The 143477-nt window shown below is 47.5% G+C and overlaps 3 protein-coding genes and 3 pseudogenes across 4 annotated transcripts; all 6 read left to right on the top strand.

The window, feature by feature from the left end:
• The first annotated feature begins 23078 nt into the window (after nucleotides 1-23078).
• On the top strand, nucleotides 23079-26937 carry LOC141417391 (pyrethroid hydrolase Ces2e-like; annotated as a pseudogene).
• Nucleotides 26938-42452: 15515 nt separating this feature from the next.
• Nucleotides 42453-47171, top strand: LOC109680197 (pyrethroid hydrolase Ces2e-like). The gene is made up of 8 exons (XM_074056927.1): nucleotides 42453-42572; nucleotides 43221-43354; nucleotides 43436-43694; nucleotides 44087-44203; nucleotides 44460-44600; nucleotides 44710-44794; nucleotides 45651-45726; nucleotides 47048-47171. The coding sequence occupies exons 1-8, from the start codon at nucleotides 42453-42455 to the stop codon at nucleotides 47169-47171; spliced, it is 1056 nt and encodes a 351-aa protein (XP_073913028.1).
• A 14731-nt stretch (nucleotides 47172-61902) lies between these two features.
• LOC109680195 (pyrethroid hydrolase Ces2e-like) lies at nucleotides 61903-69664 on the top strand (annotated as a pseudogene).
• A 7056-nt stretch (nucleotides 69665-76720) lies between these two features.
• LOC141417388 (pyrethroid hydrolase Ces2e-like) lies at nucleotides 76721-85223 on the top strand. 2 transcript variants are annotated; one of them, XM_074055884.1, is made up of 12 exons: nucleotides 76721-77010; nucleotides 79174-79378; nucleotides 80299-80440; nucleotides 81090-81223; nucleotides 81305-81563; nucleotides 81957-82055; nucleotides 82330-82470; nucleotides 82581-82661; nucleotides 82988-83132; nucleotides 83548-83682; nucleotides 84184-84256; nucleotides 84671-85223. In XM_074055884.1, exons 1-12 carry the CDS (start codon nucleotides 76935-76937, stop codon nucleotides 84846-84848), a joined length of 1668 nt encoding a protein of 555 aa, XP_073911985.1. In that variant the 5' UTR covers nucleotides 76721-76934; the 3' UTR covers nucleotides 84849-85223. The 2 variants fall into 2 exon arrangements, with proteins under 2 accessions (XP_073911985.1, XP_073911984.1); XM_074055883.1 differs by lacking the exon at nucleotides 76721-77010 and having other exon boundaries at nucleotides 78906-79378.
• A 15066-nt stretch (nucleotides 85224-100289) lies between these two features.
• Nucleotides 100290-108481, top strand: LOC141417389 (pyrethroid hydrolase Ces2e-like). The gene is made up of 12 exons (XM_074055885.1): nucleotides 100290-100429; nucleotides 102577-102781; nucleotides 103707-103848; nucleotides 104498-104631; nucleotides 104713-104971; nucleotides 105363-105461; nucleotides 105736-105876; nucleotides 105988-106068; nucleotides 106397-106541; nucleotides 106955-107089; nucleotides 107607-107679; nucleotides 108093-108481. Exons 1-12 carry the CDS (start codon nucleotides 100354-100356, stop codon nucleotides 108268-108270), a joined length of 1668 nt encoding a protein of 555 aa, XP_073911986.1. The 5' UTR covers nucleotides 100290-100353; the 3' UTR covers nucleotides 108271-108481.
• A 17138-nt stretch (nucleotides 108482-125619) lies between these two features.
• LOC109680255 (pyrethroid hydrolase Ces2e-like) lies at nucleotides 125620-130532 on the top strand (annotated as a pseudogene).
• Nucleotides 130533-143477: the final 12945 nt, after the last annotated feature.

Genomic DNA, 143477 nt, shown 5'->3' with positions numbered 1-143477 from the left:
TTTTGGAGACTGAAAATTCCAGGGTGAGGGTTAACCAGATTTGGTGTGAAATAAGGGCTCTGTCTCTGGATAAATGATGGCACCTGTGTCCAAACATGTTGGAAAGTATAAATGATGATCCTCATGAGTTCATCACCTCCTAAGGAGGTGCATATCATCTGAATATCAGGCAAAGTCCTGAGGACTCTGAATATCATCACATCAGACATTAGGTTTCAACATATGAATGTGAAGCACACAGTCTGTCAGACAATAGTACCTAGAGCTCCCAATTACGAGCCCCAAGGAACCTTATTACTGAAATGTCCCTAACTATGGTCCTGTAGATTGAATGTCATTTACGTCGGCATTGAAACAACCCACTCATTCTTCTATTTCTTTCCTAAAGCTGTAACTGGCCACTGGTTTGCAAGGAGCAGGACTGGGCATGTCCCTTAACCCCTTGAACATTTGCAATCTCAGGGGTACCGTGAGAAGCAAGTGCATTTCTCAGTGGCCTGAAGTTTGCTCTTATTTTCTGTGGTCTGCACACAGTGTTAGGCCCACAAACATGTGATCACTGCACATCTCTGAATTTGTCTGTGGGAAGTGTCCTTGAGGATGGACTGGGGTAGGGGTCAGAAAGGCTAAACATGTCCAGCAGAAGTGATTTCTATAACCTGGTTCCTTGAGGTCTGTCCATCCCAGGAGGTGTTCTCATGCCTTTCAGAGCTCCCCTGCAACTTTTTGGCCCTCTGAGCATCCCCTAGTCTCTTTGGTTCTCCAGCTGATTAATTTTCATTCTTCAATTATTTTTGCCCTACACTGTTTTTGACCCCCTCCCATTATAAATATTGTCTTGCATTTTATGTTACATACAAAGATGCCAAATTGTACTCACACTGTTTATCTTTCCCAAAACCATTTCCTCTGTGTAATTGAGGCTGTGTCCCTCTTCCTATAGACCTTAGGATCTACCATGTCCTACCTCTAACCAACAAGTCTTCTGGGGCCAGATCACATCCCATTTCTTTCATCCACTGTATTGAAACCCAACTCAGGGCCTCAGGACTTGTTAGGGTGAAAGATGAAGATTCCCATGTTGCCTAGTGTACCAGGTAGGTAGCAGACAAGGATAACATGAAGACTGTGGTAAGGAGCTGGACAAAATCAAGAGAAGTGTGAGTGACAGGACTCCTGCACTGTGTCCTGAGACGTCACTGAGCTCCTGCTGCACACAAGGCCCTGTGTGGCTGCAGTATTCCCGCTGCACAGGATGCTTTCAAAGCATCATTAGACCTTTATTGAGGAAGAATTTGCATGTTATTAAATTCACTCGTATACTTGCATAGTTGGTAAATTTATGTAAATGTATGGGGCATGGAGTCACCCCCACATCCAGTATCAGGACACTTCTTGCACCCCAGTGCTCATCCTCACACCCCTGTACATTTACTATGGTCTTGGACCCTGCTTCCTAGCAAACACCCAATTGCTTTCTGTCAATTGCAGTTTGGAAACTATACACAGTTTGGAAAAGTTACAGACCTTTCTGTCACTTCGTATTAAAGGAACCATTTGTGCCTTGCTGTGTCACCATGCATAATGTGTTTGAGTTTCAAGGAACACTTCCTTCATTTTACTGGGGAGAACCATTCCATGTGTGCACACACCACGGGGATTGTTGTATCTGAGTAACTTTGCTTGGGGATGTTTTTTCATGAGTTCAATTTTTTAAGACAGACTATTTCTGTGTAGTGAAGACTGGCCAGAAAATCCCATCCTCCTGTGTGAGCTCCTGTGTTTTGAGATTTGAGGCAAATGCCACCATGCAGGGGTCTGGGTAATTTTTAATCAAGCTGTTATGTACATTTTCAGACATGACTTTCATGTTTTTGGTAAAGACCTGAGAATGGAATTGCTGAGTCATATAACAAATGCATATTTAACTTAAAGAAAATGCCAGGATGTCTTCTGAAATGACTCGGTCATTCTGCATCCACACCAGCCATGAATGACAGAACCTGTTGCTACCTATCTTCAACACCTGAATGTATTGTTCTCCAGTGTGGTTACAAGCCTGTCTCCTGAACCTTAGCCCAGGTCCATAGAGCCCTATCTCATCACAGCACTGCAACAGCAAGTTCTCTCTTAATTGCTGGATAAGTGACAGTGAACTTGTTCTCAGTAGGAGCTAGAAGCAGGGGAGACACAAGGTGGGTGTAGGGTTAGTAGGGGGATAGGTCCTTTTGTGTTTCCATTGAACAGCCATTCCCAGACAGTGAGGGGTCCATGCAGGGAGGGATCCATGCTGACCCTCAGAGCATGAATCAAAGAGTGGAGAGCATTTGAAGGGATAATGTATGACTCGTTGAGAGCAAGGAGCAATTTCAGGATGAAGGGGTAGTCACAGCTCCCTGCCTCTGCTCAACTGGTTGCATTTGCCATTTCAAAGTTTTCAAAGATTCATGCCATCGTCCATCCCTGGGATCCTGAGTGCTGTGCCTCATCAGGGAAGCCTTCCTGACATCTCATTACAGCCGACTGCTATCCCTTCTTGTCCTCCATGTCTTCATTGGTCCTGCAATGCAAGGAGAGTGAACTTATTGACTGCCAGTTTTAAACAGGGGTCCTAGCATTTTGGAAGTGCTGCAGAAGCCACTCAGCACCTTTAGAAGAGGCTATAGGGGCATGGGAAGAGGGGAGGCAGCCATGCCCACATGCTATCCACTTGTTCCTCTTGACTCTGTCTGCTCTATACCACTCTCCTGCAATATTGCCTTGACCAGCCCCAACCTGAGCACTGTCTCCTCCCTGCTGGGTACAAACTCCAGCCTTGTCTCAGCTGCCTGTCATTGAGGCCGGTACTGCCCTGCAGTGCTGACCTAGGCCTGAGAGAGGATCATCCCCTACACCGACACCCAGTGCAGCCGAGCACCGTGGCCTGTGGTCTCCTGCTCCTCCCTCTATGATGCCAGGGTGAGGATCCTGTGAGGGTGACAGGACCCAGGGTCAGATTTGTGCAGAACTGTGCACAAGCAAAAACAGAGTATGGAAGAAAGGTGCTTGGGAAAGAGAGGAGCTGATAGAGTTGGCAGCCCTCATTAGCGTTAGGCTGGTGGGAACCACTGTGGGATCTGCCCATCTCCTGACCCCATTCTTTGTCTGCCCAGTCCCCGCTTGGGCCTTCCTCCTTTGCCTGCTGTGACCAGGCTTTCTGAAGTCTCCAGGACTTTCCAGGAGGAAGTTCTGCCTACCATCACTAATTGGCTCCCATTTTATTATTATTTTTTTTATTACTTTTTATTATTCATATGTGCATACAATGCTTGGGCCAATTCTCCCTCATGCCCCCACCCCCTCCCTTACTACCTACACCACCACCTCCCTCTCCCCTCCACCCCTCAATACCCAGCACAAACTATTTTGCCCTTATCTCTAATTTTGTTGAAGAGTGAGTATAAGCAATAATAGGAAGGAACAAGGGTTTTTGGTAGTTGATATAAGGATAGCTATACAGGGAGTTGATGCACATTAATTTCCTGTGCAAGTGTGTTACTAAATTAATTCTTTTTGATCTAATCTTTTCTCTAGTTCGTGGTCCCCTTCTCCTATTGGCCTCAGTTGCTTTTAAGGTATCTGCTTTAGTTTCTCTGCATTGAGAGCAACAAATGCTAGCTAATTTTTGAGGTGTCTTACCTATCCTCATATCTCCCCTGTGTGCTTTCGCTTTTATCATGTGCTCAAAGTCCAATCCCATTGTTGTGTTTGCCCTTGATCTAACGTCCACATATGAGGGAGAACATATGATTTTTGGTCTCTTGGGCCAGGCTAACCTCACTCAGAATGATGTCCTCCAATTCCATCCATTTATCAGTGAATGATAACATTTCATTCTTCTTCATGGCTGCATAAAATTTCATTGTGTATAGATACCACAGTTTATTGATCCATTCGTCAGTGGTGGGGCATCTTGGCTGTTTCCATAATTTGGCTATTGTGAATAGTGCTGCAATAAACATGGGTGTGCAGGTGCCTCTGGAGTGCTGCAATTAACATGGGTGTGCAGGTGCCTCTCACAGTCTTTTTGGTATATCCCCAAGAGAGGTATTGCTGGATCAAATGGTAGATCAAAGTTTAGCTTTTTAAGTTTGGCTCCCATTTTAAATAGGGGTTTGCCTTGGGTTGGGGACAGAGCTCAAATGGTCGAACACCTGCTTAGCAAGTGTGAAGTGCTGAGTTCAAACCCCAGAACTATCACCACCAAAAAGAAAAAGAGAAAGGAGAGAGAGAGAGAGAGAGAGAGAGAGAGACCGAGAGACAGAGAGAGAGAGAGAGAGAGAGAGAACAACATATTTCTATCCCACTCACACCTGACTCTATGACAGATACCATCAGGGCACAGGTCTTACACACAGAGCCTAGGACATTGCCTAAGAATAAATGCATGTTCTTATCCTTGATTTCCACCTAAAGGATCACAGTTTCACCCCCTTTCTTGTACAATGCTTTTCTACTTCCTCACACTACTTCATGGTAGAATGGATTCATAAAAGATTTTGTTTTGCTTTGTTTAAATTTGTTATTGGTGGCTCTGGGGTTGGAACTCAGGATCTCACAGTTACAAGTCAGGTGCTCTTACCGCTTGAGCCACTCTGCCAGCACATCACACCAGGTGTCTGAGATGCCTCTCCTGTAGGTCTTGGCCAATCTGAAATACAATACAAACTCTCCCTTACAACTCAGAGTACAGGCACCTGTGACTCTCAGAAGAAAATGGAGAGAGAGATGATCCAGGGTGTCCTGCAGCGAAGGTCTGCACAGATGGTGAGACCGTCAGAGACAGCAACAATGGAAAGGACATGCCAGATATCCTGCCCATACAGGGACCCCCAGGAACAGAGGTTGAACTAAGCTTGGGTTACTGGGGGAGTTCCAGAGCTTGGCCTTTTCCCCTTTTCCTTGTCTCATCCCAGGCCCCATGTCTCCGCCCTGAGGCTGCTGCCAGGAACCCGCCTATGCTGACCCCTCCATGGGCTACATGCTGTCTCCTGAGTATGGTGACCTGCTGATGGAAGAATACATGGGGGACACTGAGGATCCCCAGACAAACTGAGCCCAGTTCTGAGTGATGATCAGGACAATATCATCATGACTCCTGCATAGCAAGCAGCACACTTTCCTATGAGTACATCTGTAACGAGGCACGCCTGCCCTGGGAGCTGCTCAGAGCAGTGCTGCCAGATGAGCTCTGTGCTGTCCAGACCAATACCTGCCTTTCTCAGGGCCTGAGTGCCAGGCACTTGACAGTAATCATGTCAATAAATCCTTATGACTAGTCCAAGGGACAGACAGCACCCATTTAACAAAAGAGGAAGCTGATTAATGGCAACTCAGTGTCTTATAAGACCAACCATGAGTAAGGGCAAGTTGGGTAATGGGAGGGCTTGGGCTGGGTGGTGTGGGTGGAAAATGGACCAGATTGGGATGGGAGGTCAAGCTACAGGTAGATGGTGAGGGTGGAAAGGGATAAGTAAGACAGATGGGTTGGCTAGGATCTTGACCTTGTCCTCCTCTGTCTACGGAGAAAGAGGCTCTGGTCTACTTATTTCATGATCTGATCTAGATCAGGGAATGAATTTGGGGCTCAGAGTGATCCCACATGCCAAACTGAGATGGCATGTCCACAAAAACTATAAAAGCGAGAACCTTCCCCACTGGCCAGTGCTTGACCAGGATGAGCAGTGCCTGCAGCTGATCATCCAGCTCCCATGCACCGGGGCCTGAAGGCCTCCAGGCAAGAGCTCTGGACCAAGATCTTGTCCTGTAGTATCCAGAAGGTCACGGGGGCTGAGAAGAATCTAGCAGAGCTGTAGCAGACTGTGTTGATGAGTGGGGGTGACTTGAGTGCAGGTAGGGTCAGCCTGTGGTACATAGAAGTCCAATAAGGCGCGGGTTTTGACACCTACTTTCACGTAGCCATTCATCCCCTCTCATCCATGCACTCAGCCAAACTCATAAAAATCCCTGTATGAAGTCCATTGCCAACCCTGCTCGGCTCTCTCTTGTGTGAACATTCAGTAAATTCCCCAAGGAAGCTGCTTGGGGACAAGGAGCTTTAAAGGGGACCAAGGAAACTATGAATCCTTGAGGGCAAGGAGGATTTTCAGGATGGAAGGTACAGGTTACAGCTCCCTGAGATCACTCAAGAGTCTACCCAAGGCCCTTGGAAAGTGAATCCCATTGTCCATCTGTAGGGTCCTGAGCCTGCTTCAAAGGGAAATGACCTTTATAGATAACGTTGTTTAGACACTCGGATAACACCATGTTTCTTTCTCTTCATATGTTGTGAGAAAAATGGAACCATTATAACAGCCATGGAGTCACTAATCCAGATAAAAGCTCATGGGGTACCCAAAAGTTACACGATTGATCTTGAGTTCCTCACTCATGGACCAGTACAGGGGAGACAGAGAGTTTCTTTTCATGTGGACAGGTGCACAGAGCCTGAGAGAATATGTTTAGGAGCAGCTCAAATGGGTTTTGGGTGGGACAGAGCCACTGATAGCTATCTTGATATCCCCAAGTGGTTGTGTGGATCCATGCAGGTACACTGGTTGCAAGCACGGGTTCCATACATGATGGTTCCATATTCGCAGCCACTGAGAATGCAGTGGTGATCACTATCCAGTGTGGCCTGGGTGTCCTGGGCTTCTTCAGGTGAGCATGGGACTGAACTGGACAATAGAACTGAGTAGGACTAGACAGTCCATTGACCCTGGTCTCACCACTTCTCAGATCTGGAGACCAGCATGTCACTGGCAACTAGGACTACCTTGAGTAAGTGGCCAATGTGTGCTGTTCAAGGAGAAACTTCACTGCTTCAGAGGCAACCCTAACTGCATTACCATTTTTGGCAAGTCTGAAGGTGGCAATAATGTGTTCTCACAAGTAGTGTCCCCCAGGTCCCAAGGAATCTTCCATGGTGCCATCATGGAAAGTGGGGTAGCTCTGCCACCAATCCTCATCTCTGACACCTTTGAGGTGGTCTACTCAGTCAGTGCCCTCATCAGCCCAACCCAGACACTCTGCCTCACCCTTACCCTCAGAGCCTCTGGCTCCATCGAGTTGCCTTGGAAAATATCTTCATCCTGGGAATTGCTAAATGTCTCAAGGGTCACCATATATACCCTTCTGCCTCACAAAGACTGAGTGTGTTCCATGGCCAAGAAAGCTGCCACCCTGGACAACCCATTATTGGCAGAACCTTGTAAAACTTGGAATGGTCCCTCCTACTGGAGTTTCTGAATGTCAGGGAAGTTGGAACAATATCACACCTGCAGCAACCCACACACTGTCCCATATGAGATGTGCTGACACATGCACTGAGTTAGGGCCTGGGAAAAGACTATTCTCTCTGAACGGATGAGGCAGACCCTGATTATTTTCTTTACAGATGGTGGCCAACCTTTCTGCCTGTCACCAGGTGGATTCAGAGGCCCTGGTGGACTGCCTGAGAGGCAAGATTTTGGCTATTAACAAGGTAAGGTTCAATGAAGTGGATGTGGAAGAAGAGGGATATAAATAGGGTATGGAGAACCCGTCCCTACAACTCTCAAGCAATTACTTCTTCTTCATGACTACGTGTCCTTGAAACATCAATGCAAAATGGGACCTAGAAACACTAAACCAGGTGTAGGATCTCTTAGGATGAGTGAGCATCCTGACAAGATTTGGACTGGGTGGATGTAACTCAAGGACATCAGAAAATATCCTGTGCCTGGCCTTGATCCCTGACCTTGAATGCCACCTGAGCCCTTCAAGACATACCTGAGTCTTCCTACTCAGGCACCCCCAGAGACACCCCTATTGGCCTGTGCTGATTTTCATCCTGTTACCAGCATCATTGATGTCCACAATGATGAGTATGGCTTTGTCATCCCCATGATAAGTCTCAGTCCCACCTTCTTGGAACCCTAGTGAGCTCAGGTAGTTAGTGGGAGGAGGGTCTAGTGGTATGCGACTTCATGACTTGAGATCCATGCCACCCCAAACTGAAACCTTCCTTCCATTATCCAGTTCATGGGGTAAAATCAAACCATATTGAAATGATCAGAGAAACATTACTGACTATTATACAGAATATGACAGCCACTTGGTGAGTGAGGATTCCAGGGTTGGTTTGCATTACACAGATATCCCATGATATCTTGCTCATGCAGTAAACACCAGGAATAAAGGGTGGGCTTGTGTTGGGGAAGAGGCTCTAATGCTGAGGGGACCTCCAAGCAAGTACGAGGCCCTGAGATCAAATCTCAGTACTACAAAAGAATGGGAGTAAGGGGTGGGGTACTTGTGTATTTGTGTTTAGGTCACCCCAGATCTTGTCCCTTACCCAGTGTACTTGATCCCATCCGAGGCCCCATCTCCACCCTGAGGCTACAGCTTCCATGTCCTGGAGTCTTCTTATTATGACTCCTCCTGATTCTCCTGGGCTAGGGATTGCCTGCTGGTTGTGGTGATTTCTTGATGGAAGAATACATGGGGGACACTGACGACCCCCAGACCCTGCAACCCACTTCCAAGAGATGATGGGGACTTCATGTTTGTGATGCCTGCACTCCAAGTAGCACACTTTCAGCATGAGTACATATGTGACTGAGGCCTGACTGCCATTGGGGAGCTCAGAGCTGTGGGTCCCAAATGAGCTCTGTGGTGTACTAGTCCCCATCCAGGTCTTTATCAGCTCTGAGTGGCACCCACTTGATGTTCCACATATCAGCATTCTCATGGCTAATGTAAGAGACAGATGTCACCCAAATTTACAGAAGACAAACTGAGTCAGTCCAGTCAGTAACTTTTCCAAGGCCACACAGCTTGGAAGCCCATGGACATGACTGAACCAAAGCTGCACCACCGGGCCTGTGCCAGCCTGGGCTCCCACCTCATCATCCAGATTTAGACAGACTTGGACCAAGCTCACACTTCAGTAATGGTGAGAAAGGACAGCTCCAGGTGACAGACACCATACCCTAACCTGTCCACTCCTCTAGGTTCCCGTTTCCCTGTCTCTTTCTATGAGTTCCAGCATCAGCCCAGTCTTTTCAAGGACATCAGGCCATCCCACATGAAGGCTGACCATGGTGATGAGGCTCCTTTTGTCTTCGGATACTTCTTGGACAGCAATAGTGAGTTTTCTTCATTTCCAGAAATTGGGATGGACCTGCTAAGGGGTGATTGTCCTTGCTGTCCACAAGTGGAAAATGAGGCTCAGTGAGAGATAGAATCACATGTGCACCATCTTATAGGTAAAGGAACCTCTAGGGTAGAATCCAAGCTCCCTCAATCTCTAGCCTGTGCTCCTTCCACTTTCTGCACCCACCATAGTGTCAGGTATAGGTGTAGAGGGGCAGTGGTTCAAAGGCATGATTGTTTCTAAATGACTTCCCAGGGTGAGAGGAAGGAAAGGGCAGCTGGGTAAGGAATGAGCTCAGGACAGATGCAGTTCAAGGTCAGGATGAATAAGGGAAGGTTGGGGAAGTGTGGAAGGGGAGGGAACGGCACCTGGCCTGGTGTACAGAGTGAGGTTATGGAGAGTGTTGAGAGTGGAGCCTGACTCATTGGCCTGATATGGTGTCCAGACCTTGACCTTGTCCTCCTCTCTTCAGCTGACTTCACTGAGTAGGAGGCGCTTCTAAGCAGCAGGGTGAAGAAGTGCTGGGCCACCTTTTCTCAGAATGGTTGAGAGTGTATAGGGAGGAGGATCAGAAGAATACAGTTTAGGCCTGAGTCCTGACGCTGTAGCAGGGAGGTAGGGATGGCATAGCAGAGAGATAAAACCTGAGAAATCTGAACATGAGGAAGGTCACATAGCACCAGGGAGGGGAAAGTCACATAGCACTATGGTAAAGTGGACAATAAAATTAAATATAACCATATATGGATTAGACCTTGCTTTTTACTTCTGAACATGCTATCAATGGTATATAAGGTGAAACTACTTTGTTCACAGGGCACAGCCTTTGGTTATGATTCTGCTGAGTCTGTGCTGGCACAATAAAATGTCGCTTCCTGCTAATTGCCTCAAGAGTCTCATATCTCAGCTAGCAAACTCTTGCAACATGAATACCCCCACACCCCCAAACTTCCCAGAATGGATCCCATCCAGCATTTCCCTTTTCTGGACAGGCCTCATTACCATGCATGGGTTCTTTATCATATGATTGTGTCCTCAAATCCCACTCAGAGGAGGACACCTTGGGAGTGCCAGTCATTTGTCCCTTGTCCAACTGACATGAGAGTTGGTGCACAATACTATAGCCCTATCACAGCCAACCTCAGAAAAGGAGGGAAAAATAGGCCAACTGGCCCTGCCCCATGAGGAGCAAACACTGATGGGAGGTTCTTACATTACTGTATCAGGGACGGATGTGGCCTTCACTCTCTACCCCTGGCCTGTTTGGTTCCTTGTCCTGACCACGAACTGGGGGTGATGCCTTGGCTTCGTACCAGAATGACCCCCCTCCCACCCTACGTGGATGTCGGATCCTCAGGAATGCCAGCAAGGAGGATCTGCCCCACTGGCCTGTGCTTGACCAAGAAAAGCAGTATTTGAAGCTGGACATCCAGCCTGCTGTGGCCCAGTCCGTGAAGGATGACAGGCTGCAGTTCTGAACCAAAACCCTGTCCTGGAAGATCAAGAGCTTACAGGGCCTAAAATGAATCACTCAGAGATGTAACAGACTGTATCCAGGAAGGGAATGGGCTTGAGTTTAGGTGACATCAGCCTGATGTGCCAACTTGCCCACACAGGAGCTGAGGTTGACTCCAACAGTCCGGTAGTCATACATCCCTGCTTTCAGCCTATACTTATAAATAACTTACTGCATGATGTTCATTGCCACGTTGGCCTGAGCCCTCTCTTGTTAGACATAATCAATAAATGGCCATATGAAAATGTGGATGGATGAGGCCCAATACATGGTCACACTATGCCACACAATACTGGCCCATGGCCCCTTCCTCTCAGGCTCACCTTGGTCCTCTTCCAGCCTTCTGTCCTGTTCCCTATCCTCCAAATCCTCCATTCCATTCAGATAAACAAGGTGCTTCAGGCAATGTTACCCACATCAGGGGGTCAAAAATCCCATGTGCACCACTAGAAAAGTCCCATATTCTCTCTCTTCTGAAATGGACCAATGAAACCCCAGGTACTAAAAGCCCTGGGGTCTTAGTGAGTGCAGGTGATAAACAGGATTATCATAAGTTGTAACCAGGAATTGTGGTGAGTGTCTGAGATCCAAATTACTGGAAAGATTGAGAAAGGAGGCTTGCAGAAGCCCAGGAGATCCAGTTATCCGGGAGAAGCATTGCCATAACCCTCCTCCTTTTAAAGAAAAAACACAAAGAAATCATAAGCTGGGTTCTTTAAAAGCAACACAAAAGTGTTCAGGTTTTGAGGTCAAGGTGCAAGTAGATTTGTTGTCAAATGAGGTCTTTGCCCCTGCATCAAAGATGGAAAGATGGTTCCTTGTGTCCTTACTTCGGGGGATGGACAAATGATGCCTCTCGTGATATTTCACCTTTAAAGAACCTCTCCTCTGAATTTCATCACATCTGGGATTAGATTTCAGCATTTGAATTTGGAGCACACAAGCTGTCAGACAACAGCACCTACAGTTCCCCAATATCAGCCCCCAGGCTCCTAACTACTGAAAATGTCTACATCTTTGGCCCTGTAGATTGATTACCATTTAGGTTGGCATTGAAAACAACCCACTCATTCATCTATTTCTTCACGAAAGCTGTAACTGGTCCCTGTTTTACAAGCAGCAGGATTGGGCATGTCCATTGACCCTTGAACCTCTGCCATCTCTGGTGGTACCTGAAGAGGCAGGTGCATTTCTTGGTGGCCAGAAGTTTGCTGTTATTCTAAGTGATTCTGCACACACTGTGAGGCCCACAGAAACAAGATCAGGGAACATGTATGAAGTTTGTGGGAAGTGTCCTTGAGTTTGGGTTGGGGGGTCAGAAGGACTAGACATTATAACAGAAGAGATTTCTACACCTGGTTCCCTGAGGCCTGTATATCCAGGGAGGAGTTCTCATGGGTTGCAGAGATCCCCTGGCAAGTTTCTGACCCACTGAGCATCTCCTGCTCTGCTTGGCCCACCATGTGGTTAATTTTCATTATGGCATTATTGTTTTCCCCACACTGTTTGACCACTCCAGTACATCTTCCCTTACAGTTTATGTCACTTACAAAGGTACCAAATTGTGCTCAATCTGTTTCTTTGCTCAATCAAATCACTTTGTATGGGTCGTTAAGAAGCATGCAATATCACCATGACCAAGTAGGCTTCACCACAACCAAGTAGGCTTCATCCCAGTGATGCAGGGGTGGTTCAACATACGAAAATCAATAAATGTAATAAACCACATTAACAGAAGCAAAGACAAAAACCACTTGATCATCTCAATAGATGCAGAAAAGGCTTTGATATGATCCAACACCATTTCATGATAAAAGCTCTAAGAAAACTAGGAATAGAGGGAAAGTTCCTCAACATTATAAAAGCTATATATGACAAACCTGCAGCCAGCATTATACTTAATGGAGAAAAACTGAAACCATTCCTTCTAAAATCAGGAACCAGACAAGGATGCCCACTATCTTCACTCCTATTCAACATAGTACTGGAATTACAAGCCGGAGCAATTAGGCAAGAAAAGGAATAAAAGGAATACAAATAGGTAAAGAAACTGTTAAAATATCCCCATTTGCAGATGACATGATCCTATACCTTAAGACCCAAAAAACTCTACTCAGAAGCTTCTAGACATCATCAATAGCTACAGCAAGGTAGCAGGATATAAAATCAACATAGAAAAATCATTAGCATTTCTATACACTAACAATGAGCAAACTGAAAAAGAATGTATGAAAACAATTCCATTTACAATTGCCTCAAAAAAAATCAAATACCTAGGTGTAAGCCTAACAAAAGATGTGAAAGACCTCTACAAGGAAAACTATACACTTCTGAAGAAAGAGATTGAGGAAGACTATAGAAAGTGGAGAGATCTCCCATGCTCATGGATTGGTAGAATCAACATAGTAAAAATGTCGATACTCCCAAAAGTAATCTACATGTTTAATGCAATTCCCATCAAAATTCCAACGACATTCATTAAAGAGATTGAAAAATCTACCATTAAATTAATATGGAAACACAAGAGGCCACGAATAGCCAAGGCAATACTCAGTCAAAAGAACAATGCAGGAGGTATCACAATACCTGACTTCAAACTATATTACAAAGCAATAACAATAAAAACAGCATGGTACTGGCACAAAAACAGACATGAAGACTAGTGGAACAGAATAGAGGACCCAATAAGAAACCACACAACTATAATCAACTTGTCTTTGACAAAGGAGCTAAAAATATACGATGGAGAAATAGCAGCCTCTTCAACAAAAACTACTAGGAAAACTGGTGAGCAGTCTGCAAAAAACTGAAACTAGATTCATGTATATCACCCTATATCAATATTAACTCATATGGATCAAGGATCTTAATATCAGACCACAAACTCTAAAGTTGATACCGAAAAGAGTAGGAACTACTCTGGAGTTAGTAGGTATAGGTAAGAACTTTCTCAACGAAACCCCAGTAGCACAGCAACTAAGAGATAGCATAGATAAATGGGACCTCAGAAAACTAAAAAGCTTCGTTCATCAAAAGAAATGGTCTCTAAACTGAATAGAACACCCACAGAGTGGGAGAAAATATTTGTCAACTAGACATTAGACAAAGGACTGATAACCAGAACATATAGGGAACTAAAAAACTAAATTCTCCCAAAACTAATGAACCAATAAAGAAATGGACAAGTGAACTAAACAAAACATTCTCAAAGGAAGAAATTCAAATGGCCAAAAAAACACATGAAAAAATGCTCACCATCTCTAGCAATAAAGGAAATGCAAATTAAAACCTCACTAAGATTCCACCTCACCCCTGTTAGAATAGCCATCATAAGCAACACCACCACCATTAGGTGTTGGCGAGGATGCGGGGAAATGTGGCAATGTAAACTAGTACAACCACTCCTGGAAAAATATTTGGAGGCTACTTAAAAAGCTAGACATTGATCTACCATTTGATCCAGCAATACCACTCTTGGGGATATACCAAAAAAACTGTGACACAGGTTACTCCAGAGGCACCTGCACACCCATGTTTATTGCAGCACTATTCACAATAGCCAAGTTATGGAAACAGCCAAGATGCCCCACCACCGACGAATGGATTAAGAAAATGTGGTATCTATACATAATGGAATTTTATACAGCCATGAAGAAGAACGAAATATTATCATTTGCTGGTAGATGGATGGAATTGGAGAACATCATTCTGAGTGAGGTTAGCCTGGCCCAAAAGACCAAAAATCATATGTTCTCCCTCATATGTGGACATTAGATCAAGGGCAAACACAACAATGGGATTGGACTTTGAGCACATGATAAAAGCGAGAGCACACAAGGGAGGGGTGAGGATAGGTAAGACACCTAAAAAATTAGCATTTGTTGCTCTTAACACTGAGAAACTACAGCAGATACCTTAAAAGCAACTGAGGCCAATAGGAAAAGGGGACCAGGAACTAGAGAAAAGGTGAGATCAAAAAGAATTAACCTAGAAGGTAACACACACTCACAGGAAATTCATGTGAGTCAACTCCCTGTATAGTTATCCTTATCTCAGTCAGCAAAAACCCTTGTTCATTCCTATTATGGCTTCTACTCTTTCTACAACAAAATTAGAAATAAGGGCAAAATAGTTTCTGCTGGGTATTGAGAGGGTGGGGGAGAGAGGGAGGGGGTGGAGTGGGTGGTAAGAGAGGGGTTGGGGACAGGGGGGAGAAATGACCCAAGCCTTGTATGCACATATGAATAATGAAACAATTTTTAAAAAGCTTCCTATAGACCTTAGGACTCCACCATGCTCTACCTCTGGCCAGCTCATCCTCTGAAGCTACCAGTCTACCCGGGTCAAAACCCCTTTTGTTCATTCAGTGTATTTAAACCCAACCTCAGGGCTTTAGGACTTTTGTGATGAATGATGAAGTTTCCCATGATGCCTTGTGCACCAGGTGGCAGACAAGGATAACATGAAGACCGGGGTGAGTTGGGAGAGGTAAGAGAACTGTGAGTGACAGGACTTGTGCACTCTGTCCTGAGAGATCACTGAGCTCCTGCTGCACAAAAGCCCCTGTGTGGTGTCAGTACTGCCCATGAACAGGATGGTTCCCCAAGGGGCTCCCAGACAACTTCTTGCAAATTTAGCAGTTATTTATAAGATTTTTATTAAGGAGTAATTTACATGTAATTACATTCATCCATTTACTGCAGAGTTTGGTACATTTATGTAAATGTATGAGACATGTAATCACCGCCCATGCAGTGTGAGAACACTTCTTTCACCTCAGTGCTCGTCCTCACACCCCTTTGCATGCATTGTCCGGGACCCTGCTTCCTAGCAAACACCTACCTGCTTTCTGTCAACTGTAGTTTGGAAACTGTACACAGTTTGGAAATGTTAAAGACCTTTCTGTCACTTCGTATGAAAGGAATCATTGGTGACTTTCTGTGCCACCAGGCATAACTTCTTTTAGGTTCAAGTAACACTTCCTTCCTTTTACTGAGGGGAGCCGTCCCATGTGTGCACACAATACATGGATTGATGTACATCTGAGTAACATCCATTTTTGGCTATTTTTTGTGGGTTCATTTTTTTAAAAAAGGTTCCTGCTATGTAGTGAAGATTGGCCTCAAAAATCCAATCCCCGTGTGTTAGCCTCCAGAGTGCTGGGATTACAGGCATAAACCACTGAGCACGAGTCTGGCTCTTTTTAATAAAGTTGTTATGCACATTTTCAGACATGACTTTCATTTGTTTTCCATAAAGACCTGAGAATGGAATTGCTGAATCATATGACACATATGCATTTTACTTAAAGAAAAGGCCACACTGGCTTCCAAAATGACTAGGTCATTTTGCATTCCACCAGCCATGAATGACGGTGCCAGTCTCCATGTTCCCAACACTTGAGTGTATTGTGCTTCAATCTCATTGTATTGAATGGTGTTAAGTTATGGTGTCTCTGTAGTAGATGTGTCCCTGACCCTTAATTAAATTTGATTAAATTTATTTATTTATTTATTTATTTATTTGGCAGTGGTTTTTGAACTTAGGGCCTCATGTTTGCTAGGGAGGCACTCTTACTGCTGTAGACACTCCACCTATTTTATTTTTTAATTAATTAATTTATTTACTCTTCTTGAGACAAGTGAACTAAAACTCAGTTTCCTTCTGCCTCAGCTTCCAATTTACTGCAATTATGCATGTATGTCACCATGCCTGAATCTCCTTGGACTTTTAGCTTCAGCTTCTTTCTTCTGTTCAATTTCTCACTGTCTCTATCTCAATTTGTCTCTCTCTGTCTCTTTCTATCAGTCTCTCTCGCTCTTACTGTCTGTCTCTCTCTCACTGGATCACTGTGAATTTTCACCACCTTCCCATGCACACAGAAATGTTGCTGAGACATCCTCATTGCACAGTTTTACTATGATCTTAGGCATCATGGATGCCAGGACCTCAGTAAGATGGTGCAAGAAAGGGTGGAGTACCTGGGGCAGTGGTAGACTGCAGCCCCAGAATTGGGAAGAAACCCTGAGTTGTCCAGAAAGATCCAGTTGGTGACCATATTGGGATGAACTGGGATGTCTCAGACCTAATGTCCAACTGTTAATTAGGTTAGCAGAATCAAGAACAGAGAAAATCTGCCCAGAAGGGTTCAGATTATAGCTGGGACCAACGTACTTCCAAAGGAAGCAAGGAATTGACAGCAGGCCTTGCTGATTAGGTAGAGGTCAAGGGAAGCCCTGATCATGCTGTGTCAGAGGAAATAATCTCTCCCAGAAAGGTGTCAAGAAGGAATTCTTTTGGTGGCAGTCTCTGTGTTCCCAGCACTTTGTATAGTGGAATGAAAGTGTGAAGGGCTGTTCTCAGGAGGCACTGAAGGCTATCTGGGATCAAATCCCATACAACTTCCTCTGGGAAGTAAGGTCAGGTGGGAGCTCCTGGTCCCTGCTCTTTTTGCTATATCCAGGCAGGATTCTAGGTGTTTTAGACACTCCTGTCTCCCCAGACTTAGCGCAGGTCCATACACTTCAGTCTCATCACAGCTCTGTGATCAGAAAGATCCTCTTAAATGTTGTCAAATGGGTAAAGGATGGTGAATTTGTTCTTGGTGGGAGCTAGCCTCTAGGGCAACCACAGGGTGGGATGTAGAGAGTAGTTGGATATTGACTTAAGAAGGGCTAGTCTCAGTGGGTGTCCATGGAACAACCCTTCCCAAATAGGGATGGGTCCATGCAGACCCAGAGACCATGACCATAAAGGTCCAAAGCCTTAAAGGGACTCTGGTAAAGCATAAGGCCTTGAGAGCATGGAGGAATTGCAGGATGAATGGGATAATCACAGCTCCCTGCCTCTGCTCAAGTGGTTGCTTTTGCCTTGTCAAAGTTCTCAAACATTCCCTGCTCTTTCCTTTCTGTCCTCAATGTCCTCATTGGGCCTGTGACCGCAATGACAGTGAACTTGGTACTGCAGGTTTCAGGCAGGGCTTCTTGGTATTTTGGAGGTGCTGCAGAATCACTTGGCACCTTTAAAGAGGCTAAAGGGGGCACGGGAGGAGGGTAGGAGGCTATGCCCCAAATGTAGACACTGCTTACTCCGTGCCACTCTCTTGTAGCCCTGCTTTGCCAGGATAAGCCAGAGCACCAACTCCTGGTGCTCTGTAAAAGCCCAGCCAGATATCAGTTGCCTGTCATTGAGTCTGGGTCTGCTCTGTAGAGCTGACATAGGCCTGAGAGAGGACCATGCCCCTCGACCAACACCCAGTGCAGCAGGGGACTGTGTCCAGTGGGGTCCAGCTCCTCCTGCTGGGCCTGGGTGAGGTTCATATGAAGGAGACGGAAACCGGGCTCAGATCTGCCTAAACTGTGCAGATGCCAAGTCGATGCCAGTTGTTCAATGTGCTCCTGACCATTTGTTCTTATGGGTCTTACAACTGATTTGATTGAATGGGTGTGTCACTGTAATAGTAATCTAGTGTTTGAGCATTGGCCTCCAACCCCCTTCCCCATAGTGCTCTCTCTCCCTCTCTCTCCCTCTCTGTTTCTTACTTTCTCTCCCTCTGAGCTTATATACTCTGAGACTTATTCACTGCATGTTTTTATCATGATCTTGGCCATGGTCAAGGTCAATGAGTTTGTTGAGCGGAAGTTGCAGAGCACGAGAGCACCCTGCCCATGAGATGGACTGCAGTCACAGAATTAGGAATGAGGGAGAAACCCTGTTGCTGTCCAGTTAACATGAAGGAGCTATAAGATGACCCAGTATGGGAGGAGTTGGCATCTTTCAGCCCCCACAGCCCAGCTGTAATTAGGTGAGGAATATTAAGGGCAGGGAGAGCTCTGCCCACACAGGGACTGCAATATTGGATGGGAGACCTTGAATGGACAGAAGGCCTTGATGAATGGGCAAGGTCAAGGAGAAGCAGTGATCCAGGCTCCTGGCCCCTCAGTCCCGGGGAAATGCGGTTGCTACCACCATGGCTCTGAGAAGGGACAAAAACTGTGCCGGGTGGGCTCTGAGTGCCTATGGGGGCAGGAATGCCGAGGTAGTTGTTTGTTTTCAGGGAGCAGGTAGTTGTTGGTTATAGGCTGTCTGAGATTGAGTTTAACGTTATTTGCTCTTGGAAGTCATGCTGGATGGATGACCACAGTGCCAGGATGCCTGTCCTACATCCACACAGCGCTCAGGATGCTCAGAATCTCCAGGTGAGGACCTGACACCTCTTACTCAAAAAAGCTCTACTTAGTTCCTAGTGCCAGGACCAACAGGCTCCATTTCATGATGTTACTGTGGATAAATTACTGTGCACTGGATTGGGTCAGGGGTGATGGACCTGCAGAAGTGCTACTGTCTCAAGTATATTACAATTGAAGGGCCAAGGCTGAGTGGGGAAGGGCCCTCAGATCATGGACTCTAAGAGATGAGGAGCTGTTGAAGGGGATGAGTAAACCATGCATGCTGATGGCCTGAAGGAGTTCTGCAGATGAACGACACAGTTACTTAGAAAAAGGACACAGGAAATGGCACTTCTCAGGCAGTTCCTTTGACCTCATCAAAGTTCAGAGCCATTGTCCATCTGTGGGGTCCTGAGCAAGAAACTCCTCAGAGATGCCCTCTTAGCTTCTCCAATTATAGCATTCTACACCCTCTTTCCACCCCCTATAGTCTAAACACTAGGAATCAGACTGCAGAGACAATGATCATGCAGTGACTAGCTCTGTGTAGGGGCTTCCTGGTATCTCTGAGGTCAGCAGAAGGCAGGTAGTAACTTTGGAGGAGCTGAAGGGGGCATGGGAAGAGGGGTGGCAGCCATACACTACCTGCTGGCCACTGGTTTCCTGTGATCACCGCCTGCTCAGTGCCACTATCATGCAGCACCCACCTGGCACTGTTCCTACCCCTTTCCTGTCCAAACTCCAGCCAGGATGAGGCCCTGATGCTCAGTTGTCTGTCAGTGAAACACTGCAGACACAGTCCAGAGAGTCAACCATGCAGCTGGAACAACTGCCTATGTGGCTGAGACCGTGGCCTGTGGGCATCTGCCTCTCCTCCTCCATGTCTAAGGTGACACTTCTGCAGGGGATGACAGGGACCAGGGTCAGATCTGCCACACTGTGCAGAGGCACAGCCTGAGATTGGGAGCAGAGGACTCTAGACGGAAGGGACTTGTCCCGTTGCTTCAATGGCAATTCACAATTTACAAATCATGGGAGTTGGATTTGAGGAAGAGGAAACAAATTTTATTATTTGTGGGACAAAGACGAGGATAGGGACAGTGGAGGCCTTAAACCTCTGTCATCCGACGTCCGAGAGAAAATGTCCACCTTTTCGAGGAGAGTTCAGGGGTTAAGCTTGAATGGGTGAATTCCTGCATGTCCATCTTAGTTACGGGTCTTGATTCTCCAGGTGTCGGTCACCACTTCTCTGAAGCTTTACCTTGGCTGGAAGATTTACTGCTCTGGTGGTCAGGAAGAGATAAAGGGTAGAAGACCCCCAGGATAATTGATGAACAAAGGACGTTAACCTTTGTTACCAGATTCTCCAGAAATTAGACAAAGAGGGGAAAAGAGTCAGTTTAATCAACAAGCAGAATATACTGGCCAGAAGACAAGCTAGCTATCCATAAGGTTTTTCTTTTTCTGGTCCCTATGATAAAAAATTCAGGTGTGGGAAGCTTGTGTCCATGTAACAGGTCTAAAAGCCCAGGGTGGTCCCTGAAGCTGAGAGGGTCAGGGCTGTATGAGGACACATCACTGAATAGGCAGGCCATTAAGGAGGGTTTTGAAGAGCCAGGAGGGCAGGTCAGAAACCTGGGGTGGGATTTAGAAACCTTTCCTCCTGCATTTGTAGTCAGAACACAATGATGATAATACTTTCATAGTGCCATTTGTCTCTGATTGTGACATCTCCTGGGCCAGAAAAGTCCTCTGCCACTCTCCAAACAGGCCCCAGGCAAGGTTACTGACTCTGAAGGGATTCACAAATCCCTGGTACCACATCTCAATGCTGAAAGGAGAGAGCACTTGGGTTCATTTCATACCATGAACCTGACCCAGTGCATAGTAATGGCTTGGCTTCCAGAGCAATGGGAATGTGCTCTTTGCGTGCCGTGTACTCTCCAGGATCTTATCAGAAGTTCATGCTCTCAGGGCTCGATGCCCAGAATGTATGTGCAACCCTTGACCCCTTCCCACCTAAGTCCTCTGGTGTGGGCCCCGATGAGATCTTTGCCATTTTCCCAATCTAATCTGCACTAAGAATTCCCCACCCATGGCCACCACTGCTGGACTCCTTATCTTACCCGCTCATGGTCACTTTGACTCCACTTTGAGATGGGATATGCAGCAGTGATCTGGAGCATCATGGTTCAAAACCAGCCCAAGGCAAATAGTTCATAAGACTCTATCTCAATAAAACTCAAAAGAAAACATCTGGTAGAGTGGCTCAAGTGATAGGGTGCCTGTTGTAAACTTGAGGCCCTGAGTTCAGACCATAATGGCACAAAAAATTACAAATGGCCTAGTATTTGCATGGAACCTGACCTTGTAGCTTTTGACAACCCTCTAGCTTACATATAGTGACTACTACAACGTGAATGCTATATACATATTGCAATACTATGTTGTTTAGGAAATAAGAACAAAAAGTCTGTGTGCGCTCAACACATGCACAGAGTTGTTTCTTTGTTTCTTTTAATATTTTCAATCTGCAAGATTGAATGAAGCCAGGGATATGAACTCACTGAGATGGAGGTGTAGTAACTGACACTTGTCTACACCACACTCCTGGCTTCTTCAGAAGAACAATCAAATTCCCTTGGACTTTAAACACATTGTGAATTTAATGGTGCTTAGAGTAGTCACAGAATTAAGCACCTCCTTTCCCCTTGCCCCGAAACACAACCCCTAACCTCTGTCTTGGACACCAACCTGCTGATCCTGTTAATGATATAAAATTTAGAACTTTTCATGAAAATAGAATTGCGTAACCAGTGGTGTGGGAGGAGCAGAGTGAAAAAGAAAAACCATGTGAAGCCAATGTTTGCAGACCAGTGTCTTCACAAGGCAAACCCGGAGTAGCAAGGAGGTGGCAACACTCAGCGTGCATGACATCTCACTGGGCAGGCCCAGCTCTCATGTGCTTCTCTCCACCCACAGGCCAGGACTCAACCAGCCCCATCAGGACCACTCACACAGGGCAGGTGCGGGGCAGCCTCGTCCACGTGAAGGGCACCGATGTGGGGGTCCACACCTTCTTGGGAATTCCCTTTGCCAAGCCACCTCTAGGACCTCTGAGGTTTGCGCCCCCCGAGCCTGCTGCACCTTGGAGTGGTGTGAGGGATGGGACCTCCCACCCAGCCATGTAAGCTCTCCCAGGTCCCAGGGAGCTTCAGGTCTTTGGATAGGTCCCTCTGAGCTCTGGGCCAGGCCTACTGGTTCTTCCATAGGAACCCACAGACATTTTCCCTCTGCATTGGGAGGATTCAACATGCATTTTTCCAATGAATGTGCTAAGATTCCGAGAGTGGTGCAACCCTGCCAGGCTCAAACTCAGGGCTTGATACCTGGACATGTTAGCTCCTTCTACTGTGGTAGGAATTGAGAGAAAATTGTGCCCTGGTCCATTTATTCCCGGTGTTCTCTGCCACCAGGGAAGGTGTCTATGGGAAAGGTCCAGGTTGGCTCCATGAAATGTGAGTGCTCCTGGCTCCAGCAGCAGATACTGCAGGTCCCTAGTAGGGCAACAGGGAGCCTCCTTGGGAAACCTATTCTCCACAGTGATTGTGCCAACGGACAGGGCCAGGTGCCATTGGCCAAAGATCACGTTTATGTGCTTCCAGCTGGAGACTCTATGGGAGGGTTGGTGTGCCCAGTTAGTCTGCGCTTGGCCTAAGGGATGTCCTACTTCCCTATGGGAAAGAGGTCCCCAATTATTCATGCACTACTTGTGAGTCTCTCACCGCCATGTCCACAAAGTCTTCGCACCCAGAAAGTGAAACCAACCATAGTATGGGAACAGAGTCCTGACAGCTCCAACAAGTCTGAGGTCAGAGGCCTTAGCCTTTTGAGGAACTGAGAGTTTTCCCTAAGAACTGGGCCCAGACAACCCATGCAGGTGCCCAAGTGCTCATCTTTGATATCACCCAAGTCCCCAGCCATTGATCATCTATTGTGCCAATGAAGTCAGGTGACCTTTTTCATTATTGTTAAGTGAGCCACTCAGAGAAATACCACTTCTCTTTTCTCTTCATATGTTTCTGGAATAATGGCACCATTATTCCAGTCTTGAAGGCATTAGTTCAGGATTGGGTTCAAGGGGTGGCACCAAAAAGTAATACTGAGTGATCTTGTGTCCCTAATGCATGGTTCAGGTCAGGGGGAATTGAGATAGTTCTTCCTATATGGGCAGGTGCACAGGCCGAAGTGAGTATAGGGAGAGCCCAGAGAGGGTATGGGCTGGGTCAGAACGTGTGATCTCTGTCTTGATTTCCTCAGGTGATGGTGTGGATCCATGGAGGTGCACTGGTTGCAGGCATGGCTTCCTCATATGATGCTTCCATACTGGCAGCCACTGAGAATGTGGTGGTGGTCGCTATCCAGTATCTCCTGGGTGTCCTGAGCTTCTTCAGGTGAGCCTAGGGGTGGACAGGAGAGTGGGAACAGGGTAGGCCCAGGACAGACCTGTGACCCTTACCGTTGCCACTTCTCAGCACTGGAGACCAGCACACATCTGGCAACCGGGGCTCCCTGGACCAGGTGGCCGCCCTTCATTGTGTCCAGAAGAATATCACCCATTTCGGGGGCAACTCTGCCCGAGTCACCATTATTGGCGAGTCTGCAGGTGGCACTAGCATGTCCTCACTTGTCATGTCCCCCATGTCCCAAACTCTTCCATGATGCCATCATGGAGAGTGGGGAGGCTCTGCTGCCAGACCTCATCTCCAGCTCTTTTGAAGTGGTCTACACAGTGAGTGACTTCAACTACCCCAGACTAAAGGTGCCTAATCCTCAGATTCTCTAGCTCCATGGAGGTCCTTTGGAAAATGTCTCTGTCCTATGAATTGGTGAAAGGCTCAAAGTTGAGAATGCACACCCCCTGCCTCATAGAGGCTAAGTGTGTTCTCTTGTCAGGAAAGTTGCCACCCTGGGACCCCTTTCATGAGCAGAAACTTGTAAGCAGTTAGGGTGTCCTATGCATCCCTGATCTCTAAACATCAGGGATGTGGAAACAATTTCACATGTGCAGCAAGCCATACACTATACCCTGGAGATATCTTGACACATGGAGCATGGTGGAGTCTGGGAAAACTTCCTCATGTGTGAAAGGATGAGTCAGCCTTTGCCCTGTTTCCTTACAGGTGGTTGCCAACCTGTCTGCCTGTGGCAGGTAAACTAAGAGGCCCTGGTGCACTGCCTGAGAGGCAAGAGTGAAGAGGAGATTCTGGCTATTAACAAGGTCAGGCTGATAGTGTGGGTATGGGGAAAGGGAGAATATATAGGGTTTGAGGAGTCAGTCCTTACTAGACTGAAATAATGACCTCTCCTTCATAACATTGTTCCCTTAAGCCATGAATGCCAAATGGAGACCAAGAGAGACTAAACTACGTATAAGATCTCTTTGGATGGGTGTGAGCATCCTGGGGTGAATTTAGAATGGGTAAAATTAACTCAATTGCTTGAGAAAATGTCATGTGCCTGACCTGGATCCCTGACCTTGAATGCCCCTTCAGCCTTTCAAGACCATGCCTGGATGGTAGATGGGGCCTTCCTACCCAGGCACCCCCAGGAGCTGTTGGTCTCTGCGGATTTTCAACCCCTCCCCAGCATCATAGGTGTCAACACTGATGAGTTTGGCTTCATCCTCCCCAATGTAAGTCTCAATTCCAACTCCTGGGACCCTAGGAATCTCATGCAGTGGGGAGGAGGCCTAGCAGTATGTGGCTTAATGGCATTACTTAAAGTCTCCTTCCACACCCAGTACCTGGGCTACTCTGAAACCATAAAAGAAATCAACAGAGGAACCTTGCCTGCTATTATGGAGAGCACGACAGCAAACATGGTGAGTGAGGATCCAGGGTTGGAAGCCATTGGAGAGATATCCCAAGATATCTTGCTGGTGCAGTAAACTCAAGGAATAAAGGGTGGGCTTGGACTAATGCTGGGGCTCAAGTGCCTAGACCCCATGACCAGCGAGCATTGGGCCTGAGGAACCCTAGTATTGCAAGAAAACTTGAAGGATGTGAGTGTTTCTGGTGGGGGTCACTCCACAGGTGGACCTTGCCCAGTATACTTGGTCCAGTCCCAGGCCCAATCTCCCCACCCTGAGGCACCTTACTCCATGTCCCGGATTATGTCTATGATGACTCTCCCTGATTCCCCTGTGCTAGGGGTTGCCTGCTGGTTGTGGTGGTCTCTTGATGGAAGAATACGTGGGGGACACTGAGGACCCACAGATCCTCCAAGCCCATTTCTATGAGATGATGGCAGACTTCACGTTTGTGATGCCTGCACTCCAAGTAGCACATTTTCAACGTGAGTACTTCTGTGACTGAGGCCTGACTGCCATTGGGGAACCCAGACCTGTGGTCCCAGGTGAGCTCTGTGGTGTCCTGGTCCCCATCCACGTCCTTATCAGCTCTGAGTGCTACGCATTTGATGTTTCACATATCAGCACATTGTCATGGCTAATGTGGGAGAGATGTCACCTCATTTTACAGAAGACATACTGAGTCAGTAACAGTCAGTGACTCTTCCAAGGCCACACAGCTTGGAAGCCCAAGGCCATGACTGAAGCAAGGCCTTCCCACTGGGCCTGATGCAGCCTGGAGCTCCCCTCCTCATCATCCAGATTCCAGACAGCTATGGTCCTAGCTCACACTTCAGTAATGGTGAGAAAGGACAGTTCAAGGTGACAGACCACTACACTCCAACCTGTCCACACATCTAGGTTCCCATGCCCCTGTCTACTTCTATGAGTTCCAGCATCAGCCCAGCATTTTCAAGGACATCAGGCCGCCCCACGTGAAGGCTGACCATGGCGATGAGGTTTCTTTTGTCTTCAGATACTTCTTGAACAGCAAGAGTGAGTTTTCTTCATTTCCATTAATTGGGATGGACCCTGCTTTGGACCAGATGGGTGATTGTCCTTGCTGTCCACAAATGGAAAACTGAGACTCAGAAAGTGACAGAATCACATGTGCACCAACTTGTAGCCCCAAATACCACTTGTTTACAATCCAAGCTCTCACAGACTCTAGCCTGCTCCTTCTAATATCTGCACCTCCCATAGTGTCACGTATGCATTTTTCGGGGGTGCTTCAACAGCATGATTGTTCCTAAAGGATATCCCAGAGTTAGAGTAAAGAAGGGGCTGCTAGGTCCGGAAAGATCTCAGGACAGATAAAGCTCAAGGTTGGAATGCATACGCGAAGGGCAAAGGAGGGGCTGGCCCTGAGTGTTAGCAGAGAGAACAAGACTTGGCCTGGGGTCCAGTGTCAGGATATGGAGGGAGTTGAGGGTGGAGACTGATTGGGTACCCTGATATGGTGGCCAAATCTTGACCTTGTCCTCCTCTATGCAGGTGACTTCACTGAGGAGGAGGAGCTGCTAAGCAGAAGGATGATGAAGTACTGGGCCAACTTTGCTCGGAATGGGTGAGAGCACCCCACCCACCCCAATCCCTGCATTGGGCTCATCCAGAGCTCCTCTCATCTGGGGTGGCCTCATTACCATGCACGCGTCCTTAATCATAGGATTGTTCTCTCCCCAACCTCTAGGAGGAGGTCACGATGTGAGTGCCAGTCATTTGGCCCTTGTCCAAGAGACATGAGAGTTGGTCCAGTGTACTATGTCATTATCAGAGCCTACGTCAGAGAAGAAGGGACAAATATGCCAATTGGCTGCGTCCCACATTTCCAAACACCGGGTCCTTACTTTCCTTTGTCTAGATAGGATGTGGCTTTCAGTCTCTACACACCCCTAGCCTGCTGGTTGCTTGGCCTGACCGAGATCTGGAGCTTAGTATCAGAATGTCCCCAACTAACCCTACTGGGATGTGTGTCCACAGGAACCCCAACAGTGGGGACCTGCCCCACTGGCCTAGGCTCCATCACGATGAGCAGTACTTGAAGCTGGACATCCAGCCTGCACTGGGCCAGGCCCTGAAGGCTGACAGGCTGCAGTTCTGGACCAAGACCCTGCCCCGGAAGATTGTGGAGCTTACAGGGCCTAAGAAGAATCATTAAGAGCTGTAGCACACTGTGTCCAGGGAGGGAGTGGGCTTGAGGTCAGATGGCATCAGCCTGAGGTGCCACACACCCAGGTAGGAGCTGAGGTTGACTCCCACTGTCCGGTAGTCATACATCCCTTCACTCAGCCTATACTTATAAATAACTCACTGCATAATGTTCCTTGACACGTCGCCCTGAGCCCTCTCTTCTTAGATGTACGCAATAAATGGCCATATGAAAATGTGGATGGATGAGGCCCAATGCATGATCGCACAATTCCACACAACACTGGCCCTTGACCCTTCCTCTCAGGCTCAACTTGTTCCTCTTCCAGCCTTCCCTCTCCCTATCCTCCCAATCCACAATTCCATTCAAATAAAGAAGCTGCTTTGAGCAATGTTATCCACATCAGGGGGTCAAAAATCTCATGTTCACCTCTAGAAAAGTCCCGTTTTCTCTCTCATCTGTAAGGGGCCAATAGAAACCCCTGTACTAAAAGCTCGGTGGTATTTTGAGTTCAGCTGGTACAACAGGATTATCATAAGAGGTACGCAGCACTGTGGGGAGGGTCTGTGATCCAAGCTACTGGGGAGACACACAAGAGGTTTGCAATCCCAGGAGTTCTAGGTATTCAGAGAAACATTGCAATAACCCCCTGTTTTCAAAAACAAACCCACAAAAAATCATATGCTGGTTATTTAAAAGCAAGAGCAGCTTGTTCACAGTTTTGGAGACTGAGAATTCCATGGTGAGGGTTAACCAGATTTGGTGTGAAATAAGGGCTCTGTCTCTGGATAAATGATGGCACCTGTGTCCAAACGTTTTGGAAAGTATAAATGATGATCCTCATGAGTTCATCACCTCCTAAAGAGGTGCATATCATCTGAATATCATGCAAAGTCCTGAGGACTCTGAATAACATCACATCAGACATTAGATTTCAATATATGAATGTGAAGCACACAGTATGTCAGACAACAGTACCTAGAGCTCCCAATTATGAGCTCCAAGGAACCTGACTACTGAAATGTCCCACTATGCTCCTGTAGATTCAATGTCATTTATGGTGGCATTGAAACAACCCATTCATTGTTCTATTTCTTTCCTAAAGCTGTGACTGGCCCCTAGTTTGCAAGGAGCAGGACTGGGCATATCCCTTAACCCCTTGAACATTTGCCATCTCAGGGGTACCGTGAAGAGGCAGGTGTGTTTCTCACTGGCCTGATGTTGCATTTTATGCTATATACAAAGATGCCAAATTGTACTAACACTGTTTCTTTGACCTCCCCAAAACCATTTCCTCTGTGTAATTGAGGCTGTGTCCCTCTTCCTATAGACCTTAGGATCTACCATGTCCTACCTCTAACCAACAAGTCTTCTGGGGCCAGATCACATCCCATTTCTTTCATCCACTGTATTGAAACCCAACTCAGGGCCTCAGGACTTGTTAGGGTGAAAGATGAAGATTCCCATGTTGCCTAGTGTACCAGGTAGGTAGCAGACAAGGATAACATGAAGACTGTAGTAAGAAGCTGGGCAAAATCAAGAGAAGTGTGAGTGACAGGACTCCTGCACTGTGTCCTGAGACATCACTGAGCTCCTGCTGCACACAAGGCCCTGTGTGGCTACAGGATTGCCGATGCACAGCATGCTTCCAGAGGGGGTCCCCAGGGAACTTCTCGCATTTCAGCAGTTATTTCATTAGACCTTTATCGAGGAAGAATTTACATGTAATTAAATTCACCCATATACCTGCATAGTTGGTAAATTTATGTAAATGTATGGGGCATGGAGTCACCCCCACATCCAGTATCAGGACACTTCTTGCACCCCAGTGCTCATCCTCACACCCCTGTACATTTACTATGTCCTGGACCCTGCTTCCTAGCAAACACCCAATTGCGTTCTGTCAATTGCAATTTTGAAACTATACACAGTTTGGAAACTATACGCAGTTTGGAAAAGTTACAGACCTTTCTGTCACTTTGTATTAAAGGAATCATTTGTACCTTGCTCTGTCACCATGCACAGTGTCTTTGAGTTTCAAGGAACACTTCCTTTCTTTTACTGAGGAGAACCATTCCATGTGTGCACACACCACAGGGATTGTTGTATCTGAGTAACTTCTGCCTGGGGATGGTTTTTCATGAGTTCAATTTTTTAAGACAGATTTTTTCTGTATAGTGAAGACTGGCCACAAAATCCCATCCTCCTGTGTGACCCTCCCATGTTCTGAGATTTGAGGCAAATGCCACCATGCACGGATCAGGGTAATTTTTAATCAAGCTCTTATGTACATTTTCAGACATGACTTTCATTCTTTCTGGTAAAGACCTGAGAAAGGAATTGCTGAGTCATATGACAAATGCATATTTAACTTAAAGAAAATGCCAGGATGTCTTCTGAAAGGACTAGGTCATTTTGCATCCACACCAGCCATGAATGGCAGAACCTGTTGCTACATGTCATCAACACTTGAATGTATTGTTCTTCAATCTGCTTACAAGCCTGTCTCCTCAACCTTAGCCCAGGTCCATAGAGCCCTATCTCATCACAGCACTGCAACAGCAAGTTCTCTCTTAATTGCTGGATAAGTGACAGTGAACTTGTTCTCAGTAGGAGCTAGAAGCAGGGGAGACACAAGGTGGGTGTAGGGTTAGTATGGGGATAGGTCCTTTTGTGTTTCCATTGAACAGCCATTCCCAGACAGTGAGGGGTCCATGCAGCAGGGATCCATGCAGACCCTCAGAGCATGAATCAAAGAGTGGAGAGCCTTTGAAGGGATAATGTATGACTCGTTGAGAGGAAGGAGCAATTTCAGGATGAAGGGGAGAGTCACGGCTCCCTGCCTCTGCTCAACTGGTTGCATTTGCCGTTTCAAAGTTTTCAAAGATTCATGCCATCATCCATCCCTGGAATCCTGAGTGCTGTGCCTCCTCAGGGAAGCCTTCCTGATGTCTCATTACAGCCGCCTGCTCTTTCCTTCTTGTCCTCTATGTTTTCTTTGGTCCTGCAATGCAAGGAGAGTGAACTTACTGACTGCCGGTTTGAAACAAGGGTCCTAGCATTTTGAAGGTGCTGCAGAAGCCACTCAGCACCTTTAAAAGAGGCTATAGGGGCATGGGAAGAGGGGAGGCATCCATGTCCACATGCTATCCACTTGCTCCTCTTGACCTCTGCCTGCTCTATACCACTCTCCTGCAATCCTGCCTTAAGAGGCTCCAAATTGAGCACTGCCTCCTCCCTGCTGGGTGCAAACTCCAGCCTTGTCTCAGCTGCCTGTCATTGAGGCTGGTCCTGCCCTGCAGTGCTGACCTAGGCCTGAGAGAGGATCATGCCCTACACCGACACCCAGTGCAGCCGAGCACCGTGGCCTGTGGTCTGCTGCTTCTCCTTCTATGGGGCCAGGGTGAGGCTCCTGTGAGGGTGACAGGAACCAGGGTCAGATTTGTGCAGAACTGTGCAGATGCAAAACAGAGTATGGAAGAAAGGTGCTTGGGAAAGAGAGGAGCTGATAGAGTTGGCAGCCCTCAAAAGCGTGAGGCCCGTGGGAACCACTGTGGGATCTGCCCATCTCCTGACCCCATTCTTTGTCTGCCCAGTCCCCGCTTGGGCCTTCCTCCTTTGCCTGTTGTGACCAGTCTTTCAAGTCTCCAGGACTTTCCCACAGGAAGTTCTGCCAACTATCACTAATTAGCTCCCATTTTAAATAGTGTTTTGCCTTGGGCTGGGGCTGGAGCTCAAATGGTCGAACACCTGCGTAGCAAGTGTGAAGTACTGAGTTCAAACCCCAGAACTACCACCACTTTAAAGAAAGCGAGCGAGAGAGAAAGGAACATATTTCTATCCCACTCACACCTGGCTCTATGACAGACACCATCAGGGCACAGGTCTTACACACAGAGCCTAGGACATTGGCTAAGAATACATGCATGTTCTTATCCTTAGTTTCCACCTAAAAGGTAACAGATTCACCCCCTTTCTGGTTCTAACCTTTTCCACTTCCTCACACTACTTCATGGTAGAATGGATTCATAAAAGGTGTTTTGCTTTCTTTAGTTTTGTTTTGGGTGGCTCTGGGGTTGGAACTCAGGATCTCACACTTACAAGTCAGGTGCTCTTACTGTTTGAGCCACTCTGCCAGCACATCACACCAGGTGTCTGAGATGCCTCTCCTGTAGTTCTTGGCCAATCTGAAATACAATACAAACTCTCCCTTACAACTCAGAGCACAGCCACTTGTGACTCTCACAAGAAAATGGGGAGATGGTACAGGGTGTCCTGAAGAGAAGGTCAGTACAGATAGTGAGACCTTCAGGGACAGCAACAATGGAAAGGACATGTCAGATATCCTGCCCACACAAGGACCACCAGGAACAGAGGTTGAACTAAGCTTGGGTACTGGGTGAGTTCCAGAGTTTCGCCCTTTCCCCTATTCTTCGTCTCATCCCAGGCCCCCATGTCCCTATCCTGAGGCTGCTGCCAGGAGCCCGCCTATCCTGACCCCTCCATGGGCTACATGCTGTCTCCTGAGTATGGTGACCTGCTGATGGAAGAGTACATGGGGGACACTGAGGACCCACAGACCAACCGAGCCCAGTTCTGAGAGATGATGCAGGACAACATTGTCATGACTCCTGCATAGCAAGCAGCACCCTTTCAGTATGAGTACATCTGTAACGAGGCACGCCTGCCCTGGGAGCTGCTCAGAGCAGTACTCCCAGATGAGCTCTGTGCTGTCCAGACCAATACCTGCCTTTCTCAGGGCCTGAGTGCTGGGCACTTGACAGTAATCATGTAGTAAATCCTTCATATTAAAGGAATCATTGGTGTTTTGAAATTCAAGGAACACTTCCTTACTTTTACTGAGGCAAGCACTTCCATGTGTTCACACAATACATTGATGTTCATCTGAGTAACATCCATTTTCAGCAGTTTTTTGTGGGTTCATTTTTTTTTTAAAGGCTCCTGCTATGTAGTGAAGTTGGCCTCAAAAATCCAATCCCCCTGTGTTAGCCTCCAGAGTGCTGGGATTACAGGCATAATCCACCGAGCACCAGACAGGGCTCTTTTTAATAAAGTTGTTATGCACATTTTCAGACATGACTTTCATTTGTTTTGGGTAAAGCCCTGAGAATGGAATTGCTGAGTCATATGACAAATATGCATGTTACTTAAAAAAAAATGCCACACTGTCTTCCAAAATGAGTAGGTCATTTTGCATTCCACCAGCCATGAATGATGGTGCCAGTGCTCCATGTTCCCAACACTTCACTGTATTGTGCTTGAATCTCATCGTATTGAATGTTGTTAAATTATGGTGTCTTTGTGGCACATGTATCCCTGACTCTTAATTTTATTAAATTAAATTAATTTATTTATTTATTTGACACTGGTGTTTGAACAAGGGCATCTTGTTTGCTAGGGACGCACTCTTACCACTGTAGACACTCCACCTATTTTATTTTTTAATTAATTAATTTATTTACTTTTCTTGAGACAAATGAACTGAAACTCAGGTTCCTTCTGCCTCAGCTTCCTAATTACTGCAGGTATGCATGTATGTCACCATGTCTGAATCTCCCTGGACTTTTAGATTCCACTTCTTCCTTCTGTTCAATTTCTCACTGTCTCTATCTCAATTTGTCTCTCTCTGTCTCTTTTTATCTCTCTCTCTCTCTAGCTCTCTCTCTGTCTGTCTCTCACTGGACCACTGTGAATTTTCATCACTTTCCCATGCATTCAGAAATGTTCCTGAGACATCCTCATTGCATACTTTTACTATAACCTTAGCCATCATGGATGCCAGGACCTCCTTAAGATGGTGCAAGAAGTGGTGGAGCACAGGGGGACTTCTCCCTGGCAGTGGTAGACAGCAGCCCCAGGATTCGGAAGAAGCCCAGTGTTGTCAAGAAGGATGTGCTCGTGATCCTGATGGGATGATTTGGGATGTCTCAGACCCCATGTCCAGCTGTTAATTAAGTCAGGAGAATTGGGGACAGAGAGAATCTGCACAGCAGGCATTCAGGTTATGATTTGGACCAGAGTGCTTCAAAAAGGAGCAATGAATTAACAGCAGGCCTTGCTGATTAGGTAGAGGTCAAAGGAAGCCCTTTTTGTGCTGTATCAGGGGAAGTAATCTCTTCCAGAAAGGTGTCAAGAAGGAATTCTTTTGATAGCAGTCTCTGTGTTCCCAGGACTATTGGGTAGTGGAATGAAAAAGCAAAGGGCTGTTCTCAGAAGGCACTAAAGGCTGTGTGAGTTCGAATCCCATACCACTTCCTCTGGGAAGTAAGGCTTGGTGGTAGCTCCTGGCCCCTGCTGTTTTTGCTGTGTCCAGGCAGGATTCTAGGTGTTTTAGACTCTCTTGTCTCCACTGCCTTAGCACAGGTCCATAGAACCCAGTCTCACCACAGCTGTGATCAGAAGGTAAGTGACTGTGAATTTGTTCTTGGTGGGAGCTAGCCTCTAGGGCTGTCACATGGTGGGGTGGGGAGAGTAGTTGGATCGGTCCTTAAGAAGTGCTGTCACAGTGTGTGTCCACGGAATACCGCTTCCAACTAGGGATGGGTCCGTGCAATCCAGAGATCATGACCCTAAAGATGGAGAGTTTTGAAGGGGTTCCGGTAAAGCACGCATCCTTGAGAGCAAAGAAGAATTGCAGGGTGAAGGGGACAGTCACAGCTCCCTGCCTCTGCTCAAGTGGTTGCTTTTGCCCTGTCAAAGGTCTTAAACATTCCCTGCTCTTTCCTTTCTGCCCTCAATGTCTTCATCAGACTGTGACTGCAATTACAGTGAACTTAGTACTGCAGGATTCAGGCAGGGCTTCCTGAGGTGCTGCAAAAGGCACTCAGCACCTTTAGAAGAGGAGAAGGGGGAACGGGAAGAGGGGAGGCAACCACGCCCTTAATGTAGCCCTGGCCCCCCTTGTAATCTGCTTAGTCATTGCCACTCTCTTGTAGCCCTCTTTGCCAGGCCAAGTCAGAGCCCCAAGTCCTGCTGCTGGGTACAAAGTCTAGCCAGATATCAGTTGCTGTCACCGAGTCTGGATCTGCTCTGCAGAACTGACCTAGGCCTGAGAGAGGACCATGCCCCTCAACCAACACCCAGTGCAGCAGGGGACTGTGTCCAGTGGGCTCCTGATCCTTCTGCTAGGACTGGGTGAGGCTCATATGGAGGAGATGGCAACCGGGGTCAGATCTGCATAAACTGTGCAGATGCCAAGTCGATGCCAGTTGTTTAATGTGCTCCTGACCATTTGTTCTTATGGGTCTTAAAACTGATTTGATCGAATGGGTGTGTCACTGTAATAGTAATCTAGACCTTGAGCTTCGGCCTCCAACCCCGTCCCCATAGTGCGCTCTCTCTCTCTCTCTCTGTCTTTCTTACTCTCTCTCCCTCTGAGCTTATATACATCTGAGACTTATTCACTGCATGATTCTATTATGATCTTGGCCATGGTCAAGGTCAATGAGTTGGTGGAGTGGAAGTGGCAGAGCACGAGAGCACCCTGCCCATGAGATGGACAGCAGTCACAGAACTAGGAATGAGGGAGAAACCTGTTGCTGTCCAGTTAACATGAAGGAGCTATGAGATGACCCAGTATGGGAGGAGTGGGCATCTTTCAGCCCCCACAGCCCAGCTGTAATTAGGTGAGGAATATTAAGGGCAGGGAGGATTTTATTATTGTGTGCTATGTCAGTAGCAGATCATATGTCAGAGAAGAAGGGACAAAATGTGCCAACCGGATGTGTCTCACGTCGTCCAAACACTGGGTCCTTACTTTCCTTTGTCTGGATAGGATGTGGCTTTCAGTCTCTACACACCCCTAGCCTGCTGGTTGCTTGGCCTGACCAAGATCTGGGGCTTGGTATCAGAATGTCCCCAACTAACCCTACTGGGATGTTGGGTCCACAGGAACCCCAACAGTGGGGACCTGCCCCACTCACCTAGGCTCCATCACAATGAGCAGTACTTGAAGCTGGACATCCAGCCTGCAGTGGGTCAGCCTGAAGGCCGACAGGCTGCAGTTCTGGACCAAGACCCTGCCCCAGAAGATCTTAGAGCTTACAGGGTCTAAGAGGAATCATTAGGAGCTGTAGCACACTGTGTCCAGGGAGGGAATGGGCTTGAGTTCAGATGGCATCAGCCTGAGGTGTCCACACACCCAGGTAGGAGCTGAGGTTGACTCCAACAGTCCTGTAGTCATACATCCCTGCATTCAGCCACCACTATGAAGAACTTACTGCATGATGCTCATCGCCACGTCATCACGAGTCCTCTCTTGTTACACACATTCAATAAATGCCCATGAAAATGCGGATGGATGAGGCCCAATGCATGATAACACTGTTCCACACTGGCCTAAGTCCGTCTTCTCCAGCTTACCTCTGTCCTTTTCCCACCTTCTCTCCCTCTTCCTATCCTCCAAATCCCCAATTCCATTTGAATGAAGGTGATGCTTTGGGTAATGCTACCTTCACCAGGTGGTCAAAAGTTCCATGTCCACCTCTACAAACATCGCATGTTCTCTCTCATGTGTAAGGCTCCAAGAGAAACCCCAGTTACTAAAAGCCTTGGGGTCTGTTGAGTTCAGCTGGTACAACAGGATTATCATAAGAAATACCCAGCACTGTGGGGAGGGTCTGTGATCCAAGCTACTGAGGAGACACACAGGAGGGTTGCAAGCCCAGGAGTTTGAGTTTTTCAGAGAAACATTACAATAACCCCCTGCTTTTCAAAAACAAACCCACAAAAAATCATAAGCTTGTAATTTAAAAGCAAGAGAAGCTTGTTCACAGTTTGAGACAATGAAAAGTCCAGGGTGAAGGTTAACCAGATTTGGTGTGAAATAAGGGCTCTGTCTCTGGATAAATAATGGCACCTGTGTCCAAACGTGTTGGAAAGTATAAATGATGCTCCTCATGAGTTCATCACCTCCTAAGGGGTGCATATCATCTGAATATCATGCAAAGTCCTGAGGACTCTGAATATCATCACATCAGACATTAGATTTCAACATATGAATGTGAAGCACACAGTCTGTCAGACAACAGTACCTAGAGCTCCCAATTATGAGCCCCAAGGAACCCGACTACTGAAAATGTCCCTAACTATGGTCCTGTAGATTGAATATCATTTAAGTTGGCATGAAAAAAACCCACTCATTCTTCTATTTCTTTCCTAAAGCTGTGACTGGCCCCTAGTTTGCAAGGAGCAGGACTGGGCATATCCCTTAACCCCCTGAAAATTTGCCGTCTTTAGGGTACTATGAAGAGGCAGGTGTGTTTCTCAGTGGCCTGAAGTTTGCTGTTATTCTCTGTGGTTCTGTACACAGTGTTAGGCCCACAAACACGTGATCACTGCACATCTCTGAATTTGTCTGTTGGAAGTGTCCTAGAGGGTGGACTGGGGTGGGGGTCAGAAAGGCTAAACATGTCCAGCAGGAGTGATTTCTATCACCTGGTTCCCCAGTACCATGAAAGAATGGGAGTAAAGGGTGGGGTATGTGTGTATTTGAGTTAAGGCCACCCCTAATCTTGTGCTTTACCCAGTATACTCGATCCCATCCTAGGCCCCATCTCTGCACCCTGAGGCTGCAGCTACCATGCCTGGATTCTGCCTATTATGACTCTCCCTGATTCCCCTGGGCTAGGGGTTGCCTTCTGAGTGTGGTGATCTTTTGTTGAAAGAATACATGGGGGACACTGAGGACCCTCAGACTATCTGAGACCAGTTCCATGAGATGATGGAGGACTTTGTATTTGTGATGCCTGTGCTCCAAGTAGCACATTTTCAGTGTGAGTACATCTGTGACTGAGGCCTGACTGCCATTGTGGAGCTCAGAGCTGTGGGACCCAGGTGAGCTCTGAGGTGTCCTGGTCCCAATCCATGTCTTTATCAGCTCTGAGTGCCAAGCACTCAATGGCCCACACATCAGTATATTCTCATGTCTAATGTGAGAGACAGATGTCACTGCATTTTAGGGAAGACAAACTGAGTCAGTAACAGTCAGTGACTTTTCCAAGGCCACACAGCTAGGATGCCCAAGGCAATAACTGAACCAAGGCCCTTCCCACTGGACCTGCTAAAGCCTGGGCTCCCACCTCATCATCCAGATTCCAGACAGCCATGGACCTAGCTAACACTTCAATAATAATAATGGTGAGGAAGGTCAGCTCCAAGTGACAGACACCACACTCCAACACCTCTAGGTTCCCATGCCCCTGTCTACTTCTAAGAGTTCCAGCATTGGTCCAGCCTTTTCAAGGACATCAGGCCGCCCCATGTGAAGGCTGACCATGGTGTTAGGTGTCTTTTGTCTTTGGATGCTTCTTGGACAGCAATAGTGAGTTTTCTTCATTTCCAGGAATTAGGATGGACCCTGCTTAGGTACCTGAAGTATGACTGTCCTCATTGTCCTGTGGAGGAAACCTGAGGTTCAAAAAGAGACAGATCAGGTGTGCACCATCTTACAGGTCAAAGGCAACACTGGGGTTAGAACCCAAGCTCCCTCAATTACTAGCCTGTGCTCCTTCCACTTTCTACACCCGCCATAGTGTCAGGTATAGGTAGTGTCAGGTATAGGTGTAGAGGGGGAGTGGTTTAAAGGCATGATTGTTCCTGAATGACTTCCCAGGGTGAGAGGAAGGAAGGGACAGCTGGGTAAGGAATGAGCTCAGGACAGATGCAGCTCAAGGTCAGGATGAATAAGGGAAGGTTGGGGAAGGGTGGTAGGGGCAGGAACGGGACATGGCCTGGTGCGCAGAGTCAGGTTATAGAGAGTGTTGAGAGTGGAGCATGACTGGGTGGCATGATTTGGTGACCGCACCTCTATGAAGCTGACTTCACTGAGGAGGAGGATCTGCTAAGCAGAAGGATGATGAAGTACTGGGTCAACTTTGCTTGGAAAGGGTGAGAGCACCCCAACACACCCCAGTTTCCCTGCATTGTGCTCATCCAGTGCTCCCCCTACCTGGGGTGGCCTCATTCCCATGCATGGGTTCTTATTCATATGATTGAACCCTCTCTAACCCACTCAGAGGAGGACACCTTGTGAGTGCCAGTCATTTGTCCCTTGTCCAAGTGACTTGAGAGTTGGTGCATAGTACTATGGCACTATCACAGCCTTCCTCAGAAAAGTTGGGGAAAAATAGGCCAACTGGCCCTGCCCCATGAGGAGCAAATGCTCATGGGAGGTTCTTCCATTACTACATCAGGATATGATGTAGCCTTCACTCTCTACCCCTGGCCTGCTTGGTTGCTTTACCAGACCAAGATCTAGGGGCTGATGACTTGGCTTGGTATCAGAATGAACCCCACCCACCCTACAGGGATGACAGATCCTCAGAATGCCAGCAGAGAGGATCTGCCTTACTGGCCTGTGCTTGACCAGGATAAGCAGTACTTGCAGCTGGACATCAGCCTGCTGTGGCCCAGGCCCTGAGGGCGACAAGCTGCACTTCTGGACCAAGACCCTGCCTCAGAAGATCACGGAACTTATAGGGCTAAAATGAGTCACTCAGAGCTGTAGAAGATGGTGTGCAGGAAGGGAGTGGGCTTGAGTTTAGATGGCATCAGCCTGAGGTTGACTACAACATTCCCATACTCACACAGCCATGCATTCAGCCTATACTTATAAATCACTTACTATGATGTTCATTGCCAAGTTGGCCTGAGCCCTCTTTTGTTAGACACATTCAATAAATGCCCATGTGAAAATGTGGATGGATGAGGCCCAGTGCATGGTCACACTCTTCCACCCAATGCTGACCCTGGCTCCTTCCTCTCAGGCTCACCTCTGTCCTCTTCCCACCTTCTCTCCCTCTCCCTATCTTCCAAATCCCCAATTCCATTCAAATAAAGAGGATGCTTTGGGTAATGTTACCTATAACAGGAGGTCAAAAATCCCATGTACACCTCTAGAAAAGTCCCATGTTCTCTTGATTCTGTAAGGGACCAATAGAAACCGCAGTTATGAAAAGCCGTGTGGTTTTAGTGAGTTCAGGTGCTATAACAGAATTATCATAAGCTGTAACCTGGAATTCTGGTGTGTGTCTGTGACCCAAGCTACTCAGGAAACTGAGAAAGGAAGGTTGCATGAGCCCAGGAGATTCAGTTTTCTGAGAGAAACAGTGCAATAACCCTCCTCCTTTTAAATAAAAACACACAATAAATTCATAAGCTGGGTTCTTTAAAAGCAATACAAAATTGTTCAGGTTTTGAAATCAAGGTGCAAGTAGATTTGTTGTCAGATGACGGCTTTCTCCCTACATCAAAGATGGAAGGATGGTTCCTGTGTCCTTACTTCAGTAGTGACAAGATGCTCTTGTGATATTTCACCTTGTAAGGACCTCTCCTCTCAATTTCATCACATCAGGGATTAGGTTTCAACATATGAATGTAGGTTTCCCCAATATCAACTCCCAGAACCTAACTACTGAAAATGTGTACACCTATGGCCCTGTAGATTGAATATCATTTAATTAAGCATTGGAAACAACCCACTCATTCACCTATTTCTTCACAAAAACTGTGACTGGTCCCTGGTTTTCAAGGTGCAACAGTGAACATGTCCATTGTTCCTACCCCTTCCCTGTCCAAACTCCAGTCAGGGTGAGGCTCTGATCATCAGTTGTCTGTCAGTGAAACACTGCAGACACAGTGCGGCGACTCAACCATGCGGCTGGAACAACTTCCTATGTGGCTGAGAACCGTGGCCTGTGGGATTCTGCTTCTCCTCCTCCAGGTCCAAGGTGAGACTCCTGCAGGGGATGACAGAGACCAGGGTCAGATCTGCCACACTGTGCAGAAGCACAGCCTGAGATTGGGAGCCGAGGGCTTCAAGACGGAAGGGACTGGTCCCATGGCTTCAATGGCAATTCACAATTTACAGATCATGGGGGCTGGGTTTGAGGAAAAGGAAACAAATTTTATTATTTGTGGGACAAAGACGAAGATATCGAGACTCAAGGTCTTAATCCTCTGTCGTCCAATTCTGAGAGAAAATGTGTACCTTTTCAAGGAGAGTTCAGGGGGTGAACTTGAATGGGTGACTTCCTGCGTGTCCACCTTGGTTACTGGCCTTGATTCTCCAGGTGTCTGTCACCACTTCTCTGAAGCTGTGCCTTGGCTGGAAGGTTTACTGCTTGGTGGTCAGGAAGAGATAAAGGGTAAAAGACCCCCGGATTAACTGAAGAGCAAAGGGAGTTAACCTATGTTACCAGATTCTCCAGCAATTAGACAAAGAGGGAAAGAGAGTCAGTTTAATCAACAAGCAGAGTATCCTGGCCAGAAGACAAGCTAGCTATCCAGAAAGGTTTTTCCTTTTCTGGTCCCGGTTAAAATTTCTGGTCCCGGTGATAAAAATTCAGGTGTGGGAACCTTGTGTCCACGTAACCTGTCTAAAAGCCCAGGGTGGTCCCTGAGCTGAGATTTTCAGGACTGGCTGAGGACACATCACTGAATAGGTAGGCAATTAAGGAGGGTTGTGAAGAGCCAGGAGGGCAGGTCAGAAACCTCGGGTGGGATTTAGAACCTTTTCCTTCTGCATTTGTGGTCAGCACACAATGGTGATAATTCTTTCATAGTGCTATTTGTCTCTGATTGTGACATCTCCTGGGCCAGAAAAATCCCCTGCCACTCTCCAAATGGGCCCCAGGCAAGGTTATGGGCCCTGTAGGGATTCACAAACCCCTGGTACCACATCTCAACGCTAAAAGGAGAGACCACTTGGGTTCATTTCATACTATGAACCTGATCTGGACAAAGTAATGACTTTGCTTCCAGAGCAATGGGAATGTGCTCTTTGCGTGCCAAGTACTACCCAGGATCTTATCAGAAGTTCATGCTCTCAGGGCTCGATGCCCAGAATGTATGTGCAACCCTTGATCTCACTCTCCCCTAAATCCCCTGGTGTGGGACCTGAAGATATCTTCCCCCATTTCCCCAATCTAATCTGCCCTAAGAATTCCCCACCCATGGCCACCACTGCTGGACTCCTTATCTTGCCTGCTCCTGGTCAGAATCTGGGAAGTCCCCAGGGCCCTCTAGGCAAGCCTTCACTGATGACTCCACTTTAAAATGGGATATGGAACAGAGAGCTAGAAGATCATGGTTCAAAACCAGCCCTAGGCAAATAGTTTATAAAACTCTATATGAATAAAACTCAAAAGGAAACATCTGGTAGAGTGGCTCAAGGGATAGAGTGCCTGCTTGTAAGCTTCATGCCCTGAATTCAGACCGTAATGGCACAAAAAATTACAAATGGCCTAGTATTTGCATGTAACCTGAGCTTGTAGCTTTTCAAAACCCTCCAGGTTGAATATAGTGACTACTTCAACATGAATGCTATATACATATTGTTACACTATGTTATTTAGGGAACATGAACAAAAAGTCTGTGTTTGTCAACACATACACAGAGTTCTTTGCTTGCTTGTTTTTCATGTTTTCCATCTGCAAGATTGAATGAATCCAGGGATATGAACTCACTGAGATGGAGGTACAGTAACTGGCACTTGTCTACACCACACTCCTGGCTTCTACAGAAGAACAATCAAATTCCCTTGGGCTGTAAACACATTGTGAATTTAATGCTATTTAGAACATTCACAAAATTAACTACCTCCATTCCCCAAGCCCCAAACACAACCCCTAACCTCAGCCCTAGACACCAATCTGCTGATCCTGCTAGTGATAGAAAATTTTGAATTTTTCACGAAAACAGAATTAAGTAGCCAGTGGTGTGCGAGGGTCAGAGTTAAAAGGAGAAAACATGTGAAGGCAATGTCTGCAGACCAGTGTCTTGACAAGGGCAGACCTGGGAGTAGCAAGGAGGTGGCAACACTCACAGCGTGCATGACATCTCATTGGGCAGGACCAACTCTCATGTGCTTCTCTCTACCCACAAGCAAGAACTCAGCCAGACCCATCATGAGCCCAGGAGATTCAGTTATCTGAGAGAAACAGTGCAATAACCCTCCTCCTTTTAAATAAAAACACACAATAAATTCATAAGCTGGGTTCTTTAAAAGCAATACAAAATTGTTCAGGTTTTGAAATCAAGGTGCAAGTAGATTTGCACCTTGTCATGTTAGTCTAGACATGGGATAAGGGATATCCTACTTCCCTATGGGAAAGAGATCCCCAATCATTCATGCACTACTTGTGAGAGGGGTGATGGGTCTTCATGTGGCTGCTCCCCTGTTCCAAGTGAAAGGAGTAAATTCAACATTTGTGGTCATGGATCTGTTAGAGACTGGTAGGAGTCATGATTTTCCATCCTCAGTAGATGTGAGATCCAAGGCTTTCGAAAACCTTGAGGCCTCCCTTTGTCTCCATGCATTATAGCTCCTCTAGAGCCTGTGGTTTGTACCTTGCTAGGTAGGGACTTCCTCACCTGTGTGTCAGAGAATAAAGAGAGTAGAGTCTAAGGGTAAAGGGAGCAAATCAAACACCTGGGTCTAAGATTGACCCCTGTACAGTACTTGGAAAAACTGATTGCCATTTTCACCAGGTGTCTGCAAACTTCTGATATAATGCATACAGACGCTCTGAAGCAGCTGAAGCAGATCGTGCCTCCTGTTTCCTTGTCTGAGGACTGCCTGTATCTCAGCATCTACTCACCTGCCTATGCCCATGAGGGCTCCAACCTACCTGTGAGTGATATGCCATGGTCACCTAGGGACAGAGGACATTTATTTACAGTGAGATGGAATGAGCCAAGATCACCTGGCTCCCAATGTAATGTGAACCTGAGAAGTCTCTCACTGCCATGTCCACAAAGTCTTCTCACCCAGAAAGGGAAACCAACCATAGTATGGGAACACAGAGGCCTGACAACTCCCAGAGGTCGGAGGCCAGAGGCCTTAGCCTTTTGATGAACTGAGGGCTCACTCTAAGAACGTGGGTCCAGAAGACCCATGCAGGTGCCCAAGTGCTCATCTTTGACATCACCCAAGTCCCCAGCCATTCATCATCTACTGTGCCAATGAGGTTAGGTGACCTTTCCATTAATGTTAAGTGAGCCACTCAGAGAAACACCCCTTTTCTTTTCTCTTCACATGTGTAGAGAATAATGGAACCATTTTGCAATCTTGGAGCCATTATTCCAGATTGGGTTCAAGAGATGGCCCCAAAATATTTACTGAGTGGCCTTGTGTCCCTAACGCATGGTCCAGGTCAAGGAGAACTGAGATAGTTCTTTCTACAGGGGCAGGTGCACAGGCCGAAGTGAGCAGTATAGGGAGAGGCCAGAGAGGGTATGGGCTGGGTCAGAACGTGTGATGTCTGTCTTATTTCCTCAGGTGATGGTGTGGATCCACGGAGGTGCACTGGTTGCAGGCATGGCTTCCTCATATGATGCTTCCATATTGGCAGCCACTGAGAATGTGGTGGTGGTCGCTATCCAGTACCGCCTGGGTTTCCTGGGCTTCTTTAGGTGAGAATAGAGCTGGACAGGAGAGTGGGAACAGGTAGGCCCAAGGACAGGACTGTGATCCTTGTTTCTGCCACTTTTCAGCACTGGAGACCAGCACGCATCTGGCAACTGGGGCTACCTAGACCAGGTGGCCGCCCTCCGTTGGGTCCAGAAGAATAAGCTCATTTTGGGGGCAACCCAGTGCAAGTCACCATTTTTGGTGAGTCTGCAGGGGGCACTAGTGTGTCCTCACATGTCGTGTCCCCCCATGTCCAAAGGACTCTTCCACAGTGCCATCATGCAGAGTGGGGTGGCTCTGCTGCCAGACCTCATCTCCAGCTCCTCTGAGGTGGTCTACACAGTGAGTGACCTCAACTACCCCAGCTAACAATTGCCTCCCCCTTCAGAGTCTCTGTCTCCATGGAGGTCCTTTGGAAAACGTTTCTGTTCTGTGAATTGATGAAAGGATCAAAGGTTGTAATGCACACCCCCTGCCTCATAGAGGCTCAGTGTGTTCTGTATCAGGAAAGTTGCCACCCTGGGACCCCTTTCATGAGCAGAAACTTGTAAACAGTTAGGGTGTCCTATGTAGCCCTGATCTCTAAACATCAGGGATGTGCAAACAATTTCACATGTGCAGCAAGCCATACACTGTACCCTGGAGATATCTTGACACATGGATCGTGGTGGAGTCTGGGAAAAACTTTCTCCTGTGTGAAAGGATGAGTCAGCCTTTGCCCTGTTTCCTTACAGGTGGTTGCCAACCTGTCTGCCTGTGGGCGGGTAAACTCAGAGGCCCTGGTACACTGCTTGAGAGGCAAGAGTGAAGAGGAGATTCTGGCTATTAACAAGGTCAGGCTGATAGTGTGGGTATGGGGAAAGGGACAATACATAGGGTTTGAGGAGTCAGTCCTTACTACACTGAAATAATGACCTCTCCTCCATGTCATGGTTCCCTTGAGCCATGAATGCCAAATGGAGACCCAGAGAGACTAAACTACGTATAAGATCTCTTTGGATGGGTGTGAGCATCCTGGGGTGACTTTAGAATGGGTAAAATTAAATCAAGGGCCTTAGAAAATGTCCTGTGCCTGACCTGGATCCCTGACCTTGAATGCCCCTTCAGCCTTGCACGACCATACCTGGAGTGGTAGATGGGGCCTTCCTACCCAGGCACCCCCAGGAGCTGTTGGTCTCTGCAGATTTTCAACCTGTCCCCAGCATCATAGGTGCCAACACTGATGAGTTTGGCTTCAACCTCCCCAATGTAAGTCTCACTTCCAACTCCTGGGACCCTAGGAATCTCATGTAGTGGGGAGGAGGCCCTAGCAGTATGTGGCTTAATGGCATTACTTAAAGTCTCTTTCCACACCCAGTACATGGGCTACTCTGAAACCATAAAAGAAATAAACAGAGGAACGAACCTTGCCTGCTATTATGGAGAGCACGACAGCAAACATGGTGAGTGAGGATCCAGGGTTGGATGCCATTGGAGAGATATCCCAAGATATCTTGCTGGTGCAGTAAACTCAAGGAATAAAGGGTGGGCTTGGACTAATGCTGGGGCTCAAGTGCTTAGACCCCATGACCAGCGAGCATGGGGCTTGAGGAACCCTAGTACCGCAAGAAAAGGTGTAATATGTGAGTGTTTGTGGTGGGGTCACTCCACAGCTTGACTGTTCCCAGTACACCTGGTCCAGTCCCAGGCCCCATCTCCCCACCCTGAGGCACCTTACTCCATGTCCTGGATTCTGCCTATGATGACTCTCCCTGATTCTCCTGGGCTAGGGCTTGCCTGCTGGTTGTGGTGGTCTCTTGATGGAAGAATACCATGCCAATTTCCATGAGATGATGGCAGACTTCATGTTTGTGATAACTGCGCTCCAAGTAGCACATTTGCAACGTGAGTACATCTGTGCCTGAGGCCTGACTGCCATTGGGGAACCCAGACCTGTGGTCCCAGGTGAGCTCTGTGGTGTCCTGGTCCCCATCCATGTCCTTATCAGCTCTGAGTGCCAAGCATTTGATGTTCCACATATCACACATTGTCATGGCTAATGTGAGAGAGATGTCACCTCATTTTACAGAAGACATACTGAGTCAGTAACAGTCAGTGACTCTTCCCAGGCCACACAGCTTGGAAGCCCAAGGCCATGACTGAAGCAAGGCCTTCCCACTGGGCCTGCTGCAGCCTGGAGCTCCCCTCCTCATCATCCAGATTCCAGACAGCTGTGGTCCTAGCTCACACTTCAGTAATGGTGAAGAAGGACAGTTCAAGGTGACAGACCACTACACTCCAACTTGTCCACACCTCTAGATTCCCATGCCCCTGTCAACTTCTTTGAATTCCAGCATCAGTCCAGCCTTTTCAAGGACATCAGTCCCCCCCCCACGTAAAGGCTGACCATGGCGATGAGATTTCTTTTGTCTTCGGATACTTCTTGAAGAGCAATAGTGAGTTTTCTTCATTTCCATTAATTGGGATGGACCCTGCTTTGGACCAGATGGGTTATTGTCCTTGTTGTCCACTAGTCGAAAATTGAGGCTTAGAAACAGACAGAATCGCATGAAAGGGTCCTCAGCAAGGTTAGCACTGTAGACCTTGGGAACAACAAGCCCCTGGCTCCACAGAGGACTTCTCTCTAACAGGAACATGTCTGTAAGCTTGTGCTTGTCTGTAACAAGTATCAGGCATCTTTGGCTTGTGCCCATGGCAAGCTACAGGACAGAGGTCCCCTTCTATATGTCATCTTGGGGAGACAGCATGATACCCAAGAATGAGGATGCACCTTTGTACCTGGAAAGGGGTTGGTAAATTGCCATGTCTGGTTCCTGTGGGAGACTCCCACTTTGGTCTCAGTCCCCCAGGTGGCATAAACTTGCTAATGCACAAGGATCTGATCAGGGAGGAGAACACTAGTCTCTCCAGAGTGTTTAGGTTTTTTTTACTTCTCAAATAGAAACAAGGCCTACCAATTTCTGCAGAGTGGGAAAGTGATACTGGGAGAAGGAAAGCACCATGGAGATGGGACATGGAGCAGATGACAAAACAGCAGGGAACTGTGGTCCTATTTGCACCCTGAGGCAGAGAGTATCCAGGCTGTGCGATGGGTATATAGTACCCAGGACTCTCCCAGTTTAAGGTACAAAAAGCCCAGTGTACCCATAGTCCACCTTCAGCAGTTACCAGGACTGACTATAGGTGACTTTCGATAGCTTCTTTCATTCCTAATCCCAACCCCAGGCAGGACTGCCGTTTCAAGATCTGGTAACAGATACATGGCTCTCTCCTTGCTCCTCTCCTTTCACTCCTTGCATGGAGGATCTTTCTTCTTGGCGTTTCTTGCGACCTCCAGTGTGACATCTGTGCAGGCTCTAAATGTTCATTCCAGTTCCTGAAGTCCTCTTAGTGTGCTGCATAACTGGCAGGGTTGATGGATGGATGCTTCCTATCTCAGCACATGGGACCCACTGCTGACAGCTGAGTGTCTCAAGGTCCCTCACTCAGCTCATACCATGGGTTGGGCCAAGCCAAGAGAATAGAGGTGGTGGTTTGAGGACAGTGTGACAGGCATGTAATATGTGAAGTCAGTGCTGGCAGCACTAGTTCTTTTGAAACGCTGAGGTGACAAAGCAAAGAGGCAGCAACATCCACAGTATGCCTGACTGCTGATTGGGCAGACCCAACTCTCATGCGCTTCTCTCCACCCACAGGCCAGGACTCAGCCATCCCATCAGGACCACTCACACAGGGCAGGTGCGGGGCAACCTCGTCCACTTGAAGGGCACCTTCCTGGGAATTCTCTTGGACAAGCCACCTAAGCCTCCTGAACCTTAGAGTGCTGTGAGGGATGGGACCTCACACAAAGCCATGTAAGCTCTCCCAGAACCCAGGGAACTTCACAGTGGGGAGTCAGGCCCTCTGAGCTCGGCCATGATTAGTATTCTTCCATTTGAACCTCACGGTTTTCCCTGTGTGTTGGGAGGATTCCATGTGCATTTTTCCACTGAAAATGCTAAGGTTCAGAGGGTGAAGCAACTTGGCCAGGCTCTAGCTCAGGGCTTCACACTTGGTTAGTGGTAGATCTGAATGCTGAGAGAGGAGCACAGACTCACTTGGGCCCTGATTCCAGTTATGACAAGTGTTCTCTGCCACCAGGGCAAGTGTCTCTGGAAGAGGTTAAGTTTGGTTCCATGAACTTATAAGGGCCTCAGACTTCAGCAGCAGATTCTGCACATCCCTCAGTAGGGCAGCAGTGGTGGTTTCTTAGGAATCCCACCCTTCACAATCACTGTGTGAACCCACAGGGACAGCTGCCATTGGGCAATAGCCAAGTTTAGGTGCCTAAACTGGAGACTCTATGAGACAGTGAGATTTCCTGAGAGTTGGACTTGGGGCAAGGGATACTCCTCTACCCTATGGGAAAGTAATCTCAAATCATTCATGCAGCACCTATGGGCTGTGTGAAGGGTTTTGGGGTGTCAACTTTCCTGTTCTGGGCTTGATAGGGACAGGCAGAAGTAATGGATTTCAATATATGTAGCCTAGGTATCCTGTAGACACTTCTAGGTGTCATGATATCCCAGCCTCAAAGGAAGTGAGATCCAAGGCTATCAACAACCTTCAGCTTTCCCTCATGTCTGGCTTCATTCTAACTCCCTAGAGTCTGTGGTATGTACCTAGGTGGGGAGGGACTTTAGAGAAAGATCCTCCTTGTCAGGGCATGAGGGGAACAGAATCTAAGTGTGGATGGAAGCAAATCTGGCATCAGGATCTTATTTTGACCACTGTACCATTCCTGGAATTACTGTCTGCCATTTTCACCAGGTGTTGCAAAAATCTGATATAATGAATACAGATGGTCTGAAGGAATATCATCTACCCTGTCTCCCTTCTCTATACCTGAGGACTGCTTGGATCTCAGCATCGACTCACCTGCCCATGCCCATGAGGAATCCAACCTACCTGTGGGTACCAGCTCATGGTGCCCTGGGGAGGGAGGACATTTCTTTTATGAAGATGAAAGGGCCAAGCTCCCCACTGTAGTGTCGAGTTTGATGAGAAGTCTCTCACTATCATGTCCAGACTGTCCTCTTCCCCAGAGAGGACAATGAACCCTGTTTTTTTGTTTGTTTGTTTGGTTGGGTTTTTTTTTTTTGTTTAATTTCCATTTTTTTATTTTCAGGGTCATATTTTTTTATTGTTTTATTATTCATATGTGTATACAAGGCTTGGGTCATTTCTCTCCCTGCCCCCACCCCCACCTGACCACCCACTCCACCCCCTCCCTCTCCCCCCAACCCCTAAATACCCAGCAGAAACTGTTTTGCCCTTATCTCTAATTTTGTTGAAGAGAGAGTATAAGCAATAATAAGAAGGAACAAGTGTTTTTGCTGGACAACCAACCCTGGTATGGGGACACACACTTTTGACAGCTGTAAGAGGTCTGAAGCTCTGGCTTTTTGACAACTCAGGACTCCCTCTAAAAGTTGGTCCCAGAAGACCCATGTAAGTGCCCAAGTACTGACCTCTGAGGTCACCCAAGTACGCAGTCATGGATTATCTATTGTGCCAATGAAGGGAAATGACCTTTTTCAATAAAGTTGGCTAGACTTGAATGCCACCTCAGCCCTTCAAGACCATACCTGGTATGGTAGACTGAGTCTCTACCCACGCATCCTCAGAGGCACCCCTGTTGCTCTCTGCTGATTTTCAACCTGTCCCCAGCATCATTGGTGTCCACAGTGATGAGTATGTCTTTGTCATCCCCATGGTAAGTCTAAGTCCAAACTTCTTGGGACCCTAGAGAACTCACGTAGTTAGTGGGAGCAGGGCCTAGTGGTATGTGACTTCATGACTTTAGATCCATGCCACCCCAAACTAAAACGTTCCTTGCACCATCCAGACCATGGGGTAAAATCAAACCATGCTGGAAATGAGCAGAACATTGCCAACTATTATACTGAATATGACAGCCACATGGTGAGTGAGAATCCAGGGTTGGTTTGCATTGCACAGATATCCCAAGATATCTTGCTCGTACAGTAAACTCCAGGAATAAATGGTGGGATGGGGTTGGGGAAGAGGCTCAAATGCTGAAGTGAGTGTCGTGCTAGTACAAGGCCCTGAGTTCAAACCCCAGTACCACAAAAAATTGGGAGTATGTGTGTATTTGTTTTTAGGTCACCCCAGATCTTGTCCCTTAGCGAGTATACTTGATCCCATCCTAGGCCCTATTTCTCCACCTGAAGGGTGCAGCATCCATGTCCTGGAGTCTGCCTATTATGACTCTCCCTGATTCCCCGGGCTAGGGGTTACCTGCTAATTGTGGTGATCTGTTGATGGAAGAATACATGGGGACACTGAGGACCCCCAGACCCTCCAAGTCCAGTTCCAAGAGGTGATGGGGGATTTCATGTTTGTGATGCCTGCACTCCAGTAGCACATTTTCAGTTTGAGTACATCTGTGACTGAGGCCTGACTGCCATTTGGGAGCTCAGAACTGTGGTCCCAGTTGAGCTCTGTGGTGTCCCAATCTCCATCCACATCTTTATCAGCTCTGAGTGCCACCCTCTTGATGGCCCACACATCAGGACATTCTAATGGCTACTGTGAGAGACATAGGTCACCTCCATTTTACAGAACAAGGTGAGTCAGTAACAGTCATTGACTTTTCCAAGGTCACACAGCTAGGAAGCCCAAGGCCATGACTGAAGCAAGGCCCTTCCCACTGGGCCTGCTCCAGCCTGGGCTCCCACCTCATCATCCAGACTCTAGACACCTGTGGACCTAGCTCACACTTCAGTAATGGTGATGAAGGACAGCTCCAAGTGATAGACACCACACCCCAACCTGTCCACACCTCTAGGTTCCCATGCCCCCATCTACTTCTATGAGTTCCAGCATTGGCCCAGACTTTTCAAGGATATCAGGCCACACCACATGAAGGCTGACCATGGCATGAGATTTCTTTTGTGTTTGGATACTTCTTGGACAGCGATAGTGAGTTTTCTTCATTTCCAGGAATTGGGGTGGACCCTGCTTAGGAACCTGAAGCAAGATTGTCCTCATTGTCCATAAGTGGAAAACTGAGGCTCAGAGGGTGACAGAATCGGATGTGCACCATCTTACAGCTCAAAGGCACCACTGGGGTGGAATCCAAGCTCCCTCAGACTCTAGCTTGTGTTCCTTCCACTGTTTGCACCCACCATAGTGTCAGGCATAGATTTAGAGGGAGGAGTGTTTCAAAGGCATGATTGTTCCTGAATGACTTCCCAGAGTGAGAGGAAGGAAGGTGCCACTGGGTCAGGAATGAGCTCAGAACAGATGCAACTAAAGGTCGGGATGAACAAGGGAAAGTTGGGGAAGGGTGTTAGGGGAGGGAAGGGGACTTGGCCTGGTGTCCAGAGTCAGGTTATAGAGAGCGTTGAGAGTGGAGCATGACTGGGTGGCCTGATATGGTGGCCAGATGTTGTCCTTGTCCTCCTGTATGCAGCTGACTTCACTGAGGAGGAGGAGCTGCTAAGCAGTAGGGTGATGAAGTACTGGGCCAACTTTGCTCGGAATGGGTGAGTGCACCGCACATACAGTCAACCTCCCAACATGGAGCCCATCCAGCACTTCCCTTTTCTGGGCTTGCCTCATTACCATGCATGGATTCTTAGTCATATGACAGTACCCTCCCCAACTCACTCGGAAGGGGACACCATGGGAGTGCCAGTCATTTGTCCCTTGTCCAGGGAGGGAGTGGGCTTGAGTTCGGATGGCATCAATCTGAGGTGCCAACATGCCCACAGAGGAGCTGAGGTTGACTCCAACAGTCCGGTAGTCATACATCCCTGCACTCAGCCTATACTTATAAATAACTCACTGCATGATGTTCATTGACACATCGCCCTGAGCCCTCTCTTGTTAGACGTACTCAATAAACGGCCATATGAAAATGTGGATGGATGAGGCCCAAAGCATGATCGCACTATTCCACACAACACTGGCCCTTGTTCTCTTCCTCTCAGGCTCACCTTGGTCCTCTTCCAGCCTTCCAAATCCCTATCCTCCCAATACCCAATTCCATTCAAATAAAGAAGATGCTTTGGGCAATGTTATCCACATCAGGGGGGCCAAAAATGTCATGTGCACCTCTAGAAAAGTCCCATGTTCTCTCTAATCTGTAAGGGGCCAATGAAACCCCAATTACTAAAAACTCTGGGGTCTTAGTGAGTTCAGGTGCTATAACAGGATTATCATAAATTGTAACCAGGAATTGTGATGTGGGTCTGAGATGCTAATTTTGGAAAGATTGAGAAAGGAGGGTTGCATAAGCCCAGGAGATCCAGTTATCCAGGAGAAACATTGCAATAACCCTCCTCCTTTAAATAAAAAAAACCACAAAAAATTCATAAGCTGGATTCTTTAAAAGCAATACAAAATTGTTCAGGTTTTGAGGTCAAGGTGCACGTAGATTTGTTGTCAGATGAGGGCTTTCTCCCTGCATCAAAGACGGAAGGACAGTTCCTTGTGTCCTTACTTCAGGGTGACACATGATGCTCTCGTGATATTTCACCTTTTAAGGATCTCTCCTCTGAATTTCATCACATCAGGGATTAGGTTTCAACATATGAATGTAGGGTTTCCCAATATCAACCCCCAGGATCCTAACTACTGAAAATGTCTACACCTATGGTCCTGTAGATTGAATACCATTTAGGTTGGCATTGAAAAAAACTCATCATTCATCTATTTGTTCACCAAAGCTGTGACTGGTCCCTGGTTTGCAAGGAGCAGGATTGGGCATGTCCATTGACCTTTGAACTTTTGTCATCTCAGGTGGTACCAGAAGAGGCAGGTTTGTCTCTTTGCTGTTATTCTAAGTGGTTCTGCACACACTGTGAGGCCCACAGAAACAAGATCAGAGAACATGTATGAAGTTTGTCTGTGGGAAGTGTCCTTGAGTTTGGGTTGTGGGTCAGAAGGACTAGACATTATAACAGAAGAGATTTCTATCACCTGGTTCCTTAAGGCCTGTCCATCCAGGGTGTTCTCATGTGTTGCAGAGATCCCTGGCATTTTTCTGACTCCCTGAGCATCAACTACTCTGCTTGGTCCACCCTGTGGTTAATTTTCATTATGTCATTATTGTTCTCCCTACACTGTTTTACCACTCCAGTATGTCTTCCCTTACAGTTTATGTCAGTTTACAAAGGTACCAAATTGTGCTCCATCTGTTTCTTTGCTCAACCAAATCATTTTGTATGGGTCTTTAGGAAGCTTCCTATACACCTTAGGACTCCACCATGCTCTACTTCTGGCCAGCTCATCCTCTGACGTCACCAGTCTTCCCAGGTCAAAACCCTTTTGTTCATTCACTGTATTTAAACCCAACCTCAGGGCCTCAGGACTTTTGCGATGAAAGATGAAGTTTTCCATGATGCCTTGTGCACCAGGTGGCAGACAAGGATAACATGAAGACTGGGCTGAGTTGGGAGAGGTAAGAGAACTTTGAGTGACAGGACTGGTGCACTGTGTCCTGAGAGATCACTGAGCTCCTGCTGCACACAAGCCCGTGTGTGCTGTCAGTATTGCCTGTGAATAGGATGCTTCCCCAAGGGTTTCCAGTAAACTTCTTCCAAATTTAGCAGTTATTTATAAGATTTTTATTAAGGAGTAATTTATATGTAATTAAATTCATCCATTTACTGCAAAGTTTGGTACATTTATGTAAACGTATGAGACATGTAATCACCGCAAACTCAGTATTAGAACAATTCTTTCAGCCCATAGCTTATCCTCACACCCCTTTATATTCATTGTCTTGGACCTAGCTTCCTCTCAAACACCCAGCTGATTTCTGTCAACTGTAGTTTGGAAACTATATACAGCTTGGAAATGTTAAAGACTTTTCTGTCACTTTGTATTAAAGGAATCATTGGTAACTTGCTGTGCCACCAGGTTAAATGTCTTGAGTTTCAAGGAACACTTCCTTCCTTTTACTGAGGAGAGCAATTCCATGTGTGCACACAATACATTGATGTACATCTGAGTAACATCCATTTTCAGCTGTTTTTTGTGGGTTCATTTTTTTTAAAAGGCTCCTGCTATGTAGTGAAGACTGGCCTCAAAAATCCAATCCCCCTGTGTTAGCCTCCAGAGTGCTAGGATTACAGGCATAATCCACCAAGCACCAGTCAGGGTTCTTTTTAATAAAGTTGTTATGCACATTTTCAGACATGACTTTCATTTGTTTTGGGTAAAGACCTGAGAATGGAATTGCTGAGTCATATGACAAATACGTATTTTACTTTAAAAAAATGCCTCACTGTCTTCCAAAATGAGTAGGTCATTTTGCATTCCACCAGCCATGAATGTCGGTGCCAGTGCTCCATGTTCCCAACACTTGACTGTATTGTGCTTCAATCTCATTGCATTGAGTGATGTTAGGTTATGGTGTCTTTGTGGCAGATGTGTCCCTGACTCTTAATTTTATTAAATTAAATTAATTAATTTATTTATTTGTCACTGGTGTTTGAACAAGGGCATCTTGTTTGCTAGGGACGCATTCTTACTACTGTAGCCACTCCACCTATTTTATTTTTTAATTAATTTATTTATTTACTTTTAATGAGACAAATTAGGAAGCTGCCTCAGCTTCCTAATTACTGCAGTTATGCATGATTGTCACCATGCCTGAATCTCCCTGACTTTTGGCTTCTGCTTCTTCCTTCTGTTCAATTTCTCACTGTCTCTATCTCAATTTGTCTCTCTCTGTCTCTTTCTATCTGTCTCTCTCCCTCTCTCTGTCTGTCTCTCTCTCACTGGACCACTGTGAATTTTCATCACTTTCCTATGCATACAGAAATGTTTCTGAGACATCCTCATTGCATACTTTAACTATGACCTTAGCCATCATGGATGCCAGGACCTCCTTAAGATGGTGCAAGAAGTGGTGGAGCACAAGGGGGACTTCTCCCTGGCAGTAGTAGACAGCACCACCAGGATTAGGAAGAAGCCCTGTATTGTCCAGAAGGATGTGCTCGTGATACTGATGGGATGATTTGGGATGTTTCAGACCCCATGTCCAGCTGTTAATTAGGTCAGGAGAATTGGGGACAGAGAGAATCTGCCCATCAGGCATTCAGGTTAAGATTTGGACCAGAGTGCCTCAAAAAGGAGCAATGAATTAACAGCAGGCCTTGCTGATTAGGTAGAGGTCAAGGGAAGCACTTTTTGTGCTGTGTCAGGGGAAATAATCTCTCCCAGAAAGGTGTCAAGAAGGAATTCTTGTGATAGCAGTCTGTATTCCCAAGACTATAGGGTAGTGGAATGAAAAAGCAAAGGGCTATTCTCAGAAGGCACTAAAGGCTGTCTGAGGTTGAATCTCATACCACTTCCTCTGGGAAGTAAGGCTTGGTGGTAGCTCCTAGCCCCTGCTGTTTTTGCTGTGTCCAGGCAGAATTCAAAGTGTTTTAGAAACTCTTGTCTCCCCAGCCTTAACACAGGTCCGTAGAACCCAGTCACATCACAGTTGTGATCAGAAGTTCCTCTTAGGATTCCAAGATGGCAGCTAGAGAGAGGAAGCAGAAAGCGAGCCTCCTATAGTGAAATCTTGGAGAGACACTGGAGACACACTTTGAAGGCATAATCACTGAGAAGAGGCATAACTTTGACCTCTCCACACCTCCAGCCGGCTCAGAGAATCTCCACTTCACATTAACAAAGAGAAACCAGAGGTCCCCTGAGCCGCCAGTCGCCTGCGCCCAGACGGCTTGGGAGGATGCGTACCAGGTGAGCTTCGTGGTATGCGGTACTCCCACAGACAAGCCTGGGCCAGAGCAGCATAGCCTCCTGGACAGACTGACCTCCAACCAGGGAAAAAAGAGAAACTGAGTAGTAAGCAATAAAAACAATAAAGACACATGGGAAAGAGGTTGGGTCTCACTGAGCGCTGAAGATTGGGGGAAGGGAATCCTTCCCAGGACTGTAAATAAACAAGCCAGGCGTGCTGGAGAGGATCTGGTGGGAGCGGGGGCATGCATCCAGCAACCAGGAGTGGGAAAACTTGTGAGAGTGGTGGAGGGAGGAAAATGCCACAGGAGAGGAGGGAAGACCCACTTCCCACGTGAACTGTAAACAAACTTGGTGGCTGGCAGGAGCAGCAGCACTGCCCAGTAATCAGGAGCAGGAAAGCTTGTGAAAGTGGCAGTGGGAGGAAAACTCCACAGGAGAGGGGGGAAGACCCACCACCCACATGAACTGTAAATACACACGCAGGCCAGAGAACGCGGGTGCAGTGTCACCTTTCCCAGTGCTTGGAAAGGGTAAAGCTTTTAGCAGAGGCTCACAGGAAAACTCTGAGTAAACAATGCCTGCAGGGCCAGGTGAGTGCTAAGTTCACCCCAGAGATCTGCATAAATAACGCCTCCAGCAACAGCAGGCTGACAGCAGCAGGCAGGCAAGCCACAGCTGCAGATACCATTCTCAGAACTATCTCCAGACTCTTTTTTTTCTTTTTCTCCCTACCTTTGATGAGAGAACAACCGAAGTACACCTGCATGCTGAAAACCTTACTGAAACTGTATTGCATTTGAACTTGGGACACTTGGTGGGGTTTGTGTGTGTGTGTGTGTGTGTGTGTGTGTGTGTGTGTGTGTAGATTTGTTCTACTTTATGCGTCCCCTTTGATGAGACCAGAACAGAACAACATCTGAGGCACCATCTCCAGGATTGGAGACTGAGATGGACACCCAAATTATTAAGACTGAAACTTCATTGCATTTAAATTGGGAGGTTTTTTTGGTTTTTTGGTGTTTTTTTTTTTAATTTTCTATTTTCCATTTTATTTTAATTCATTTATATATATAGATTTTTTTTATTAACTTATTTTTTATTTTTATTCTTTTATTTTTTTATTTTTGATTTTCAATTCTCTCTCTGTCTCGCTAATGTCTGTTCAGCTTACTGTCAATTAGTACACTAACGCTCCCTGCTTATACCTTTGAAACTTTCTTGTCTGAAATCATGTTCTGTTTTCTCCCTCTTGTCTGTGTATTTGTTTTCCCCTTTTCTTTAACTTCTTGCATTCCATCTCAGCTCACCCTTCCATTCTAAATATTACCATTGTTATTATTACAAGCTAGAAAATACTTAATTGCACACAGTACAGGGACACTAACAACACAAAAGACAATGATGGAAAGACAGAAAAAACAGGGAACCCAGTTTCTCCACAGCAAAAAATTAGTACAGGAACCAGAGGGGAATGAAGAAAACAGGTACTCAGATCCAGACTCCAACAAAATGAAGATAAACTATGCCAAAGGACCCAATGAAGCCCACAAGAATAATTTAAAAGAAGACATACTACAGGTACTCAATGAGAATTTTATAGAGATGATACTGGATAGGGTCAACCAAAATGTACAGGAGACACTCAGAAATTCCAAGACAACAAAAATAGAGAATTAGAAAAAAACAAAAGAAGAAACAAAGGAAACCATAGAAGCAAGCAGTGTATAAACAACAAAGCGAAAGACAGAACACGATGAATAAACAGATAAATGAACTCAGGACAAAAATAGACAACATTAAAGAGGAAAACAGCCAGGATGTGGAAAACCTCAGAAAAAGAACGAAACAAAGTGCAAAACAAAATGGAAGGCCAATCCAGCAGAATAGAACAAACAGAAGACAGAATCTCAGAACTTGAAGATGAAATGGTAATCAAAGGAAAAACCGAAGAACTATTAATGAAACAACTCAAGACCTGTGAAAAGAAAATGCAAGAACTCACGGACTCCATCAAAAGACCAAACTTGAGAATCATGGGTATCGAAGAAGGAGAAGAGGTGCACGCGAAGGGAATGTGTAACATATTTAACAAAATAATAACGGAAAATTTCCCAAATCTAGAGAAAGATATTCCCATACAGATGCAAGAGGCCTCCAGGACACCAAACAGACCAGATCAAAATAGAAATACCCCACGACATATCATCATTAAAACAACAAGTTCAGAAACTAGGGAAAGAATATTAAAGGGTGTAAGAGAAAAAAACAAGTAACATACAAAGGTAAACCCATCAAAAACACAGCAGACTTCTCAACAAAAACATTAAAAGCAAGAAGAGCATGGGGTAACATCTTCTGGGCACTGAATGAAAATAACTTCAATCCCAGGATACTCTACCAGCAAAACTATCATTCAAAAAAGATGGAGCAATAAAAATCTTCCATGTTAAGCAGAAACTAAAACAATATGCGTCCACAAAGCCACCACTACAAAAGATTCTGCAAGGGATTCTGCACACAGAAAGTGAAACCCAACTTAACCATGAAAAGACAGGCAGCACCAAACCACAGGAAAAGAAAAGGCAAGACAGTAGAGAGTAACCTCAACTTAGGTACACACAATCAAACCTTCAAATAACTACAACAACTAAATGACAGGAATCACCACATACCTATCAGTACTAACGCTTAATGTTAACAGACTTAATTCACCCATAAAAAGGCACGGCTTGATGAAATGGATTAAAAAGGAAGATCCAACAATTTGTTGCTTACAGGAGACCCATCTCACCGACAGAAATAAGCATAGGCTAAGGATGAAAGGCTGGAAGAAGATTTACCAAGCCAATGGCCCCTGAAAACAGGCAGGAGTAGCAATACTTATCTCTGACAAAGTAGACTTCAAACCTACATTGATCAAATGAGAGAAAGAAGGACATTCCATACTAATAAAAGGGCAAATAGACCAAAAGGAAATAATAATCATCCACCTGTATGCACCCAATGTCAACGCACCCAATTTCATCAAACATACCCTGAAAGACCTAAAAGCATCTATAAACACCAACACAGTGGTTGTGGGAGACATTAATACCCCATTATCATCAATAGATAGGTCAACCAAACAAAAACTCAATAAAGATATCCAAGATCTAAAATATGCAATAGATCAAATGGACCTAGTTGATGTCTACAGAACATTTCATCCAACTTCTACACAATATACATTTTTCTCAGAAGCCCATGAAACCTGCTTGAAAATAGATCATATCCTAGGGCACAAAGCAAGTCTCAGCAAATATAAGAAAATAGAAATGATACCATGCATACTATCTGATCACAATGCAGTAAAAGTAGAACTCAACAACAAAAGTAAAGACAAAAAATATGCAAACAGCTGGAAAATAAATAACTCATTACTTAATGAAGAATGGATCATCGATGAAATAAAAGAGGAAATTAAAAAGGATGCGGGGAAAAAGGAACCCTCTTACACTGTTGGTGGGAACGTAAACTACTACAACCACTCTGGAAAAAAATTTGGAGGCTACTTAAAAAACTTGACATTGATCTATAATTTGATCCAGCAATACCACTCTTGGGGATATACCCAAAAGACTGTGACACAGGTTACTCCAGAGGCACCTGCACACCCATGTTTATTGAGGCACTATTCACAATAGCCATGTTATGGAAACAGCCAAGATGTCCCACCACTGATGAATGGATTAAGAAAATGTGGTATCTATCCACAATGGAATTTTATGCAGCCATGAAGAAGAACGAAATGTTATCATTCACTGGTAAATGGATGGGATTGGAGGACATCATTCTGAGTGAGGTTAGCCTGGCCCAAAAGACCAAAACTCGTATGTTGTCCCTCATATGTGGACATTAGATCAAGGGCAAACACAACAATGGATTGGACTTTGAGCACATGATAAAAGCGAGAGCACGCAAGGGAGGGGTGAGGATAGGTAAGGCACCTAAAAAATTAGCTAGCATTTGTTGCCGTTAAAGCAGAGAAACTAAAGCAGATACCTTAAAAGCAACTGAGGCCAATAGGGAAAGGGGAACAGGTACTAGAGAAAAGGTTAGATCAAAAAGAATTAACCTAGAAGGTAACACACACGCACAGGAAATCAATGTGAGTCAATGTCCTGTATATCTATCCTTATCTCAACCAGTAAAAACCCTTGTTCCTTCCTATTATTGCTTATACTCTCTCTACGACAAAATTAGAAATAAGGGCAAAATAGTTTCTGCTGGGTATTGAGAGGGTGGGGGAGAGAGGGAGGGGGCGGCGTGGGTAGTAAGGGAGGGGGTGGGGGCAGGGGGGAGAAATGACCCAAGCCTTGTATGCACATTAGTAATAAAATAAAATTTAAAAAAGCTCCTCTTAAATGTCAAATAGGTAGGTGACTGAGTTTGTTCTTGGTGGGAGCTAGCCTCCAGGCCAGTCAAAGGGTGGGATGGGGGTAGTAGTTGGATAGGTCCTTAAGAAGTGCTAGTCACAGTGTGTGTCCACGGAATACCCCTTCCCAAATTGGGATGGGTCCATGCAGACCCAGAGATCATGACCCTAAAGATCGAGAGTTTTGAAGGTGTTCCGGTAAAGCACGAGTCCTTGAGAGCAAGGAGGAATTGCAGGGTGAAGGGGACAGTCACAGCTCCCTGCCTCTGCTCAAGTGGTTGCTTTTGCCCTGTCAAAGTTCTTAAACATTCCCTGCTCTTTCCTTCCTGCCCTCAATGTCTTCATCAGACTGTGACTGCAACGACAGTGAACTTGGTACTGCAGGATTCAGGCTGGGTTTCCTGAGGTGCTGCAAAATGCACTCAGCACCTTTAGAAGAGGAGAAGGGGGCACGGGAAGAGGGGAGGCAACCACACCCTAAAGGTTACCCTGGCCCCCCTTGTAATCTGCTTAGTCAGTGCCACTCTCTTGTAGCCCTGTTTCACCAGGCCAAGCCAGAGCCCCAACTCCTGCTGATCGGTACAAAGTCCAGACAGATCTCAGTTGCTATCACCGAGTCTGGGCCTGCTCTGCAGAACTGACCTAGGCCTGAGAGAGGACCACGCCCCTCAACCAACACCCAGTGCAACAGGGGACTGTGTCCAGTGGGCTCCTGATCCTTCTGCTGGGACTGAGTGAGGCTCAAATGGAGGAGATGGCAACCGGGGTCAGATCTGCATAAACTGTGCAGATGCCAAGTCGATGCCAGTTGTTCAATGTGCTCCTGACCATTTGCTCTTATGGGTCTTACAACTGATTTGATCGAATGGGTGTGTCACTGTACAGGAAATCTAAACTTTGAGCTTCCGCCTCCAACCTCCTTCCCCATAGTGCGCATTCTCTTGCTCTCTCTCTCTCTCTTTCTTACTCTCTCTCCCTCTGTGCTGATATACTTCTGAGACTTATTCACTGCATGAATTTATTATGATCTTGGCCATGGTAAAGGTCAATGAGTTGGTGGAGAGAAAGTGGCAGAGCACGAGAGCACCTGGCCCATGAGATGGACAGCAGTCACAGAACTAGGAATGAGGGAGAAACCCTGTTGCTGTCCAGTTAACATGAAGGAGCTATAAGATGACCTAGAACGGGAGGAGTGGGCATCATTCAGCCCCCACAGCCCAGCTGTAATTAGGTGAGGAATATTAAGGGCAGGGAGAGCTCTGCCCACACAGGGACTGCAATATTGGATGGGAGACCTTGAATGGACAGAAGGCCTTGATGAATGGGCAAGGTCAAGGAGAAGCAGTGATCCAGGCTCCTGGCCCCTCAGTCCCGGGGAAATGCGGTTGCTGCCACCATGGCTCTGAGAAGGGACAAAAACTGTGCCGGATGGGCTCTGAGTGCCTATGGGGGCAGGAACGCCGAGGTAGTTGTTGGTTTTCAGGGAGCAGGTAGTTGTTGGTTATTGGCTGTCTGAGATTGACTTTAACGATTTTTCTTCTTCGAAGTCCGGCTGGTTGGATGATCACAGTCCCAGGATGGCAGCCGTACATCCACACAGCCCTCAGCATGCTCAGAATCTCCAGGAGAGGCCCTGACACCCCTGGCTCATCAAAGCTCTACTTAGTTCCTAGTGTCAGAACCAACAGCTCCCATTTCATGATGTTCCTGTGGATAAGTAACTGTGCACTGGATTGGGTCAGGGGTGATGGGAACCTGCTGAAGTACCACAGTCTCAAGTATATTACAAAAGAAGGGCCAAGGCAGACTTGGGAAGGGCCTTCAGATTGTGGACTCTAAGAGATAAGGAACTGTTGAAGGGGATGAGTGCAATGCATGCTGATGGTCTGGAGGAGTTCTGCAGATGAAGGACACAATTACTTAGTTAAAAGGTACTTGCTCAAGCAGTTCCCTTCACCTCATCAAAGGTTGGAGCAATTGTCCACCTGTGGGATCCCGAGCAAACACCTCCTCAGAGATGCCCTCCTGGCTTCTCCAATTACAGCCTTTTGCTCCCTCTTTTCACTCCTTATAGTCTACTCACGAGGATTCAGACTGCAGAGACAATGATCATGCAGTGACTAGCTCTGTGTAGGGGCTTCCAGGTATCTCTGAGTTAAGCAGAAGGCACATTGAAACTTTGGAGGATCTAAAGGGGGCATGGGAAGAGGGGTGGCAGCCATACACTACTTGCTGGCCACTCGTTTCCTGGGACTGATGCCTGTTCACTTGCTACTATCATGCAGCACCCACCTGGCGCTATTCCTACCCCTTCCCTGTCCAAACTCCAGTCAGGATGAAACACTGCGGACACAGTGCGGCGAGTCAACCATGCAGCTAGAACAACTGCCTATGTGGCTGAAAACCGTGGCCTGTGGGCTTCTGCTTCTCCTCCTCCAGGTCCAAGCTGAGACTTCTGCAGGGGATGACAGGGACAAGGGTCAGATCTGCCAAACTGTGCAGCTCATGGGAGCTGGGTTTGAGGAAGAGTAAACAAATTTTATTATTTGTGGAACAAGCATGAGGAAAGGGAGAGTCAAGGCCTTAAACCTCTGTCATCCCACGTCTGAGAGAAAATGTCCACCTTTTCAAGGAGAGTTCAGGGGGTGACTTGAATGAGTGATTTCCTGTGTGTCCACCTAGGTTATTGGCCGTGATTCTCTAGGTGTCTGTCACCACTTCTCTAAAGCTTTACCTTGGCTGGAAGGTTTACTGCTCTGGTGGTCAGGAAGAAATAAAGGGTAGAAGACCCCCGGGGTAATTGAAGAACAGAGGGAGTTAACCTTTGTTACCAGATTCTCCAGCAATTAGATAAAGAGGGAAAGAGAGTCAGTTTAATCAATCAGCAGAGTATCCTGGCCAGAAGACAAGCTAGCTATCCAGAAAGGCTTTTCCTTTTCTGGTCCCAGTTACACCTGTGATAAAAATTCAGGTGTGGGAACTTTGTGTCCACCTAACATGTCCAAAAGCCTAGGGTGGTGCTTGAAGCTGAGAGGGTCAGGGCTGGCTGAAGACACATCACTGAATAGGCAGGTGATTGAGGTGGGTTGTGAAGAACTAGGAGGGCAGATCAGAAACCTGGGGTGCGATTTAGAACCTTTTCCTCCTGCATTTGTGGTCAGCACACGATGGTGATAATACATTCATAGTGCTATTTGTCTCTGATTGTGACAACTCCTGGGCCAGAAAAATCCCCTGCCACTCTCCAAATGGGCCCCAGGCAAGGTTACTGGCCCTGAAGGGATTCAGAAACCCCCGGTACCACATCTCAAAGCTGAAAGGAGAGACCACTTGGGTTCATTTCATACTATGAACCTGACCTGGACAAAGTAATGATTTTGCTTTCAGAGCAATGGGAATGTGCTCTTTGCGTGCCACGTACTCTCCAGGATCTTATCAGAAGTTCATGCTCTCAGGGCTCGATGCCCAGAATGTATGTGCAACCCTTGACCTCACTCTCCCCTAAATCCCCTGGTGTGGGACCTGAAGATATCTTCCCCCATTTCCCCAATCTAATCTGCCCTAAGAATTCCCCACCCATGGCCACCACTGATGGACTCCTTATCTTACCCATTCCTGGTCAGGATCTGGGAAGTCCCCAGGGCATTCTAGGCAAGACCTCACTGATGACTCCACTTTAAAATGGGATATGGAACAGAGAGCTGGAGGATCATGGTTCAAAACCAGCCCTAGGCACATAGTTCATAAGACTCTATCTCAGTAAAACTCAAAAGAAAACGTCTGGTAGAGTGGCTCAAGTGATAGAGTGCCTGCTTGCAAGCTTCATGCCCTGAGTTCAGACCGTAATGGCACAAAAAAGTACAAATGGCCTAGTATTTGCATGTAACCTGAGCTTGTAGCTTTTGAAAAGCCTCCAGGTTGCATATAGTGACTACTTCAACGTGAATGCTATATACATATTGTTACACTATGTTGTTTAGGGAACATGAACAAAAAGTCTGTGTGTGTCAACACATGCACAGAGTTCTTTGCTTGCTTGTTTTTAATATTTTCAATCTGCAAGATTGAATGAATCCAGGGATATGAACTCACTGAGATGGAGGTATAGTAACTGGCACTTGTCTACCACACTCCTGGCTTCTACAGAAGAACAATCAAATTCCCTTGGGCTGTGAACACATTGTGAATTTCATGCTGTTTAGAACATTCACAAAATTAACTACCTCCATTCCCCAAGCCCCAAACACAACCCCTAACCTCAGCCCTAGACACCAATCTGCTGCCCCTCTTAGTGATAGAAAATTTTGAACTTTTCATGAAAATAGAATTAAGTAGCGAGTGCTGTGGGAGGGTCAGAGTTAAAAGGGGAAACCATGTGAAGCCAATGTTTGCGGACCAGTGTCTTGACAAGGGCAGACCTGGGAGTAGCAAGGAGGTGGCAACACTCACAGCATGCATGACATCTCATTGGGCAGAACGAACTCTCACGTGCTTCTCTCCACTCACAGGCAAGAACTCAGTCGGACCCATCAGGACCACTCTCACAGGGCAGGTGCGGGGCAGTCCTCGTCCACGTGAAGGGCACCGATATGGGGTCCACACCTTCCTGGGAATTCCCTTTGCCGAGCCACCTGAAGGACCATTGTGGTTTGCGCCCCCTAAGACTGCTGCACCTTGGAGTGGTGTGAGGGATGGGACCTCCCACCCAGCCAGGTAAGCTCTCCCAGGGCCCAGGGAACTTCAGGCCTTTGGGTAGGGCCCCCTGAGCTGTGCCGGGCCTACAGGTTCTTCCATCAGAACTCACAGATGTTTTGCCTCTGCCTTGGGAGGATTCCACATGCATTTGTCCAGTGAATGGGCTAAGGTTGAGAGAGTGGAGCAACCCTGCCAGGCTCAAACTCAGGGCTTGGTACCTGGACATGTGAGCTCCGGGTGCTGTGGTAAGAGCAGAGACACACTTGGGTGTTCCCGGTGTTCTCTGCACCAGGGGAGGTGTCTATGGGTGATGTCCGGGTTGGCTCCATGATTTGTGAGAGCTCCTGGCTCCAGCAGCAGATACTGCAGGATCCTAAGCAGGGCAGCAGTGATGCTTCCTTGGAAATCCACTCTCCGCAGGAATTGTGCCAACCTGCAGAGCCAGGAGCCATTAGAAGAGGATCTCGTTTATTTGCTTCCAGCTGGAGACTCTGTGGGAGGGTTGATGTTCCTGTTAGTCTAGACTTGGGATATTATGCATGTCCTACTTCCCTATGGGAAAGAGGTCCCCAGTCATTCATGCAGTACTTGTGAGTGGTGTGATGGGTCTTCTTGAGGCTGCTCCCATGTTCCAAGTAAAAGGAATGAATGTGAACATTTGTGGTCAATGGATCTGGTAGAGACTGCTAGGAGTCATGATTTCCCATCCTCAGTAGATGTGAGATCCAAGGCCTTCAACAACCTTGAGGCCTCCCTTGAGTCTTGCTCCATTATTGTTCCTTGAGAGCCTGTGGTTTGTACCTTGCTGGGGACGGACTTCCTCACGTGTGCCTCAGAGAATAAGGAGAGCAGAGTTAAGGGTGGAGGGAAGCAAATCTAACTCCTGGGTCTAAGGTTGATCCCTGTACAGTACCTGGAAAAACTGATGGCCATTTTCACCAGGTGTCTCCAAACTTCTGATATAATGAATACGGACACTCTGAAACAGCTGAATCCGACCCTGCCTCCTGTTTCCATGTCTGAGGACTGCCTGTATCTCAGCATCTACTCACCTGCCTATGCCCATGAGGGCTCCAACCTGCCTGTGAGTGATATGCCATGGTCACCTAGGGACAGAGGACATTTATTTACAAGGAGAAGGAATGAGCCAAGATCACCTGGCTCCCAATGTAATGTGAACCTGAGGAGAAGTCTCTCACTGCCATGTCCACAAAGTCTTCTCACACAGAAAGGGAAGAGGCCTTAGCCTTTTGATGAACTGAGGGCTCACTCTAAGAACTTGGGCCCAGAAGACCAATGCAGGTGTCCAAGTGCTCATCTTTGACATCACCCAAGTCCCCAGCCATTCATCATCTACTGTGCCAATGAGGTTAGGTGACCTTTCCATTAACGTTAAGTGAGCCACTTGGAGAAACACCCCTTTTCTTTTCTCTTCACATGTGTAGAGAATAATGGAACCGCTTTGCAGTCTAGGAGCCATTATTTCAGGATTGGGTTCAAGAGGTGGCCCCAAAATTTATACTAGTGTCCTTGTATCCCTAATGCATGGTCCAGGTCAAGGAAAACTCAGACAGTTCTTTCTACAGGGGCAGGTGCACAGGCCGAAGTGAGCAGTATAGGGAGGGGCCCAGAGAGGGTGTGGGCGGGGTCAGAACGTGTGATCTCTGTCTTGATTTCCTCAGGTGATGGTGTGGATCCACGGACATGCACTGGCTGCAGGCATGGCTTCCTCATATGATGCTTCCATACTGGCAGGCACTGAGAATGTGGTGGTGGTCGCTATCCAGTACTGCCTGTGTGTCCTGGGCTTCTTCAGGTGAGCCTAGGGTTAGACAGGAGAAGTGTCGGCCCAGGACAGGCTTGTGACCCTTCTCAGCACTTCTCAGCAGTGGAGACCAGCACGCTTCTGGCAACTGGGGCTACCAAGACCAGGTGGCCGCCCTTCGTTGGGTCCAGAAGAATATCGCCCATTTTGGGGGTTACCCTGCCTGAGTCACCATTTTTGGCGCGTCTGCAGGTGGCACTAATGTGTGCTAACATGTAGTGCACCCCATGTCAAAAGGACTCTTCCAAGGTGCCATCATGGAGAGTGGGTTGGCTCTGCTGCCAGACCTCATCTCCAGATCCTCTGAGGTGGTCTACATATTGAATGACCTCAACTACCCCAGCTTACACCTGCCTCACCCTCAGAGTCTCTGTGTCCATGGAGGTTTTTAGGAAAACGTCTCTGTCCTGTGAATTGATGAAAGACTCAAAGGTTATAATGCACACCCCCTGCTTCATAGAGGCTCAGTGTGTTTTGTTGTCAGGAAAGTTGCCACCTTGGGACTCCTTTCATGAGTAAAAACTTATAAGTAGTTAGGGTGTCCTATGTAGCCCTGATCTCTAACCATCAGGGATGTGGAAACAATTTCACATGTGCAGCAAGCTATACACTGTACCCTGGAGATATTTGATGAATGGAACATGGTGGAGTCTGGGAAGAACTTTCTACTGTGTGAAAGGATGAGTCAGCCCTTGTTGTTTCCTTACAGGTGGTGCCAACCTGTCTGCCTGTGGCAGGTCAACTCAGAGGCCCTGGTACACTGCTTGAGAGGCAAGAGTGAAGAGGAGATTCTGGCTATTAACAAGGTGAGGCTGATAGTGTGGGTATGGGGAAAGGGACAATATATAGGGTTTGAGGAGTCAGTCCTTACTACACTGAAATAATTACCTCTCCTCCATGACATGGTTCCCTTAAGCCATGAATGCCAAATGGAGACCAAGAGAGACTAAACTACGTATAAGATCTCTTTGGATGGGTGTGAGCATCCTGGGGTGAATTTAGAATGGGTAAAAGTAACTCAAGGGCCTGGGAAAATGTCTTATGCCTGACCTGGATCCCTGACCTTGAATGCCCCTTCAGCCTTTCAAGACCATACCTGGAGTGGTAGATGGGGCCTTCCTACCCTGGCACCCCCGGGAGCTGTTGGTCTCTGCGGATTTTCATCCTGTTCCCAGCATCATTGGTGTCAACACTGATGAGTATGGCTTTGGCCTCCCCCTAGTAAGTCTCAGTTCCAACTTCTTGGAACCCTAGAAATATCATGTAGTGGGGAGGAAGGCCTGGAGGTATGTGCCTTCATGGCATTACTTAAAGTCTCCTTCCACCACCCAGTATATGGGATACTCTGAAACCATAAAAGAAATAAACAGAGGAAATTTTCCAGCTTTTATAGAGAGCATGACAGCAAACATGGTGAGTGAGGATCCAGGGTTGGTTGCCATTGGAGAGATATCTCAAGATATCTTGCTGGTGCAGTAAACTCAAGGAATAAAGGGTGGGCTTGGACTAATGCTGGGGCTCAAGTGGTTAGACCCCATGACCAGTGAGCATGGGGCCTGAGGAACCCTAGTACCACAAGAAAAGGTGAAGGATCTGAGTGTTTGTGCTGGAGTCACCTCACAGCTTGGACCTTGCCCAAGGGCAGGTCTCATCTCCCCACCCTGAAGTGCCTTACTCCATGTTCTGGATCCTGCCTATGATTACTCTCCCTGATTCCCCTGGGCTAGGGCTTGCCTGCTGGTTGTGGTGGTCTCTTGATGGAAGAATACATGGGGGACACTGAGGACCCACAGATCCTCCAAGCCAATTTCCATGAGTTGATGGCAGACTTCATGTTTATGATACCTGCGCTCCAAGTAGCACATTTTCAACATGAGTACATATGTGACCGAGGCTTGACTGCCATTGGGGAGACCAGACCTGTGGTCCCAGGTGAGCTCTGTGATGTCCTGGTCCCCAACCACATCCTTATCAGCTCTGAGTGCCACGATTTGATGTTCCACATATCAGCACATTCCCATAGCTAATGTGAGAGAGATGTCACCCTATTTTACAGAAGGCATTCTGAGTCAGTAAAAATCAGTGACTTTTGCAAGGCCACACATCTTGGAAGCCCATGGCCATGACTGAACCAAGGCCTTCCCACTGGGCCTGCTCCAGCCTGGAGCTCCTCTCCTCATCATCCAGATTCCAAACAACTGTGGTCCTAGCTCACACTTCAGTAATGATGAGGAAGGACAGTTCAAGGTGACAGACCGCTACCCTCCCACCTGTCCACACGTCTAGGTTCCCTTGCCCCTGTCTACTTCTATGATTTCCAGCATCAGTCCAGCATTTTCAAAGACATCAGGCCACCCCACGTGAAGGCTGACCATGGCAATGAGGTTTCTTTTGTCTTCAGATACTACTTGAACAGCAATGGTGAGTTTTCCTCATTTCCAGGAATTGGGATGGACCCTGCTTAGGACCTGATAGGTGATTGTACCTGCTGTCCACAAGTGGAAAACTGAGACTCAGAGAGAGACAGAATCAGGGTGCCCCAACTTATAGCCCCAAAATACTACTTGGGTTACAATCCAAGCTCTCATAGACTCTATATTGTTTTCCTTCCACTGTCTGCACCTACCATAGTGTCAGGTATGGGTGCTGGGGTGGAGGTGAGGGGGCGTTTCAAAGGCATGATTGTTCCTAAAGGATATCCCAGAGTTAGAGTAAAGAAGGGGCTTCTAGGTCAGGAATGAGCTCAGGACAGATGCAGCTCAAGTTTGGAATGAATAAGCGAAGGTTGGGCAAAGGAGGTCCTCGCCCTGGGTGTTAGGGGATGGAATGGGACTTTGCCTGGGGTCCAGGGTCAGGTTATGGAGGGTGTTGAGGGTGGAGCATGATGGGCTGCACTGATATGGTGGCCAGTTCTTGACCTTGTCCTCCTCTATGCAGCTGACTTCACTGAGGAGGAGGATCTGCTAAGCAGAAGGATGATGAAGTTCTGGGCCAACTTTGCTCGGAATGGGTGAGAGCACCCCAACACACCCAATCCCTGCATTGGGCTCATCCAGAACTCCCCTCATCTGGGGTGGCCTCATTACCATGCACGCGTCCTTAATCATAGGATTGTTCTCTCCCCAACCTCTAGGAGGAGGTGACGATGTGAGTGCCAGTCATTTGGCCCTTGTCCAAGAGACATGAGAGTTGGTCCAGTGTAGTTTGTCAGTATCAGAGCCTACGTCAGAGAAGAAGGGACAAATATGCCAATTGGCTGTTTCCTACGTGGTTCAAACACTGGGTCCTTACTTTCCTTTGTCTGGATAGGATGTGACTTTCAGTCTCTACACACCCCTAGCCTGCTGGTTGCTTGGCCTGACCAAGATCTGAAACTTGGTATCAGAATGTCCCCAACTAACCCTACTGGGATGTTGTGTCCACAGGAACCCCAACAGTGATTACCTGCCCCCCTGGCCTTGGCTCCATCACGATCAGTAGTACTTGAAGCTGGACATCCAGCCTGCACTGGGCCAGGCTCTGAAGGCCGACAGGCTGCAGTTCTGGACGAAGACCCTGCCCCGGAAGATCGCGGAGCTTACAGGGCCTAAGAAGAATCATTAAGAGCTGTAGCACACTGTGTCCAGGGAGAGAGTGGGCTTGAGTTCAGATGGCATCAGCCTGAGGTGCCCACATACCCAGGTAGGAGCTGAGGTTGACTCCCACTGTCTGGTAGTCATACATCCCTGCACTCAGCCTATACTTATAAATAATTCACTGCATGATGTTCATTGCCACATCGCCCTGAGCCCTCTCTTGTTATACGTACTCAATAAATGGCCATATGAAAATGTGGATGGATGAGGCCCAATGCATGATCGCAGTATTCCACAAAACACTGGCCCTTAGCCCCTTCCTCTCAGGTTCACCTTGGTCCTCTTCCAGCCTTCCCTCTCCCTATCCTCCCAATCCCCAATCCCATTCAAATAAAGAAGATGCTTTGGGCAATGTTATCTGCATCACGGGGTCAAAAATCTCATGTGCACTTGTAGAAAAGTCCCATGTTCTCTCTCATCTGTAAGGGGCCAATAGAAACCCCAGGTTTAAAAGCCTTGGGGTCTTATTGAGTTCAGCTGGTATAACAGGATTATCATAAGAAGTACCCGGCACCATGGGAAAGGTCTGTGATCCAATCTACTGGGGAGACGCACAGGAGGGTTGCAAGCCCACGAGTTCCAGGTATTCAGAGAAACATTGCAATAACACCCTGCTTTTCAAAAACAAAGCCACAAAAAATCATACGCTGGTTATTTAAAAGCATGAGAAGCTTTTTCACAGTTTTGGAGACTGAGAATTCCAGGGTGAGGGTTAACCAGATTTGGTGTGAAATAAGAGCTCTGTCTGTGGATAAATGATGGCACCTGTATTCAAATGTGTTGGAAAGTATAAATGATGGTCCTCATGAGTTCATCACCTCCTAAAGAGGTGCATATCATCTGAATATCATGCAAAGTCCTGAGGACTCTGAATATCATCACATCAGACATTAGGTTTCAACATATGAATGTGGAGCACAGTTTGTCAGACAACAGTACCTAGAGCTCCCAATTATGAGCCCAAAGGAACCCAACTACTGAAAATGTCTCTAACTACGGTCCTGTAGATTAAATATCATTTAAGTTGGCAAAGAAAACAACCCACTCATTCATCTATTTCTTTCCTAAAGCTGTGACTGGACCCTGGTTTGCAAGGAGCAGGACTCTAATAACGACTTATGTGTCACCCAGGTTAGCTTTTTAGACATCTGTTTTTGTTAGATTTTGTTTTATACTGTCCTTGTCTAGAAGCCCACCTCCTAAGAGCCACTCCTTCTAAGCCTCTTTATTGCTTAATTTGGCCAAAAGGGTCTAATTGGCATTGACTTCAGCTGATCTGCTCGTTATTCCCTCCCGACGTGGGACCAAGACCAACCAACCAACCAAAATCCAGGAAAAAGCAAATCCTGACGATGAGCAATCAAGAGAGATCTTCAGTCTAAGGCCATATCACCCTGAACACACCCAATCTCATCTGGTCTCAAAAGTTAATCAGAGGCAGGCCTGGTTAGCACTTGGATGGAAGACAGGTCTTCAGAAGAGAGTGCTCAGAGCCAAGCAGTTTGGACACAAAGGGGGAAATGCCATCAAAGTTCCAATGGAGTCACTGGTGCCACCTCTCAAAAATAACCAAGGCCGAGAGGGTTAAAGAAATGGTTCTTATGCATGTGTGGCTATCTGGCATTAAAGCCCTTCCAGACACAAACTCCTATTTTTAGACAGGGTCTTCTACTTAAATAGAGACAAAATAACTGTTCTTACTGGCTCTAAACATGTCCTTTGATACTTAAAGATGGTGATTTTAACTTTTTTTAAACAACGAGTTTTCTTGGACATGTACACTGACAGTATATTGTTGCCATAGAAATTCTACTCAGTTAAAAAAAGAAAAGACATCGGGTAAAAAAAAATAGCCTACCATTAAAACCCCATTGGAGGGGCCCTTTTGTTGTTACCTTGTCTACTCCTACCATAGTTAAAGTAGCAGTGATTGCTCCTTGGATCCACCACAGTCAAGTCAAGGCAGCTTTTCTCGAATGGGAGTGCATCCCTGATCCAGCTTCACTATGCAGGTTCACCCTCGGGAACCTGAGTACCCTCCCCTGACAGAACTCTGCTTCCCAGGAAACAACAGGGGACCAAGAACAATGGAATGACAGCCCTGTGCTAGTCACCACTGGAAGCTGTCTAGACTACGCACAGCAGAAGCTTGAGGAGTCAACTCTCCAACAGGACATACGGGTGTTTTTCACCCCAGTTATCTCACTGTAATGCATTGTCACCCCTTGTCTGTATCTGCTGCTGTAGTTCTCACCCTAGTCTTCGCCATAGGCTTGGCAGAAACCGCCCCGCTCACTGGTCTCACGGTGGAAGGTTTTCATTTGCTCTCTTCAATCTCTTTTGAGCAGGATGCATAATTACTATTTATTGTTACTGATCTGGTTTTAAAAAAGGACAAAATATGCAGCCCTCCTCCACAAGGGGAAAGCTTTCCCTAACAACACCTGTGGCACCTGTAACCCTGTAAATTTCGCTGTTCTTAAGCCATCTGACTAAACATGGGGAAAAGTAATTGATACAAAAATAGATAAAAAGGGTCTTGACCCTGAGAGTCTGATATACCTCAAATCAGTAACTGTTACCCATGAGAGTTCCTCATACCAAGTTTTTCACTCCTTCAATAAGGAAATGAAAAATGAACTTTCCATCTCTGCTAAAGCTAGTTCCTCTCAGTGGCTGAGTCTATAGCCCAGACATTAAATGTAACTTCATGCTAGTTTGTGTGTAGGGGGGCCCAACATGGGAGACCACAGAGCTTGAGAAAAAGATGACAAATTGCCTTACATGTAATGCTGTTATAAAAATACAAACCCCTACATTAAGATATGCTCTTTAACCCTAAGTGGGTCTGAATATCAATGGGGGGAATAATTTATCAGGGAGGAGGATCAGAAATAACAGTCTATGCCTGAGTCCTGACTCAGTAGCAGGGAGGTAGGAATGGCATAGCAGAGAGATAAAACCTGAGAAATCTGAAAATGAGGAAGGTGACATAGCACCAGGGAGGGGAAAGTCGCATAGCACTAGGGTAAAGTAGTTAATAAAATTAAACATAATCCTATACGGACTAGACCTTGCTTTTTGCTTCTGTAACCCTGCTTCCTAGCAAACATCTAATAGCTTTCTATGAACTGTAGTATGGAAACTATACACAGTTTTGAAACGTTAAACTTTTCTGTCACTTTGTATTAAAGGAATCATTGGTGACTTGCTGTGCCATCAAGCATAATGTCTTTGAGTTTCAAGGAACACTTCCTTCCTTTTACTGAGGCAAGCCGTCCCTTGTGTGCACACAATACATGGATTGATGTACATTTGAGTAACATCCATTTTCAGCTGTTTTTTGTGGGTCTTTTTTTTTTTAAAGTCTCCTGCTATGTAGTGAAGACTGGCCTCAAAAATCCAATCCCCCTGTATTAGCCTCCAGTTTGCTGGGATTACAGGCACAAGCCACCAAGCACCAGTCTGGGCTCTTTTTAATAAAGCTGTTATACACATTTTCAGACATGACTTTCATTTGTTTTCCGTAAAGACCTGAGAATGAAATTGCTGAATCATATGACACATATGTATTTTACTTAAAGAAAAGGCCACACTGGCTTCCAAAATGACTAGGTCATTTTGCATTCCACCAGCCATGAATGATGGTGCCAGTCTCCATGTTCCCAACACTTGACTGTATTGTGCTTCAATCTCATTGTATTGAATGGTGTTAAGTTATGGTGTCTCTGTAGTAGATGTGTCCCTGTGTCCCTGACCCTTAATTAAATTTGATTAAATTAAATTTATTTATTTATTTATTTGGCGGTGGTTTTTGAACTTAGGGCCTCATGTTTGCTAGGGAGGCACTCTTACCACTGTAGCTACTCTACCCATTTTACTTTTAAATTAATTAATTTATTTACTTTTCTTGAGACAAATGAACTGAAAGTCAGGTTCCTTCTGCCCCAGCTTCCTAATTACTGGGCTTATGCTTATATGTCACCATGCCTGAATCTCCCTGACTTTTAGCTTCTGCTTCTTTCATCTGTTCAATTTTTCACTCTCTCTCTCAATTTGTCTCTCTCAATCTTTTTCTATCTGTCTCTCTCTCTCTTTCTGTCTGTCTCTCTCTTACTGGACCACAGTGAATTCTCCTCACTTTCCCATGCATACAGAAATGTTCCTGAGACATCCTCATTGCATACTTTTACTATGACCTTAGCCATCATGGATGCCAGGACCTCCTTAAGATGGTGCAAGAAGTGGTGGAGCACAGGGGCTCTTCTCCCTGGCAGTGGTAGACAGCAGCCCCAGGATTAGGAAGAAGCCCAGTGTTGTCCAGAAGGATGTGCTCGTGATCCTGATGGGATGATTTGGGATGTCTCAGACCCCATGTCCCACTGTTAATTAAGTCAGGAGAATTAAGGACAGGGAGAATCTGCACAGCAGGTGTTCAGACAGACCAGAGTGCTTCCAATGGGAGACAATGTAATGTAGCAGGCCTTGCTGATTGGGTAGAGGTCAAGGGAAGCCATGGTCATGCTGTGTCAGGGGAAATAATCTCTCACAGAAAGGTATCAAGAAGGAATTCTTGTGGCAGCAGTCTCTGTGTTCCCAGCACTTCGTGTATTAGAATGAAAAGCAAAGGGCTGTTCTCAGGAGGCACTAAAGGCTGTCTGAGGTCAAATCCCATACCACTTCCTCTGGGAAGTAAGGCCAGGTGGGAGCTCCTGGTCCCAGCTCTTTTTGCTGTGTCCAGGCAGGATTCTAGGTGTTTTAGACACTCCTGTCTCCCCAGACACAGCACAGGTCCATAGACTCCAGTCTCATCACAGCTCTGTGATCAGAAAGTTCCTCTTAAATCTTGTCAAATGGGTAAGTGACTGTGAATTTGTTCTTGGTGGGAGCTAGCCTCTAGGGCAGCCACAGGGTGGGATGGGGAGAGTAGTTGGATAAGCCTTAAATAGTGCTGCTCACAGTGTGTGTCCACAGAACAGCCCTTTCCAAATAGGGATGGGTCGTGCAGACCCAGAGACCATGACGCTAGTGATCCAGAACCTTGAAGCATCCCAGTAAAGCATGAGTCCTTCCTTGAGAGCAAGGAAGAATTGCAGGGTGAAGGGGACAGTCACAACTCCCTGCCTCTGCTCAACTGGTTGTTTTACCTGTGAAAGAACTCAAACATTCCCTGCTCTTTCCTTTCTGCCCTCAATGTCCTCATTGGGGCTGTGACTGCAACGACAGTGAACTTGGTACTGCAGGATTCAGGCAGGGCTTCCTGGTATTTTGGAGGTGCTGCTGAAGCCACTCAGCACCTTTAGAAGAGGCTAAAAGGGACACAGGAGAAGGGGAGACAGCCATGCCCTAAATGTAGCCCTGGCCCCCCTTGTAATCTGCTTACTCAGTGCCACTCTCTTGTAGCCCTGCTTTGCCAGGCCAAGCCAGAGCCCCACTCCTGCTGCTCGGTGCAAAGTCCAGCCAGATCTCAGTTGCTGTCATTGAGGCTGGGCCTGCTCTGCAGAACTGACCTAGGCCTGAGAGGACCATGCCCCTCAACCAACACCCAGTGCAGGAGGGGACTGTGTCCCCTGGACTCCTGCTCCTTCTGCTGGGCCTGGGTGAGGCTCATATGGAGGAGATGGCAACCAGGGTCAGATCTGCCTAAACTGTGCAGATGCCAAGTCGATGCCAATTGTTCAATGTGCTCCTGACCATTTGTTCTTATGGGTCTTACAACTGATTTGATCGAATGGGTGTGTCACTGTAATAGAAATCTAGACTTTGAGCCTCGGCTCCAACCCTCTTCCCCATAGTGCGCTCTCTCTCAGGCTCTCTCGCTCTGTCACTTACTCTCTCTCCCTCTATGCTGATATACTCTGAGACTTATTCACTGCATGATTTTATCATGATCTTGGCCATGGTCATGGTCAATGAGTTGGTGGAGAGAAAGTGGCAGAGCACGAGAGCACCTGGCCCATGAGATGGACAGCAGTCACAGAATTAGGAATGAGGGAGAAACCCTGTTGCTGTCCAGTCAACATGAAGGAGCTATAAGATGACCTAGAACGGGAGGAGTTGGCATCTTTCAGCCCCCACAGCCCAGCTGTAATTAGGTGAGGAATATTAAGGGCAGGGAGAGCTCTGCCCACACAGGGACTGCAATATTGGATGGGAGACCTTGAATGGACAGAAGGCCTTGACGAATGGGCAGGTCAAGGAGAAGCAGTGATCCAGGCTCCTGGCCCCTCAGTCCCGGGGAAATGCTGTTGCTGCCACCATGGCTCTGAGAAGGACAAAAACTGTGCCGGGTGGGCTCTGAGTGCCTATGGGGGCAGGAACGCCGAGGTAGTTGTTGGTTTCCATGGAGCAGGCAGTTGTTGGTTATTGGCTGTCTGAGATTGACTTTAACGATATTTCCTCTTGGAAGTCAGGCTGGGTGGATGATCACAGACCCAGGATGGCAGCCGTACATGAGCACAGCCCTCAGGATGCTCAGAATCTCCAGGAGAGGCCCTGACACCCCTGGCTCACCAAAGCTCTACTTAGTTCCTAGTGCAGGACCAACAGGCTCCCATTTCTTGATGTTCCTGTGGATAAGTAACTGTGCACTGGGTTGGGTCAGGGGTGATGGGAACCACAGTCTCAAGTATATTACAAAAGAAGGGCCAAGGCTGAGTTGGGAAGGGCCCTCAGATCGTGGACTCTAAGAGATAAGGAACTGTTGAAGGGGATGAGTACAATGCATGCTGATGGCCTGGAGGAGTTCTGCAGATGAAGGACGCAGTTACTTAGACAAAAGGCACTTGCTCAAGCAGTTCCCTTCACCTCCTCAAAAATTTGACAAGTGTCCATCTTTGAGAACCCAAGCAAGCACCTCCTCAGAGATGCCCTCCTGGCGTTTCAAATTACAGCCTTCTGCTCCCTCTTTTCACCCCTTATGGTCTAGTCACTAGGATGCAGTCTGAAGAGACAATGGTCATGCAGTGACTCGCTCTGTGGAGGAGCTTTGAGGTATCTCTGAGGAGAGCAGAAGACTCATAGTAACTTTGGAGGAGCTGAAGGGGGCATGGGAAGAGGGGTGGCAGCCATACACTACCTGCTGGCCACTTGTTTCCTGTGACCAATGACTGTTTAGTGCCACTATCATGCAGCACCCACCTGGCACTGTTCCTACCAATTCCCTGTCCAAACTCCAGTCAGGGTGAGGCTCTGATCATCAGTTGCCTGTCAGTGAAACACTGCAGACACAGTGCGGCGAGTCAACCATGCGGCTGGAACAACTTCCTATGTGGCTGAGAACTGTGGCCTGTGGGCTTCTGCTTTTCCTCCTCCATGTCCAAGGTGAGACTTCTGCAGGGGATGACAGGGTCCAGGGTCAGATCTGCCACACTGTGCAGAGACACAGCCCGAGATTGGGAGCCGAGGGCTTCAAGACGGAAGGGACTGGTACCATTGTTTCAATGGGAATTCACAATTTACAAATCACGGGAGCTGTATTTGAGGAAAAGGAAACAAACTTTATTATTTGTGGGACAAAGATGAGGATTGGGCAAGTGAAGGCCTTAAACCTCTGTCGTCCCATGTCTGAGAGAAAATATCCACCTTTCCAAGGAGAGTTCAGGGGGTGAGCTTGAATGGGTGACTTCCTGTGTGTCCACCTTGGATACTGGCCTTGATTCTCCAGGTGTCTGTCACCACTTCTCTGAAGCTGTATCTTGGCTGGAGGGTTTACTGCTCTGGGGGTCGGGAAGAGATAAAGGGTAGAAGACCCCCGGATTAACTGAAGAACAAAGGGAGTTAACCTTTGTTACCAGATTCTCCAGCAATTAGACAAAGAGGGAAAGAGAGTCAGTTTAATCAACAAGCAGAGTATCCTGGCCAGAAGACAAGCTAGCTATCCAGAAAGGTTTTTCCTTTTCTGGTCCCAGTTACACCTGTGTTAAAAATTCAGGTGTGGGAAACTTGCATCCACATAACATGTCTAAAACCCCAGGGTGGTTCCCGAAGCTGAGAGGGTCAGGGCTGTCTGAGGACACATCACTGAATAGGCAGGCGATTAAGGAGGGTTGTGAAGAGCCAGAAGGGCAGGTCAGAAACCTGGGGTGGGATTTAGAACCTTTTCCTCCTGCATTTGTGGTCAGCACACAATGGTGATAATACATTCATAGTGCTATTTGTCTCTGATTGTGACATCTCCTGGGCAGAAGAGTCCCCTGACACCCTCCAAATGGGCCCCAGGCAAGGTTACTGGCCCTGAAGGGATTCACAAACCCCCGGTACCACATCTCAATGCTGAAAGGAGAGACCACTTGGGTTCACTTCATACTATGAACCTGACTGGACAAAGTTATGACTTTGTTTCCAGAGCAATGGGAATGTGCCCTTTGCATGCCACGTACTCTCCAGGATCTTCTCAGAAGTTCATGTTCTCAGAGCTCGATGGAGAGAATGTTTGTGCAACCCTTGACCTCACTCACCTCTAAGTCCCCTGGTGTGGGACCTGAAGATATCTTCCCCCATTTCCCCAATCTAATCTGCCCTAAGAATTCCCCACCCATGGCCACCACTGCTGGACTCCTTATCTTATCTCGTCCAGGTCAGGATCTGGGAAGTCCCCAGGGCCTTCTAAGCAAGACCTCACTGATGACTCCACTTTAAAATGGGATATGGAACAGAGAACTGGAGGATCATGGTTCAAAACCAGCCCCAGGCAAATAGTTCATAAGACTCTATCTCAATAAAACTCAAAAGAAGACATCTGGTAGAGTGGCTCAAGTGATAGAGTGCCTGTCTAGTAAGCTTGAGGCACTGAGTTTAAACCATAATGGCACAAAAAATTACAAACGGCCTAGTATTTGCATGTAACCTGAGCTTGTAGCTTTTGAAAAGCCTCCAGGTTGCATATAGTGACTACTACAACGTGAATGCTAAATACATATTGTTATACTATGTTGTTTAGGGAACAAGAACAAAAATTCTGTGTGTGGTCAACAAATACACAGAGGTCTTTGCTTGCTTGTTTTTAATATTTTCAATCTGCAAGATTGAATGAATAAAGGGATATGAACTCACTGAGATGGAGGTATACTAACTGGCACTTGTCTACACCACACTCTTGTCTATACCACACTCCTGGCTTCTGCAGAAGAACAATCAAATTCCCTTGGGATTTAAACACATTGTGAATTTAATGCTGTTTAAAACATTCACAAAGTATGCACCTCCATTTCCCTTGCCCCAAACACAACCCCTAACCTCAGCCCTAGACACCAATCTGCTGATCCTGTTGGTGATAGAAAATTTTGAACTTTTCATGAAAATAGAATTAAGTAGCCAGTGGTGTGGGAGGGTCAGTGTAAAAAGGAGAAACCATGTGAGCGAATGTTTGCGGACCAGTGTCTTGACAAATGCAGAACTGGAGTAGCAAGGAGGTGGCAACACTCACAGCGTGCATGACATCTCACTGGGCAGGCCCAATTCTCATGTGCTTCTCTCCACACACAGGCAAGAACTCAGCCGGACCCATCAGGACCACTCACACAGGGCAGGTGCGGGGCAGCCTCGTCCACGTGAAGGGCACCGATGTGGGGGTCCACACCTTCCTGGGAATTCCCTTTGCCAAGCCACCTCTTGGACCGCTGCGGTTTGCGCCCCCTAAGCCTGCTGCACCTTGGAGTGGTGTGAGGAATGGGACCTCCCACCCAGCCATGTAAGCTCTCCCAGGGCCCAGGGAACTTCAGGCCTTTGGGTAGGGCCCCCTGAGCTGTGCCGGGCCTACTGGTTCTTCCATCAGAACTCACAGATGTTTTCCCTCTGCCTTGGGAGGATTCCACATGCATTTTTCCAGTGAATGGGCTAAGGTTGAGAGAGTGGAGCAACCCTGCCAGGCTCAAAGTCAGGGCTTGGTACCTGGACATGTTACCTCCGGGTGCGGTGGTAGGAGCAGAGACACACTTGGGTGTTCCCGCTGTTCTCTGCACCAGGGGAGGTGTCTATGGGAGAGGTCTAGGTTGGCTCCATGAACTGTGAGAGCCCTGGTTCCAGCAGCAGAATCTGCAGGAACCTAAGCATGGCAGCAGGGATGCTTTCTTGGGGATCCACTCTCCACAGGGATTGTGCCAACCTGCAGGGCTAGGAGCCATTAGCAAAGGATCTCGTTTATGTGCTTCCAGCTGGAGACTCTGTGGGAGGGTTGATGTCCCTTTAGTCTGGACTTGGGATGAGGGATGTCCTACTTCCCTATGGGAAAGAGGTCCCCAATCATTCATGCAGTACTTGTGAGTGGTGTGATGGGTCTTCACGTGGCTGCTCCCCTGTTCCAAGTAAAAGTAGTGAATGTCAGCACTTGCAGCCATTGGATCTTGTAGAGAATGCTAATAGTCATGATTTCCCATCCTCAATAGATGTGAGATCCAAGGTCTTTGAAAACCTTGAGGACTCCCTTGCGTCTGGCTCTATTATAGCTCCTCTAGAGCCTTGGCTTATACCTTGCTGGGAAGGGACTTCCTCACCTGTGTGTCAGCGAATTAAGAAAGCAAAGTCTAAGGATGGAGCAGAGCAAATCTAGCACCTGGGTCTAATATTGGCCACTGTACAGTACCTGGAAAAAGTGATTGCCATTTTCACCAGGTGTCTGCAAACTTCTGATATAATGAATACAGATGCTCTGAAGCAGCTGAAGCAGACCCTGCCTCCTGTTTCCATGTCTGAGGACTGCCTGTATCTCAACATCTACTCACCTGCCTATGCCCATGAGGGCTCCAACCTGCCTGTGAGTGATATGCCATGGTCACCTAGGGACAGAGGACATTTATTTACAAGGAGATGGAATGAGCCAAGATCACCTGGCTCCCAATGTAATATGAACCTGAGAAGTCTCTCACTGCCATGTCCACAAAGTCTTCTCACCCAGAAAGGGAAACCAATCCTAGTATGGGAACACAGAGGCCTGACAACTCCAAGAGGTCAGAGGCCAGAGGCCTTAGCCTTTTGATGAACTGAGGGCTCACTCTAAAAAGTTGGGCCCAGAAGACCCATGCAGGTGCCCAAGTGCTCATCTTTGACATCACCCAAGTTCCCAGCCATGGACCATCTACTGTGCCAATGAACTTATGTGATCTTTTCCATTAATGTTAAGTGAGCCACTCAGAGAAACACCCCTTTTCTTTTCTCTTCATATGTGTATAGGATACTGGTACCATTTGCCAATCTTGGAGCCATTATTCCAGATTGGGTTCAAGAGATGGCCCCAAAATATTTACCGAGTGGCCTTGTGTCCCTAATGCATGATCCAGGTCAAGGAGAACTGAGATAGTTCTTTCTACAGGGGCAGGTGCACAGGCCGAAGTGAGCAGTATAGGGAGAGGCCAGAGAGGGTATGGGCTGGGTCAGAACGTGTGATGTCTGTCTTATTTCCTCAGGTGATGGTGTGGATCCACGGAGGTGCACTGGTTGCAGGCATGGCTTCCTCATATGATGGTTCCATACTGGCAGCCACAGAGAATGTGGTGGTGGTCGCTATCCAGTACCGCCTGGGTGTCCTTGGCTTCTTCAGGTGAGCCTAGGGCTGGACAGGACAGTGGGAACAGGGTAGGCCCAGGACAGGCCTGTGACCCTTGTCTCTGCCACTTTTCAGCACTGGAGACCAGCATGCATCTGGCAACTGGGGCTACCTAGACCAAGTGGCCGCCCTTCGTTGGGTGCAGAAGAATATCGCCCATTTCGGGGGCAACCCTGCCCAAGTCACCATTTTTGGCGAGTCTGCAGGTGGCACTAGTGTGTCCTCACATGTCGTGTCCCCAATGTCCAAAGGACTCTTCCACGGTGCCATCATGGAGAGTGGGGTGGCTCTTCTGCCAGACCTCATCTCCAGCTCCTCTGAGGTGGTCTACACAGTGAGTGACCTCAACTACCCCAGCTTACACCTGCCTCACCCTCAGAGTCTCTGTCTCCATGGAGATCCTTTGGAAAACGTTTCTGTCCTGTGAATTGATTGAAGGCTCAAAGGTTATAATGCACACCCCCTGCTTCATAGAGGCTCAGTGTGTTCAGTTGTCAGGAAAGTTGCCACCCTGGGACCCCTTTCATGAGCAGAAACTTGTAAACAGTTAGGGTGTCCTATGTAGCCCTGACTTCTAAACATCAGGGATGTGGAACCAATTTCACATCAGCAGTAAGCCATGCACTGTACCCTGGTGATATGTTGACACATGGAGCATGGTTTAGTCTGGGAAACGCCGTTCTCAAGTCTGAAAGGATGAGTCAGCCTTTGCCCTGTTTCCTTACAGATGGTTGCCAACCTGTCTGCCTGTGGGCAGGTAAACTCAGAGGCCCTGGTACACTGCCTGAGGGGCAAGAGTGAAGAGGAGATTCTGGCTATTAACAAGGTGAGGCTGATAGTGTGGGTATGGGGAAAGGGACAATACATAGGGTTTGAGGAGTCAGTTCTTACTACACTGAAATAATTACCTCTTCTCCATGAAATGGTTCCTTTAAGCCATGAATGCCAAATGGAGACCAAGAGAGACTAAACAACATATAAGATCTCTTTGGATGGTTGTGAGCATCCTGGGGTGAATTTAGAATGGGTAAAAGTAACTCAAGGGCCTGGGAAAATGTCCTGTGCCTGACCTGGATCCCTGACCTTGAATGCCCCTTCAGCCTTTCAAGACCATACCTGGAGTGGTAGATGGGGCCTTCCTACCCAGGCACCCCCAGGAGCTGTTGGTCTCTGCGGATTTTCATCCTGTCCCCAGCATCATAGGTGTCAACACTGATGAGTATGGCTTTGGCCTCCCCAATGTAAGTCTCACTTGCAACTCCTGGGACCCTAGGAATCTCATGTAGTGGGGAGGAGGCCCTAGCAGTATGTGGCTTAATGGCATTACTTAAAGTCTCCTTCCACCACCCAGTACATGGGCTACTCTGAAACCATAAAAGAAATCAACAGAGGAACCTTGCCTGCTATTATGGAGAGCACGACAGCAAACATGGTGAGTGAGGATCCAGGGTTGGATGCCAATGGAGAGATATCCGAAGGTATCTTGCTGGTGCAGTAAACTCAAGGAATAAAGGGTGGGCTTGGACTAATGCTGGGGCTCAAGTGCCTAGACCCCATGACCAGCGAGCATGGGGCCTGAGGAACCCTAGTACTGCAAGAAAATTTGAAGTATGTGAGTGTTTGTGGTGGGGTCACTCCACAGCTGGACCTTGCCCAGTACACCTGGTCCAGTCCCAGGCCCCATCTCCCCACCTGAGGTGCCTTACTCCATATCCTGGATTCTGCCTATGATGACTCTCTCTGATTCCCCTGAGCTAGGGGTTGCCTGCTGGTTGTGGTGGTCTCTTGATGGAAGAATACATGGGGGATACTGAGGACCCACAGATCCTCCAAGCCAATTTCCATGAGATGATGGCAGACTTCATGTTTGTGATACCTGCGCTCCAAGTAGCACATTTTCAATGTGAGTACTTCTGTGACTGAGGCCTGACTGCCATTGGGGAACACAGACCTGTGGTCCCAGGTGAGCTCTGTGGTGTCCTGGTCCCCATCCATGTCCTTATCAGCTCTGAGTGCCAAGCATTTGATGTTCCACATATCAGCACATTGTCATGGCTAATATGAGAGAGATGTCACCCCATTTTACAGAAGACTTACTGAGTCAGTAACAGTCGGTGACTTTTCCTAGGCCACACAGCTTGGCAGCCCAAGGCCATGACTGAACCATGGCCTTCCCACTGGATCTGCTCCAGCCTGGAGCTCCACTCCTCATCATCCAGATTCCAGACAGCTGTGGTCCTAGCTCACACTTCAGTAATGGTGAGGAAGGACAGTTCAAGGTGACAGATCACTACACTCCAACCTGTCCACACCTCTAGGTTCCCGTGCCCCTGTCTACTTTTATGAGTTCCAGCATCAGTCCAGCATTTTCAAGGACATCAGGCCCCCCCACGTAAAGGCTGACCATGGTGATGAGGTTTCTTTTGTCTTCGGATACTACTTGAACAACAATGGTGAGTTTTCTTCATTTCCAGGAATTGGGATGGACCCTGCTTGGGACCTGATGGGTGATTGTCCTAGTTGTCCACTAGTGGAAAATTGAGGCTCAGAGACAGACAGAATCAGGTGTGCACCAACTTACAGCCCCAAATACCACTTGGGTTACAATCCAAGCTCTCACAGATTCTAGCATGTGTTCCTGCCACTTTCTGCATCTACAATAGTGTCAGGTATGGGTACCGGGGGTGTTTCAAAAGCATAATTGTTCCTAAAGGATATCCCAGAGTTAGAGGAAAGAAGGGGCTGCTAGGTCAGGAATGAGCTCAGGACAGATTAGATCAAGTTTGGAATGAATAAACAAAGGTTGGGCAAAGGAGGTCCTGGCCCTGGGTGTTAGGAGAGGGAAAGGGACTTGGCCTGGTGTCCAGGGTCAGGTTATGGAGTGTGTTGAGGGTGGAGGCTGACGGGGTGACCTGATATGGTGGCCAGATCTTTCCTTGTCCTTCTCTATGCAGCTGACTTCACTGAGGAGGAGGAGCTGCTAAGCAGAAGGATGATGAAGTACTGGGCCAACTTTGCTCGGAATGGGTGAGAGCACCCCCACACACCCCAATCCCTGCATTGGGCTCATCCAGGGCCCTCCTCATCTGGGGTGGCCTCATTACCATGCACGCGTCCTTCATCCTAGGGTTGTTCCCTCCCCAACCACTAGGAGGAGGTGACGATGTGAGTGCCAGTCATTTGGCCCTTGTCCAAGAGACAAGAGAGTTGGTCCAGTGTACTATGTCAGTATCAGAGCCTACGTCAGAGAATAAGGGACAAATATGCCAATTGGCTGGGTCCCACATTTCCAAACAGTGGGTCCTTACTTTCCTTTGTCTGGATAGGATGTGGCTTTCAGTCTCTACACACCCCTGGCCTGCTGGTTGCTTGGCCTGACCGAGATCTGGGACTGGTATCAGAATGTCCCCAACTAACCCTACTGGGATGTTGTGTCCACAGGAACCCCAACAGTGAGGACCTGCCCAACTGGCCTAGGCTCCATCACGATGAGCAGTACTTGAAGCTGGACATCCAGCCTGCAGTGGGCCAGGCCCTGAAGGCTGACAGGCTGCAGTTCTGGACCAAGACCCTGCCCCGGAAGATCGTGGAGCTTACAGGGCCTAAGAAGAATCATTAAGAGCTGTAGCACACTGTGTCCAGGGAGGGAGTGGGCTTGAGTTCAGATGGCATCAGCCTGAGGTGCCCACACACCCAGATAGGCGCTATGTTGACTCCCACTGTCTGGTAGTCATATATCCCTTCACTCAGCCTATACTTATAAATAACTCATTGCATGATGTCCATTGCCACATTGCCCTGAGCCCTCTCTTGTTAGACATACTCAATCAATGGCCATATGAAAATGTGGATGGATGAGGCCCAATGCATGAATGCACTATTCCACACAACACTGGCCCTTGGCCCCTTACTCTCAGGCTCACCTTGGTCCTCTTCCAGACTTCCCTCTCTCTATCTTCCCAATCCCCAATTCCATTCAAATGAAGAAGCTGCTTTGGGCAATGTTATCCATATCAGGGGTCAAAAATCACATGTGCACCTCTAGAAAAGTCCCATGTTCTCTGTCATCTGTAAGGGGTCAACAGAAACCCGAGTTACTAAAAGTCCTGGGGTCTTAGTGAGTTCAGCTGGTACAACAGGATTATCACAAGAAGTACCTGGCACTGTGGGGAGGGTCTGTGATCCAAGATACTGGTGAGACACACAGGAGGGTTGCAATCCCACCAGTTCCAGGTATTCAGAGAAGCATTGCAATAACCCCCTGTTTTTCAAAAACAAAGCCACAAAAAATCATACACTGGTTATTTAAAAGCAAGAGCAGCTTGTTCACAAGCTCATCACAGCACTGCAACAGCAAGTTCTCTCTTAATTGCTGGATAAGTGACAGTGAACTTGTTCTCAGTAGGAGCTAGAAGCAGGGGAGACACAAGGTGGGTGTAGGGTTAGTAGGGGGATAGGTCCTTTTGTGTTTCCATTGAACAGCCATTCCCAGACAGTGAGGGGTCCATGCAGGGAGGGATCCATGCTGACCCTCAGAGCATGAATCAAAGAGTGGAGAGCATTTGAAGGGATAATGTATGACTCGTTGAGAGCAAGGAGCAATTTCAGGATGAAGGGGTAGTCACAGCTCCCTGCCTCTGCTCAACTGGTTGCATTTGCCCTTTCAAAGTTTTCAAAGATTCATGCCATCGTCCATCCCTGGGATCCTGAGTGCTGTGCCTCCTCAGGGAAGCCTTCCTGACGTCTCATTACAGCCGACTGCTATCCCTTCTTGTCCTCCATGTCTTCATTGGTCCTGCAATGCAAGGAGAGTGAACTTATTAACTGCCAGTTTTAAACAGGGGTCCTAGCATTTTGGAAGTGCTGCAGAAGCCACTCAGCACCTTTAGAAGAGGCTATAGGGGCATGGGAAGAGGGGAGGCAGCCATGCCCACATGCTATCCACTTGTTCCTCTTGACTCTGTCTGCTCTATACCACTCTCCTGCAATATTGCCTTGACCAGCCCCAACCTGAGCACTGTCTCCTCCCTGCTGGGTGCAAACTCCAGCCTTGTCTCAGCTGCCTGTCATTGAGGCTGGTCCTGCCCTGCAGTGCTGACCTAGGCCTGAGAGAGGATCATCCCCTACACCGACACCCAGTGCAGCCGAGCACCGTGGCCTGTGGTCTCCTGCTCCTCCCTCTATGATGCCAGGGTGAGGATCCTGTGAGGGTGACAGGACCCAGGGTCAGATTTGTGCAGAACTGTGCACAAGCAAAAACAGAGTATGGAAGAAAGGTGCTTGGGAAAGAGAGGAGCTGATAGAGTTGGCAGCCCTCATTAGCGTTAGGCTGGTGGGAACCACTGTGGGATCTGCCCATCTCCTGACCCCATTCTTTGTCTGCCCAGTCCCCGCTTGGGCCTTCCTCCTTTGCCTGCTGTGACCAGGCTTTCTGAAGTCTCCAGGACTTTCCAGGAGGAAGTTCTGCCTACCATCACTAATTGGCTCCCATTTTATTATTTTTTTATTACTTTTTATTATTCATATGTGCATACAATGCTTGGGCCAATTCTCCCTCATGCCCCCACCCCCTCCCTTAATACCTACACCACCACCTCCCTCTCCCCCCCCACCCCTCAATACCCAGCACAAACTATTTTGCCCTTATCTCTAATTTTGTTGAAGAGTGAGTATAAGCAATAATAGGAAGGAACAAGGGTTTTTGGTAGTTGATATAAGGATAGCTATACAGGGAGTTGATGCACATTAATTTCCTGTGCAAGTGTGTTACTAAATTAATTCTTTTTGATCTAATCTTTTCTCTAGTTCGTGGTCCCCTTCTCCTATTGGCCTCAGTTGCTTTTAAGGTATCTGCTTTAGTTTCTCTGCATTGAGAGCAACAAATGCTAGCTAATTTTTGAGGTGTCTTACCTATCCTCATATCTCCCCTGTTTGCTTTCGCTTTTATCATGTGCTCAAAGTCCAATCCCATTGTTGTGTTTGCCCTTGATCTAACGTCCACATATGAGGGAGAACATATGATTTTTGGTCTTTTGGGCCAGGCTAACCTCACTCAGAATGATGTCCTCCAATTCCATCCATTTATCAGTGAATGATAACATTTCATTCTTCTTCATGGCTGCATAAAATTTCATTGTGTATAGATACCACAGTTTATTGATCCATTCGTCAGTGGTGGGGCATCTTGGCTGTTTCCATAATTTGGCTATTGTGAATAGTGCTGCAATAAACATGGGTGTGCAGGTGCCTCTGGAGTGCTGCAATTAACATGGGTGTGCAGGTGCCTCTCACAGTCTTTTTGGTATATCCCCAAGAGAGGTATTGCTGGATCAAATGGTAGATCAAAGTTTAGCTTTTTAAGTTTGGCTCCCATTTTAAATAGGGGTTTGCCTTGGGTTGGGGACAGAGCTCAAATGGTCGAACACCTGCTTAGCAAGTGTGAAGTGCTGAGTTCAAACCCCAGAACTATCACCACCAAAAAGAAAAAGAGAGAGGAGAGAGAGAGAGAGAGAGACCGAGAGACAGAGACAGAGAGAGAGAGAACAACATATTTCTATCCCACTCACACCTGACTCTATGACAGATACCATCAGGGCACAGGTCTTACACACAGAGCCTAGGACATTGCCTAAGAATAAATGCATGTTCTTATCCTTGATTTCCACCTAAAGGATCACAGTTTCACCCCCTTTCTTGTACAATGCTTTTCTACTTCCTCACACTACTTCATGGTAGAATGGATTCATAAAAGATTTTGTTTTGCTTTGTTTAAATTTGTTATTGGTGGCTCTGGGGTTGGAACTCAGGATCTCACAGTTACAAGTCAGGTGCTCTTACCGCTTGAGCCACTCTGCCAGCACATCACACCAGGTGTCTGAGATGCCTCTCCTGTAGGTCTTGGCCAATCTGAAATACAATACAAACTCTCCCTTACAACTCAGAGTACAGGCACCTGTGACTCTCAGAAGAAAATGGAGAGAGAGATGATCCAGGGTGTCCTGCAGCGAAGGTCTGCACAGATGGTGAGACCGTCAGAGACAGCAACAATGGAAAGGACATGCCAGATATCCTGCCCATACAGGGACCCCCAGGAACAGAGGTTGAACTAAGCTTGGGTTACTGGGGGAGTTCCAGAGCTTGGCCTTTTCCCCCTTTCCTTGTCTCATCCCAGGCCCCATGTCCCCGCCCTGAGGCTGCTGCCAGGAACCCGCCTATCCTGACCCCTCCATGGGCTACATGCTGTCTCCTGAGTATGGTGACCTGCTGATGGAAGAATACATGGGGGACACTGAGGATCCCCAGACAAACGAGCCCAGTTCTGAGTGATGATCAGGACAATATCATCGTGACTCCTGCATAGCAAGCAGCACACTTTCCTATGAGTACATCTGTAACGAGGCACGCCTGCCCTGGGAGCTGCTCAGAGCAGTGCTCCCAGATGAGCTCTGTGCTGTCCAGACCAATACCTGCCCTTCTCAGGGCCTGAGTGCCAGGCACTTGACAGTAATCATGTCAATAAATCCTTATGACTAGTCCAAGGGACAGACAGCACCCATTTAACAAAAGAGGAAACTGATTAATGGCAACTCAGTGTCTTATAAGACCAACCATGAGTAAGGGCAAGTTGGGTAATGGGAGGGCTTGGGCTGAGTGGTGTGGGTGGACAAGGGACCAAGTTGGGATGGGAGGTCAAGCTACAGGTAGATGGTGAGGGTGGAAAGGGATAAGTAAGACAGATGGGTTGGCTAGGATCTTGACCTTGTCTTCCTCTGTCTATGGAGAAAGAGGCTCTGGTCTACTTATTTCATGATCTGATCTAGATCAGGGAATGAATTTGGGGCTCAGAGTGATCCCACATGCCAAACTGGGATGGCATGTCCACAAAAACTCCAAAAGCGAGAACCTTCCCCACTGACCAGGATGAGCATGCCTGCAGCTGATCATCCAGCTCCCATGCACCGGGGCCTGAAGGCCTCCAGGCAAGAGCTCTGGACCAAGATCTTGTCCTGTAGTATCCAGAAGGTCATGGGGGCTGAGAAGAATCTAGCAGAGCTGTAGCAGACTGTGTTGATGAGTGGGGGTGACTTGAGTGCAGGTAGGGTCAGCCTGTGGTACACAGAAGTCCAATAAGGCGTGGGTTTTGACACCTACTTTCACGTAGCCATTCATCCCCTCTCATCCATGCACTCAGCCAAACTCATAAAAATCCCTGTATGAAGTCCATTGCCAACCCTGCTCGGCTCTCTCTTGGTGTGAACATTCAGTAAATTCCCCAAGGAAGCTGCTTGGGGACAAGGAGCTTTAAAGGGGACCAAGCAGACTATGAATCCTTGAGGGCAAGGAGGATTTTCAGGATGGAAGGTACAGGTTACAGCTCCCTGAGATCGCTCAAGAGGCTACCCAAGGCCCTTAGAAAGTGAATCCCATTGTCCATCTGTAGGGTCCTGAGCCTGCTTCAAAGGGAAATGACCTTTATAGATAATGTTGTTTAGACACTCGGATAACACCATGTTTCTTTCTCTTCATATGTTGTGAGAAAAATGGAACCATTATAACAGCCATGGAGTCACTAATCCAGATAAAAGCTCATGGGGTACCCAAAAGTTACACGATTGATCTTGAGTTCCTCACTCATGGACCAGTACAGGGGAGACAGAGAGTTTCTTTTCATGTGGACAGGTGCACAGAGCCTGAGAGAATATGTTTAGGAGCAGCTCAAATGGGTTTTGGGTGGGACAGAGCCACTGATAGCTATCTTGATATCCCCAAGTGGTTGTGTGGATCCATGCAGGTACACTGGTTGCAAGCACGGGTTCCATACATGATGGTTCCATATTCGCAGCCACTGAGAATGCAGTGGTGATCACTATCCAGTGTGGCCTGGGTGTCCTGGGCTTCTTCAGGTGAGCATGGGACTGAACTGGACAATAGAACTGAGTAGGACTAGACAGTCCATTGACCCTGGTCTCACCACTTCTCAGATCTGGAGACCAGCATGTCACTGGCAACGAGGACTACCTTGAGTAAGTGGCCAATCTGTGCTGTTCAAGGAGAAACTTCACTGCTTCAGAGGCAACCCTAACTGCATTACCATTTTTGGCAAGTCTGAAGGTGGCAATAATGTGTCCTCACAAGTAGTGTCCCCCAGGTCCCAAGGAATCTTCCATGGTGCCATCATGGAAAGTGGGGTAGCTCTGCCACCAATCCTCATCTCTGACACCTTTGAGGTGGTCTACTCAGTCAGTGCCCTCATCAGCCCAACCAAGACCCTCTGCCTCACCCTTACCCTCAGAGCCTCTGGCTCCATCGAGTTGCCTTGGAAAATATCTTCAGCCTGGGAATTGCTAAATGTCTCAAGGGTCACCATATATACCCTTCTGCCTCACAAAGACTGAGTGTGTTCCATGGCCAAGAAAGCTGCCACCCTGGACAACCCATTATTGGCAGAACCTTGTAAAACTTGGAATGGTCCCTCCTACTGGAGTTTCTGAATGTCAGGGAAGTTGGAACAATATCACACCTGCAGCAACCCACACACTGTCCCATATGAGATGTGCTGACACATGCACTGAGTTAGGGCCTGGGAAAAGACTATTCTCTCTGAACGGATGAGGCAGACCCTGATTATTTTCTTTACAGATGGTGGCCAACCTTTCTGCCTGTCACCAGGTGGATTCAGAGGCCCTGGTGGACTGCCTGAGAGGCAAGATTTTGGCTATTAACAAGGTAAGGTTCAATGAAGTGGATGTGGAAGAAGAGGGATATAAATAGGGTATGGAGAACCCGTCCCTACAACTCTCAAGCAATTACTTCTTCTCCATGACTACGTGTCCTTGAAACATCAATGCAAAATGGGACCTAGAAACACTAAACCAGGTGTAGGATCTCTTAGGATGAGTGAGCATCCTGACAAGATTTGGACTGGGTGGATGTAACTCAAAGACATCAGAAAATATCCTGTGCCTGGCCTTGATCCCTGACCTTGAATGCCACCTCAGCCCTTTAAGACATACCTGAGTCTTCCTACTCAGGCACCCCCAGAGACATCCCTATTGGCCTGTGCTGATTTTCATCCTGTAACCAGCATCATTGATGTCCACAATGATGAGTATGGCTTTGTCATCCCCATGATAAGTCTCAGTCCCACCTTCTTGGATCCCTAGAGAGCTCAAGTAGTTAGTGGGAGGAGGGTCTAGTGGTATGCGACTTCATGACTTGAGATCCATGCCACCCCAAACTGAAACCTTCCTTCCATTATCCAGTTCATGGGGTAAAATCAAACCATATTGAAATGAACAGAGAAACATTACTGACTATTATACAGAATATGACAGCCACTTGGTGAGTGAGGATTCCAGGGTTGGTTTGCATTACACAGATATCTCATGATATCTTGCTCATGCAGTAAACACCAGGAATAAAGGGTGGGCTTGTGTTGGGGAAGAGGCTATAATGATGAAGTGACTTCCAAGCAAGTATTAGACCCTGAGATCAAATCTTAGTACTACAAAAGAATGGGAGTAAAGGGTGGGCTACTTGTGTATTTGTGTTTAGGTCACCCCAGATCTTGTCCCTTACCCAGTGTACTTGATCCCATCCGAGGCCCCATCTCTCCACCCTGAGGCTACAGCTTCCTATTATGACTCCTCCTGATTCTCCTGGGCTAGGGGTTGCCTGCTGGTTGTGGTGATCTCTTGATGGAAGAATACATGGGGGACACTGATGACCCCCAGACCCTGCAACCCAGTTTCAAGAGATGATGGGGGACTTCATGTTTGTGATGCCTGTGCTCCAAGTAACACATTTTCAGCATGAGTACATATGTGACTGAGGCCTGACTGCCATTGGGGAGCTCGGAGCTGTGGGTCCCAAATGAGCTCTGTGGTGTACTAGTCCCCATCCAGGTCTTTATCAGCTCTGAGTGGCACCCACTTGATGTTCCACATATCAGCATTCTCATGGCTAATGTAAGAGACAGATGTCACCCAATTTTACAGAAGACAATCTGAGTCAGTCCAGTCAGTAACTTTTCCAAGGCCACACAGCTTGGAAGCCCATGGACATGACTGAACCAAAGCTGCACCACTGGGCCTGCGCCAGCCTGGGCTCCCACCTCATCATCCAGATTTAGACAGACTTGGACCAAGCTCACACTTCAGTAATGGTGAGAAAGGACAGCTCCAGGTGACAGACACCATACCCTAACCTGTCCACTCCTCTAGGTTCCCGTTTCCCTGTCTCTTTCTATGAGTTCCAGCATCAGCCCAGACTTTTCAAGGACATCAGGGCATCCCACATGAAGGCTGACCATGGCGATGAGGTTCCTTTTGTCTTCGGATACTTCTTGGACAGCAATAGTGAGTTTTCTTCATTTCCAGAAATTGGGATGGACCTGCTTAGGGAACTGAGGGGTGATTGTCCTTGCTGTCCACAAGTGGAAAATGAGGCTCAGTGAGAGTTAGAATCACATGTGCACCATCTTATAGGTAAAGGAACCTCTAGGGTAGAATCCAAGCTCCCTCAATCTCTAGCCTGTGCTCCTTCCACTTTCCGCACCCACCATAGTGTCAGGTATAGGTGTAGAGGGGCAGTGGTTCAAAGGCATGATTGTTTCTAAATGACTTCCCAGGGTGAGAGGAAGGAAGGGGCAGCTGGGTAAGGAATGAGCTCAGGACAGATGCAGTTCAAGGTCAGGTTGAATAAGGGAAGGTCGGGGAAGGGTGGTAGGGGAGGGAACGGGACTTGGCCTGGTGTCCAGAGTCAGGTAATAGAGAGTGTTGAGTGGAGCCTGACTTGTTGGCTGATGTGGTGTCCAGACCTTGACCTTGTACTCCTCTCTTCAGTTGAATTCACTGAGTAGGAGGAGCTACTAAGCAGCAGGGTGAAGAAGCGCTGGGCCACCTTTGCTCAGAATGGTTGAGAGTGCATAGGGAGGAGAATCAGAAGAATACTGTTATACCTGAGTCCTGACGCTGTAGCAGGGAGGTAGGGATGGCATAGCAGAGAGATAAAACCTGAGAAATCTGAACATGAGGAAGGTCACATAGCACTAGGGTAAAGTAGACAATAAAATTAAATATAACCATATCTGGATTAGACTTTGCTTTTTGCTTCAGAACCTGCTTGCAAGGGTATATAAGGTGAAACTACTTTGTTCACAGGACACAGCCTTTGGTCATGAGTCCGCTGAGTCTGTGCCGGCACAATAAAACATTGCTTCCTGCTAATTACCTCAAGAGTCTCATATCTCAGCTAGCAAACTCCTGTAACAAGAACACCCCCACATCCCCACAACTTCCCAGCATGGATCTCATCCAACACTTCCCTTTTCTGGACTGGCCTCATTACCATGATGGGTGATTTATCATATGATTGTGTGCTCCCATCCCACTCAGAGGAGGACACCCTGGGAGTGCCAGTCATTTGTCCCTTGTCCAACTGACATGAGAGTTGGTGCATAAAACTATGTCCCTATCACAGCGTCCCTCAGAAAAGGAGAGAAAAATAGGCCAACTGGCCCTGCCCCATGAGGAGCAAACACTGATGGGAGGTTCTTACATTACTATACCAGGGCAGATTGTGGTCTTCACTCTCTACCCCTGGCCTGTTTGATTCCTTGTCCTGACTACGATCTGGGGGCTGATGACTTGGCTTGGTATCAGAATGACCCCCCTCCCACCCTACGTGGATGTCGGATCCTCAGGAATGCCAGCAAGGAGAATCTGCCCCACTGGCATGTGCTTGACCAGGATAAGCAGTACTTGAAGCTGGACATCCAGCCTTTGTGGCCCAGGCCCTTGAGGGCTGACAGGCTGCAGTTCTGGACCTACACCCTGCCCCAGAAGATCAACAGCTTACAGGGCCTAAAATGAATCACTCAGAGATGAAGCAGACTGTGTCCAGGAAGGGAATGGGCTTGAGTTTGTGGTGGCATCAGCCTGATGTGCCAACTTGCCCACACAGGAGCTGAGGTTGACGCCAACAGTGCGGTAGACATACATCCCTGCTTTCAGCCTGTGCTTATAAGTTACTTACTGCATGATGTTCATTGCCACATCACTCTGAGCCCTCTCTTGTTAGACATAATCGATTAACAGCCATATGAAAATGTGGATGGATGAGGCCCAATGCATGGTCACACTATGCCACACAACACTGGGCCTTGGCCCCTTCTTCTCAGGCTCACCTTGGTCCTCTTCCAGCCTTCTGTCCCATTCCCTATCCTCCAAATCCCCCATTCCATTCAGATAAAGAAGTTGCTTTGGGCAATGTTACCCACATCAGGGGGTCAAAAATGCCATGTACACCTCTAGAAAAGTCCCATGTTCTCTCTCATCTGTAAGGGGTCAATGAAACCGTAGTTATTAACAGCCCTGGGGTCTTAGTGAGTTCAGGTTCTATAACAGGATTATCATAAATTGTAACAAGGAATTGTGGTGAGTGTCTGAGATCTGAATTACTGGAAAGATTGAGAAAGGAGGGTTGCATAAGCCCAGGAGATCCAGTTATCCGGGAGAAGCATTGCCATAACTCTCCTCCTTTTAAAGAAAAAAACACAAAAAAACATAAGCTGGGTTCTTTAAAAGCAACACAAAAGTGTTCAGGTTTTGAGGTCAAGGTGCAAGTAGATTTGGTATCAGATGAAGGCTTTCTCCCTGCATCAAAGATGGAAAGATGGTTCCTTGTGTCCTTACTTCGGGGGATGGACAAATGGTGTCTCTCGTGATATTTCACCTTTTAAGAACCTCTCCTCTGAATTTCATCACCTCAGGGATTAGATTTCAGCATTTGAATTTGGAGCACACAAGCTGTCAGACAACAGCACCTAGAGTTCCCCAATGTCAGCCCCCAGGTCCTAACTACTGAAAATGTCTACACATGTGGCCCTGTAGATTGGATACCATTTAGTTTGGCATTGAAAACAACCCCCTCGTTCATCTACTTCTTCACCAAAGCTGTGACTGGTCCCTGGTTTGCAAGGAGCAGGACTGTGCATGTCCATTGACCCTTGAATATTTGCCATCTCAGGTGGTACCAGAAGAGGCAGGTTTGACTCTTTGCTGTTATTCTAAGTGGTTCTGCACACACTGTGAGGCCCAAAGTCACAAGATCTGAGAACATGTATGAAGTTTGTCTGTGGAAAGTGTCCTTGAGTTTGGGTTGGGGGGTCAGAAGGACTAGACATTATAACAGAAGAGATTTCTATCACCTAGTTCCCTGAGGCTTGTTCATTAAAGGAGGTGTTCTCATGGGTTACAGAGATCCCATGGCACGTTTCTGATCCACTGAGCATCAACTATTCTGCATGGTCCACCCTGTGGTTAATTTTCATTATGGCATTATTGTTCTCCCTACACTGTTTGACCACTCCAGTACGTCTTCCCTGGCTGTTTATGTCATTTTACAAAGGTACCAAATTGTGCTCAAAATGTTTCTTTGCTCAACCAAATCATTTTGCATGGGTCTTTAGGATGTTTCCTATAGACCTTAGGACTCCACCATGCTCTACTTCTGGCCAACTCATCCTCTGATGTCACCAGTCTTCTCAGGTCAAAACCCCTTTCGTTCATTCACTGTATTTAAACCCAACATCAGGGCCTCAGGACTTTTGTGATGAAAGATGAAGTTTCCCATGATGCCTTGTGCACCAGGTGGCAGACAAGGATAACATGAAGACTGGGCTGAGTTGGGAGAGGTAAGAGAACTGTGAGTGACAGGACTGGTGCACTGTGTCCTGAGAGATCACTGAGCTCCTGCTGCACACAAGCCCGTGTGTGGTTTCAGTACTGCCCATGAGCAGGATGCTTTCCCAAGGGGTTCCCAGGCATCGTTTTCCAAACTTAGCAGATATTTATCAGATTTTTATTCAGGAATAATTCATATATAATTAAATTCATCCATTTACTGCAGAGTTTGGTACATTTATGTAAATGTATGAGACATGTAATCACCGCAAACTCAGTATTAGTACAATTCTTTCACCCCATAGCTTATCCTCACACCCCTTTACATTCATTGTCCTGGACCCTGCTTCCTCGCAAACACCCAGCTGATTTCTGTCAACTGTACTTTGGAAACTATATACAGCTTGGAAATGTTAAAGACTTTCCTGTCACTTCATATTAAAAGAATCATTGGTGTTTTGAATTTCAAGGAACACTTCCTTCCTTTTATGAGACGAGCCGTCCCATGTGTGCACACAATACGTCGATGTACATCTGAGTAACATCCATTTTCAGCAGTTTTTTGTGGGGTCTTTTTTTTTTAAAGGCTCCTGCTAGGTAGTGAAGACTGGCCTCAAAAATCCAATCCCCTTGTGTTAGCCTCCATAGTGCTGGGATTGCAGGCATAATCCACCGAGCACCAGGCAAGGCTCTTTTTAATAAAGTTGTTAGACACATTTTCGGACATGACTTTCATTTGTTTTCCATAAAGACCTGAGAATGGAATTGCTGAGTCATATGACAATTATGTATTTTACTTAAAAAAAATGCCACACTGTCTTCCAAACTGAGTAGGTCATTTTGCATTCCACCAGCCATGAATGTCGGTGCCGGTGCTCCAGGTTCGCAACACTTGACTGTATTGTGCTTCAATCTCATTGTATTGAATGATGTTAAGTTATGGTGCCTTTGTGGCAGATGTGTCCCTGACTCTTAATTTTATTAAATTAAATTTATTTATTTATTTATTTGGCACTGGTGTTTGAACAAGGGCATCTTGTTTGCTAGGAAGGCATTCTTACCACTGTAGCCACTCCACCTATTTTATTTTTTAATTAATTTATTTATTTACTTTTCTTGAGACAAATGAACTGAAACTCAGGTTCCTTCTGCCTCAGCTTCCTAATTACTGCAGTTATGCATGTATGTCACCATGCCTGAATCTCCCTGGACTTTTAGCTTCTGCTTCTTCCTTCTGTTCAATTTCTCACTGTCTCTATCTCAATTTGTCTCTCTCTGTCTCTTTCTATCTGTCTCTCTCCCTCTCTCTGCCTGTCTCTATCTCACTGGACCACTGTGAATTTTCATCATATTCCCACGCATACAGAAATGTTCCTGAGACATCCTCATTGCATACTTTTACTATGATCTTAGCCATCATGGATGCCAGGACCTCCTTAAGATGGTGCAAGAAGTGGTGGAGCACACGGGGACTTCTCCCTGGCAGTGGTAGACAGCAGCCCCAGGATTAGGAGGAAGCCCAGTGTTGTCCAGAAGGATGTGCTCATGATCCTGATGGGATGATTTGGGATGTCTCAGACCCCATGTCTGGCTGTTAATTAAGTTAGGAGAATTGAAGACAGAGAGAATCTGCCCAGCAGGCATTCCGATTATGATTTGGACCAGAGTGCTTCAAAAAGGAGCAATGAATTAACAGCAGGCCTTGCTGATTAGGTAGAGGTCAAGGGAAGCCCTTTTCATGCTGTATCAGCGGAAATAATCTCTCCCAGAAAGGTGTCAAGAAGGAATTCTGTGGTAGCAGTCTCTGTGTTCCCAGGACTATTGGGTAGTGGAATGAAAAACGTCAAGGGCTATTCTCAGAAGGCACTAAAGGCTGTGTGAGTTCGAATCCAATACCACTTCCTCCGGGAAGTAAGGCTTGGGGGAGCTCCTGGCCCCTGCTGTTTCTGCTGTGTCCAGGCAGGATTCTAGGTGTTTTAGACACTCTTGTCTCCACTGCCTTAGCACAGGTCCATAGAACACAGTCTCACCACAGCTGTGATCAGAAGGTAAGTGACTGTGAATTTGTTCTTGGTGGGAGCTAGCCTCTAGGGCTGTCACATGGTGGGGTGGGGAGAGTAGTTGGATCGGTCCTTAAGAAGTGCTGTCACAGTGTGTGTCCACGGAATACCGCTTCCAACTAGGGATGGGTCCGTGCAATCCAGAGACCATGACCCTAAAGATGGAGAGATTTGAAGGGGTTCCGGTAAAGCATGCATCCTTGAGAGCAAAGAAGAATTGCAGGGTGAAGGGGACAGTCACAGCTCCCTGCCTCTGCTCAAGTGGTTGTTTTTGCCCTGTCAAAGTTCTCAAACATTCCCTGCTCTTTCCTTTCTGCGCTCAATGTCTTCATAAGCCTGTGACTGCAATGCCAGTGAACTTGGTACTGCAGGATTCAAGTCGGGCTTCCAGGGGTGCTGCAAAAGGCACTCAGCACTTTTAGAAGAGGCTAAAGGGGGCACGGGAAGAGGGGAGGCAACCACGCCCTAATGTAGCCCTGGCCCCCCTTCTACTCTGCTTACTCAGTGCCACTCTCTTGTAGCACTGCTTCGCCAGGCTAACCAGAACCCCAACTCCTGCTGCTCGGTACAAAGTCCAGCCAGATCTCAGTTGCCTGTCATTGAGTCTGGGCCTGCTTTGCAGAACTGACATATGCCTGAGAGAAGATCATGTCCCTAAATCAACACCCAGTGCAGTAGGGGACTGTGTCCAGTGGGCTCCTGCTCCTTTTGCAGGGCCTGGGTGAGGCTCATATGGAGGAGACGGCAACCGGGCTCAGATCTGCCTAAATTGTGCAGATGCCAAGTTGATGCGAGTTGTTCAATGTGCTCCTGACCATTTGTTCTTATGGGTCTTACAACTGATTTGATCGAATGGGTGTGTCACTGAAATAGAAATCTAGACTTTGAGCCTCGGACTAAAACCCCTTTCCCCATAGTGCGCTCTCTCTCTCTCTCTCTCTCTCTCTCTCTCTCTGTTAATTACTCTCTCTCCCTCTGAGCTTATATACTTCTGAGACTTATTCACTGCATGATTTTATCATGATCTTGGCCGTGGTCAAGGTCAATGAGTTGGTGGAGTGGAAGTGGCAGGGCACGAGAGCACCCTGCCCATTAGATGGACAGCAGTCACAGAATTAGGAATGAGGGAGAAACCCTGTTGCTGTCCAGTTAACATGAAGGAGCTATGAGATGACCCAGTATGGGAGGAGTGGGCATCTTTCAGCCCCCACAGCCCAGCTGTAATTAGGTGAGGAATATTAAGGGCAGGGAGAGCTCTGCCCACACAGGGCCTGCAATATTGGATGGGAGACCTTGAATGGACAGAAGGCCTTGATGAATGGGCAGGTCAAGGAGAAGCAGTGATCCAGGCTCCTGGCCCCTCAGTCCCGGGGAAATGTGGTTGCTGCCACCATGGCTCTGAGAAGGGACAAAAACTGTGCCGGGTGGGCTCTGAGTGCCTATGGGGGCAGGAACGCTGAGGTAGTTGTTGTTTTCAGGGAGCAGGCAGTTGTTGGTTATAGGCTGTCTGAGATTGACTTTAACGATGTTTCTTCTTGGAAGTCAGGTTGGGTGGATGATCACAGACCAAGGATGGCAGCCGTATATCCGCACAACCCTGAGGATACTCAGAATCTCCAGGAGAGGCCCTGACACCCCTGGCTCATCAAAGCTCTACTTAGTTCCTAGTGCCAGGACCAACAGGCTCTCATTTCATGTTGTTCCTGTGGATATTTAACTGTGCACTGGCTTGGGAACCTGCAGAAGTACCACAGTCTCAAGTATATTACAAAAGAAGGGCCAAGGTTGAGTTGGGAAGGGACCTCAGATCATGGACTCTAAGAGATAAGGAACTGTTTAAGGGGATGAGTACAATGCATGCTGATGGTCTGGAGGAGTTCTGCAGATGAAGGACACTGTTACTTAGTGAAAAGGTACTTGCTCAAGCAGTTCCTTTCACCTCCTCAAAGGTGGGAACAATTGTCCACCTGTGTGATCCTGAGCAAACACCTCCTCAGAGATGCCCTCCTGGCTTCTCAAATTACAGCCTTCTGCTCACTGTTTTAACCCCTTATAGTCTAGTCTCTAGGATTCAGACTGCTTAGACAATGATCATGCAGTGACTAGCTCTGTGTAGGGTCACCGAGGTATCTCTGAGGTCAGCAAAAGGCACATAGTAAATTTGGAGGAGCTGAAGGGGGCATGGGAAGAGGGGTGGCAGCCATACACTACCTGCTGGCCACTCGTTTCCTGGGACCAATCCCTGCTCAGTGTCACTATCATGCAGCACCCACCGGGCACTGTTCCCACCCATTCCCTGTCCAAACTCCAGTCAGGGTGAGGCTCTGATCATCAGTTGCCTGTCAGTGAAACACTGCAGGCACAGTGCAGTGAGTCAACCATGCGGCTGGAACAACTTCCAATGTGGCTGAGAACCGTAGCCTGTGGGCTTCTGCTTCTCCTCTTCCAAGTCCAAGGTGAGACTTCTGAAGGGGATGACAGGGACCAGGGTCAGATCTGTCACAGTGTGCTGAGGCACAGCCTGAGATTGGGAGCCAAGGGCTTCAAGATGGAAGGGACTGGCCCCATGGCTTCAATGGCAATTCACAATTTACAAATCATGGGAGCTGGGTTTGAGGAAAAGGAAACAAATTTTATTATTTCTCGGACAAAGATGAGGATAGGGCGAGTGAAGGTCTTAAACCTCTGTCGTCCCAAGTCTGAGAGAAAATGTCCACCTTTCCATGGAGAGTTCAGGGGGTGAGCTTGAATGGGTGACTTCCTGTGTGTCCACCTTGGTTACTGGCCTTGATTCTCCAGGTGTCTGTCACCACTTCTCTGAAGCTGTACCTTGGCTGGAAGGTTTACTGCTCAGGTGGTCAGGAACAAATAAAGGGTAGAAGACCCCCGGGGTAATTGAAGAACAAAGGGAGTTAACCTTTGTTACCAGATTCTCCAGCAATTAGACAAAGAGGGGAAAAGAGTCAGTTTAATCAACAAGCAGAGTATACTGGCCAGAAGACAAGCTAGCTATCCAGAAAGGATTTTTCTTTTCTGGTCCCGGTTACACCTGTGATAAAAATTCAGGTGTGGGAAACTTGTGTCCACATAACATGTCGAAAAGCCTAGGGTGGTCCTTGAAGCTTAGAGGGTCAGGGCTGGCTGAAGACACATCACTGAATAGGCAGGCGATTAAGGAGGGTTGTGAAGAGCCAGAAGGGCAGGTCAGAAACCTGGGGTGGGATTTAGAACTTTTTCCTCCTGCATTTGTGGTCAGCACACAATGGTGATAATACATTCATAGTGCTATTTGTCTCTGATTGTGACATCTCCTGGGCCAGAAAAGACCCTGCCACCCTCCAAATGGGCCCCAGGCAAGGTTACTGGCCCTGAAGGGATTCACAAACCCCCGGTACCACATCTCAAAGCTGAAAGGAGAGACCACATGGGTTCATTTCATACTATGAACCTGACTGGACAAAGTAATGGCTTGGCTTCCAGAGCAATGGGAATGTGCTCTTTGCGTGCCACGTACTCTCCAGGATCTTATCAGAAGTTCATGCTCTCAGGGCTCGATGCCCAGAATGTATGTGCAACCCTTGATCTCACTCTCCCCTAAATCCCCTGGTGTGGGACCTGAAGATATCTTCCCCCATTTCCCCAATCTAATCTGCCCTAAGATTTCCCCACCCATGGCTGCCACTGCTGGACTCCTTATCTTACCCGCTCCTGGTCAGGATCTGGGAAGTCCCCAGGGCCTTCTAGGCAAGACCTCACTGATGACTCCACTTTAAAATGGGATATGGAACAGAGAGCTGGAGGATCATGGTTCAAAACCAACCTTAGGCACATAGTTCATAAGACCCTATCTCAGTAAAACTCAAAAGAAAACGTCTGGTAGAGTGGCTCAAGTGATAGAGTGCCTGCTTGCAAGCTTCATGCCCTGAATTCAGACCGTAATGGCACAAAAAAGTACAAATGGCCTAGTATTTGCATGTAACCTGAGCTTGTAGCTTTTGAAAAGCCTCCAGGTTGCATATAGTGACTACTTCAACGTGAATGCTACATACATATTGTAATACTATGTTGTTTAGGGAACATGAAGAAAAGGTCTGTGTGTGTCAACACATACACAGAGTTCTTTGCTTGCTTGTTTTTCATGTTTTCCATCTGCAAGATTGAATGAAGCCAGGGATATGAACTCACTGAGATGGAGGTATAGTAACTGGCACTTGTCTACACCACACTCCTGACTTCTACAGAAGAACAATCAAATTCCCTTGGGCTGTAAACACATTGTGAATTTCATGCTGTTTAGAACATTCACAAAATTAACTACCTGCATTCCTCAAGCCCCAAACACAACCCCTAACCTCAGCCCTAGACACCAATCTGCTGATCCTGTTAGTGATAGAAAATTTAGAACTTTTCATGAAAATAGAATTAAGAACCAAGTGGTGTTGGAGCGTCAGTGTTAAAAGGAGAAACAATGTGAAGCCAGTGTTTGCGGACCAGTGTCTTGACAAGGGCAGACCTGGGAGTAGCAAGGAGGTGGCAACACTCACAGCGTGCATGACATCTCATTGGGCAGGACCAACTCTCATGTGCTTCTCTCCATCCACAGGCAAGAACTCAGCCGGACCCATCAGGACCACTCACACAGGGCAGGTGCAGGGCAGCCTCGTCCACGTGAAGGGCACCGATGTGGGGGTCCACACCTTCCTGGGAATTCCCTTTGCCAAGCCACCTCTTGGATCGCTGCGGTTTGCACCCCCTAAGCCTGCTGCACCTTGGAGTGGTGTGAGGAATGGGACCTCCCACCCAGCCAGGTAAGCTCTCCCAGGGCCCAGGGAACTTCAGGCCTTTGGGTAGGGCCCCCTGAGCTCTGTGCCGGGCCTACTGATTCTTCCATCGGAACTCACAGATGTTTTCCCTCTGCCTTGGGAGGATACCACATGCATTTTTCCAGTGAATGGGATAAGGTTGAGAGAGTGGCGCAACCCTGCCAGGCTCAAATCCAGGGCTTGGTACCTGGACATGTTAGTTCTGGTTTCTGTGGTAGGAGCAGAGACACACTTGGGTGTTCCCGGTGTTCTCTGCACCAGGGGAAGTGTCTATGGGAGAGGTCCAGGTTGGCTCCATGAACTGTGAGAGCCCCTGGCTCCAGCAGCAGATACTGCAGGAACCTTAGCAGGGCAGCAGTACAGCTTCCTTGGAAACCCACCCTCCACAGAGATTGTGCCAACCTGCAGAGCCAGGAGCCTTTAGCAAGGGATCTCATTTATGTGCTTCCAGGTGGAGACTCTGTGGGAGGGTTGATGATCCTGTTAGTCTAGACTTGAGTTAAGGGATGTCCTACTTCCCTATGGGAAAGAGGTCCCCAGTCATTCATGCAGTACTTGTGAGTGGTGTGATGGGTCTTGAGGTGGCTGCTCCCCTGTTCCAGGTTAAAGGAGTTATTGTCAACATTTGCGGTCAATGGATCCGGTAGAGACTGCTAGGAGTCATGATTTCCCATCCTCAATAGATGGGAGATCCAAGGCCTTCAACAACCTTGAGGCCTCCCTTGAGTCTTGCTCCATTATAGCTCCTCTAGAACCTGTGGTTTGTATCTTGCTGGGGAGGGACTTCCTCATCTGTGTGCCAGAGAATAAAGACAGCAGAGTTTAAGGGTGGAAGGGAGCAAATTTAACACCTGGGTCTAAGATTGACCCCTGTATAGTACCTGGAAAAACTGATTGCCATTTTCACCAGGTGTCTGCAAAATTCTGATATAATGAATATGGACTCTCTGAAGCAGCTGAAGCAGACCCTGCCTCCTGTTTCCATGTCTGAGGACTGCCTGTATCTCAGCATCTACTCACCTGCCTATGCCGATGAGGGCTCCAACCTACCTGTGAGTGATATGCCATGGTCACCTAGGGACAGAGGACATTTATTTACAAGGAGATGGAATGAGCCAAGATCACCTGGCTCCCAATGTAATGTGAACCTGAGAAGTCTCTCACTGCCATGTCCACAAAGTCTTCTCACCCAGAAAGGGAAACCAACCATAGTATGGGAACACAGAGGCCTGACAACTCCCAGAGGTCGGAGGCCAGAGGCCTTAGCCTTTTGATGAACTGAGGGCTCACTCTAAGAACGTGGGTCCAGAAGACCCATGCAGGTGCCCAAGTGCTCATCTTTGACATCACCCAAGTCCCCAGCCATTCATCATCTACTGTGCCAATGAGGTTAGGTGACCTTTCCATTAATGTTAAGTGAGCCACTCAGAGAAACACCCCTTTTCTTTTCTCTTCACATGTGTAGAGAATAATGGAACCATTTTGCAATCTTGTAGCCATTATTCCAGGAGTAGGTTCAAGGGGTGGCCCTAAAATTTATACTGGGTGTTCTTGTGTCCCTAATGCATGGTCCAGGTCAAGGAGAACTGAGATAGTTCTTTCTACAGGGGCAGGTGCACAGGCCGAAGTGAGCAGTGTAGGGAGAGGCCAGAGAGGGTATGGCCTGGGTCAGAACGTGTGAGCTCTGTCTTATTTCCTCAGGTGATGGTGTGGATCCACGGAGGTGCACTGGTTGCAGGCATGGCTTCCTCATATGATGGTTCCATACTGGCAGCCACAGAGAATGTGGTGGTGGTCGCTATCCAGTACCGCCTGGGTGTCCTTGGCTTCTTCAGGTGAGCCTAGGGCTGGACAGGACAGTGGGAACAGGGTAGGCCCAGGACAGGCCTGTGACCCTTGTCTCTGCCACTTTTCAGCACTGGAGACCAGCATGCATCTGGCAACTGGGGCTACCTAGACCAAGTGGCCGCCCTTCGTTGGGTGCAGAAGAATATCGCCCATTTCGGGGGCAACCCTGCCCAAGTCACCATTTTTGGCGAGTCTGCAGGTGGCACTAGTGTGTCCTCACATGTCGTGTCCCCAATGTCCAAAGGACTCTTCCACGGTGCCATCATGGAGAGTGGGGTGGCTCTTCTGCCAGACCTCATCTCCAGCTCCTCTGAGGTGGTCTACACAGTGAGTGACCTCAACTACCCCAGCTTACACCTGCCTCACCCTCAGAGTCTCTGTCTCCATGGAGGTCCTTTGGAAAAGGTCTCTGTCCTTGAATTGATGAAAGGATCAAAGGTTGTAATGCACACCCCCTGCTTCACAGAGGCTCAGTGTGTTCTGTTGTCAGGAAAGTTGCCACCCTGGGAACCCTTTCATGAGCAGAAACTTGTAAACAGTTAGGGTGTCCTATGTAGCCCTGACCTCTAAACATCAGGGATGTGGAAACAATTTCACATCAGCAGCAAGCCATGCACTGTACCCTGGTGATATGTTGACACATGGAGCATGGTGGAGTCTGGGAAAAACTTTCTCCTGTGTGAAAGGAAGAGGCAGCCTTTGCCCTGTTTCCTTACAGGTGGTTGCCAACCTGTCTGCCTGTGGGCGGGTAAACAAAGAGGCCCTGGTACACTGCCTGAGAGGCAAGAGTGAAGAGGAGATTCTGGCTATTAACAAGGTGAGGCTGGTAGTGTGGGTATGGGGAAAGGGACAATACATAGGGCTTGAGGAGTCAGTCCTTACTACACTGAAATAATGACCTCTCCTCCATGTCATGGTTCCCTTATGCCATGAATGCCAAATGGAGACCAAGAGAGACTAAACTACGTATAAGATCTCTTTGGATGGGTGTGAGCATCCTGGGGTGAATTCAGAATGGGTAAAATTAACTCAAGGGCCTTAGAAAATGTCCTGTGCCTGACCTGGATCCCTAAACTTGAATGCCCCTGCAGGCTTTCACGACCATACCTGGAGTGGTAGATGGGGCCTTCCTACCCAGGCACCCCCAGGAGCTGTTGGTCTCTGCGGATTTTCATCCTGTCCCCAGCATCATAGGTGTCAACACTGATGAGTTTGGCTTTGACCTCCCCAATGTAAGTCTCACTTCCAACTTCTTGGGACTCTAGGAATCTCATGTAGTGGGGAGGAGACCCTAGCAGTATGTGGCTTAATGGCATTACTTAAAGTCTCCTTCCACCACCCAGTTAATGGGCTACACTGAAACCATAAAAGAAATCAACAGAGGAACCTTGCCTGCTATTATGGAGAGCACGACAGCAAACATGGTGAGTGAGGATCCAGGGTTGGATGCCATTGGAGAGATATCCCAAGACATCTTGCTGGTGCAGTAAATTCAAGGAATAAAGGGTGGGCTTGGACTAATGCTGGGGCTCAAGTGTTTAGACCCCATGACCAGCGAGCATAGGACCTGAGGAACCCTAGTACTGCAAGAAAAGGTGAAGGACATGAGTGTTTCTGCTGGGGTCACTCCACAGCTTGGACCTTGCCCAGTACACCTGGTCCAGTCCCAGGCCCCATCTCCCCACTCTGAGGTGCCTTACTCCCTGTCCTGGATTCTACCTATGATGACTCTCTCTGATTCCCCTGGGCTAGGGCTTGCCTGCTGGTTGTGGTGGTCTCTTGATGGAAGAATACATGGGGGACACTGAGGACCCACAGATCCTCCAAGCCAATTTCCATGAGATGATGGGAGACTTCATGTTTGTGATGCCTGCGCTCCAAGTAGCACATTTTCAACGTGAGTACATATGTAACTGAGGCCTGACTGCCATTGGGGAACCCAGACCTGTTGTCCAGGTGAGCTCTTGGTGTCGTTTTCCCCATCCACGTCCTTATCAGCTCAGAGTGCCACGCACTTGATGTTCCACATATCAGCACATTCTCACAGCTAATGTGAGAGAGATGTCACCCCATTTTACAGAAGACATACTGAGTCAGTAACAGTCAGTGATTTTTCCAAGACCAAACGGCTTGACAGCCCAAGGCCATGACTGAACCAAGGACTTCCCACTGGGCCTGCTCCAGCCTGGAGCTCCCCTCCTCATCATCCAGATGCCAGACAGCTGTGGTTCTAGCTCACACTTCAGTAATGGTGAGGAAGGACAGTTCAAAGTGACAGACCACTACACTCCAACCTGTCCACACCTCTAGGTTCCCATGCCCCTGTCTACTTTTATGAGTTCCAGCATCAGTCCAGCATTTTCAAAGACATCAGGCCACCCCACGTGAAGGCTGACCATGGCGATGAGGTTTCTTTTGTCTTCGGATACTACTTGAACAGCAATAGTGAGTTTTCCTCATTTCCAGGAATTGGGATGGACCCTGCTTGGGACATGATGGGTGATTGTCCTTGCTGTCTACAAGTGGAAAACTGAGGCTCAGAAAGAGACAGAATCACTTGTGCACCAACTTATAGCCCGAAAATACCACTTGGGTTACAATCCAAGCTCTCACAGACTCTAGCCTGTGTTCCTTCCACTGTCTGCACTTACTTTAGTATCAGATATGGGTGTTGGGGCTGGGGGGAGGAGTGTGTTTCAAAGGGATGATTGTTCCTAAATTATATCCCAGAGTTAGAGAAAAAAAGGGTCTGCTAGGTCAGAAATGAGCTCAGGACAGATTTAGCTCAAGTTTGCAATGAATAAGCGAAGGTTGAGCAAAGGAGGTCCTGGCCCTTGGTGTTAAGGGAGGGAACGGGCCTTGGCCTGGGGTCCAGGGTCAGATTATGGAGGGTGTTGAGGGTGGAGCCTGATGGGGTGCCCTGATACGGTGGCCAGATCTTGACCTGTCCTCCTCTATGCAGGTGACTTCACTGAGGAGGAGGATCTGCTAAGCAGAAGGATGATGAAGTACTGGGCCAACTTTGCTCGGAATGGGTGAGAGCACCCCACACACCCCAATCCCTGCATTGGGCTCATCCAGCACTCCTCTCATCTGGGGTGGCCTCATTACCATGCACGCGTCCTTTATCCTAGGGTTGTTCCCTCCCCAACCACTAGGAGGAGGTCACGATGTGAGTGCCAGTCATTTGGCCCTTGTCCAAGAGACATGAGAGTTGGTCCAGTGTACTATGTCAGTATCAGAGCCTACGTCAGAGAAGAAGGGACAAATATGCCAATTGGCTGCGTCCCACATTTCCAAACACCGGGTCCTTACTTTCCTTTGTCTGGATAGGATGTGGCCTTCAGTCTCTACACACCCCTAGCCTACTGGTTGCTTGGCCTGACCAAGTTCTGGAGCATGGTATCAGAATGTCCCCAACTAACCCTACAGGGATGTGTGTCCACAGGAACCCCAATAGTGAGGACCTGCCCCACTGGCCTTGGCTCCATCACGATGAGCAGTACTTGAAGCTGGACATCCAGCCTGCACTGGGCCAGGCCCTGAAGGCCGACAGGCTGCAGTTCTGGACCAAGACCCTGCCCCAGAAGATCACGGAGCTTACAGGGCCTAAGAAGAATCATTAAGAGCTGTAGCACACTGTGTCCAGGGAGGGAGTGGGCTTGAGTTCAGATGGCATCAGCCTGAGGTGCCCACACACCCAGGTAGGAGCTGAGGTTGACTCCAACTGTCCAGTAGTCATACATCCCTGTACTCAGCCTGTACTTATAAATCACTCACTGCATTATGTTCATTGACACGTCGCCCTGAGCCCTCTCTTGTTAGATGTACTCAATAAATGGCCATATGAAAATGTGGATGGATGAGGAGCAATGCATGATCGCACTATTCCACACAACACTGGGCCTTGGCCCCTTCCTCTCAGGTTCACCTTGTTCCTCTTCCAGCCTTCCCTCTCCCTCTCCTCCCAATCTCCAATTCCGTTCAAATAAAGAAGCTGCTTTGGGCAATGTTATCCGCATCAGGGGGTCAAAAATCTCATGTGCACCTCTAAAAAGGTCCCATGTTCTCTGTCATCTGTAAGGGGCCAATAGAAATCCCAATACTAAAAGCCCTGGGTCTTAGTGAGTTCAGCTGGTACAACAGGATTATCATAAGAAGTACCCGGCACTCTGGGGAGGGTCTGTGATCCAAGCTACTGGGGAGATGCACAGGAGGGTTTCAAGCCCACTAGTTCCAGGTATTCAGAGAAACATTGCAATAACCCCCCTGCTTTTCAAAAACAAAGCCACAAAAAAATCATAAACTCTTTATTTAAAAGCAAGAGCAGCTTTTTCACAGTTTTGGAGACTGAGAATTTCAGGGTGAGAGTTAACCAGATTTGGTGTGAAATAAGGGCTCTGTCTCTGGATAAATTACAGCACCTGTGTCCAAACTTGTTGGGAAGTTTAAATGACGGTTCATGAGTTCATCACCTCCTAAGGAGGTGCATATCATCTGAATATCATGCAAAGTCCTGAGGACTCTGAATATCATCACATCAGAGATTAGGTTTCAACATATGAACATGAAGCACACAGTGTGTCAGACAACAGTACCTAGAGCTCCCAATTATGAGCCCCAAGTATCCCAACTACTGAAAATGTCCCTAACTATGGTCCTGTAGATTGAATGTCATTTATGTTGGCATTGAAACAACCCACTCATTCATCGGTTTCTTTCCTAAAGCTGTGACTGGACCGTGGTTTGCAAGAAGCAGGACTGGGCATGTCCCTTAACCCCTTCAACATTTGCCATCTCAGGGGTACCGTGAGAGGCAAGTGTGTTTCTGAAGTTTGCTTTTATTCTCAGTGGTTCTGCACACAGCGTTAGACCCACAAACACATGAGCACTGCACATCTCTGAATTTGTCTGTGGGAAGTGTCCTAGATGATGCACTGGGGTACGGGTCAGAAAGTCTAGACATGTCTACCAGAAGTGATTTCTATCACCTGGTTCCCTGAGGTCTGTCCATCCCAGGAGGTGTTCTCTTGCCTTTCAGAGCTCCCCTGCAAGTTTCTGACCCTCTGAGCATCCCTGAGAAGAGAGAGAGAGAGAGAGAGAGAGAGAGAGAGAGAGAGAACAAGATATTTCTATCCCACTCACACCTGACTCTATGACAGACACCATCAGGGCACAGGTCTTACACACAAAGACTAGAAATTGACTAAGAATACACACATGTTCTTATCCTTGATTTCCACCTAAAGGGTCACAGATTCACCCCCTTTCTGGTAGCATGCTTTTTCACTTCCTCACACTACTTCATGGTAGAATGGATTCATAAAAGGTTTTGTTTTGCTTTCTTTAGTTTTGTTTTGGGCGGCTCTGGGGTTGGAACTCAGTATCTCACACTTCCAAGTCAGGTGCTCTTACCGCTTGAGCCACTCTGCCAGCACATCACACCAGGTATCTGAGGTGCCTCTCCTGTAGGTCTTGGCCAATCTGAAATACAATACAAACTCTCCCTTACAACTCAGAGCACAGCCACCTGTGACCCTCAGAAGAAAATGGAGAGAGAGATTGTACAGGGTGTCCTGCAGAGAAGGTCAGCATAGATGGCGAGACCTTCTGGGACAGCAGCAATGGAAAGGACATGCCTGATGTCCTGCCCATACAAGGACCCCTAGGAACAGAGGTTGTAGTAAGCTTGGGTTACTGGGTGAGTTCCAGAGCTTCGCCCTTTTCTCTATTCCTTGTCTCATCACAGGCCCCATGTCCCTGCCCTGAGGCTGCTGCCGGGAGCCCGCCTATCCTGACTCTCCCTGACCCGTCCATGGGCTTCATGCAGTCTCCTGAGTATGGTGACCTGATGATGGAAGAGTACATGAGGGACACTGAGGACCCCCAGACAAACCGAACCCAGTTATGAGAGATGATGCAGGACAACACCATCATGACTCCTGCAATACAAGCAGCACGCTTTCAGTATGAGTACATCTGTAATGAGGCACGCCTGCCCTGCGAGCTTCTCAGAGCTGTGCAACCAGATGAGCTCTGTGTTGTCCAGACCAATACCTGCCTTTCTCAGGGCCTGAGTGCCAGGCACTTGACAGTAATCATGTCAGTAAATCCTTATGACTAGTCCAAGGGACAGACAGCACCCACTTAACAAAAGAGGAAACTGATTAATGGTAACTCAGTGTCTATAAGACCAACCATGAGTAAGGGCAAGTTGGGTAAGGGGAGGGCTTGGGCTGGGTGGTGTGGGTGGACAATGGACCAGGTTGGGATGGGAGGTCAGGCTACAGGTGGATGGTGAGGGTGGAAAAGGACAAGTAAGACAGATGGGTTGTCTAAGACCTTGACCTTGTCCTCCTCTGTCTATGGAGAAGAAGCCTCTGGTCTACTTGTTTCATGATCTGACCTAGATCTGGGGATGAATTTCGGGCTCAGAGTGATCCCACATGCCAAGCTGGGAAGGCATGTCCACAAAAACTACAAAAGCGAGAACCTTCCCCACTGGCCAGTGCTTGACCAGGATGAGCAGTGTCTGCAGCTGCTCATTCAGCTGCCATGGTCTGGGGCCTGAAGACCTCCAGGCAAGAGTTCTGGACCAAGATTTTGCCCCGTAGTATCCAGAAGGTCATGGGGGCTGAGAAGAATCTAGCAGAGCTGTAACAGACTGTGTTGATGAGTGGGGGTGACTTCAGTGCAGGTGGAGTCAGCCTGTGGTACACAGATGCCCAATAAGGAGCGGGCTTTGACGCCTACTTTCACGTAGCCATTCATCCCCTCTCATCCATGCACTCAGCCAACACTCATAAAAATCCCTGCATGAAGTCCATTGCCAACCCTGCTCAGCTCTCTCTTGGTGTGAACATTAAGTAAATTCCCCCAGGAAGCTGCTAGTGGCAAAGCCCCAATGAATACCCACCTTCCTCCACACTCCACTAAGCCAGGTCAACTTCTGCTCCTCACCTTCTCCAACACTCTCTCACCTGCCTACCTCAGAATTACCAAGACCTCCACTCTTGCCAAGGTCATCTGGGGAACTTTCCCAATCCTGGGTAACTGAACCCTTGCCCACCCCTCAGCAAGTGTCCTGATATTCTCCAAGGAGCCAGTGAAAACCCTGGACCCCAGAAGCCGCAGAGTCTTAGTCCATTCTGACTGATGTAACATGAGTACCGTGAGATGCTGCCTCATGCCCAGCAGAAATACATGCTGTTTTGTGAGACACAGGACTGAGCGTGTCATTGGCCTTTGAAACTGGGCCACATGGGGAGGGTCCTGATGAGCCAGGAGGGTTCTTCATTAGGTCACCTGGGGTGTGCTCTTCTTCTGAGTGGTTCTGCACACACTGGGAGGCCACACTTTCACAATCACAACAAATCTGTGACATTTCCATGTGTGTCCTGGAAGTGACGTTGTGTGTCAGAAGGTCCAGATATGTCTAGCTGAAGAGATTCCTGTCCCCTTCTTATCTCCTTTAAGAAGAATCTCCTTTAAGGGAGGTGTCCTCCTGCCTGTTTGAATTCCCCAGAGCATCTCCTCCCCTCCTTGGTCCACAGTGTGATTCATCTTCATTCTTACATTATTGTTGTCCCTACAATGTCTTTTGACCTCCAGTGTATGGCTTCTCTTACAGTTTATGCCATTATGCAAATTGCCAAATTGTGCTCAGTCTGCTTCTATGCTCTTCCAAAGCACTTTCTGTGTGTCATTAAGAGATGATATCCCTTGTCCTAAGGACCTTTGGACTTCCCTGTGTGGTTTCCCTGGATAATTTGACCTAGGTCTGATGGGGGCACCAGTGTCCCAGGGCAATTTCCTTTCTTTTACCTACTGCACTGAAACCCACCCTCAGGGGTCTCATGACCTTTGGGTTCAAATAAGAAGATTCTGGCATTGCCTGCTATGGACAACAGATAACAGACAAGCATAACATGAAGCCTGGGCTCTGGTCAGAGGCAAAAGACCTGTGAGTGCAAGGGACTGTTGTATAATATTCCACTGCATCCTAGTCTCACCACTTCTCAGCTCTGGAGACCAGCATGTCACCAGCTTCTGGGGCTACCTTGAGCAAGTGGCCACCTTGTGCTGGTCAAAGAGAACCTTAGCTGCTTCAGAGGCAACCCTAACCACATTACCATTTTTGGTGAGTCTGCAGGTGGCACTAGTGTGTCCTCACAAGTAGTGTCCCCCATGTCCCAAGGACTCTTCCATGGTGCCATCATGGAAAGTGGGGTATCTCTGCCACAAATCCTCATCTCCAACACCTTTGAGGTGGTCTACTCAGTCAGTGCCCTCATCAGCCCAACCCAGACCATCTGCCTCACCCTTACCCTCAGAGCCTCTGGCTCCATCGAGTTCCTTGGAAATGTCTTCATCCTGGGAATTGCTAAACGTCTCAAGGGTCACCATATATACCCTTCTGCCTCACAAAGACTGAGTGTGTTCCAAGGCCATGAAAGCTACCACCTTGGAACACCCATTATGGGCAGAACATTGTAAAACTTGGAATGGTCCCTCCTTCTGAACGTCAGGAAAGTTGGAACAACATCACACCTGCAGCAATCCATACACTGTCCCGTATGAGATGTGGGGACACATGCACTGAGTTAGGGTCTGGGAAAAGACTTTTCTCTCTGAACAGATGAGGCAGACCCTGATTATTTTCTTTACAGATGGTGGCCAACCTGTCTGCCTTTGACCAGGTAGAATCAGAGGCCCTGGTGGACTGCCTGAGAGGCAAGAGTGAAGAGAAGATTTTGGCTATTAACAGGGTAAGGTTGAATGAAGTGATTGTGGGAGAAGAGGGATATAAATAGGGTGTGGAGAACCAGTCCCTACTATTCTCAACCAATTACTTCTTCTCCATGACTGCGTGTCCTTGAAACATCAATGCAAAATGGGACCAGGAATCACTAAACCAGATGTAGGATCTCTTAGGATGGGTGTGAGCATTCTGACAAGAATTTGGACTGGGTGGAAGTAACTCAAGGACATCAGAAAATGTCCTGTACGCGGCCTTGAATGCCAACTTTCCCTTCAAGAGATACCTGGTGTGATAGACTGACTCTTCATACTGAGGCACCCCAGAGACATGGCTATTGACCTCTGCTGATTTTCATTCTGTCACCAACATCATTGGTGTCCACAATGATGAGTATGACTTTGTCCTTCCTATGGTAAGTCTCACTCCCAACTTCTTGGGACCCTAGAGAGCTCATGTAGTTAGTGGGAGGAGAGCCTAGTGGTATACGATTTCATGACTTGAGATCCATGCCACCCAAAACTGAAACCTTCCTTCCATTATCCAGTTCATGGGGTAAAATCAAACCATATTGAAATGAACAGAGAAACATTGCCGACTATTATACAGAATATGACAGCCACATGGTGACTGAGGATTCCAGGGTTGGTTTGCATTGCACAGATATCCCAAGATATCTTGCTCATGCAGTAAACACCAGGAATAAAGGGTGGGCTTGTGTTGGGGAAGAGGCTATAATGATGAAGTGACTTCCAAGCAAGTATTAGACCCTGATATCAAATCTTAGTATTACAAAAGAATGGGAGTAAAGGGTGGGGTACTTGTGTATTTGTGTTTAGGTCACCCCAGATCTTGTCCCTTACCCAGTGTACTTCATCCCATCTGAGGCCCCATCTCTCCACCCTGAGGCTACAGCCTCCATGTCCTGGAGTCTTCTTATTATGACTCCTCCTGATTCTCCTGGGCTAGGGGTTGCCTGCTGGTTGTGGTGATCTCTTGATGGAAGAATACATGGGGGACACTGACAACCCCCAGACACTGCAACCCAGTTCCAAGAGATGATGGGAACTTCATGTTTGTGATGCCTGCGCTCCAAGTAGCACATTTTCAGCATGAGTACATATGTGACTGAGGCCTGACTGCCATTGGGGAGCTCAGAGCTGTGGGTCCCAAATGAGCTCTATGGTGTCCTGGTCCCCATCCAGGTCTTTATCAGCTCTGAGTGGCACGCACTTGATGTTCCACATATCAGCATTCTCATAGGTAATGTAAGAGAGAGATGTCACCCAGATTTACAGTAGACAAACTGACTCGGTCCAGTCAGTAACTTTTCCAAGGCCACACAGCTTGGAAGCCCACGGACATGACTGAACCAAAGCTGCCCCACTGGGCCTGCACTGCCTGGGCTCCCACCTCATCATCTAGATTTAGACACACTTGGACCAAGCTCACACTTCAGTAATGGTGAGGAAAGACAGCTCCAGGTGACAGACACCATACCCTAACCTGTCCACACCTCTAGGTTCCCGTGCCCCCGTCTCATTCTATGAGTTTCAGCATCAGCCCAGTCTTTTCAAGGACATCAGGCCATCCCACGTGAAGGCTGATCATGGCCATGAGGTTCCTTTGGTCTTTGAATACTTCTTGGATAGCAATAGTGAGTTTTCTTCATTTCCATAAATTGGGATGGACCTTGCTTAAGGACCTGATGGGTGATTGTCCTTGTTGTCCACAAGTGGAAAACTGAGGCTCAGTGAGAGACAGAATCACATGTGCACCATCTTATAGGTAAAGGAACCTCTAGGGTAGAATCCAAGCTCCCTCAATCTCTAGCCTGTGCTCCCTCCACTTTCTGCACCCCCCATAGTGTCAGGTATAGGTGTAGAGGGGCAGTGGTTCAAAGGCATGATTGTTTCTAAATGACTTCCCAGGGTGAGAGGAAGGAAAGGGCAGCTGGGTAAGGAATGAGCTCAGGACAGATGCAGTTCAAGGTCAGGATGAATAAGGGAAGGTCGGGGAAGGGTGGTAGGGGAGGGAACGGGACCTGGCCTGGTGTCCAGAGTGAGGTTATGGAGAGTGTTGAGAGTGGAGCCTGACTCGTTGGCCTGATATGGTGTCCAGACCTTGACCTTGTCCTCCTCTCTTCAGCTGACTTCACTGAGTAGGAGGCGCTTCTAAGCAGCAGGGTGAAGAAGTGCTGGGCCACCTTTTCTCAGAATGGTTGAGAGTGTATAGGGAGGAGGATCAGAAGAATACAATTTAGGCCTGAGTCCTGACGCTGTAGCAGGGAGGTAGGGATGGCATAGCAGAGAGATAAAACCTGAGAAATCTGAACATGAGGAAGGTCACATAGCACCAGGGAGGGGAAAGTCACATAGCACTATGGTAAAGTAGACAATAAAATTAAATATAACCATATATGGATTAGACCTTGCTTTTTACTTCTGAACATGCTATCAATGGTATATAAGGTGAAACTACTTTGTTTACGGGGCACAGCCTTTGGTCATGAGTCCGCTGAGTCTGTGCTGACACAATAAAATGTTGCTTCCTGCTAATTGCCTCAAGAGTCTCATATCTCAGCTACCAAACTCTTGCAACATGAATACCCTCACACCCTCAAACTTCCCAGAATGGATCCCATCCAGCACTTCCCTTTTCTGGACTGGCCTCATTACCATGCATGGGTTCTTTATCATATGATTGTGTCGTCCCATCCCACTCAGAGGAGGACACCTTGGGAGTGCCAGTCATTTGTCCCTTGTCCAACTGACATGAGAGTTGGTGCACAATACTATAGCCCTATCACAGCCAACCTCAGAAAAGGAGGGAAAAATAGGCCAACTGGCCCTGCCCCATGAGGAGCAAACACTGATGGGAGGTTCTTACATTACCATATCAGGGACGGATGTGGCCTTCACTCTCTACCCCTGGCCTGTTTGGTTCCTTGTCCTGACCACGAACTGGGGGTGATGCCTTGGCTTCGTACCAGAATGACCCACCTCCCACCCTACGTGGATGTCGGATCCTCAGGAATGCCAGCAAGGAGGATCGGCCCCACTGGCCTGTGCTTGACCAAGAAAAGCAGTATTTGAAGCTGGACATCCAGCCTGCTGTGGCCAAGTCCGTGAAGGATGACAGGCTGCAGTTCTGAACCAAAACCCTGTCCCAGAAGATCAAGAGCTTACAAGGCCTAAAATGAATCACTCAGAGATGTAACAGACTGTATCAAGGAAGGGAATGGGCTTGAGTTTAGGTGACATCAGCCTAATGTGCCAACTTGCCCACACAGGAGCTGAGGTTGACTCCAACAGTCCGGTAGTCATACATCCCTGCTTTCAGCCTATACTTATAAATAACTTACTGCATGATGTTCATTGCCACGTTGACCTGAGCCCTCTCTTGCTAGACATAATCAATAAATGGCCATATGAAAATGTGGATGGATGAGGCCCAATACATGGTCACACTATGCCACACAATACTGGCCCTTGGCTCCTTCCTCTCAGGCTCACCTTGGTCCTCTTCCAGCCTTCTGTCCTGTTCCCTCTCCTCCAAATCCTCCATTCCATTCAGATAAACAAGGTGCTTTGGGCAATGTTACCCACATCAGGGGGTCAAAAATCCCATGTGCACTGCTAGAAAAGTCCCATATTCTCTCTCTTCTGTAACAGACAAATTAAACCCCAGGTACTAAAAGCCCTGGGGTCTTAGTGAGTGCATGTGATAAACAGGATTATCGTAAGTTGTAACCAGGAATTGTGGTGAGTGTCTGAGATCCAAATTACTGGAAAGACTGAGAAAGGAGGGTTGCAGAAGCCCAGGAGATCCAGTTATCCGGGAGAAGCATTGCTATAACCCTCCTCCTTTTAAAGAAAAAACACAAAGAAATCATAAGCTGGGTTCTTTAAAAGCACCACAAAAGTGTTCAGGTTTTGAGGTCAAGGTGCAAGTAGATTTGTTGTCAAATGAGGTCTTTGCCTCTTCATCAAAGATGGAAAGATGGTTCCTTGTGTCCTTACTTCGGGGGATGGACAAATGATGCCGCTCGTGATATTTCACCTTTTAAGGACCTCTCCTCTGAATTTCATCACCTCAGGGATTAGGTATCAGCATTTTAATTTGGAGCACAAAAGCTGTCAGACAACAGCACCTAGAGTTCCCCAATATCAACCCCCAGGTTCCTAACTACTGAAAATGTCTACACCTATGGCTGTAAAGATTGAGAACCAAAACGGTTGGCATTGAAAACAACTCCCTCATTCATCTATTTCTTCACCAAAGCTGTGACTGGTCTCTGGTTTGCAAGGAACAGGATTGTGCAGTTCATTGACCCTTGAACCTTTGCCATCTCTGGTTGTACCTGAAGAGGCAGGTGCATTTCTTGGTGGTGTGCATCTGCTGTTATTCTAAGTGGTTCTGCACACACTGTGAGGCCCACAGAGACAAGATGAGAGAACATGTATGAAGTTTGTCTGTGGGAAGTGTTCTTGAGTTTGGATTGAGGGGTTAGAAGGACTAGACATTATAACAGAAGAGATTTCTGTCACCTGGTTCCCTGAGGCCTGTCTTTCCATGGAGGTGTTCTCATGTCTTGCAGAATTTCCCTGGCAAGATTCTGACCCACTGAGCATCTCCTACTCTGCTTGGTCCACCATGGGGTTATTTTTCATTATGGCATTATTGTTTTCCCTACACTATTTTACCACTCCAGTACATCTTCCCTTACAGTTTATGTCAGTTTACAAAGGTACCAAATTGTACTCAATCTGTTTCTTTGCTCAACCAAATCATTTTGTATGGATCTTTAAGAAGCTTCCTATAGACCTCAGGACTCCACCATGCTCTACTTCTGGCCAGCTCATCCTCTGAAGCTACCAGTCTTCCCGGGTCAAAACCCCTTTCGTTCATTCACTGTATTTAAACCCAACCTGAGGGCCTCAGGACTTTTGCGATGAAAGATGAAATTTTCCATGATGCCTTGTGCACCAGGTGGCAGACAAGGATAACATGAAGACCGGGCTGAGTTGGGAGAGGTAAGAGAACTGTGAGTGACAGGACTGGTGCACTGTGTCCTGAGAGATCACTGAGCTCCTGCTGCACAAAAGCCCCTGTGTGGTGTCAGTACTGCCCATGAACAGGATGCTTCCCCAAGGGGCTCCCAGGCAACTTCTTGCAAATTTAGCAGTTATTTATAAGATTTTTATTAAGGAGTAATTTACATGTAATTAAATTCATCCATTTCCTGCAGAGTTTGGTACATTTATGTAAATGTATGAGACATGTAATCACCGCCCACGCAGTGTGAGAACACTTCTTTCACCTCAGTGCTCGTCCTCACACCCCTTTGCATGCATTGTCCGGGACCCTGCTTCCTAGCAAACACCTACTTGCTTTCTGTCAACTGTAGTTTGGAAACTCTACACAGTTTGGAAATGTTAAAGACCTTTCTGTCACTTCGTATTAAAGGAATCATTGGTGACTTGCTGTGCCACCAGGCATAACTTCTTTTAGGTTCAAGTAACACTTCCTTCCTTTTACTGAGGGGAGCCGTCCCATGTGTGCACACAATACATGGATTGATGTACATCTGAGTAACATCCATTTTTGGCTATTTTTTGTGGGTTCATTTTTTTAAAAAAAAGGTTCCTGCTATGTAGTGAAGATCATCCTCAAAAATCCAATCCCCGTGTGTTAGCCTCCAGAGTGCTTGATTAAGGCATAAACCACTGAACACCAGTCTGGCTCTTTTTAATAAAGTTGTTATGCACATTTTTAGACATGACTTTCATTTGTTTTCCATAAAGACCTGAGAATGGAATTGCTGAATCATATGACACATATGTATTTTACTTAAAGAAAAAGCCACACTGGCTTCCAAAATGACTAGGTCATTCTGCATTCCACCAGCCATGAATGAAGGTGCCAGTCTCCATGTTCCCAACACTTGACTGTATTTGCTTCAATCTTATTGCATTGAATGGTGTTAAGCTATGGTGTCTCTGTAGCAGATGTGTCCCTGACCCTTAATTAAATTTGATTAAATTAAATTTATTTATTTATTTATTTATTTGGTAGTGGTTTTTGAACTTAAGGCGTCATGTTTGCTAGGGAGGCACTCTTACCACTATAGACACTCACCTATTTTATTTTTTAATTAGTCTATTTATTTACTCTTCTTGAGACAAGTGAACTAAAATTCAGTTTCCTTCTGCCTCAGCTTCCAATTTACTGCAATTATGCATGTATGTCACCATGCCTGAATCTCCTTGGACTTTTAAATTCAGCTTCTTTCTTCTGTTCAATTTCTCATTGTCTCTATCTCAATTTGTCTCTCTCTGTCTCTTTCTATCAGTCTCTCTCTCTCTCTTTCTGTCTGTCTCTCTCTCACTGGACCACTGTGAATTTTCACCACCTTCCCATGCACACAGAAATGTTTCTGAGACATCTTCATTGCACAGTTTTACTATGATCTTAGGCATCATGGATGCCAGGACCTCAGTAAGATGGTGCAAGAAGGGGTGGAGCACCTGGGGTGGTGGTAGACAGCAGTCCCAGGCTTTGGAAGAAGCCCTGAGTTGTCCAGAAAGATCCTGTTGGTGACCCTATTGGGATGAACTGGGATGTCTCAGACCTCATGTCCAACTGTTAATTAGGTTAGGAGAATCAAGAATGGAGAGAATCTGCCCAGAAGGGGTTCAGATTATAGCTGGGACCAGAGTGCTTCCAAAGGGAGCAAGGAATTGATACCTTGCTGATTAGGTAGAGATCAAGGGAAGCCCTGGTCATGCTGTGTCAGAGGAAATAATCTCTCCCAGAAAGGTGTCAAGAAGGAATTCTTTTGGTGGCAGTCTCTGTGTTCCCAGCACTTTGTATAGTGGAATGAAAGTGCGGAGGGCTGTTCTCAGGAGGCACTGAAGGCTGTCTGAGATCGAATCCCATACCACATCCTCTGGGAAGTAAGGCCAGGTGGGAGCTCCTTGTCCCTGCTCTTTTTGTTATATCCAGGCAGGATTCTAGGTGTTTTAGACACTCCTGTCTCCTCAGACTTAGTGCAGGTCTATAGACCTCAGTCTCATCACAGCTCTGTGATCAGAAAGTTCCTCTTAAATGTTGTCAAATGGGTAAAGGATGGTGAGTTTGTTCTTGGTGGGAGCTAGCCTCTAGGGCAGCCACAGGGTGGGATGGGGAGAGTAGTTGGATATTGGCTTAAGAAGTGCTAGTCACAGTGTGTGTCCATGGAACAGCCCTTCCCTAATAGGGATGGGTCTATGCAGACCCAGAGGTCCAAAGCCTTAAAGGGACCCCAGTAAAGCATAAGTCCTTGAGAGCATGGAGGAATTGCAGGATGAAAGGGATAATCACAGCTCCCTGCCTCTGCTCAAGTGGTTGCTTTTGCCCTGTCAAAGTTCTCAAACATTCCCTGTTCTTTCCTTTCTGCCCTCAATGTCCTCATTGGGCCTGTGACTGCAACGACAGTAAATGTGGGTACTGCAGTTTCAGGAAGGGCTTCCTGGTATTTTGGAGGTGCTGCAGAACCACTCGGCACCTTTAAAGAAGGTAAAGGGTGCACGGGATGAGGGGAGGCATCTATGCCCCAAATGTAGGCACTGCTTACTCAGTGCCACTCTCTTGTAGCTCTGCTTTGCCAGGCCAAGCCAGAGCCCCAACTCTTGTTGCTCTGTAAAAGTACAGCCAGACCTCAGTTGCTGTAATTGAGGTTGGGCCTGCTCTGCAGAGCTGACCTAGGCCTGAGAGAGGATCAGGACAATCCACCAACACCCAGTGCAGCAGGGGACTGTGTCCAGTGGGCTCCTGCTCCTTCTGCTGGCCCTGGGTAAGGCTCATATGGAGGAGACGGCAACCGGGCTCAGATCTGCCTAAACTGTGCAGATGCCAAGTCGATGCCAATCGTTCAATGTGCTTCTGACCATTTGTTCTTATGGGTCTTACAACTGATTTGTTCGAATGGGTATGTCACTGTAATAGGAATCTAGACTTTGAGACTCGGCCTCCAATCCCCTTCCCCATAGTGCTCTCTCTCTCTCTCTCTCTCTCTCTGTTACTTACTCTCTCTCCCTCTGTGCTGATATACTTCTGAGACTTATTCACTGCATGATTCTATTATGATCTTGGCCATGGTCAAGGTCAATGAGTTGGTGGAGTGGAAGTTGCTGAGCACGAGAGCACCCTGCCCATGAGATGGACAGTAGTCACAGAATTAGGAATGAGGGAGAAACCCTGTTGCTGTCCAGTTAGCATGAAGGAGCTATGAGATGACCCAGTATGGGAGGAGTGGGCATCTTTCAGCCCCCACAGCCCAGCTGTAATTAGGTGAGGAATATTAAGGGCAGGGAGAGCTCTGCCCACACAGGGACTGCAATATTGGATGGGAGACCTAGAATGGACAGAAGGCCTTGATGAATGGGCAGGCCAAGGAGAAGCAGTGATCCAGGCTCCTGGCCCCTCAGTCCCGGGGAAATGCGGTTGCTGCCACCATGGCTCTGAGAAGGGACAAAAACTGTGCCGGGTGGGCTCTGAGTGCCTATGGGGGCAGGAACGCCGAGGTAGTTGCTGGTTTTTAGGGAGCAGGTAGTTGTTGGTTATTGGCTGTCTGAGATTGAGTTTAACGTTATTTCCTCATGGAAGTCATGCTGGGTGGATGATCACAGTCCCATGATGCTTGTCTTACATCCACACAGCCCTCAGATGCTCAGAATCTCCAGGTGAGGCCCTGACACCTCTGACTCACCAAAGGTCTACTTAGTTCCTAGTGCCAGGACCAACAGGCTCCCATTTCATGATGTTCCTGTGGATAAATAACTGTGCACTGGATTGGGTCAGGGGTTATGGGAACCTGCTGAAGTAGCACAGTCTCAAGTATATTACAAAAGACGGGCCAAGACTCATTTGGGAAGGGCTCTCAGATCATGGACTCTAAGAGATGAGGAACTGTTGAAGGGGATGAATAAACCATGCATGCTGATGGCCTGAAGGCGTTCTGCAGATGAAGGACACAGTTACTTAGAAAAAGGACACAGGAAAGGGCACTTCTCAAGCAGTTCCCTTGATCTCATCAAAGTTCAGAGCCATCGTCCAACTGTGGGGTCCTGAGTAAGAAACTCCTCAGAGATGCCCTCTTAGCTTCTCCAATTATAGCATTCTGCTCCCTCTTTCCACCCACTACGGTCTAAACACTAGGAATCAGACTGCAGAGATAATGATCATGCAGTGACTAGCTCTGTATAGGGGCTTCCTGTTATCTTTGAGATCAGCAGAAGGCACATAGTAACTTTGAAAGAGCTGAATGGGGCATGTGAAGAAGGGTGGCAGCCATACAGTACCTGCTGGCCACTCGTTTCCTGTGACCACTGTCTGCTCAGTGCCACTATCATGCAACACCCACCTGGCACTGTTCCTACCCCTTTCCTGCCCAAACTCCAGTCAGGGTGAGGCTCTGAACCTCAGTTGTCTGTCAGTGAAACACTGCAGACACAGTACAGCAACTCAACCATGCAGCTGGAACAACTTGCTATGTGGCTGAGAATCTTGGCCTATGGGCCCCTGGGGTAATTGAAGAACAAAGGTAGTTAACCTTTGTTACCAGATTCTCCAGCATTTAGACAGAGGGAAAGAGAGTCAGTTTAATCAACAAGCAGAGTATGCTGGCCAGAAGACAAGCTAGCTATCCAGAAAGGTTTTTCCTTTTCTGGTTCCAGTTACACCTGTGATAAAAAAATTCAGGTGTGGGAAGCTTGTGTCCACATAACAGGTCTAAAAGCCCAGCGTGGTCCCTGAAGCTGAGAGGGTCAGGGCTGGCTGAGGACACATCACTGAATAGGCAGGCAATTAAGAAGGGTTGTGAAGAGACAGGAGGGCAGGTCAGAAACCTAGGGTGGGATTTAGAACTTTTTCCTCCTGCATTTGTGTTCAGTGCATAATGGTGATAATACTTTCATACTGCTATTTTTCTCTGATTGTGACATCTCCTGGGCCAGAAAAGTCCCCTGCTACTCTCAAAATGGGCCCCAGGCAAGGTTACTGGCCCTGAAGGATACCATGAACCTGTCCTGGGGCAAAGTAATGGCTTGGCTTCCAGAGCAATGGGAATGTGCCCTTTGCATGCCACATACTCTCCAGGATCTTATCAGAAGTTCATGCTCTCAGGGCTCGATGCCCAGAACGTAAGTACAACCCTTGATCCCATCCCCCCTAAGTCCCCTGGTGTGGGCCCCGATGATATCTTCCCCCATTTTCCCAATCTAATCTGCACAAAGAATTCCCCACCCATGGCCACCACTGCTGGACTCCTTTTTTAACCCCCTGCCCCCACCCCCTCCCTTACCACCCACTCCACCCCCTCCCTCTCCCCCTCACCCCCTCAATACCCAGCAGAAACTATTTTTCCCTTATTTCTAATTTTGTTGTAGAGAGAGTGTAAGTAATAATAGGAAGGAACAAGGGTCTTTGCTGGTTGAGATAAGGATAGCTATACAGGGAGTTGACTTACATTGATTTCCTGTGCATGTGTGTTACCTTCTAGGTTAATTCTTTTTGATCTAATCTTTTCTCTAGTTCCTGGTCCCCTTTTCCTATTGGCCTCAGTTGCTTTTAAGGTATCTGCTTTAGTTTCTCTGTGTTAAGGGCAACAAATGCTAGCTAATTTTTTAGGTGTCCACCACTGCTGGACTCCTTATCTTACCCACTCCTGGTCAAGATCTGGTTTTGGGTTACTTTAACTTGCAGCCCACCTAGCCTAGAAATCAGCTATAACTGGCATGACCCTTGGGTAACCTCGTGAAGAGGAAGATAGCCTTGAAACAGGGTTGTAAAACATGGTAAACTGTCAATTAAAAGCTGTAACCTCAGACAGAGCTGTGAGGAATTGCTCATTAGAGCCATGCAAAAGTTCGGACCGAGATGAAAGGCACCATGCAGAGATAAGCACCCATTCCTGCTTTTCTTTGTCTCCACTTGTAAATAAACTTTCCAGAGCAGGACTCCCCTGCTGTTCTTATCTAAACCTTAGGTTTCTATTCCACTACTAGCCCCTAATTTATGGGAGAACGCATTCCTTGTAACCTGATAAGTAAACCTCTGGTGTTTCCCCAGTTCCCAATAAATAATATTACCCCACCACCAGGATGTGGGCAAGATCAGAATGTGGGCAAGATCAGGAAAATGTGACCCCAGGGGCATGAAGAATTCCTATGTGACGATGATTGATGCTTTACAGAGTATAAGACCTGCTTAAACTTTGCTCTCAGGGTCCTTGTTGAAACCTGCTGCGTAAGGTGGATGCTCAGACCCTAGCTGGCTAGAAATAAACCTCGCCTTGTGACTTCCTTTGTCTCAAGAGTCCTTTGTCCTCTCAGAAGGTGGCCGGCCTTGTACCCTAACACTGGGAAGTCCCCAGTGCATTCTAGGCAAGACCTCACTGATGACTCCAGTTTGAGATGGGATATGGAACAGTGATCTGGAGGATCATGGTTCAAAACCAGCCCAAGGCAAATAGTTCATAAGACTCTATCTCAAGAAAACATCTGGTAGAGTGGCTCAAATGATAGGGTGCCTCTTGTAAGCTTCAGGCCCTGAGTTCAAACCATAATGGCACAAAAAATTTAAAATGGCCTAGTATTTGCATGTAACATGAGTCTGTAGATTTTGACAACCTTCTAGCTTGCATATAGTGACTACTACAACGTGAATGCTATATACATATTGTTATACTATGTTGTTTAGGGAACAGGAACAAAAAGTCTGTGTGTGGTCAACACATGCACAGAGTTGCTTCTGTGTTTTTTTTAATATTTTCAATCTGCAAGATTAAATGAACCCAAGGATATGAACACACTGAGATGGAGGTATAGTAATTGACCCTTGTCTACACCACACTGTTGGCTTCTACAGAAGAACCATAAAATTTCCAGGGGCTTTAAACACATTGTGATTTTAATGGTGCTTAGAATAGTCACAGAATTAAGCACCTCCTTTCCCCTTGCCCCGAAACACAACCCCTAACCTCTGTCGTGGACACCAACCTGCTGATCCTGTTAGTGATATAAAATTCAGAACTTTTCAGGAAAATAGAATTACATAGCCAGTGGTGTGGGTGGGGCAGAGTTAAAAGGAGAAACCATGTGAAGCCAAGGTTTGCAGACCAGTGTCTTGACAAGGGCAGACCTGGGAGTAGCAAAGAGGTGGTAACACTCACAGCATGCATGACATCTCACTGTGCTTCTCTCCACCCACAGGCCAGGACTCAACCAGCCCCATCAGGACCACTCACACAGGGCAGGTGCGGGGCAGTAATCGTACATGTGAAGGGCACTGATGTGAGGGTCCACACCTTCCTGGGAATTCCCTTTGCCAAGCCACCTCTAGGACCTCTGCGGTTTGTGCCCCCTAAGCCTGCTGCACCTTGAAGTGGTGTGAGGGATGGGACCTCCCACCCAGCCATGTGAGCTCTCCCAGGGCCCAGGGATCTTCAGGCCTTTGGGTGGGGACCTCTGAGGTCTGGGCCAGGCCTACTGGTTCTTCCATCGGAACCCACAGACAATTTCCCTCTGCATTGGGAGGATTCTACATGCATTTTTCCAATGAACGTGCTAAGGTTCCGAGAGTGGAGCAACCCAGCCAGGCTCAAACTCAGGGCTTGGTACCTGGACATGATAGCTCCTGGTGTTGTGGTAGGAACAGAGAGAAAATTGGGCCCTGGTCCGTTTATTCCCGGTGTTCTCTGCACCAGGGGAGGTGTCTATGGAAGAGGAATGAGCCAAGATCACCTGGCTCCCAATGTAATGTGAACCTGAGGAGAAGTCTCTCACTGCCATGTCCACAAAGTCTTCTCACCCAGAAAGGGAAACCAACCATAGTATGGGAACACAGAGGCCTGACAACTCCCAGAGGTTGGAGGCCAGAGGCCTTAGACTTTTGATGAACTGAGGGCTCACTCTAAGAACTTGGGCCCAGAAAACCAATGCAGGTGTCCAAGTGCTCATCTTTGACATCACCTAAGTCCCCATCCATGGATCATCTACTGTGCCAATGAGGTTAGGTGACCTTTCCATTAATGTTAAGTGAGCCACTCAGAGAAACACCCCTTTTCTTTTCTCTTCACATGTGTAGAGAATAATGGAACCATTTTACAATCTTGGAGCCATTATTCCAGGATTGGGTTCAGGGGTGGCCCCAAAATTTATACTGAGTGGTCTTGTGTCCCTAATGCATGGTCCAGGTCAAGGAGAACTGAGATAGTTCTTTCTACAGGGGCAGGTGCACAGGCCGAAGTGAGCAGTATAGGGAGAGGCCAGAGAGGGTATGGGGTGGGTCAGAATGTGTGATCTCTGTCTTGTTTCCTCAGATGATGGTGTGGATCCATGGAGGTGCACTGGTTGCAGGCATGACTTCCTCATATGATCTTCCATACTGGCAGGCACTGAGAATGTGGTGGTGGTCACTATCCAGTACCACCTGGGTGTCCTGGGCTTCTTCAGGTAAGCCTAGGGCTGGACAGGAGAGTGGGAACAGGGTAGGCCAAGGACAGGCCTGTGACCCTTGTCTCTGCCACTTTTCAGCACTGGAAACCAGCATGCATCTGGCAACTGGGGCTACATAGACCAGGTGGCCGCCCTTCGTTGGGTCCAGAAAAATATCGCCCATTTTGGGGACAACCCTGCCCGAGTCACCATTTTTGGCGAGTCTGCAGGTGGCACTAGTGTGTCCTCACATGTTTTGTCCCCCATGTCCAAAGGACTCTTCCACTGTGCCATCATGCAGAGTGGGTGGCTTTACTGCCAGACCTCATCTCCAGCTCCTCTGAGGTGGTCTACACAGTGAGTGACCTCAACTACCCCAGCTTACATCTGCCTCACCCTCAGAGTCTCTGTCTCCATGGAGGTCCTTTGGAAAACGTCTCTGTCCTTGAATTGATGAAAGGCTCAAAGGTTATAATGCACACCCCCTGCTTCACAGAGGCTCAGTGTGTTCTGTTGCCAGGAAAGCTGCCACCCTGGGACCCCTTTCATGAGCAGAAACTTGTAAACAGTTAGGGTGTCCTGTGTATCCCTGACCTCTAAACATCAGGGATGTGGAAACAATTTCACATGTGCAGCAAGCCATACACTGTACCCTGGAGATATCTTGACACATGGAGCATGGTGGAGTTGGGAAAAACTTTCTCCTTTGTGAAAGGATGAGTCAACCCTTGCCCTGTTTCCTTACAGATGGTTGCCAACCTGTCTGCCTGTGGGCGGGTAAATTCAGAGGCCCTGGTACACTGCCTGAGGGGCAAGACTGAAGAGGAGATTCTGGCTATTAATAAGGTCAGGCTGATAGTGTGGGTATGGGGAAAGGGACAATACATAGGGTTTGAAGAGTCAGTCCTTACTACACTGAAATAATTACCTCTCCTCCATGACATGGTTCCCTTAAGCCATGAATGCCAAATGGAGACCAAGAGAGACTAAACTACGTATAAGGTCTCTTTGGATGGGTGTGAGCATCCTGGGTTGGAATTAGAATGGGTAAAATTAACTCAAGGGCCTTAGAAAATGTCCTGTGTCTGACCTGGATCCCTGACTTTGAATGCCCCTTCAGCCTTTCAAGACCATACCTGGAGTGGTAGATGGGGCCTTCCTACCCAGGCACCCCCAGGAGCTGTTGGTCTCTGCGGATTTTCAACCTGTCCCCAGCATCATTGGTGTCAACACTGATGAGTTTGGCTTTGTCCTCCCCAGTGTAAGTCTCACTTCCAACTCCTGGGACCCTAGGAATCTCATGTATTGGGGAGGAGGGCCTAGCAGTATATGGCTTCATGGCATTACTTAAAGTCTCCTTCCACACCCAGTACCTGGGCTACTCTGAAACCATCAAAGAAATCAACAGAGGAACCTTGCCTGCTATTATGGAGAGCACGACAGCAAACATGGTGAGTGAGGATACAGGGTTGGTTGCCATTGGAGAGATATCCCAAGATAGCTTGCTGGTGCAGTAAACTCAAGGAATAAAGGGTGGGCTTGGACTAATGCTGGGGCTCAAGTGCTTAGACCCCCATGACCAGTGAGCATGGGGCCGAGGAACCCTAGTACCACAAGAAATGGTGAAGTATGTGAGTGTTTGTGGTGGGGTCAATCCATAACTTGGACCTTGCCCAGTACACCTGGTCCAGTCCCAGTCCCCATCTCCCCACCCTGAGGTGCCTGACTCCATGTCTTGGATTCTGCCTATGATGACTCTCCCTGATTCACCTGGGCTTGAGGTTGCCTGCTGGTTGTGGTGGTCTCTTAATGGAAGAATACACAGGGGACACTGAGGACCCACAGATCCTCCAAGCCCAGTTCCATGAGATGATGGCAGACTTCATGTTTGTGATACCTGTGCTCCAAGTAGCACATTTTCAACTTGAATACATATGTGACTGAGGCCTGATGCCATTGGGGAGCCCAGACCTGTTGTCCCAGGTGAGCTCTGTGGTGTCCTGGTCCCCATCCACGTCCTTATCAGGTCTAAGTGCCACGCACTTGATGTTCCACATATCAGCACATTCTCATGGCTAATGTGAGAGAGATGTCACCCCATTTTACAGAAGACATACTGAGTCATTAACAGTCTGTGACTCTTCCAAGGCCACAGAGCTTGGAAGCCCAAGGCTATGACTGACCAAGACCTTCCCACTGGGCCTGCTCAAGCCTGGAGCTCCTCTCCTCATCATCCAGATTCCAGACAGCTGTGGTCCTAGCTCACACTTCAGTAATGGTGAGGAAGGACAGTTCAAGGTGACAGACCACTACACTCCAACCTGTCCACACCTCTAGGTTCCCTTGCCTCTGTCTACTTCTATGAGTTCCAGCATCAGTCCAGCATTTTCAAGGACATCAGGCCACCCCACATGAAGGCTGACCATGGCAATGAGGTTTCTTTTGTCTTTGGATACTACTTGAACAGCAATAGTGAGTTTTCTTCATTTCCAGGAATTGGGATGGACCCTGCTTGTGACCTGATGGGTGATTGTCCCTGCTGTAAACAAGTGGAAAACTGAGGCTCAGAAAGAGACAGAATTACATGTGCACCAACTTATAGCCCTAAAATACCACTTGGGTTACTATCCAAACTCTTACAGACTCTAGCCTGTGTTCCTTCTACTGTCTGCATCTAATATAGTGTCAGGTATGGGTGCCAGGGAGGTGTTTCAAAGGCATGATTGTTCCTAAGGATATCCCAGAGTTAGAGGAAAGAAGGGGCTGCTAGGTCAGGAATGAGCTCAGGACAGAAGCAGCTCATGGTTGGAATGAATAAGCGAAGGTTGGACAAATGAGGGCCTGGCCCTGAGTGTTAGGGGAGGGAATGGGACTTGGCCTGGGGTGCAGGGTCAGGTTATGGAGGGTGTTGAGGGTGGAGCCTGACGGGGTGCACTGATATGGTGGCCAGATCTTGACCTTGTCCTCCTCTATGCAGGTGACTTCACTGAGGAGGAGGAACTGCTAAGCAGAAGGATGATGAAGTACTGGGCCAACTTTGCTCGGAATGGGTGAGAGCACCCCAACACACCCCAATCCCTGCATTGGGCTCATCCAGCAGTCCCCTCATCTGGGGTGGCCTCATTACCATGCACGCGTCCTTTATCCTAGGGTTGTTCCCTCCCCAACCACTAGGAGGAGGTGATGATGTGAGTGCCAGTCATTTGGCCCTTGTCCAAGAGACATGAGAGTTGGTCCAGTGTACTATGTCAGTATCAGAGCCTACGTCAGAGAAGAAGGGACAAATATGCCAATTGGCTGCGTCCCACATTTCCAAACACCGGGTCCTTACTTTCCTTTGTCTGGATAGGATGTGGCCTTCAGTCTCTACACACCCCTAGCCTACTGGTTGCTTGGCCTGACCAAGTTCTGGAGCTTGTTATCAGAATGTCCCCAACTAACCCTACCGGGATGTTGTGTCCACAGGAACCCCAATAGTGAGGACCTGCCCCACTGGCCTAGGCTCCATCACAATGAGCAGTACTTGAAGCTGGACATCCAGCCTGCAGTGGACCAGGCCCTGAAGGCTGACAGGCTGAAGTTCTGGACCAAGACCCTGCCCCAGAAGGTCACGGAGCTTACAGGGCTTAAGAGGAATCATTAAGAGCTGTAGCACAACAAAATTAGAAATAAGGGCAAAATAGTTTCTGCCAGGTATAGAAGGGTTGGGGGGGAGATGGAGGGGGCAGAGTGGTGGGTAAAGGAGGGTATGGAGGCAGGGGGGAGAAATGGCCCAAGCCTTGTATGCACATATGAATAATAAAACAATAAAAAAAAAAAGAGCTGTAGCACACTGTGTCCAGGGAGAGAGTGGGCTTGAGGTCAGATGGCATCAGCCTGAGGTGCCCACACACCCAGATAGGCACTATGTTGACTCCTAAGTCCGGTAGTGTTATATCCCTGCACTCAGCCTATACTTATAAATAACTCACTGCATGATGTTCATTGACACATCGCCCTGAGCCCTCTCTTGTTAGACGTACTTAATAAACAGCCAGCTTGTAATAATAACAGTGGTAATATTTAGAATAGAAGGGTGAGAGGAGATGGAAAGCAAGAAGTTAAAGAAAAGGGAAAAACAAATAAACAGACAAGTAGGAGAAAACAAAACAAGGAATCAAACAAGAAAGTTTCAAAGGTATAAACAGGGAGTGTTAGTGTACTGATTGACAGTAAGCTGAACAGATATAGAGAGACAGAGAGAGGATTGAAAATAAAAAATAAAAAGAATAAAGATAAGAATAAAAACAAAAATATTAAATGAAAGAAATATTTATATAAAAATAAAATAAAATGAAAAATAGATTTAAAAAAACTCCAAGTTCAAATGCAATGAAGTTTCAATCTTAATAATTTTGGTGTCCCTCTCAGTCTCAAGTCCTGGAGATGGTGCCTCAGATGTTGTTCTGTAGTTGTCTCATCAAAGGGGACACATAAAGTAGAACAAAACTGCACAAAAAAAAACAAAAACAAAAAACAAAAAATAAAAACCCACAAAGTTTCCTAAGTTCAAATACAATACAATTTAAGTAAGTTTTTCAGCATGCAGGTGTAGTTCGGTTGTTTTCTCATCAGAGGTAGGGAGAGAGGAAAAAAAAGAGAGAGAGAATCTGGAGACAGTTCTGTGAATGGTATCTGTGGCTGTGGCTTGCCTGCCCAATGCTGTCAGCCTATTGTTGCTGGAGGCGTTATTTATGCAGATCTCAGGGGTGAGCTTAGCACTCACCTGGCCCCACAGGCTTTGTTTACTCAGAGTTCTCCTGTGTGCGAGAGCCTCTGCTACAAGCTTTCCCTTTTCCAAGCACACTGGGAGAGGTGACACGGCACCCACTTTCTCAGGCCTGCGTGTTTGTTTACAGCTCACATTGAAGTGAGTCTTCCCCCATCTCCTGTTGAGTTTTTCTCCCTCTACCACTCTCACAAGCTTTCCTGCTCCTGGATGCTGGGCACGCACCACTTCCCCCACCAGAGCCTCTCCGGTCCGCCTGGCTTGTTTATTTACAGTTCCAGGAAGGATTCCCTTCCCCCACTCTTCAGCACTCAGTGCGCCCTACCCTCTTTCCCGGGTATCTTTATTGTTCTTATTGCTTATTACTCAGTTTCTCTTTTTTCCCCAGGTGGAGGTCGGTCTGTCCAGGGGGCTATGCTGCTCTGGCCCATGGTTGTCTGTGGGAGTACCACGTACTGCTAAGCTCGCCTTGTCCGCATCTTCCCAAGCAGTCTGGGCACGGGAGGCTGGCGGCCCGGGGCCCTCCTGGTGTCTCCATTTAACGTGAATTGGAGATGCTCTGTGCTGGCTGGAGGTGTGGAGGGGTCAAAGTTTTCCCTCTTCTCAGTGGCTTTGCCTGCTAGGTGTGTCTCCAGCGTCTCTCCAAGATTTCACTATAGGAGACACGCTTTCGGCTTCCTCCCTCTAGCTGCCATCTTGGAATCTCACTGTACATTTTGGCTCCTATTTTAAATAGTGTTTTGCCTTGGGCTGGGGCTGGACCTCTAATGGTTGAACACCTGCGTAGCACATGTGAAGTGCTGAGTTCAAACCCCAGAACTACCACCACTGAAAAGAAAGAGAAAGAAGAGAGAGAGAGAGAGAACAACATACATCTATCCCACTCACACCTGACTCTATGACAGATGCCATCAGGGCACAGGTCTTACACACAGAGCCTAGGACATTGGCTAAGAATACACGCATGTTCTTATCCTTGATTTCCACCTAAAGGGTCACAGATTCACCCCCTTTCTGGTACTATCCTTTTCCACTTCCTCACACTACTTCATGGTAGAATGGATTCATAAAAGGTGTTTTGCTTTCTTTAGTTTTGTTTTTGGTGGCTCTGGGGTTGGAACTCAGGATCTCACTCTTCCAAGTCAGGTGCTCTTACCTCTTGAGCCACTCTGCCAGCACATCACACCAGGTGTCTGAGATGCCTCTCCTGTAGGTCTTGGCCAATCCGAAATACAATACAAACTCTCCCTTACAACTCAGAGCACAGCCACCTGTGACTCTCAGAAGAAAATGGAGAGAGAGATTGTACAGGGTGTCCTGCAGGGAAGGTCAGCACAGATGGTGAGACCTTCAGGGACAGCAACAATGGAAAGGACATGCCAGATATCCTACCCATACAGGGAGCCCCAGAAACAGAGGTTGAATGAAGCTTGGGTTATTCGGTGAGTTCCAGAGCTTCGCCCTTTCCCCTATTCCTTGTCTCATCCCAGGCCCCATGTCCCCATCCAGAGACTGCTGCCAGGAGCCCACCTATCCTGACCGCTCCATGGCCTACATGCTGTCTCCTGAGTATGGTGACCTGCTAATGAAAGAGTACATGGGGGACACTGAGGATCCACAGACCAACTGAACACCAATCTGAGAGATGATGCAGGACAACATGTCATGACTCCTGTATTGCAAGCAACACACTTTCAGTATGAGTACATCTGTAATGAGGCACACCTTGCCCTGGGAGCTGCTCAGAGCAGTGCTCCCAGATGAGCTCTGTACTGTCCAGACCAATACCTGCCTTTCTCAGGGCCTGAGTGTCAGGCACTTGACAGTAATCATGTCAGTAAATCCTTATGACTAGTCCAAGGGACAGACAGCACCCATTTAACAAAAGAGGAAACTGATTAATGGCAACTCAGAGTCCATAAGACCAACCATGAGTAAGGGCAAGTTGGGTAAGGGGAGGGCCTGGGCTGGGTGGTGTGGGTGGACAATGGACCAGGTTGGGATGGGAGGTCAGGCTACAGGTGGATGGTGAGGGTGGAAAAGGACAAGTAAGACAGATGGGTTGGCTAGGACCTTGACCTTGTCCTCCTCTGTCTACGGAGAAGGAGTCTCTCGTCTACTTATTTCATGATCTGACCTAGATCAGGGGATGAATTTGGGGCTCCGAGTGATCCCACATGCCAAGCTGGGAAGGCATGTCCACAAAAACTACAAAAGCGAGAACCTTCCCTACTGGCCAGTGCTTGACCAGGATGAGCATTCAGCTGCCATGGTCTGGGGCCTGAAGACCTCCAGGCAAGAGTTCTGGACCAAGATTTTGCCCCATAGTATCCAGAAGGTCATGGGGGCTGAGAAGAACCTAGAAGAGCAGTAGCAGACTGTGTTGATGAGTGGTGGTGACTTGAGTGCAGGTGGAGTCAGCCTGTGGTACTCAGATGCCCCATAAGGAGCGGAGTTTGATGCCTACTTTCACGTAGCCATTCATCCCCTCTCATCCATGCATTCAGCCAACACTCATAAAAATCCCTGTATGAAGTCCATTGCCAATCCTGCACAGTTCTCTCTTGGTGTAAACATTCAGTAAATTCCCCCAGGAAGCTGTAGTGGCAAAGCCCCAATGAATACCCACCTTCCTCCACACTCCACTAAGCCAGGTCACCTTCTGCTCCTCACCTTCTCCAACACTCTCTCACCTGTTCACCTGCCTACCTCAGAATTACCAAGACCTCCACTCTTGCCTAGGTCATCTGGGGAACTTTCCCAATCCTGGGTGACTGAGCCCTTGCCCACCCCTCAGCAAGTGTCCCGATATTCTCCAAAGAACCAGTGAAAACCCTGGACCCCAGAAGCCACAGAGTCTTATTCCATTCTGACTGATGTAACATGAGTACCATGAGATGCTGCCTCATGCCCAGCAGAAATACATGCTGTTTTGTGAGACGCAGGACTGAGCATGTCATTGGCCTTTGAAACTGGGCCACATGGGGAGGGTCCTGATGAGCCAGGAGGGTTCTTCATTAGGTCACCTGGGGTGTGCTCTGCTTCTCAGTGGTTCTGCACACACTGGGAGGCCACACTTTCACAATCACAACAAATCTGTGACGTTTCTGTGTGTGTCCTGGAAGTGACGTTGGGTGTCAGAAGGTCCAGATATGTCTAGCCGAAGACACTCCTGTCCCCTTCTTACCTCAGAATCTCCTTTAAGGGAGGTGTCCTCCTGCCTTTTAGAATTCCCCTGGCAACTTTCTGACCCCCTGAGCATCCCCTCCCCTCCTTGGTCCACTGTGTGATTCATCTTCATTCTTACATTATTGTTGTCCCTACAATGTCTTTAACCTCCAGTGTATGTCTGCTCTTACACTTTATGTCATTATGCAAATTGCCAAATTGTGCTCAGTCTGCTTCTATGCTCTTCCAAAGCACTTTCTGTGTATCATTAAGAGATGATATCCCTTGTCCTATAGACCTTGGGACTTCCCTGTGTGGGTTCCCTGGATAATTTGACCTAGGTCAGAGCAGGGCACCAGTATTCCAGGGCAAATTCCTCTTCTTTTACCTACTGCACTTAAACCCACCCTCAGGGGTCTCATGACCTTTGGGTTCAAATAAGAAGATTCTGGCATTGCCTGCTATGGACAGCAAATAACAGACAAGCATAACATGAAGCCTGGGCTCTGGTCAGAGGCAAAAGACCTGTGAGTGCAGGGGACTGTTGTATAATATTCCACTGCATCCTGAGAGCCTCGCTGAGCTCCTGCTGTGAACATGCCCCTGTGTGGCTTTCAGTTCTGTGATGAGCAGGACACTGTCCCAAGGGGGATTCCCGGCACCTGTTAGATTTTTAGTACTTATCTTACATTTAATTTAATTTATTTTATTTTGCAGTACTAGGGCTCGAAATTAGGGCCTCATGCTTTCCAGGCAGGCATCTTAGCAATTGAGCCACACCAGCAGCCCTTGTGCTTTGGTCATTTTGAGATCACATCTCAATTTATGCCCAGATTGCCTTGACCTCGATCCTATTTGTTTCAGTCCTCTTCTCCATGACTTGGTGTCCTTCAGCCATATAGGCCAAATGAGTACAAGGGAGTATGGGTGTGGGTGCATAATAAGTGCCTGTCAAAACTATAATTTAATGAAACAGTCATTTCCAAATAGGAAGGGGTTTGTGCAGAACCTCAGACCATGACTCTAAGGACAAAACCTTTAGGGGGACCAAGCAGACTATGAATCCTCAAGGGCAAGGAGGATTTTCAGGATGGAAGGTACAGGTCACAGCTCCCTGTAGTACTACAAAAGAATGGGAGTAAAGGGTGGGGTATGTGTGTATTTGTGTTTAGGTCACCCCAGATCTTCTCCCTTACCCAGTGTACTTCATCCCATCTGAGGCCCCATCTCTCTACCCTGAAGCTACAGCCTCCATGTCCTGGAGTCTTCTTATTATGACTCCTCCTGATTCTCCTGGGCTAGGGGTTGCCTGCTGGTTGTGGTGATCTCTTGATGGAAGAATACATGGGGGACACTGACGACCCCCAGACCCTGCAACCCAGTTCCAAGAGATGATGGGGGACTTCATGTTTGTGATGCCTTTGCTCCAAGTAACACATTTTCAGCATGAGTACATATGTGACTGAGGCCTGACTGCCATTGGGGAGCTCAAAGCTGTGGGTCCCAAATGAGCTCTGTGGTGTCCCAGTCCTCATCCATGTCTTTATCAGCTCTGAGTGGCACACACTTGATGTTCCACATATCAACACATTCTCATAGCTAATGTAAGAGACAGATGTCACCCAATTTTACAGAAGACAAACTAAGTCAGTCCAGGCAGTAGCTTTTCCAAGGCCACACAGCTTGGAAGCCCACGGACAACACTGAACCAAAGCTTTCCCACTGGGCCTGCTCCAGCCTGGGCTCCCACCTCATCATCCAGATTCAGACAGACTTGGACCAAGCTCACACTTCAGTAATGGTGAGGAAGGACAGCTCCAAGTGACAGACACCACACCCCAACCTGTCCACACCTCTAGGTTCCCATGCCCCTGTCTCCTTCTATGAGTTCCAGAATCAGCCCAGCCTTTTCAAGGACATCAGGCCGTCCCACGTGAAGGCTGACCATGAGATGAGGTTCTTTTTGTCTTCAGATACTTCTTGGACAGAAATAGTGAGTTTTCTTTATTTCCAGAAATTGGGATGGACCTTGCTTAGGGAACTGAGGGGTGATTGTCCTTGCTGTCCACAAGTGGAAAACTGAGGCTCAGTGAGAGACAGAATCACATGTGCACCATCTTATAGGTAAAGGAACCTCTAGGGTAGAATCCAAGCTCCCTCAATCTCTAGCCTGTGCTCCTTCCACTTTCTGCACCCCCCATAGTGTCAGGTATAGGTGTAGAGGGGCAGTGGTTCAAAGGCATGATTGTTTCTAAATGACTTCCCAGGTGAGAGGAAGGAAGGGGCAGCTGGGTAAGGAATGAGCTCAGGACAGATGCAGTTCAAGGTCAGGTTGAATAAGGGAAGGTCGGGGAAGGGTGGTAGGGGAGGGAACGGGACTTGGCCTGGTGTCCAGAGTCAGGTAATATAGAGGGTTGAGAGTGGAGCCTGACTCGTTGGCCTGATATGGTGTCCAGACCTTGACCTTGTCCTTCTCTCTTCAGTTGACTTCACTGAGTAGGAGGAGCTACTAAGCAGCAGGGTGAAGAAACACTGGGCCACCTTTGCTCAGAATGGTTGAGAGTGCATAGGGAGGAGGATCAGAAGAATACAGTTTAGGCCTGAGTCCTGACGCTGTAGCAGGGAGGTAAGGATGGCATAACAGAGAGATAAAACCTGAGAAATCTGAACATGAGGAAGGTCACATAGCACCAGGGAGGGGAAAGTCACATAGCACTAGGGTAAAGTAGACAATAAAATTAAATATGACCCTATCTGGATTAGACTTTGCTTTTTGCTTCTGAACCTGCTTGCAAGGGTATATAAGGTGAAACTACTTTGTTCACAGGGCACAGCCTTTGGTCATGAGTCCGCTGAGTCTGTGCTGACACAATAAAACATTGCTTCCTGCTAATTGCCTCAAGAGTCTCATATCTCAGCTAGCAAACTCCTGCAACAAGAACACCCCCACATCCCCACAACTTCCCAGCATGGATCTCATCCAACACTTCCCTTTTCTGGACTGGCCTCATTACCATGATGGGTTCTTTATCATATGATTGTGTGCTCCCATCCCACTCAGAGGAGGACACCTTGGGAGTGCCAGTCATTTGTCCCTTGTCCAACTGACATGAGAGTTGGTGCATGATACTATGGCACTATCACAGTGTCCCTCAGAAAAGGAGGGAAAAATAGGCCAACTGGCCCTGCCCCATGAGGAGCAAACACTGATGGGAGGTTCTTACATTACTATACCAGGGCAGATTGTGGTCTTCACTCTCTACCCCTGGCCTGTTTGGTTCCTTGTCCTGACCACGATCTGGGGGCTGATGACTTGGCTTGGTATCAGAATGACCCCCCTCCCACCCTACATGGATGTTGGATCCTCAGGAATGCCAGCAAGGAGTATCTGCCCCACTGGCCTGTGCTTGACCAGGATAAGCAGTACTTGAAGCTGGACATCCATCCTGCTGTGGCCTAGACCCTGAAGGCTGACAGGCTGCAGTTCTGGACCAAGACCCTGCCCCGGAAGATTGCTGAGCTTACAGGGCCTAAGAAGAATCATTAAGAACTGTAGCACACTGTGTCCAGGGAGGGAGTGGGCTTGAGTTCAGATGGCATCAGCCTGAAATCCCACACACCCAGACAGGAGCTATGCTGACTCCAACAGTCCAGTAGTCATACATCCCTGCAGTCAGCCTATACTTATAAATAACTCACTGCATGATGTTCATTGCCATGTTGGCCTCAGACCTCTCTTTTTAGACATAATCAATAAATGGCCATATGAAAATGTGGATGGATGAGGTCAAATACATGGTCACACTATGCCACACAACACTGGCCCTTGACCCTTCATCTCAGGCTCACCTTGGTCCTCTTCCAGCCTTCTGTTTTGTTCCCTATCCTCCAATGATGTGGGCAATGTTACCCACATCAAGGGGTCAAAAATCCCATGGGCACATCTAGAAAAGTCCCATGTTCTCTCTCATCTGTAAGGGGCCAATAAAACCCGACTTACTAAAAGCCCTGGGCTTTTAGTGAGTGCAGGTGGTAAACAGGATTATCGTAAGTTGTAACCAGAAATTGTGGTGAGTGTCTGAGATCCGAATTACTGGAAAGATTGAGAAAGGAGGGTTGCAGAAGCCCAGGAGATCCAGTTATCCAGGAGAAGCATTGCCATAACTCTCCTCCTTTTAAAGAAAAAACACAAAGAAATCATAAGCTGAGTTCTTTAAAAGCAACACAAAAGTGTTCAGGTTTTGAGGTCAAGGTGCAAGTAGATTTGGTATCAAATGAGGGCTTTCTCCCTGCATCAAAGATGGAAAGATGGTTCCTTGTGTCCATACTTTGGGTGATGGACAAATGGTGCCTCTCATGATATTTCACCTTTTAAGAACCTCTCCCCTGAATTTCATCACCTCAGGGATTAGATTTCAGCATTTGAATTTGGAGCACACAAGCTGTCAGGCAACAGCACCTAAGTTCCCCAATATCAGCCCCCAGGTTCCTAACTACTGAAAATGTCTACACCCATGGCCCTGTAGATTGAATACCATGTAGTTTGGCATTGAAAACAACCCCCTCGTTCATCTATTTCTTCACCAAAGCTGTGACTGGTCCCTGGTTTGCAAGGAGCAGGATTGTGCATGTCCATTGACCCTTGAACCTCTGCCATCTCTGGTGGTACCTGAAGAGGCAGGTGCATTTCTTGGTGGCCTGAAGTTTGCTCTTATTCTAAGTGGTTCTGCACACACTGTGAGGCCCACAGAAACAAGATCAGAGAACATGCATGAAGTTTGTCTGTGGGAAGTGTCCTTGTGTTTGGATTGAGGGGTCAGAAGGACTAGACATCATTATAACAGAAAAGATTTCTATCACCTGGTTCCCTGAGACCTGTCTTTCCAGGGAGGTGTTCTCATGTCTTGCAGAATTCCCCTGGCAAGTTTCTGACCCCCTGAGCATCTCCTACTCTGCTTGGTCCACCATGGGGTTTATTTTCATTAGGCATTATTGTTCTTCCTACACTGTTTGACCACTGTAGTACGTCTTCCCTTACAGTTTATGTCATTTTACAAAGGTACCAAATTGTGCTCAATCTGTTTCTTTGCTCAACCAAATCATTTTGTATGGGTCGTTAAGATGCTTCCTATAGACCTTAGGACTCCTGCCAGACTGGTTTTGACCAGTCTTCCTAGGTCAAAACCCCTTTCGTTCATTCACTGTATATAAACCCAACCTGAGGGCCTCAGGACTTTTGTGATGAAAGATGAAATTTTCCATGATGCCTTGTGCACCAGGTGGCAGACAAGGATAACATGAAGACCGGGCTGAGTTGGGAGAGGTAAGAGAACTGTGAGTGACAGGACTGGTGCACTGTGTCCTGAGAGATCACTGAGCTCCTGCTGCACAAAAGCCCCTGTGTGGTGTCAGTACTGCCCATGAACAGGATGGTTCCCCAAGGGGCTCCCAGACAACTTCTTGCAAATTTAGCAGTTATTTATAAGATTTTTATTAAGGAGTAATTTACATGTAATTAAATTCATCCATTTCCTGCAGAGTTTGGTACATTTATGTAAATGTATGAGACATGTAATCACCGCCCACGTAGCGTGAGAACACTTCTTTCACCTCAGTGCTCATCCTCACACCCCTTTGCATGCATTGTCCGGGACCCTGCTTCCTAGCAAACACCTACTTGCTTTCTGTCAACTGTAGTTTGGAAACTCTACACAGTTTGGAAATGTTAAAGACCTTTCTGTCACTTTGTATGAAAGGAATCATTGGTGACTTTCTGTGCCACCAGGCATAACTTCTTTTAGCTTCAAGGAACACTTCCTTCCTTTTACTGAGGGGAGCCGTCCCATGTGTGCACACAATACATGGATTGATGTACATCTGAGTAACATCCATTTTTGGCTGTTTTTTGTGGGTTCATTTTTTTTTAAAAAAAGGTTCCTACTATGTAGTGAAGATTGACCTCAAAAATCCAATCCCCGTGTGTTAGCCTCCAGTTTGCTGGGATTACAGGCATAAACCACTGAGCACCAGTCTGGCTCTTTTTAATAAAGTTGTTAAACACATTTTCAGACATGACTTTCATTTGTGTTCCATAAAGACCTGAGAATGAAATTGCTGAATCATATGACACATATGTATTTTACTTAAAGAAAAGGCCACACTGGCTTCCAAAATGACTAGGTCATTCTGCATTCCACCAGCCATGAATGAAGGTGCCAGTCTCCATGTTCCCAACACTTGACTGTATTTGCTTCAATCTTATTGCATTGAATGGTGTTAAGTTATGGTGTCTCTGTAGCAGATGTGTCCCTGACCCTTAATTAAATTTGATTAAATTAAATTTATTTATTTATTTATTTATTTGGCAGTGGTTTCTGAACTTAGGGCCTCATGTTTGCTAGGAAGTCACTCTTACCACTGTAGACACTCCACCTACTTTATTTTTTAATTAGTTTATTTATTTACTCTTCTTGAGACAAGTGAACTAAAACTCAGTTTCCTTCTGCCTCAGCTTCCAATTTACTGCAATTATGCATGTATGTCACCATACCTGAATCTCCTTGGACTTTTAAATTCAGCTTCTTTCTTCTGTTCAATTTCTCATTGTCTCTATCTCAATTTGTCTCTCTCTCTTTCTATCAGTTGCTCTCTCTCTTTCTGTCTGTCTCTCTCTCACTGGACCACTGTGAATTTTCACCACCTTCCCATGCACACAGAAATGTTTCTGAGATATCCTCATTGCATACTTTTACTATGATCTTAGGCATCATGGATGCTAGGACCTCAGTAAGATGGTGCAAGAAGGGGTGGAGCACCTGGGGCAGTGGTAGACAGCAGCCCCAGGCTTCGGAAGAAGCCCTGAGTTGTCCAGAAAGATCCTGTTGGTGACCCTATTGGGATGAACTGGGATGTCTCAGACCTCAGGTCCAACTGTTAATTAGGTTAGGAGAATCAAGAATGGAGAGAATCTGCCCAGAAGGGGTTCAGATTATAGCTGGGACCAGAGTGCTTCCAAAGGGAGCAAGGAATCGACAGCAGGCCTTGCTAATTAGGTAGAGGTCAAGGGAAGCCCTGGTCATGCTGTGTCAGAGGAAATAATCTCTCCCAGAAAGGTGTCAATAAGGAATTCTTGTGGTGGCAGTCTCTGTGTTCCCAGCACTTTGTATAGTGGAATGAAAGTGCGAAGGCTGTTCTCAGGAGGCACTAAAGGCTGTCTGAGATTGAATGCCATACCACATCCTCTGGGAAGTAAGGCTTGGGGGAGCTCCTGGTCCCTGCTCTTTTTGCTATATCCAGGCAAAATTCTAGGTGTTTTCGACACTCCTGTCTCCTCAGACTTAGCGCAGGTCTATAGACCTCAGTCTCATCACAGCTCTGTGATCAGAAAGTTCCTCTTAAATGTTGTCAAATGGGTAAAGGATGGTGAGTTTGTTCTTGGTGGAAGCTAGCCTCTAGGGCAGCCACAGGGTGGGATGGGGAGAGTAGTTGGATATTGGCTTAAGAAGGGCTAGTCACAGTGTGTGTCCACGGAACAGCCCTTCCCTAATAGGGATGGGTCCATGCAGACCCAGAGACCATGACCCTAAAGGTCCAAAGCCTTAAAGGGACTCCGGTAAAGCATAAGTCCTTGAGAGCAAGGAGGAATTGCAGGATGAAGGGGACAGTCACAGTTCCCTGCCTCTGCTCAAGTGGTTGCTTTTGCCCTGTCAAAGTTCTCAAACATTTCCTGTTCTTTCCTTTCTGCCCTCAATGTCTTCATCAGGCCTGTGACTGCAATGACAGTGAACTTGGTTTCAGACAGGGCTTCCTGTATTTTGGAGGTGCTGCTGAAGGCACTCAGCACCTTTAGAAGAGGCTAAAGAGGGCACGGGAACAGGGGAGATAGCCACGCCCTAAATGTAGCCCTGGCCCCCTTTGTAATCTGTTTACTCAGTGCCACTCTCTTGTAGCCCTGCTTTGCCAGGCCAAGCCAGAGCCCCAATTCCTGCTGCTCAGTGCAAAGTCCAGCCAGATATCAGTTGCTGTCATTGAGGCTGGGCCTGCTCTGCAGAGCTGACCTAGGCCTGAGAGAGGACCATGCCCCTCAACCAACACCCAGTGCAGCAGGGGACTGTGTCCAGTGGGCTCCTGCTCCTCCTGCTGGGCCTGGATGAGGCTCATATGGAGGAGATGGCAACCGGGGTCAGATCTGCCTAAACTGTACAGATGCCAAGCCAATGCCAGTTGTTCAATGTGCTCCTGACCATTTGTTCTTATGGGTCTTAAAACTGATTTGATCGAATGGGTGTGTCACTATAATAGTAATCTAGACTTTGAGCCTCGGCCTCCAACCCCCTTCCCCATAGTGCGCTCTCTCTCTCTCTCTCTCTTTCTTACTCTCTCTCCCTCTGTGCTGATATACTCTGAGACTTATTCACTGCATGATTCTATTATGATCTTGGCCATGGTCAAGGTCAATGAGTTGGTGGAGTGGAAGTGGCAGAGCAGGAGAGCACCCTGCCCATGAGATGGACAGCAGTCACAGAATTAGGAATGAGGGAGAAACCCTGTTGCTGTCCAGTTAGCATGAAGGAGCTATGAGATGACCCAGTATAGGAGGGGTGGGCATCTTTCAGCCCCCACAGCCCAGCTGTAATTAGGTGAGGAATATTAAGGGCAGGG

Source organism: Castor canadensis, chromosome 15 (assembly GCF_047511655.1).
Source record: "Castor canadensis chromosome 15, mCasCan1.hap1v2, whole genome shotgun sequence".
Taxonomy (NCBI): Eukaryota; Metazoa; Chordata; class Mammalia; order Rodentia; family Castoridae; genus Castor; species Castor canadensis.
The sequence above is the reverse complement of the archived record's forward strand: the minus strand, read 5'-3'. Positions and strand labels throughout refer to the sequence as shown.

What these genes read in the sequence shown, in the direction of transcription:
- LOC109680197 (XM_074056927.1), top strand. Translation starts at nt 42,453, where the DNA reads ATGCATACAGACGCTCTGAAGCAGCTGAAGCAGATCGTGCCTCCTGTT. An exon ending in ATGAGGGCTCCAACCTACCT is followed by an intron (nt 42,573 to 43,220) that starts GTGAGTGATATG and finishes TTATTTCCTCAG; the next exon opens with GTGATGGTGTGGATCCACGG. An exon ending in GGTTTCCTGGGCTTCTTTAG is followed by an intron (nt 43,355 to 43,435) that starts GTGAGAATAGAG and finishes GCCACTTTTCAG; the next exon opens with CACTGGAGACCAGCACGCAT.
- LOC141417388 (XM_074055883.1), top strand. Translation starts at nt 79,077, where the DNA reads ATGCAGAACTGGAGTAGCAAGGAGGTGGCAACACTCACAGCGTGCATG. An exon ending in AGAGCACGACAGCAAACATG is followed by an intron (nt 82,662 to 82,987) that starts GTGAGTGAGGAT and finishes CCCCTGAGCTAG; the next exon opens with GGGTTGCCTGCTGGTTGTGG. An exon ending in GCCAACTTTGCTCGGAATGG is followed by an intron (nt 84,257 to 84,670) that starts GTGAGAGCACCC and finishes TTGTGTCCACAG; the next exon opens with GAACCCCAACAGTGAGGACC.
- LOC141417389 (XM_074055885.1), top strand. Translation starts at nt 100,354, where the DNA reads ATGCGGCTGGAACAACTTCCAATGTGGCTGAGAACCGTAGCCTGTGGG. An exon ending in AGATTCTGGCTATTAACAAG is followed by an intron (nt 105,462 to 105,735) that starts GTGAGGCTGGTA and finishes ATGCCCCTGCAG; the next exon opens with GCTTTCACGACCATACCTGG. An exon ending in CCAAGTAGCACATTTTCAAC is followed by an intron (nt 106,542 to 106,954) that starts GTGAGTACATAT and finishes CCACACCTCTAG; the next exon opens with GTTCCCATGCCCCTGTCTAC.